This window comes from Protopterus annectens, chromosome 3.part1 (assembly GCF_019279795.1).
Source record: "Protopterus annectens isolate FY-2018-M chromosome 3.part1, PAN1.0, whole genome shotgun sequence".
Lineage (NCBI taxonomy): Eukaryota > Metazoa > Chordata > Ceratodontiformes > Protopteridae > Protopterus > Protopterus annectens.
The window spans coordinates 865,700,478-865,844,656 of record NC_056732.1 but is presented as its reverse complement, the minus strand read 5'-3'; positions in this window follow the sequence as shown (position 1 = coordinate 865,844,656).

Sequence of the window (144,179 nt, the reverse complement as noted above, 5' to 3'; positions counted from 1 at the left end):
TATTAATATTCTAGAGCTGATGAAGTAAGGTAATAGATTATACTGGTGAAAGTATAGGATATCACAAGTAGAGAAGGGTAGGGCATGATAGAGGGGATAGTAGGAACAGATGGGGAAAAGGTATGAGTGTAACCTCAGGTGAGTATATGTAGAGGAAGGGAGGGTAGGGTAAGTTAGTAGTCGGGATACAGAGAAAGTAGAGTAAGAAAAGGTATAAGAATATCTCAGTGTGGGCTCATAAAAGAGCACATCCGAGCTTTGTTAAAGTATTCTTTTATAGAGGTTTTGAAGGAGTGAAGGTTAATAACAGTTTTGATAGTTAAAGGACATGAGTTCCATAGTTTTGTCACAAAGCACGAGCAAAGGCTTAGGCCTGAGGTTTTGTGACATTTATAAGTTGTGAGGAGATGCTTGTCTTCAGATTTGAGATGTTTATTTGGGATATAAAAGATGGTTAATGGGCTAACAGCAGAACTAGCTAATGGGTTGTGGATGATTCTGTATACCATAGTAAGTTGGACGTATTGGAGGGGCACGGGGAGTACTAGCCATCTTAGGAAATGTTGAGCTTTGCAGGTGATAAGTTAGAGGGGTTGGGTTTATGGAAAATTTGACAATTTTATTATAGCAGCTTTCTATTTTTTTTTCCTTAGGGAGGTATGTAAGTTAAAAAGACAGAAAGCCAACAGGGCAGCTAAAATCCCCACTGAAGTTGCAGAATGCTTATTAAAGCCAAAAAAATCAATCCAGGAGTAGTCCAAATACAAAACATGGCAGCTAAAGTCCTCCCTGAAGTAGAAAAATGCTTATTCATGCCAAAAGATCGATCCAAAAGTAGTCTAAGTGCAAAACACAGCTTTATTAAATCCACATAAAACAGATAAGTGCTTTCATCCCAGAACACTAGAACTTCATCAGATACAATAAAATTGTAAAGTCCCCCTTATAAACACACATGGAAGGCATCATAATCATGAAATGAAATAAGCCACACCCCCCTTAAAGACACAACAATAAAATGCAGTAAAACAGTTGTATGTAATAAATATGCTATATAAAAAGTGTGTTCACTATTAAAATAGAATATAAATATGTAAAAATGTATAAATTACAATAATAAAAGTGTTTATCAAAAAAATAATAATAACTTTTAAAATATATAATACGATGCAATTTATCTGTCTAATGCTTTGAGCTTTAAAAGGGAGTTGATTGAAATATTTTCATTTAATCCTGGCCAGTTACCCGCACCAAAGTGTAACTGCCAGTAAAGCTCTCTCTTTTCTAAGAGTATGGACCAGGCTCCACCTCTAATGTCTGTCCTTATACTGTCTATTACAAAAAAATTAAACATATGTTCTTCATTGTCCAATATTTGTTTGCTCAATGCATTGGTTAACTTTTTTGTTTTGATCTCATAGAGGTGCTCATAAATACAAATTTTTAGTTTCCTGTCAGTTTTACTAATATAAAAACAGCAACATTGGTGACAAACAGAACAATAAATCACTCTTTCAGAGTTACAGTTACTTCTATGATGAATTTTAAAATGAATATTGTTGATGTTAAAAGTGTCCCCTTCCTTAATGTATTTATAAAAGTGGCACATACCACATTCGTTCATACATCCAAGTTTGTGCTTAAGTCCACTTTGTTTTGTTTAGGAAGGACCAATTCTTAATAAGTATTTGTTGTATTGCAATACTGTCAGAAGAAAAGACAGTTATTAAGGAAGTCCTGCCGTCACTAATACCTGAAGGAGTGGCTTGGATGGTTATGTCATTGTTGGTGTTAGGGATCTGGTGTCCTAAATCTTCTCCTAGTAAAGGTAGATAGAAAGCATGTTCTCTTTTATTAACAACTTCAAGTAAGATCGCAATGACAAAACTAACAGGATATCCTCTTTTCAGGAACATATACTTGAGTGTATCACATTCAGACAAAAAATACAGCAAGGGTGCAGCATACCCTAACCCCCCTACCCTCACAAGAAAATGTGAAAAGTAAACCTGCCGCTGCCACCCAAGCTGAAGAAAAATGGTTGAAATAGTTAAAATCAGTTCCTTTATTAACAAAATAAAATGTAATCCTGCTGCTGCTGTCTGGATAAGTGTTTTCAGTTGTTGAACCTTTATCAAATCCTCACAAGAATGGGGTACTAAATTTTCTGCCAAAAATGTAACTTTCATTAATGAATCTCAAGCTCAAGCCTCTAACAATAGTTCAGAGGAAGTTTTTTTAGACCAAGCAGATTTTCCTCCACAGAGACCCTCCGAGCGTCTAAAGAACCGAGCCCTCCCACAGGATAACCACTGGGTAGACAAGTATACACCTTCTCATCACCCCAAAAATTGATGGTAGAGCGGGGGATAATCTAACAGTGGAGGGACAACCTTTTGCAAAAACAACAACAACAGGAAATAGTTGAAGTAGATTCCCCGGAACATACTGATGTTTTTGATATTATAGGCACTTACCATGACCACATTTTATCCCCTATCAACATCATTATGAATTCTTTAGGTGATTTTAAAGTTTATAATTTTTCTAATGTTTGTATGGACACTTCGCATTGCAACATTTTTGCAAAGGGTTTTACTTTTGTACCCCAATACAAGTGTAATGTAGCCACCACTTTGATGGATCTAAAATTATACACCCGCAAGCTGAACTTAAAGGTTCTGTTTCAGAACTCTTTATCTAGTCAGTTTGTTAACCCACTTGCCATTTCCAGCACTTACAATCCTCCATTACATCCTATAACTTCCTTATTGGAGAGAATGTATAAACTAGATATACATAACCTCCATACTAGGCATAGGACGAATATTGAAATTCATACTCAGGAGACTACCACCATCAATGAAATCAAGGATGTGTTGGATAGAATTAGAATTATGAAACCGGAAAGAGGGGGTGGTGTTGTGTTAATGAACTTAGATGACTATAACAATAAGATGCTATTTATTTTAAACAATAAAGTTAATGCAATATCTTCCATCAATGAAGTGAATGGTGCTTACACAAAAATAAGGAGTGAACTACAAGATCTCTTTATAGAAGGTTCTATTTCTATTGAAATTCTGAATTACATATCAGTTTTACATCCAAGAGTGTCAGTAATGTTTGGCTTGCCTAAGTTACACAAGAATTTAACACAACCACCCATGCACCCCATAGTAGAAGCTAAGGGATCCATTACACACCCCTTGGCTAAATATCTTGACCTTAAACTAAAACATTTAGTTTTTAATGAAACTCATATCAGTAAAGATTCCTGGAGCTATCAACAAGATACCTTTCAGGGACACTTTTGTCTTTTTGATTATTGACATAAAAGAACTTTCCTCAGTTATTCCTCACAGTATTGGTCTTTATTGGTTCAGTGAGTTCCTTTATGCAAAGAAAGTTGGTCATTTTGATGTATTACTCTACACACACCTCAAGGAAATTCTGCTTAAAAACAATTTAATTTTTTTTAACAATGAAATCTTCCTACAACAAGAAAGGGTAGCTATGGGGTTGGCATCTGGTGGTCTGTATGCCAATTTAGTTGTGACACAGTGGGAGATGAAATGCTTTTTTCCCTCGTGTTTCTATGGTTACATCAAACACTATACTCAATATCTGGATGATATTTTTATTTTATGGGATGGAACTGAGTTATTAATTAATTAATTTATTAATTACATTAATTCCACTACAGAATTTTTAAAGTTCACTTATACACTTCATTTAGATGAAATTTCCTTCCTTGAACTTTTCCTTGTTAAGGACTATCAAAATAAGAAATTTATGTCAAAAATCTTCAGAAAAGAGACGTATTCAAATTCTTTACTTCAATATTCAAGTTCTCATCCACTGAAACAGAAGAAGGCTATAATGAAGGGACAATTTGTGCGTGCTGCACGGATGGTGTCTATTATGGAAGATGTTTTGTCTGAATGTGATACCCTCAAGTATATGTTCCTGAAAAGAGGATATCCTGTTAGTTTTGACATGGAGATTTTGCTTGAAGTTGTTAATGAAAGAGAATGGGGTTTCTATCTACCTTTACTAGGAGAAGATTTAGGACACCAGAGCCCTAACACCAAAAATGACATTACTATTCAAGCCACTACTTCAGGTATTAGTGACGACAGGACTTCCTTAATAACTGTCTTTTCACTACTTCAGGTATTAGTGACTACATGACTTCCTTAATAACTGTCTTTTCTTCCGACAGTATTGCAATAAAACAAATCCTTATTAAAAATTGGTCAATCCTAAGACAAGATAAAGCTATTAGACCCATCATTGATACAGTTCCAACCATAGTTTATAAGAAAGGTAGGAACCTAAAAAATGTATTTGAAACAAAACAAAGAGGACTTAAGCACAAACTTGGATGTATGAACAAATGTGGTATTTGCCACTTTTGTAAATACATTAAGGAAGGGTTCACTTTTAACATCAACAATATTAATTTTAAAATTCATCATAGAAGTAACTGTAACTCTGAAAGAGTGATTTATTGCGCTGTTTGTAACCAATGTTGCTGTTTTTATATTGGTAAAACTGACAGGAAACTAAAAAAATTGCATTTATGAGCACCTCTATGAGATCAAAACAAAAAAGTTAACCAATGCTATGAGCAAACACATATTGGACAATGAAGAACATATGTTTAATTTTAAAAAGGGTTTATAGAGATATCATGCAGCTAGTATACTTTTATTTGCACTGCACTTTTGACTGATCATTCAGTTGTATAATTGTTAAATTGATAAATTGATTAATTGATCATTTTTGAGTATGAGCTTTTGTATAAAAGTGGTTTTGAAAATCTAGATGTTAAGATCTGAAGAAGCGTACTAGCTGGTATGCGAAAGCGCTCATCTGTTCTTTTTCATTTGTACTTGTTCTAATAAATCAGTTGGACTTTTATACAGCAGTATTTTTTCGTGGTGGTTTCACTCGTGTATGATTTTTAGGTTTATAGTCTTAGAAAAGAAAGAGTTTTACTGGCAGTTACACTTTGGTGCAGGTAACTGGCCAGGATTAAATGAAAATATTTCAATCAGCTCCCTTTTAAAGCCCAAAGAATTAGACAGATAAATTACATTGTATTATATATTTTAAAAGTTATTATTAATTTCATTGATAAACAGTTTTAATATTGTAATTTATTCATTTTTACATATTTATATTCTGTTTTGATAGTGAACAAACTTTTCTATATAGCATATTTATTACATACAACTATTTTACTGCATTTTATTGCTGTGCCTTTAAGGGGGGTGTGTCTTATTTAATTTCATAATTATGATACCTTCCACATGTCTTTATAAGGGGGACTTTACAATGTTATTGTATCTGATGAAGTTCTAGTGTTCTGGGACGAAAGCGCTTATCTGTTTTATGTGGATTTAATAAAGCTGTGTTTTGCACTTGGACTACTTTTAGATCAATCTTTTGGCTTGAATAAGCATTTTTTTCTACTTCAGGGAGGACTTTAGCTGCCCTGTTTTACATTTGGACTACTCCTGGATCGATTTTTTGGCTTGAATAAGCATTCTGCAACTTCAGTGGGGATTTTAACTGCCTTGTTGGTTTTCTGTCTTTTGAGCTAGTTTTTGTTTATATTGTTTTGTTTTTCCAGGTCTGTAATTTAGTTAGAATTGGGGCCCCATATAACAGTGAGGGCAAAAGGTAGTTTTAGTCAGAGTAATTTTGGTAGCTGCTATGAAGTTTTTATTTCTGTATAACATGCCTAGTTTTTTTGTATTTTTTTATACTATTTTGTATGTGTAGGTCAAACTTCAGATTATCATCAACTATGGCACCTAGTAGTTTGGTATGCTAAACCAATTCAATTTCAGTATTGTTGGCTGAGAAGATCTTTAAGTTTGTTTTGTTGGAGCTATGGGGTTTGTGGATGAAGAGAAAGAGCTTTGTTTTCTTTTTTTGGGGGGGTGGGGGATTCATTAGGAGTTCAGCATTGGAAAGCCATGTTTCTATGGAAGAGAACGTTTGTTGTTTTATGTGTTGTATGTGCATTAATGTGTCTAATATGCAGATGATTGTTGAGTCATCTGCATACTGGTTTAGAGTGCCTTCACAGGAGGATATATGTACGTTATCGATGAAGTCATAAATAGTAATAGGCCAAGGATGGATCCTTCAGGTACACCTGTGGGGGTGATGTGATATGGGGAGAGAGAGCCCTGCCATTTTACTGCTTGCTGCCTGTCAGCTAGGTAGCTAGAAAACCACTGATGTAAGGAGGAGTATAGACCAATGCTGGAAAGATATTTAAGGAGTTTGGGATGAGATACTATGTCAAATTCTTCTGACACATCTATAAATACTGCATATGCTATCTTACCTCTGTCACAGGGTTTGTTGACAGAATCCATGAAAGATAATGAGGCTGTTGAGGTACTGTGTGCAGGTCTAAATTCATGTTGAGTGTGGGAAAGTAGGTTGTTGTTTGTAAGATGGTGGAGAAGTTGCAGGTGCACACATTTTTCTAGAATCTAAGAAAGGGGGACAAAAGTGCAATAGGATGAAAGTTTATGATGTCAGTGGGGTTATCTCCCTTATGTAAAGGGATAATGTGGGATATTTTCCATAGGTTAGGGACATGTGATTCAGCTATAGATCTATTAATTAAGATGCTAACAGACAATCTCATTACCTCTGTGGCAAGTTTAGGTATTCTGGTGGGAGGTTGTCTGCTGAGGTTGAGCAACATTTCAGTTTTTGGAATAGTTTTTTTTTTCTTTGAGATAAAGGGATGGGCTGAAAAGTAAGGTAGGGATGATTTGTTTTTTGGTTATGAGTGAGGCGTGGTTGTGTGTGTGTAATAATTGGGGTGTGTAGAGGTTAGTATTACAGTACTAGGAGAAGCAGTGAGTTGAGCTGGATGAGTTGAGTTTACTTTTAGGTTGGATATGGACTAAAGTATGTGTTGAATTTGGTGGCTGTTTGAAGAGGTAGTATATCGGAGTATGAACTGGGATTATTTTTACTTCCTGGGTTGAGTAATGACATTACAGAGGATCAGAATTTCTTAGGGTTGTTTTTGTGATTTTCTTGAATGTAGGAATAGAATGATTTTTTGTCATGCAATATTTATTTAGGGCAGAGGCTATTTTTAGTGGGGGACTGGGGAGAAATGCTCCAAGTGCATGCCTTTGGCATGTGGGACGAAACCCATATGAACACAGGGAGGACATGCAGATTCTGCAGAGAAGACACCCCAGCTGAGAATCAAACCAGAGAACCTCTTACTGTGAGACAAAAATGTTATCCGCTGCACTACTGCACCAAGTCATTTGCTTAACTGCAGATTTATGTCGTTTTTATTCCTTTGCCAGGCTTTGTTCCTGTCTTTCATTACAATTTTTCATGATTTGGTGAGTCATGGGGAACAGGTATTTTTTATTCATTTTGCTCTGTGACTGGCTAGGGAGTTAAGAATGCTTAGGAAGGTGCTATTGAAATGTTCAACTGCATCATTAAGGGGAAGTCTTGTTAGGATAGACCAGTCTATAGCTTTTAGAGATTCAAGAACTGGAAACCTGTTGCCTTGAAAGCCAGCACCGAAATAAAATGCGTTCGAAACATTTCGGTGCTAGTTTTCAAGGCAACAGGTTTCCAGTCCTTGGTTATTTTCACAGTGTTTGTTCTCTTCTTCATTTTTTTTGGCTTTTAGAGATTCATTAAATATATGAAGATATAGATGAATAAGAAATACATGAAGAGACGTTGTTGTTGCTAGTCATTTGGCCACAAGAGCTATTTTAGCTAGCATTGTATACAAAAAAAAAAAATCATTCTCCAGTTGGGTTTTAAAGGTTCAGGCTCCATGAAGATCCACATTGAATGGGGCCATCACACGTTCAGTGTTATTCATTTTTTTTTTGACTGATAGTTATGGTATAATGAATTGAATCATAAAAAAAAATCTGTAAGTTAATATCATATTTTAACCACTTTATAAGCTTCCTAGTTGAAGTATTTGTAAGCTGTTAGTATGTGTTCCACATATGGCCCATTTGTTCCACATTATGAGAGGTAGTATTTGTCTTTTTGGAGATGGAAGGTGAGAGCCATTTTATGGTGTCTTCTTCCTCATACTAAGCAGGTGTTTCCAGCCTGTTAGAAGTAAAAAAATGAATAAATAACTGTTTTTTTTCCCTTTTACTTTAAGTTGGAGTATTACAACTTGTTGGAGGTAAGGTGAACGTTAGGTAGCACAAACTGGGTAGTGCTATTGACTGGTTATTTTGCAAATATATATATATATATATATATATATATATATATATATATATATATAGGTCTACTTTGATTCACTGAGAACTCATTTCACTGAATTTCAATTAACCCTCAAAAAACCGTTGAAAGCTCAAATCACTGAAAACTCATTTCACTGAATCACATTTCACTGAATTTAAGTGTTGGGGAGATAAAATGTACATGCCCTTTTCCCCACTGTAGATGGCTGTAGAGAATAGTTAGTCACATCAATTTTAACAATACTGCTTTAATGGTTCATTTACATTAGAATCTGGAGGGTTTTGCCACCCCATGCATCCCAGGTGTCCTGGTCTTCAGGCATGCCTCTAAGGTCAATGTAAGTTGCATATGCACCGTCCTATTCTCCAATATTAGCATTGTCTCTCTCTCTTGATATATATATATATATATATATATATATATATATATATATATATATATATATATATATGTTTATTTATTTTTATATATATATATATATATATATGTATATATATATATATATATATATATATATATATATATATATATATATGTATATACAGCACCAACTGATATTGCCAACATCCTGGCAGATAGGTTCAGTGCTAACTTTACCCCCCTCTCACCCCCTAAAAGGCCCATCTCTATACCGGAAGAATGCAAAGTTCCTGTAATCATGGCTGCACAGGTACAAAACACACTCTCCAAAGCCAAGATCACAGCATCCATGGGACTTGACAACATCCCAGGCTGCGTTCTACAATAACTGCAGAATGAACTGGCTCCCCACCTAAGCACCATGTTCAGTCATAGCCTCACCTCAGGCTTTGTGCCCACTGACTGGCACACAGCAACGGTTATCCCAATCCCCAAAGGGGGAGCCACCATGGACCCTGGGAACTACCACCCTATTAGCCTAATGAGCCTGGACTGCAAGGCCATGGAATGTATCATCATAGATCTTATACACAAAGACAGTGGCAATCTCCAAACTCTGGACCTCTCCCAGTTCAGGTTTGTAAAAGGCTGATCATGTCTCCTAAATGTGATAGACTTCTTTGAAGCAGTCACCAAAGCCATAGAGGGTAAGGTGGTTCACAGAGGCAAACTAGATCTCACCAAGGCTTTTGACACCATCCTCCACTCCGGAATTATAGATAAACCCACTAAACTAGGTATAAATCCCAATGTCACAAGATGCGTTGCCAACTGGATCACTGACAGAGCCCACACTGTGAAAGTAGCAGGCTCCAAATCCGACTTCAGACCAGTGATAAGTGGAGTACCACAGGGTTCAGTCCTGGGTCCTCTCCTGTTTGGTATCTACTTTTCTGAAGTACAGGCTAACAAAGAAGGTCTTTGGCTTATGAAGTTTGCAGATGACTGCAAACTAGCAGCCATAATCGAAACTCATAACGATGTAGACATCCTACAAAATGGCCTCATGGAGATGGATGCCTGGCTCAAGCTGAATGCCAAAAAGTGCATTGTCACCCCTTTGGTAAAAACTCTGTACCTATGAGCTAACACATAGGTGGTAGTCTACTTAACACCAAAAGCATGATAAGAGACCTTGGGACACAGGTGGACAGTAGTCTCCCCTTTGATAATCCCATAACCACAGTAGTCAGGAAATCCTTCTACATGGCACACCTCATCACAAAAGGTTTCTCATCCAGGAAAAAAGAGGTCATTGTTCCTCTCTACTCATTACTCATTAGAGCCATTATAGAGTATAATGTCCCTTTTGTTATGTACCTCACAAGACATCTATAACAACTGGAAAGGCTGCAGAAATACCTAACAAAGAAGATTACCGGCCTCAAACAGATGCCCTACGCAGACCATCTCAAAAAAACTCCAGCTTTACTCCATCAAATATTGCCTACTAAAAGGCAATCTCTGCCTAACATACAACGTTATGTCATACCCAGAGCTGTTGGACATGCTCCACTTAAAGAAATCCTAATCCCTCTGAGCTACATGCTCTAGAGACCTAAACCTTGTCACTACAATAAAAAGAACATGCTGGAAGGATAGATTCCTGTCCCAGAGACTTCCCATACTCTGAAACACACTACCTATCTATATCAAACAAAGCTCCTTATTAGCACTCTTCAAGAAAAATCTTGATGATTGGATGGGAAATAGGAGAAACACACCAGGGATCACCTTTGTGGCTCTGCTCGACAGGACCACAGGAAAATAATTTTCTTGGGTGGCAAAAGCCAGGGTACCTTTTATACAGGCCCTAGGGCCAATAGCCTAGTACCTACCTATGAACCTGTGAACATATATATATATATATATATATATATATATATATATATATATATATACATATACATATATAACTTTGGTAGTTGCACTTAATAAATAATGAATTTTATTGAAGTCAGAGACTGTTATTCAGTGGTATCAGTTTGCTATTGCTTTGCTAGCAATGACTTAAGTTATCATTGCTAATATTTTAAAATATTTCTCCTATTATCCTTCATTATTTCTGGTTTCATTCCTTATTTGTTATAAGTGGTGACCGTATGTCTGCTAATAGTATACTTTGTCAGTCTACAGCTCTTGCTAGACAGGGTTAATGCAATATGCACTTTAAGTCCAGACAATGACGTGGGACAGGGCAGGTCTGAGAGTTGAACAGTGCAGTGTACAGTTATGTACCTTTGACCATCACCAATCATGGTGGTATATGCTCCTTGGGATATATTAATAACTCTATGGCACAAAGTGCAAAGGTAATTTAGTAAAAGAAAGAGGAGGTGATGCAGGTTTGAACTCAATTTGCAGCCTCATAGGTAAACATATGTATTTTCACATTCCCCATAACCAGAAGTATATATATATATATATATATATATATATAGTTCTGGACAGCATAAGTATTCCAAGGGCAAGTAAACACTTGCCCATCATGTGGAATTATGCCCATTTCCTCCCTGTAGTGTGATCGTCGAGTTGGTATACATATTTGGGGGGGTAGTGGGACTGTAGCCTCCCACTTAGTTGGTTTTCAGCTAGTACTGTGTGTTGTACTGTAGGTTTGGGCAAGTGTTTACTTGCCCTGGGAAAACATATGAGGTTTGGCATTTTAACTTTCATGATTTTTGTTTCCATGTCATCTTTGGTGTTTTGGGATTTTGGGTATCTGAAGTACAGTACACACACACACACACACACACACACACACACACACACACACACACACACACACACACACACACACACACACACACACACACACACACACACACACACACACATACACATAAAAACACACACACACACACAGATATATATATATATATATATATATATATATATATATATATATATATATATATATATATATATATATATATATATATATATATATATATATATATATATATATATATATATATATATATATATATATATATATATATATATATATATATATATATATATATATATATATATATATATATATATATATATATATATATATATATATATATATATACATATAATATATATATATATATATATATATATATATATATATATATATATAGATACACACACACACACACACCTATATATCTATATATATATATATATATATATATATATATATACATATGTAAAAGAGAGAGGGGGCATTTAGTTAATAGAAAGCAAATCAGGGTTGCGGGCCAGCTGATGGGGGAGCCAAGTGGACCAGTTGCTTTAAGTGATTTTGTTTATTATACTCATTCTAATCTTATTTTTGATTACTAGGTTAGTTGTTAGGAAGAGGCTCATCAGCTATGGAAGTCGTTGTTTGACTCACTATTTACTTTCTTTCCTCAGGTGCATCAGCTCCACAGCACATGAAGACCAGATATGCTGCAATTACTGCGCAGGCAGATGAGCTGTTTGAAGAGAGGGACCATTTGCTAGGCCAGGCCATATGTGCAGCAGACAGCTGAGATACTGGCAAATAGACCTAGGAAGGATAAAAAGAAAGAAGCAGTTGTTGCTGTAGACACAGCTGTAGGTGACATCAGGAAGAATGTAGGCACAGGGGGAATACCAGCAGGTGATCAGAGTATTGTTAATAATGTGACAGCTTTTAGTGTGATAATAATGAAACAGACCCAGGCTGAATGCTTAAATAACCTTATTTAGTCATTATAGAAAGAAGCAAAGGAAGGTTACTTGATCTTGTTCTGGAGAAAGGTTTTGGGGGCATAGCTGCAGCTTGTAACATGCAGTGTGCATCTTTTTCGATTAGCGACAATATTAATGCACTAAACTTGACAGCAGAGCCCTTGAACTCTTCTGCTAAACTGTGAGTGGGGCAAGTAGGCCACAGTGGAAAGAATGTCAGGCTCCCTCACATCCTTTAATCTTGGTTAGCTGAGAGCAATCACACAGTTACAACTACAGGTGGTATCTTGGTTGGGGTCAAACTAATAACTGCGCATATACCTAATTCCTTCAATGACAAGATACTAAAAGGGGAGTGCATAAACATTTCTAAACTAATGGTTGTTGATGGCAGTCATATGCTGTTGGAAGCTGTGAAGTAGGAAGTGAAAGACCTAGCAGTAACACTTAGCACTAGGGAAGGTCAGCAACCACAAGGCAACAATTAAATCTTGGAATAACTGGTTGGTAGGCTTCCTATTATATGCAGCAGTATGGTTAGATAAGGAACCATTGTTAGCTCTGTCTCTCATTTCTGATATGCTGACAATTGCAGAAGCTCAAAATATTGAGTGAGGGGGACACAGCTTGGCTGGTTTGTGATCACATGTTTAGGAAGCTTAAAGCTCAATGGAAGAAACATAAGTGGGACCAGAGGCACACAGATACATGGCTCAGTGCCATGTTGGAGAGGGAACGGAGTCTTATTCCTAGAGCTAGGTTGTTAACCTAAGAATCTGAGACATGTTTGGAGTACAACACCAGACACTATTTCTGGTTGAACTGTATATTTGATCATTCATGCTCACATTGTTATAAGCCTCACATGGCTTTCAATTGTTGGCAGAAAATAAGCCAAACCAAGCTATCAGTTACTAGATTGAGCCTTGATTGCAAGGACAACCCCCTCAAAGTATGTGAGGAGGTTAGCTCCTTTCAAGGATTCAGAGATTTTAGACACAGTCATTCCATCAAGGGCAACACATTCCCCCACTAACCTGAATGCATTAGTTAGGGTGCTACAGCATTTTCCTGATAGAAAGGCAGCTGCAAAAACAAAGGCAGGTTTTTCAGATGGAGTTTCCTTTGCATTCTTCTTCCTAGTTCAAAAATAAATTAGTAAAACATTTAAAATCTGCAGTTCACATGGAAGAATGTATCAAGAAAACAATCAATGTGGAAATTCAGCTAGGAAGGGTTATTGTCCTGTTTAAATCATTACTCTGGAACTCTTCATGATTTTTCCACTAAGTTTAGTACCCAAGAAAAATGAAAGTGAATTTAGGCTAATCCATCACCTATCTTACCCATCAGGTGCTTCTATAAATGTCTTCATAGCGAAGAATGATTCAAGGGTCAAATATGCCAAATTGAATAAAGCTGTCAAGACTAATAGATCATTCCAAGACCCTTGGCTGGCTAAGCCACACATAAAATCAGCTTTAAGACTCCCCCCCATCAGAAGGGAAGATTGGCCCAGATTAGGCTTTCCACTTAATGGGATCTTGTATTTTGACACTGTTATGCCTATGGGTTGCACTGCCATGTGTACCGCTTTTGTTTTGCTCAGCTCTCCAATACAAGTATTTTGGGAGTGCAGACTGACAAAAGCAGCAGCGATGTATTACTTGGATTATTTCTGAATTGCAGGGGAAAGAAAATATAACACCCGATAAGGTTTAGAAGTTTTCATGGAGTTGTGCTCGGAACTAGGGATACCACTAGCAGAAGATAAGCTATCAGGTCCTGCAGGATGCGTCACTTTTCTAGGTATAAAAATAATTGACATCCCTTCTAAAGAATGTAGGTAGCCAGAGGAGAATATTAGGAAACTATTGGATGAGATTCAAGCATTTTTAGCTAGAAGAAAGTTTTGATGGAACAAAGTCATGTCCTTTCTTGGTACACTCAGTTTTGTTTGCAGGGTGGTCCAGCCAAGTACGACCTTTACAAGGTATCTGCCAGACTTATTGAAAGGTGCATAAAGGAAGCATCACTGGGTTTGCCATTCTAATAGGTTAAAAGGTGATTTAAGGCTGTGGAGCTTTTTCTGAGATGGTTCAATGGGGCAGTCCCCCAGTGGCAGGATGAATGGCTCTCTGCAAGGGTGCTGAATCTATTCATCAATGCAGCAGCTAGAATGGGGGTGGGGGCTTCCTCACAGGAAGGTGGTTTGGAGCATCTTGGCCATCTTCATAGCCTCCTGTAGTATTATCAGACATCAACTTCTTAGAGATATTTCCTATTTGGGTGGTAATTTACTTTTTTAGGGTTGAATAAAAAGATCATTCTCAAATCTGACAATAAATCAGTGGTATATATCTTGAATTAGAAAACAACTTGAACATATAGCATTTGAACAGTTGTTAGACAGCTCTTTTTGCTCTGTTTAAATATCAATCTATCTTTTATTTGTGATCATGCCTTTGGCAAAGAGAATTCTATAGCTGACAACCTTTTACATATGCAGTTCCACCTTGATACCACAACAGTTATGGCTGCTGGGAAAGACTGATGACCTTCATCATGGCTTATGCCTGGACACACAACACAAAGAGAGCCTGTTCCTCAACTATCCAGGACTTTATAAAATTTTACAGAGTACTAGACAAAGCTGACAGAAACGGGTCACCTGACTTAGTCTTGCATTTTTTTAGTACATAGATGTGCAGTAAGGGATTTTCCCACATCACTAAAGTTTCAAACAGCTGCCTTACAATGGTTGGCTTGCTGTTTACATAACACCCTTGTCACTAAACAATGTTCTATTGAATTGTTGCTAAGGGGTTGGGCCTACCTGAATGCTGATTTGAAAGTGACTAGAAAAACAGTAGGGCTATATTAGCTCCCTGTTTTAATCTGAGGGTAACAGTACTGGTCAATGATTATCAATCACTGCACTTTGGGACTTCCTTATTAAAATGATTGTATGCAGATGCACTCAGGTTCAATGAGGTGGCCTGCAACTTGCACTGGGGCAGACGTGTCTATCATACACATGCATGTTATTATATGGCTTTCCAAGTTTAAGACTGATCCAAGGGGTACGGGAAGGATGATTTTCTTAGATAGTCAGTCCATTTGCAGCTTGGCCTATCCATTGGATCTTGGCATTAATAAGAACAACTAAGGCTGCTGACTTTTCTCTACCTATTTTTTCACTTTAGGAATAAGCAGTTAGCATCCTTGCAGATAGCCAACAGCTTGATTAGGATAACTTTAAGCAGTCAAGGCATTTCAGCTCTTGGCTTCTGTTCAAATTCTATATGTACTGGCAGGGCAACTGACCTAGCCAAGGAGGGTTACTCAGTGGAGGTAATTTACTTTTTCTCCTTCCAGATGCTCTCTTAATTTAGATAATTGGCCATTCCTTCATCTGCAAAGTGGCCACCAGATCCCAAGCAAGAGCTAAAGGTCCAGCTCTAAGTTTTACCTCCTCTGATTGCTCCATGGAATGGAAAGGCATCCCAGGACTTTCCTTGCTGCATCTTTTAACTCTTTTGCTAACTTTAGTTTACCAGATATTCTTATCATACACCTGGGGAGTAATGGCCTAACAGTCATTCCTAAGAAATTATTGGTCAGCAAAATAATAGCAGATTTAAACATCTTAGAGAACAATTTCCAGGACAGGAGAGTAGTTCGTTCTGCCATTATTCCTAGATTTCACACAAGCATGCAAGCCCTCCTTCATTAAGATTCCATGCAGTTTTGTGAACCACAAGATTGTCAAGGCTTTAAAATGTTAATTGTTTACTGTAATTGAACATGCTGATCTTAATTTGCTGGACCCTGTTTTTTATTTGCCTGATGTTATTCACCTGAATGAGTTGGGTTGCATCTGTTTAATTTGGAACTGTCTATTTTCTTAAGGGAAGGCTGTGGCATGGGTATTCAGGCAAGGACAGAGTAGAACAATATGCCAAGAGTGTTTTAGACGTGAAGAGAGTATCGGACCGAGTGATGTTTATGAAGCTTGAAATTGATGGTGTAATGATGAATGTTGTTAGTGCATATGCTCCACAAGTTGGGCGTGCGATGGATGAGAAAGAGAAAGTTTGGAGTGAGTTGGATGAAGTTGTGGTGAGTGTACCCAAGGGTGAGAGACTAGTAATTGGAGCGGACTTTAATGGGCATGTTGGTGAAGTGAACAGAGGGGATGAGGAAGTGATGGATGGATAGATATGGTGTTAAAGAGAGGAATGCAGAAGGTCTTGTGGATTTTGCGAAAAGGATGGACATGGCTGTGGTGAATACGTATTTTAAGAAGAGGGAGGAGCATAGGGTGACGTACAAGAGTGGAGGAAGATGCACACAGGAGGATTATATCCTATCTAGGAGGGCCAGACTGAAGGAGATTGGAGACTGTAAAGTGGTGGCAGGGGAAAGTGTAGTTAAGCAGCATAGAATGGTGGTCTGTAGGATGACGTTGGTGATCAAGAAGAGGAGGAGGAGTGTGAAAGCAGTGCCACGGTTTAAATGGTGGAAGTTAAAAAAGGGTGATTGTGAAGTGGAGTTTAGGGAAGAGTTAAGACAGGCACTGGGAGGCAGTGGAGAATTACCGAATAGCTGGGTAACTACAGCAGAACTAGTAAGGGACACCGCTAGAAAGGTGCTTGGTGTGACATCTGGAAAGAGGAAGGAGGACAAGGAGACCTGGTGGTGGAATGAGGAAGTACAGGAAAGTATACAGAGGAAGAGGCTGGTGAAGAAGAAGTAGGATTGTCAAAGAGATGAAGAAAGTAGACATGAGTATAAGGAGATGAGGCACATGGCAAAGAGAGAGGTGGCGAAAGCTAAGGATAAGGCATATGGAGAGTTGTATGAGAGACTGGACACTAAAGAGGAAGAAAAGGACCTGTACCGATTGGCTAGACAGAGGGACAGAGCTGGGAAAGATGTGCAGCAAGTAAGGGTGATAAAGGACAGTGAGGGGAAATGTACTCACAAGTGAGGAGAGTGTGTTGAGTAGATGGAAAGAGTATTTTGAGAGGCTGATGAATGAAGAGAATGAGAGAGAGAGAAGGTTGGATGATGTGGGGATAGTGAATCAGGAAGTTAAACAGATTAGCAAGGAGGAAGTAAGGACAGCTATCAAGAGGATGAAGAATGGAAAGGCTATTGGCCCAGATGACATCCCAATGGAAGCATGGAGGTGCTTAGGAGAAATGGCAGTGGAATTTTTAACTAGATTGTTTAATGAAATTTTGGAAAGTCAGAGGATGCCTGAGGAGTGGAGAAAAAATGTTTTGGTACCTATCTTTAAGAATAAGGGTGATGTGCAGAGCTGCAGTAACTACAGAAGGATAAAATTGATCAGTCACAGCTTTAAGTTATGGGAAAGAGTAGTAGAAGCTAGGTTAAGAAGGGAGGTGATGATTAGTGATCAGCAGTATGGTTTCATGTCAGGAAAGAGCACTACAGATGCAATGTTTGTTCTGAGAGTGTTATTGGAGAAATACAGAGAAGGTCAGAAGGAGTTGCATTGTGTCTTTGTAGACTTGGAGAAAGCATATGACAGGGTGCCTAGAGAAGAGTTGTGGTATTGTATGAGGAAGTCGGGAGTGGCAGAGAAGTATGTAAGAGTGGTACAGAATATGTACAAGGGTAGTGTGACAGTGGTGAAGACTGCAGCGGGAGTGACAGATCCTTTTAAGGTGGAGGTGGGATTACATCAAGGATCAGCTCTGAGTCCTTTCTTATTTGCAGTGGTGATGGACAGGTTGACAGATGAGATCAGACAGGAGGCCCCGTGGACAATGGTGTTTGCAGATGACATTGTGATCTGTAGTGAGAGTAAGAATCAGGTTGAGGAGACTCTGGAGAGGTGTAGATATGCTTCTAGAGAGCAGAGGAATGAAGGTCAGCAAGGGCTAAGACAGAATATATGTGTGTAAATGAGAGGGAGGGTAGAGGAATGATGAGGATGCAGGGAGTAGAGTTGGTAAAAGTGGATGAGTTTAAATACTTGGGATCAACAGTTCAGAGTAATGGTGAGTGTGGAAGGGAGGTGAAGAAGAGAGTACAGGCAGGGTGGAATGGGTGGAGAAGAGTGTCAGGAGTGATTTGTGACAGACGGGTACCAGAAAGAGTGAAAGGGAAGGTCTACAAGAGGGTAGTGAGACCAGCTATGTTATATGGGTTGGAGACAGTGGCATTGACAAAAAGGCAGGAATCAGAGCTGGATGTGGCAGAGTTAAAGATGTTAAGACTAGGATGGATAGGATTAGGAATCAGTATATTAGAGGGTCAGCTCATGTTGGACAGTTTGAAGACAAAGCAAGAGAGACGAGATTGCATTGGTTTGGACATGTGCTGAGGAGGGATGATGGGTATATTGGGAAAAAGATGCTAAGGATGGAGCTGCCAGATAAGAGGAAAAGAGGAAGGCCTAAGATAAAGTTTATGGATGTGGTAAGAGAGGACATGCAGGCGGTTGGTGTGACAGAGCAAAATGCAGAGGATAGGAAGAAATGGAAAGAGATGATCCGCTGTGGCGACCCCTAACGGGAAAAGCTGAAAGATGATGATGATGACAGAGTAGCTGAGTGAATCTCAGTGTCAAAGGATGGGGTGAACAACATGAAGTCATGCTTGTGGACTTAGTCCATAACAGCCTGTGAAGACCCACCCCCCTCTACCGCCCCTCTCTTTTAAATGCACAGGCGGTTTGGATTTGCAAGAATTTAGGATAAAAGGGAAAAGGGTAGGCAGTCAGTCAGAATCGAGGAGGCAATGAGCGCACACCCCTGTCAGCAACATTTGGGCCAGAATAGGCTGTGGGTGTGCTAACTGATAACTGAGCAGCCAATGATTAAATGATTGTTTTTTCATATTATACGGTTTTGGTTGATGTTGACTTGTTATGTTGTTTTATTAATTAAAGGCTGTTCAAAGCTAATGAATTATCTTATTAAAGTATCATAATAAATGCTGACAAGTCATATTGTTTTTTAATTAATTAAATATGTTAGTATATCATAATAAATGGTCATATCTGCAGCATGGCTTGGTGTTTATTTTGTTTGCAGGGCCATTGTGGCCAAGGGAGCCCGCAGGATTTTTTGCAGGGGGGTGCAAACCCAGAGCCCCACCCACATAGCTCACCACGCCCCCTGCCAACACAGCCCCGCCCAAGTCCACCCACCCAAGCCCCGCCCACACAGCCATTCCAGTGTCCCATTACTTGGCTATTTCTCCCCATTTACTGTAGACACTGTTCAAATCTGTGTGCATACTGTGTTATGCTTTAGTTCTACAATGATTACAGGCAGTTGGATTTAAATTTACAACTTTTATTTCAAACATTATAGCCCAAACACTGAGACATTTACTAAACCTAAACAAAGCAATAGTCTTGCAATGAAAACAGACTTGGCATTAAAGCTTCTCTACTTTTGAAACTCACATTCAATGAAACGGCATTGAAACCCACATTCAAAGAAAATGCATCTGGCCAGTGGCAGGTTATTTACCTTTGAACTGTTTTCAAGCAATAGGCTCCTTGCACACCGTTAGGGCCATGCAAAAGTTATTTGATTTACCTGATTGTATTAATTATAATATATAATTGAATTATATCCGTTGTATTAGACAGCAACACTTTTATATTTCAGTGTTTCATCTACAAATTCAGGGCCTGCTGCCGTCAAAGAATAAATTGCCTAGGTTAAATTAAAAAATGGTAAGCTGGTATATTGCAATAGAAAATGGATGACAAGCTGAAAAACAGGTTCATAGTTATTAGGCATCTCATCCAAAGGAGGACATCCTGAGGACTGCAGCATACAAATGTATATGCTGTAGGAATAAAACCTCAAGCCTTTACATTAAGATGCAAGTATTCTACTTGTGGTGCTACTAACATAGCTTTAAAACTTTATACCACAATAGAGATACCATTTGCTAAACAAAATGGTTGCACATTGTAAATAGACTTGGCATGAGCAGCAGTGAACTTCGCTTCCCTTAAAACTCACAGTTCCTTGAAAATGCACTTGAAAATTCCACCTGCTAACTCTAACTTGGGCATTTCACTTTCTCTCTTACAAAGATACCACACCCCTCAAGGATTCACCCTTCATGCAAGAAATCTTGACAAAGCCTAAAATAAATAGGGACAAATTATAAATATGGCTCTCAGAAAATTGCAAGAGTAACAGGATTTGTGTTAGTATGCAGTCTCATTATTTAGCAACTTCAATCCTTTTTAAGAGGAATATGGGGCAAAAATCTGGACAGCTGAGGGTATGCTACCTCCCTCATACACACACCAAATAATTCTGGTCAGACTTGAATTAGTTCTGGGAAGGTTGCACTGAACGGCACCGTGCTTGATCTGAAGTGGGTGAAATCCTGGTAGCTAGTGATTGCAGCTCAGCAATGTAGAGCATTAAAGCATTTTTAGCAGAGCATTGTTTCATCACTACCTATTGTGTTTGCACATAAGCTGTAGTCATTTCAAACATTTGCCTTTTTTGATTACTACAGAGTACATTTACCCACCAGAGCTATTGTGTTTTGACTTCATTGTGGAGCTAGTTGTTGCAGGGCTTGGCTTTAAGTAAGGTAGCAATGCTTATTTACCATATACCATTAAAGCCACCCAACTACAAGTGTACTAACACACAGACACTGGTCTCCAATAAAATGTAATGAGCTTCTGAAAATACTGTAATCCTGTCCTTTTATTACAAATACTGTCATATGCATTTCAATACCCAAGGCTTATACATTATCTATCTATGTAAATATTCTCTGCATGGCAACAACGAAAAGGCTTTCAATGCTAGCAATTCTTTAACAATATGCTTACTAAAGCTTACTTGCATCTTACAATGTCCGACAAGCTTACTAAAGCTTACTTGCATCTTACAATCTCCGACAAGCTTACCTGATGTTCATTAAACCATGGCTACTTAAAACAGAGCAACAGGACACTGATAGCATGCAGTTCCTGAATAATAAGAAGCATAAATCAACAGTATAAAAATCTGATAGAAAACCAGAACATTTTGCAAAATCAAGGACAGATGAAAAGCCACGGTCATATTTGTGATCTACCTTGGATCGGGGAATACTCTGCACACTTACTGCATAACTGCTTCTTGCCTTCCTTGGACACATCCCGAGCCACTACAATGGGGGCTGGGGTGCAATAAGTATGTCATAATTTGAAGGCTCTGACACTCCTACCTCTCAACTTCAGAGCAAGAAATCTGGACAAAGCCATACATAGAACTAGAAGTGGGACACAGGCCCAAAAATAAGGCCAATTTTTAAATATTGCTCTTATTAACTTAATAAAACAGGTAAATCTTGCATTAGTACAAATTTTCTGAAGGGTATAAAATCTGAAACTCAAATGTCTGCCATTATTTTCTTACTTCAATCTTTAATGACTTGCCACTAATTTGCCAGAAACCACAATTTTATGAAAAACAGACCAAAATGTGATGCAAATATACCTGTCAAAAAAGGGACACCTTTTCAATATTAACAGTTAACTTGAAGCAGCTAACAAAATAAGAGCATCCACATGCATTTCTGAAATAAAGGTAATCTACAACTGATCATTACAGTTATAATTGTAAACCCTTCACATTTTCTTCCAAAATTGCCATTTTGGAGGAGGCATTATTAGGGGAGAGCAACATTTTGAGCCAGAATTGGGGACAATTGAGATGTTTGGATATTCCTAATCTACAAAGTGATTTGCACGTACCTCTCAACCTCTTAATGCAGGAAATCTGAACAAGGCCAAATATATTGGGGAACATAGAAACACTACTAAAAATTGCTCTTGTATAAACTTAGACAGTCTTGCATTAGCATGCATTTTTCTGAAGATTATGACATCTGAAACTCAATGTCTGTCATTTAATGGCTTAATTCCCAAATGATTTTCTAGAAAACCACAAATTTTGAGAAACAAACCAAAAATAAGCAGCAAATATCTATTAATTCTGCAAAGATATGGACAACTGAGAGGTATAGTTCAACCGGGGCTGTCGAGTTTGCTACCCCCCCCTCACAAAATCATGGTCAAATGGAGCCTCCCCCCCTGCAGCCATTCCAATGTCCCATTCCTTGGTTATTTTGCCCCATTTACCATAAACACTAATGTGCATACTGCTCTACTTCTGCGATGATTTAGGATTTCATTTGAAAGTTTTATTTTGCATTTTACAGCACAAACCCTAATACATATCTGTTAAAGCAATGCAGTCTCAATGAAAATAGACTAACATTAACACTTCTCTGCCCTTGAAACTCACATGCATTGAAACAGCCACGAAATCCACTTTCAGAGAAAATACATTTTGCCAATTGCAAATATTAACTCTGGGCTGTCTTCAAAATCATAGGCCACTCGAACATAACATACACATGCTCTTTGATACACCTTCCTGACTGTATTACATTATATTCCTTGTACAATACAGTACAGTTGTTAAAGGGCATTTTAAATTTATTGTTTTGAAAATTTTTCCAGTAAACAAAGAAACAAAAGCATCCACCAATGACAAAATTGCCCAATTCAGAACATTTCCATCATAACGTCTACTCAAGTCCACCAGTATCATTAAAAAATACACAATCTCTGTAGTAAAATCCACATTGAAGAAATTTGTAACTAATAGAGGTTGCTGCTCGCAAACACTTTTTCATTATTTAATCTACAAATAAAGTGCCCGTTACCCTTGAAGAATAAATTGCCTTTGCTGCATGCAGTAAAATGAAAAGCTAGTAATACCGCAATAGAGAATGGATAGCAAACTGTTAACAGGTTCATAGTTACTAGGTATCTTTGCCAAAAGGACTGCAGTATCCACCCCCCTTACAACACAATACAGCATCAGCAATGCATTTACCTACTGCGGGAGTAGAACCCACAGCCTTCAGCATCTAAAGCGAGTACACTATCTGTTGTGCTATTAATGTAAGCAGACTAAACATAATCAGCACTAAACTTTTGCTCCCCTGCAGCTCTCAGCTCCTTGTAAAATCTACTCGACACTCAGCTGTATCTCTGAACTTTGCAGCACAAGAAATCTGGAAAAAGCCGAAATTTATTGGGGGGGGGGGCAAAAGGCCAAACAACAGGGACACATTTTAAACATTGCTTGTATAATGTTTGAAAGTTGCTAGAATAAAATGCTGCATTACCACCATACATTTCACTGCCACGTCTTGAACCCAGGGGACCCCGTGCAAAAATCAAAGCAACATACCACTACACCAAATCAGTTTTGTGAAAGAGGAAGACTGAAACTTTACCATTTAGTGAATTCAGTTCTCACCATAGCACAGCTGTCAACCTCTTAGCACAAAAGACCTGAACAAAGCCAATAATGGGTGACTACAACCACCAAACATTCAGTGAATTCAGTTCTCACCATAGCTCTCAACCTCTTAGCAAATAACACCCGGACAAAGCCAGTAATGAGAGAATATAGCCCCCAAACATTTTCAGTGAAATCAGTTCTTACCATAGCTCTCAACATTAGCAAAAAACCTGGATGAAGCCAATAAATACCTGGATGAAGCCAATAAATACCTGAACAAAGTCAACACTGGGTGAATACAGCCCCAAACATTCAGTGAATTCAATTCTTACCATAACTCTCAACCCTAGCACAAAACCTGGATGAAGCCAATAATGGGGAATACAGTCCCAAACACAGGGATACATTTCAAATATCCATCTTGTACACTTAGAAAATTGCTAGAATAAAAGCTTGCTTTTGTTACCATACACTTTCTGAAGAAAAGAAGTCCAATATTTACATTTATTAACCAGGAAAGTCTGACTTTGAAAAAAAAAAAAGCTAATTTTTAGCAGAGGCCCAGGGAGAAACACTCCAGACAGCCAAGAATATCAGGCAACAAGGACACAAATGCAGAAACCACAGATTTTATGAGGAACAGAAAAGGTATGAGGGAAAATCCTACAATATTTTTACAAATGGTGGTGGGTAGGGAATTCAGGCTCTTGCCACTTGGGCCCAAGGTACAGGGTTCAAGCCTTATTCTCTACCCACCACCATGTACACCTGGGGCATTTTACACACACCCACACACACACACACACACACAAAAACGGGTCTTCCGTTCAAAACTTTGCTGTAGTCAGACAAACTTTGTTTGATGTATTCAGCCGATTGCTGATTCCAGGGGGGGTGCAAGTGCACCCCCTTGCACCTGCCTGCGGGCGCCCTTGATTGTGGCTCTTATTGACAATCGCGGGTTACAGGAATAATGCAGTTATCAGGAAGCTGCGAGATACTACTAATGCCTGGGAAAGGGAGGTTTCAGTCTCTGCTGTGCAGCACTTGATTGCTTTATTGGTAAATGAGTCTGCAGTGAAGTAACCCTCCCTTCCCCTTTAGTGAGAAGTGTATCAGGGGAGCAACCACCTGGCCATGCAAGTGGAGGCGCAGGCCATAATGGCCTGCAAAGATCCCCCCCCCCCTATATCTGCCTCCTCTTTCAAATGCTTAGGAGGTTTGGATTTACAAGGATTTAAGATAAAAGAGAAGAGAGTAGGCAGTCATTCAGCACTGTGGAAGCAATAGGCGTACTCCTCAAGTCAGCAAAGTTTGGGCCGGTACAGGCGGTGGGGGTCCTAACCTGTAACTGAGCAGCCAGTGATTAAATGTTTTCTCATATGATATGATTTTGGTTGATGCTGACAAGTCATGTTGTTTTATTAATTAAAAGTTGCTCAAAGCTAATTAATTATCTTGTTAATGTATCATAATAAATGCTGACAGCCATGTTGTTTTGTTAATTAAACGTTGTTCAAAGCTAATGAATTATCTTGTTATTGTATGATAAACAGTCACATCTGCAACATGGCGTGGTGTTTATTTTGTTTTGAGGGGCATCATGGCACTTAGCAACAGAGATAAAACAACTGAAATTGAGATCTTTAGAAAAGGGTAGGAGCAAACTACATAGGAAGAAATGGGAATTGTGGGAACAATACATACAGGGGAAGAATTAGGTTTAAAATAAGACAGGACTTAATGAGCTATGTAATGTTTGACTGAAAATGATTGGGTAGATTATAAGTGATGTATAATATTTGCAACTGAGAGTGTGTCAGCACGGTTATGATATAAAATGCTTGCAACAAGGATTTTGTCAGTGTGGTTGGTTTTCATTTATATACATGTATGATTTCTAATGCCATATGTGATGGTTTAATAAAGATTTTTCTCGTTTAAAAAAAGGGACAGGAATTGAATAATTTTTGCAATGTTTCTTAGGTTATATGATATATAGCAATATATGCGAAGTATAATCTTTGTTAATGTTAATTTAATACAATTTTATTACTTTTGTATAAAAGCAAATGTGCCTATGTCACAAGTGATAATTAAAAAAAAAAAAATATATATATATATATATATATATATATATATATATATATCATGTAGGTTTCACTCGAAGCCTTCATGATTGTTAATGAATCTCAAAGACCAGTGTGGAAAAAAAATAAGTGACATCAGTAAGACATTAAGATTTTTACTGGTTAAATCCAGTTGTTAGTAACACTTTCATGTATGTTTTGTCCACAAAGATTATAGTTGGAGTGAGTCCAAATAACATTAAATGACAGATGTCCTTCTAGCATAAATCAGTATTTTAATGTGATGGTTGTATTAAGTTATTACTAGGGAGGGAAAATGGTTAAGAATGTTAAACCTCAGTTGAAAATATACCTCTCAACTATTGAGAATTTTACAGAATCTCTGATGTTCCATGAAATATTTTTTCAGTCCATAGTGAAATTTGTTTTCTGATAAATTTCTGAGGATTACAGCATTAGAGTGCCATTCTTCCTTTTGTTAATAGAACTCTTTGTTCTGCTAACTTTTTAAGTGAATTTGAGTAATATTTAAAAAAACATGTCTGGTTTTGAGCATTTGCACCACCATTACATTTGGCTTCTTACAGAATTTTTTGAGAAAAGAAGTTGAGAGGTTTGGCTGAAGTACTGAAAAATAGTGATGAAACGGTTAAATGTGAGATGTGAATTCAAGTACCAAAATATTTAGTATGTCTTTATTTAAATGACATTTATTTTTAGGAAATAATGTATTTGAGGGCATATTCTGAAGATAATATAGCAAACTTCTTGACATCTGCTACTGGGAAATGATTACAGCTGCAAATGGCAACGTTTTGTGTCCAGTTTGACACGCTTAAGAGTGGTGTTTTCTGGAACATTTCATAAGAAGACTTTCTTCTGATCTCAGATTTCTTAATGGCTTGTACCATTTATTTCAGTGCTAAGATGGATTGATGACTTTATAACAAAGTACTGGCTCCCTGCTGAAGTGTTGGCACTGAAAATGTTGAGTAATAGCAAGCTGAAAAAAGACAGAAAACAGAGGAGAAGAGCAAATCTCAAAAATTGCTCTTCTTAAAACTTTTTGAGGGGGTCGAAGGCCCCCACACCAATATATATATATATATATATATATATATATATATATATATATATATATATATATATATAATATATAGATAGATAGATAGATATATGCCAACTCCAAGACTGCCATACCACACAGACAAGGGAATATTCTGAGAAATGGTATCTTGGACTTAATATATGTAAGTCCATTCTTTTGGTCATTCAGTCTCTGTATTTTTGGATTCAAGCTAGTGCATTCTGACATTTCAAATGGTTACGCAAAGTAGCTGGTAGGCAAAAATAAAAGAATGATAGTTTACTTTTCTGTTTGAACAACATCAAATACAATTTAGCCACCTGTTCTAGCCTTATAGAGTAATTGACCAGTCTAGTATACATAGTAAAAAACTGCCAGTAATTAGATAATACAGATAAGTCTGGATTTTTGACTGCTTTCTCATTATGCTAAGATTGCATCCACAATGAGAAGTGATGAGCATGGTGTTTGTTTTTCAGGTCAGCTAATAAGACATGGTATAGTAGCAGAATATGCTAATGATAGTATAATGAGCTTTGCAGTATGCTAATGAAGCAAAAAAAAAAAAAAAACACGGTGGAGCTATTCATAAATGTATAAAGCCTGTGCAAACATGTTGCACTTGCTTTGAATCTGAATTCTAAGACATGCTGGAATTCAGCCACAGAAAAACTTTTAACAAATTTTGAAGTGTCTGCATATATTGTAAACCTGTTTTATACAACAGGCTCTCACAGAAGGTGCTGTCAAATTTCATCCTTGAAGACTTAATTTTTTTAGAACATTTGACATGCCATGGACTACAAGAAATTGAAATAAATTACTACAGGGATGAAAGGGACACCATACAGGAAGTAGTAGACATATGCTGGCCCCAACTAAGGCTCCATGGGAATCATGAAGAACCCATCCCACTGGATAGTAAAGAATATGTAGTATTCCATATTTTAGCTACAGGGACTTTTCAGTGATCTACTGGGGACAAAGTGTGGGTTTTACAAGTATTTGCCTTAAGAATGTTCCACCTATTCCTCAACACAGTACTTCAACATGTGGGCAGGCATATCTGGTTTCCACATACTCCAGGGGATCAAGCAACCACTGTGCCAAATTTAATTCCACAGCTCATTTCACAGAGGAAATGGGTGTCATAGACTGCACCTGCATTGGAATAAAAGCCCCACCTGGTGAAATGGGGAGGAGGTATCTGAACAGAAAAGGGGATCACTCCATTAATCATCAAGTGTTCTGTAATGCACCATTTATCATCTATAATGTGAATGCAGGCCACCCAGGCAGTTTCCACAACTCACACATATGGCACACCTGTGAGCTGTACCTAAAGTTTGCAAAGGGTGACTTTCCACAAGGACATGTAGAGGGTAATGTAGGATATATCCTAGAACCTGGGCTCATGACTCCTATGAGAAGGTTACAACACTGCACATGCATAGACTAGAAATATCATAGAGTGTGCATTTGTGCTGCTCAACTCATGTTTACACTGTCTGGAAACATCTGGATATGCCCATCAAAATTACCACTCCATCTCTACCAAAATAATGACTACGTGTGCCATTTTACATAGCATTATACTTAGAAAACAATTATATTAGGGTGCCCTAGTAATTGTTAAAGTCTTCTGCTCCCATACACAAGATACAAGGTTTGACCTTGACCTCCTGGCAATGCCTGTTCGGAGTTTGATTGTTCTCCCTGCATCTCTGTGGGGATCCTCCAACCTCCAAAAAGCACACAAAGTATTTTCATCTCTCAAACACACCCAAGTATGGTTCTGTGGACAGCAGTACAGACTCTACATGGTGTCGTGTGGGGAAGAGCTGTATACACCAACCACTTTGAACATCTACAGTGGTGCGCAGTATCCTCGTGATAGGAGAACACAGATGACAGACTGTATACTGTTGCAGGGCTAGCCACCTGATGGTGTAGAAAGATGGCTCTAAGTGATTTGGTCACGTTGACTAATTTCACCAAATGGGCATGTTTCTTTTCTGATGATAAGTGGGTTGAGGACCTGTCCTACTCTGACCTTGGCTAGGGACCCATGGTAATGGTGGGAGGGATGGATGTGCCCTATCAGACAGTGTGTGCCCAACATAAAGCCCAGCAGCCCTGGTTCAATAAGCTACTGGTTGTGTGGAGTCCAGTTCCCCAGCTTGGGTTACTTGGGTAGCTCAGTTGAGGGAAATCTGAATGTAAAATCAATCAACCTGTTTAACATGAACTAAGATTTCCTAAACTCAGTGTAAATTCACTGTCCACAACCACAACCCCATGGATGACCATGTCCGTGTGTGCATACACATCCACCATTGATATAACACTGGAAGTGCTAACTGTGAGAACAACATCTGACATGGCCACAGCAATGTCCACTGACATCTGACAAAGTTCCAGCAGTCCAGTCTGATGAATGTTGCCCCTTCCCAATAGATGATCAAAAGCAGACACTGCATGGTCCAGTGTGTCATTCATACTGTCCAAGGAGTCACTGTCTCATTCAACAGAATGCATGGCATGCAGTAGTCTGACAGTCTCTCCCAAGACCCTGGTGAAATTAGTCAGTGTCTAACCAATGGCCCTGCACATATGTTGCAGGCATCTACTGATACACCAACCACAGGGGGAAAGTAGGTAAGCATACCTTCTGTGAGGACCTCTACCGACACCACTGTGTGGTGCCTCACCTTCATCTTGGCTAGGAGGAGATTCCACCATGTCTGTAACTGGGGTTACTACACTTACCCTGATTAAGTGTGTTCCCATTAATCCATCAACCTATCTCCTCCCACATGGTTGTTTGTGATGGGCATGCATAGGCAAACTGACTGTGTCCATATTCTGGGGAGGCACAATTCCAATGTCTGACATACTCCCTTGGAACCCCAGCCTGTGCCTGTTCATCACCACCATCATCATCAGAAGATAACATTCCTCCAGCATTAGACAGAGGAAAATCCACAGTGCTCATGACAGACAATGCTTCACCTGTGAATACATAAAGAAAAACAAAAATGCAAAAAAATAACACGTAATATAATATAATATAATACAATATAATATAATATAATATAATATAATATAATATAATATAATATAATACAATATAATGTAATAATTAGGTCAAAGGAACTCTACAATATAATGTAATAATTAGGCAAAAGGAGATCAACCACACATGCACATGCTATAATCTCAGGGAGTTATACACATAACTATTACAAAGTATGCCCATACGTTGTGCAGCTGGTAATTGTACCATAGTGCCAGCTATACCTAGACACAATTATTATAAACATGCAATTGACTATCAATTATAAAGCTGGGCATAATAAATGTTTGAAAGGCATACCTGGGATGTCAGTAATGGAAATTCTGAAGGCCTTCTCCAACTCTGCTCCAATATCCAGCACCACATTGTGAAACTCTTCTGAGCTGTCCAGATCTCTAATTGTTAACCATAAATCCTTTATCCTTGTGAGTGATCATTCAGTATATGGTCCACCTTCACTCCTATGCCATAGCCTTTGTTCTTTCAGTAGCCTTGTTAATCAGTTCAGTGGCCCAATGTCAGACTATATGGTATACTTGTCCCTGCCCACCAACAGCATTGACATCATCAACCACCTGCCACTAGACATGGTCACCAAAAGGCTTGTCAGCAGCATGTGTATCAATGAGCTGTACTTCATGGAGACAGAGGGCCTTTATTACAACCACATTCTCAGCATTTGAGAAAGGAGGCTTTCATGAGGATAGCTCCATCGTATTTTTTGGATTTTGGAGCTATATCCCTGTTGTGATGGAGATAGCACAGACTGTTATTATTATGAAGCAACACATATTAGTATGCAGTCAGTAATTATCTTCATGGAGACAACAGTGTAAACAACAGTGCAAGCCCTGTAATATCTCACATACATTAACCCTTCCAAATAAAAAGCTATAAACTACATAAGATAACAAACACTATCAGATACCAGGATATATCACTAGTAAGCAGAGAAAACATCATAAGTAGACAAACATTGGTTAATATAACAAAAACATACAGAAGACATTCAAATAAGAGACAGTCTAAACTTTTAAGCATGTTACAATAATACTAAAGAACTCGTTCACATGAATGTGTATGTTATTCAGCCCCCCAATTAATACATTTCAGATGACTAAGACAGAATTTATTCAAAAACACTACATGTACACAGCACTCATTGAAAATACATATCCACAAGAATCAGAAAGCCAAAAATCATATGGCAGTTGGTTTAGAGTATTAAAGAGCTGATAAGGAGCTGTTTCCTGTGGTCCAAACGTGCAATATTTGATTCCCTCTGCGTTCATTGCCTAACTGTGTGACGTGTGTGTGTGTGTGTGTGTGTGTGTGTGTGTGTGTGTGTGTGTGTGTGTGTGTGTGTGTGTGTGTGTGTGTGTGTGTGTGTAGTTGCATGGAGGAGTATGTATTCTGAAAATTTTCAAATGCTATCCTATGTACTGCTAATCACTACAGTTGTCAGTAATTTGGCAGCATTTGGGAAAGAATGCAGTCTTCTCTTGCATGATGGAAGCTCCATGGCCCCACATCTTTCTTATAAGGTGTGGATTACCCCTCTAGGCATGCGGAATATGGTTAATTAATTCCAAACTCATTATAATTTCTGAATCACCCAATTTTGTCAAAGTAATTCAGAGATAAACATTGCACTGCTTCCTACACAATGACATACACATGCCTGAGCAGTACAAGAGTAGGGAGTAAGAGTATTGGTTCATTAACAGTACTGGTCAGCCAAATATGTGCTAAGCATCCATGCTAATTAGAATGACATGTTGAGAGAGTGTGTCAGACAAAAAAGGGCTTGCAAGTAACTTTCAAGCTATACTGAGTTACATAGAACTGAACCTTGATGTACATAGCCATCAAAATGTTGTAAAAATATGTGAGGTGTCTGTGCATACATCTCACACATGGAATGAAGATCGCTAACAATGTGGCTGAATTCTACAGCAGATAGATAGATAGATAGATAGATAGATAGATAGATAGATAGATAGATAGATAGATAGACTGTTATCAGTAACTCTTGCTTTGCAGATGGATGTTTCTACCCTCACATCCTTTATCATCCTCATGTTTCCAGTCACAATTACAAACCTGTTTGATTCTCGGCTGGAGTGCCTTCTGTGTGGAGTCTGCATGTCCTCTCCATGGTCAAGTGGCCTCCGAAAGACATGCGTGAATGGCCTTACGTCAAGTGGCCTCCGAAAGACATGCGTGAATGGCCTTACCTTCATTGAAGGTTGGGTGTTGGGCTGGCAACTCGGCACCATAAAAAAAAAATCGACTGCCAATCATTAGCAGACCGGAGTTCCGCTGTGGCGACCCCTAACCGGGAAAAGCCAAAAAGACAAACAACAAACTCTGTCTAGAAAAATAACAACAGTTTAAAAGTATGGGTATAGTAAGAAATAAATGTACATTTGAGAAGTACAATGCTCAGCACATCAGCACATGTGCTTGACCTTTTTTTTTTTTTTTTTTCTTTGCTAAAATGTTCAGGTGGCACAATATGTTCCTCGTGACAATGTCTCATTATAATGCCATAGGTGCAAAATCTTTTGAAGGTGTCATCTATGTGAAAACAGGGAGCCTTACTGTAAACATTTTACTTGTATAAAGTAACAAATCTGAAAAATCAGCACACTGATTTATGAATACCCTTTTTCAGCTTCATCCTTTGCTTTCTTTTTACCGGCATACCAATCAGGTGGCTACGCTAGATGCATGACACAAGCATCCCCTTCTGCCCTAGTCATTCAGGTTCCATTTCTGTACCCAGTCCCCAACTCTCCTTCAATGTGTTTTATTAAAAAATATAATGTTTTCTTTTAAACTGTATCAAACTGTTTGCTATAAATGTAGCAAACAATTCCTAATGTGTACATCTTGCCTGCATGGAGTGCTACAGTACCCTAGTTTTACTTTGTTTTTTTTTTTTTTCTTCTTTTTGAACTGGAGCACACTGCTTGCTAGAAATGTAGCAAACAGTTACTGCAGTTTATATGTTGCATGCTTGGAATGCTACAGCACCACTAGTTTAGTTAAAAAAAATGTTTTTCTTACTTTTAAACTGTAACAAGGCATTCTTACAGTTTAGACCAGACAAATGGAGCACTATAACACACAGGTTTGACCACAAATGCAATACTAGCTTTTAAAAGCCAGTATTACATTAAAGAAAGATTGGGGTTGGCTGTTCAGGCCCCCCCAACACTTTGCACCCAGGGCAGTTGCCTTTCTCACTCTACCCTAGCTATGTTATGGTTTCAACCTTCATCAAAAATAACTATACCTCCAGACTGGTAAAGCAGCAAATGATGGTCTGCACCTGTCTCCCCTAGGCTTCTGAATATTGGCTAAAACTTTATCTACCTCCTTAAAGACCTTTTTAGGCAATTCCAAATTGACAAACCTACCAACATAGCAAACAAATCCCAAAGAAACCTAAAGCTATTACTACTAAATGATAAGAGCTTAGACATAAAACTCCACACCTTACAAGCTCTCTACACTCTGGAGAATATAGACACCTCTACCATTACCGACACATGGTTAAATCCACAGAAAGTTGAAAGTCATCTGGCAGTGAAAGGATTTAGTGCCTTCCACACATTTTGACCAACAGCTGCACAAATAGGGACAAAAGGTGGAGGAGTGTCAATCTATATTAGCAACAAGCATAACATTTGTTGGTTAAAGAGGATGATGCCCTGTAATTTATACACATGCAAATCAACATAGACAAAGACCCATACCATGTCCTAGCACGGTATAGGTCACATTGTAAGGCCCTAGAATCCCATAGCTTATGCCTAGACCTTCTGGAGATAGTCATCATTAAACCAAATACCTCAAATACCCTATTCACGGAAGATATAAACTACCCCTCTATAAACTGTGGAAACATACACCACTTCATAGTCACCAACACAACAATTACACAACAATTCCTGGACTTTATTAACACAAATACCCTTGACCAGATTGTACACACACATCAAAAGTTCAAACATATTGTACTTGGTACTCAATGGTATGGAAGAGTTCTGCACCCCCCACCCTCCCAAGTGTCATGTCCTCACTGATGAGGGTGGACCACGAAGCTGTCTCCTACAAAATAAAAATCAACTCCATAACCCTGCAAACCCTGTAACAGCTAAAAAGTATTTCAAAGCAAATAACATCCTATTAAGCAATAGTTTGTAAGAATTCAGTATCCCTTCTAACTCCAAGTTCACAGCAACCTATGCAGAAGTGTTCACAGAGATCCAGTACAACCGTGTAAATGGCTGTATAGAGGCCGATGTACCTACTATAAGTAAGCCCAAAACAAACTCTAAAAACAAGCCACACTGGTGGAATCCTAATCTTAGTAGGGTATATAGCAAAAAAAAATTGTGGCTAAAATCAGCAGCAGCAGTTCTCACAATGATAGGAACTCTCAAGTTACACAAAACAGGAAATTAAGAAGACTAATTAAGTCCAACAAGGCTAATTACAAGGTTAACATAACCTCACAGGCTAAATGCAACCACAAGGCCTTCTACAGCTATGTCTGAAACCTCAAAGGCAGCACACATCAGTGTGACAAACTGGTGGTCAGTGGTGCTACCATCAGTGAACAAAGTGATATAGCACATTTGCTGGCTGGCAAATTCAGCTCAAACTTCACCCCTGACCCCCCCCCACCTCCCCCATGAAATACCTACTAGCCTAACCCCTCAGCTATTTGCAGGAGAACAGGTCCTGGTGGTGTTCAATAATTCCAAAAACACACCCTTAATGGACCCCAACAATATCCCAGGATGCTTCCTAAATAGCTTGAAATGTGTCCTATCAGGATTACTTAAGTCACTTTTCAACCAGCCACACAGTCAATAAGACATCCTCTAAAAGTTGATCCAGTAGTCAGGAGTCTTGCAATATATGTACACAGCAGTCTGGCCTTTGTCCAACATGTGCTAAGGTAGTAAGAAAATAATTCTATATTGCTTGACTTATAAGTAAGGGCGTGGCAGCCAGATGCAAGGAAGGCATACTGCCACTTTATTCCGCCCTTATTAGACCCATCATTTAGTATAATGCCCCATTTGGCATGTATCTAACCAGACATATGCAACAGTTGGAATGCCCACAAAGGTTCTTTACCAGGAGAATCAGAGTATAAAAACACTGTCCTATATGGATTGCCTTAAAGCCCTATCTCTTTACTCTCTCTCCTACAGGTTACAGAGAGGAGATTTATGCCTGGAATACAAGACATCCTCATATCTAGTTCTGATGGATATTTTGCACATCTGCAAAACAAACAGCATCAGAATCACTAGATCCAAGGATTAAATTTTGCTTGTGACATAAATAAGACATGAGGGCGAGACTGATAGGTGTCTCAGAGGAGCCCCTACTCTGCAAGAGGGTCCTCAACCATGTGAAGCAGAGTCCATCTATAAACCTATTTAAGCATACACTTGACCAGTATATAGGAAATTGGAAATTCACCCTAGATCTGGCCCCTATGTATTTGATAGGGAGAGGCAGAGAGCAATGTCCAAACTAATGTACCCCCTCATCCCATATAACCTCTAGAAACTCTTAAGTAGCATACCCCCTCTTAAATATGCCCATGACACATAGAGACAAAATTGGGTTGGATTGCATGACTAAGCTCATAAAGGCTTATGTGTTTGTTAGGATAGTATATCTCTATGAACCTATGAGCTAGAAAGTTTCCATATCCAAATCACCATAATCAAAACCCTTTATCTTATCATCACTAGCTGTAGATCCCCCTCCATAACCCAGGACACAGATACAATATGGCTAAATGGACTTGAGTCACTAAGCATAGGGTATAAAATGGTAATTCTGGGAGACTTCAGCTATCCATCAATAAACTGGGAAACATATACATCATCAAATGGGCAGGTGAGAAATTCCTTGATTTCATTAACACAAATGCTCTGGAACAACTAGTGAAAACTCCCACAAGGAGAAACAAAATCCTAGATTTGATCCTAAAAAATATGGGAAGCCACTGCTCCTTCCTTGTGTATCATACTGTCTATTAAGTTCAGACCACAGTGGTATCTTTTGAAATTTTACTGGAACAGGGATCACCCCTTTAAACCCTGGAATATTTAAAAATTATTCTAGAGCAAACTATTTGCTATTGAGTGATACACTGGTAAAATTTGTACCCCCCGCCCAAGATAATTCAGCTGCCTATGTTGAACCCTTTTCCCAGGCATTCTACTACCAGTTTGTCTGCTGTGTATAGGCAGCTGTTCCCACTCAAAACAATCAAAACAAACTCTCCAAAAAATAAACCACCTTAGTGGATCTCTGCCATAACATAAGCTGTACAATGAGAGTAATCAGATCATGGCTAAAGAAAATAAACATAAAAAACACAATCATAAATCATTATAAAAAAATGAGGAGTTTAATCAACACCAGTAAAGCCAAATTTGAGTTGGATATAGCTTTCCAAGCTAAAGACAACCATAAGGCATTCTAAAGCTATATTAGGATACTGAATGGTAATACTTGGCAGTGTACCAAACTGGTGGTAAATGCCACTATGTTTACCCCACCAGATGACATTACAAAGCCTACTGGTAGAAAATTGAGCACAAACTTCAGTACACCATTCCTCCCCTGTCGACACTATGGAAAAATCAAAATCCATACTACCACCTACTATTGCCAGAATACAGGTCCTAAAGGCATTCTCCCATGCAAAGAAAATAGCATCTATGGGTCCTAATAACATTCCAGGGTGCTTATAAAATGGCTTGAAACAGGACTTATCTGATCCCTAATGATGCTATTTAACTTCCACCTTGAAAATGGGTTTTTGCCTTTGGACTGGAAGATGGAAACTGTCATTCCACTGCATGCCAGCCATGGAAAAATCTCATGGATGTTATATGCAAATACATAATATATCTACAAACAGTGAAGACTTTTCAGTTTGGGTTCCCCAAAAGGAGGTCCTGCCAAACCTAGTGAACTTTTCTGAGAAGGTCACAAAGGCCATGGGTGAGGGGGAATCTTTTCATATGGACTATATGGGCTTGAGCAAGGCATTCAACACTATTCCCCACTCGGGTATAGTAAAAGAATTACAAAAAGTAAGAATAAACCCATACGCCACCTGCTGGGCAGCCAAATGGCTTTCACAGAAGAAGCTAAAGATAAATATAGGCAACTCCACTTCCACTCAAAGGTTAGTTGCAAGTGGAGTTCCCCAGGGGTCAGTACTAGGTCTGATCCTGTTCGGCATTTACCATTAAGATGTCCAAGCCAGTATATATGGTCTATGGTTGACAAAGTTTGCAGACAACTGTAAGATTGGAGCAGTCATAGATTCCCCAATGACACACACATCCTCCTGGAAGGTCATACATACAACAGCAATTGAAGTAAGAACCATGGGCTCAAACTAAATGCAGACAAGTGCACAACCATCTGCTTTGGTAAATCATCCATCCATGCAAACTACTACATTGACAGCACACCTCTTAAGACAGAAATGGTAATTAGAGATACTGGGACCTTTGTGGATAGTAATCTGGCCTTTGACCAATATGTGTCCACCACTATTAGGAAGTCATTTTATATAGCACAATTTATAAGTAAGGACATTACATCCATGTCCAGGGAGGCTATTGTCCCTCAGTACTCATCCCTTATTAGACCAATCATAAAGTGCAATGTTCCCTTTGGATTGTACCTAAAAAGTCACATGCTTCAACTAGAACACCCACAGAAATTTATGACAAGAAGAATCCAGGGACTCCAGCACACGAGTTATGGAGACTGACATAGATCACCCTCCCTACACAGAAATCTCCTATAGACTTCTAAGGTGTGACTACTGCCTAGCATTTAAGGCCTCCTCAACCTGTACTGATGCACCTGCTCCATATCCTCATATCCACAAAAGTAATAGTTACAGAAACATCCACTCTAACGATTTTAACCTTTCCAGCAATCTAAACAGGACATGCTGGAGAGACGGATGCATATCACAGAGGCTTCCACTACTCTGTAACAGGATTTCCATCCATGTAAAACAAAATACTTTCCTGACCCAATTCAAGCACAATCTAGAAAAGTAGAAGGGAAACCGCAAATTTAGCTCTAAGGTGACACTTATGCCTCTGCTGGACAGAGGATGCCAGTGTGCTACAACACTGTAACTTGACTATTGCCTGTCTATAAAAGGGAACATGTCGCACTTGGGAATTCTGCTTCACCCAGCTTAGAAGGATCCCTGAGTTGTTAGCCTATTATCTTTCTATGCTTCTGTGTAATATGAAGAACACATTAACAATGCTTTCAAAACACACTTGAACACCAATTCATTAGAATACCTGTAAAATAAGAAAGTGTAAATCATCCTGAATATTCTTGGAAGAACATCTCCTGAATACTATGCATGGCCTTTTCCTCAATATTTGCACTCCTATAAAACAAATATGATATCAGTTAAAACAACAGCACATCCCACATATAGGCAAACTGAAATTGAAAAGGTCCGATCTGCTCGGAGTTTGTGCAGAATGGCAGAAAATAGACTGAACCGACCAATATCACCAACATCCAGGCAGACAGGTTCAGCGTAAACTTCACCACCTTCTCACCCCCAAAAGGGCCCATAACCATACCAGAAGAATATAGAGCCCCTGAAATCACAGACACTCAGGTTAAAACAGCCCTATCCAAAGCCAAAAACACAGCATCAATGGGACCGAATGGTGTCCCAGGCTGCGTCCTACATGAGCTCAAAGATGAACAAACCCCTCACCTAAATACACTGTTCAAACTCAGCCTCTCCACAGGCTACGTACCCATAGAGTGGTGCACAGCAACGGTTATTCCGCTCCACAAAGGTGGAGTCACAACAGACCCCAGGAACTATCGCTCTATAAGCCTGACTAGCTTTGTCTGCAAGGCTATGGAGCATATCATCATGGAACTCATTAACAAAGACATTGGGAACCTCCAAACACTGGAACCAGTTAAGGGCAGATCATGCCTCCTAAATCTGGTAGACTTCTTTGAGACAGTTACTAAGGCTATAGATGATGGAAAGGTGGCACACACAGCCTACCTAGACCTTGCAAAAGCCTTCAACACCATTCCCCACTCTGGTATTATAGACAAGCTCACCAGCCTGAACATAAACCTTTACATCACAAGATGGGTTGCCAACTGGCTCATGGACAAAATTCACATGGTGAGAGTTGCGGGAGCTAGGTCCGACTCTAAACTGGTTACAAGTGGCGTTCCCCAGGGCTCAGTCCTAGGACCCCTCCTGTTTGGCATATACTTCTCAGAGGTACAGGCAAGCAAAGGAGGACTATGGCTGACCAAGTTCACAGACAACTATAAACTAGGGGCTATAATTCACACTCTGGCTGACACAGATATCCTCCAAAAAGGACTCACTGAGATGGATACCTGTTGTCAAAATCATGGCCTCAAGCTAAATGCCAAAAAGTGCACAGTCATCCCCTTTGGAAAACACAAAGTACCCACAAACTACCACATAGGTGTTAGTCCGCTAAATATGGAAAACGTAATAAGGGATCTGGGTAACCAAGTAGATAGTAATCTCTCCTTTGATAATCACATTGCCAAAGTGATTAGAAAATCCTTCTATGTGGCCCACCTAATCACAAAAGGGTTTGCATCCAGATCAAAAGAGGTCATTGTGCCCCTCTACTCATCACTCATCAGACCCATCATAGAGTACAATGCCCCATTTGGGATGTATCTTACAAGACACCTGCAACAGCTGGAAAGACCACAGAAGTACATCACCAAGAGGATCACTGGCTTCAACTAGGTGCTCTGTGCAGCTCGACTGAAGAAACTCCAGCTGTACTCGGTTGCATACCGCCTACTCAGAGGTGATCTCTGCCTGATGTACTAGGCCATGTCCAACCCAGAATTGATGGACATGCTCCACCTAAAGAAAACCTTATCCCCACAAGCCACATGCTCTAGGGACCTAAACCTCACCACAACAATAAATAGGACGTGCTGGAGGGATAGATTCCTGTTCCCTGAGACTTCCCATGCTTTGGAACAAAATTCCAATCTACATTAGGCAGAGCAACTCGCTAACATTCTTCAAGAGAAACCTTGACGAGTGGATGGGAAACAGAAAGTTTACCCTGGGGATCACTTCAGTGGCTCTGCTGGACAGAGGCACAGGGAACTTATCTAAGGGGTTGGCAAAAGCCAACGTATTCTGGCTAAGCTTATAAATGCCTTCAGGCAGATAGCCTAGTACCTACCTATGAACCTATGAACCTATATCAGTATGAGGAGACAATTATTTTTATAATTATAACAAGCACAATGTTTTAATGTTCTCCTGAGGTGATGGTTGACTAAGATGTTATAAATTGTGATCCACACATTGATGCTATCTGTTTGACAAATTGCATTGTCCATTCCACAACATATGTGTCTTAGTCCCTTCAAAAATATACTTTCTGAGAGTGGTAAAATAGCTTCTTCTGTGGTGTCAGCCATTATTTCACAGCTCTAGAAAATGCTGTCTTAGCTAGGCATTTGTTCAGATCTGGCAATGTGTGCCTAATACAAGTGATTAAGAAAATAATGCCAGGCATATGTGGTGTATCCAATAAATGAGATGTCTACTAATCAAATTAGTGGAAACGTTTATACTGTGAGAGAGAAAAAAAAAAGTTTTGCACTGTTTTAGGAAAACCATCTGCCTTCCAAAACATTGTTCAACTTATCCCACCAAATTTGTGCTTTCTGACAGTTGTAATTTGATTTCTTCTGTGATGTCAGCAATTAATGCACAGCTGTAAAGACTGTGGACTTAGATATATGTGTGTTCAAATTTGGCAAAGTGTAACTACTGTGACTATGTAAGAGAATAGTGAGAGGCAGAACTGGCTTCAGCAACACAGGTGATGAGGATAATTCAAGCTAATGGCAACATTTACATGGCCACTGGATTTTGATACCTCAAATTAACTTTAAAAAGTCATTTGGCTACCAACACTGCTCAGGTTATTCCTTCAACTGTTTGTTTTATAATTTCTTCTAAGGCATCATCAGTTAATGCTCAGTTCTAGAGAATGTGAACTTAGATAGTTGTGTGTTCAGATATGGCAATGTGTGTGTAGTATGATTGTGTAATTAAATACTAACAGTCTGGAGTGGATTACTCAACAAATGTGGTATATAGTATTCCACATTTGGGCAATGATTACTACAGCTAAAGGGTTTTAATCCTCTAGGAGTTGATTTCCCTTTTAAAGAAGGCCATATGCATTCCAACACCCTTCTCAAGATAACCCTTCTAATGCTTGTGATATGACAGTTTTTGTGTCATCAGCAGTTAGTGCAGAGCTACAGGGACTGTAGAGTTAGACAAGCATGGGATTCAGTCTTACAGAGTGTAACTACTATAACATTTGTTACCAACTGATAACAGGTAAGATAGGCTTACTCCACAGATGTTATGCGTACAGTTACAGTTACTGCTAAAATTTATACACGGAGAAAGGTTTGATTCCTCAATTGTTGTATTTTCTTTGGAGAGAAGTCATAAGTATTACAATACACTGCTCAAGCTGTCACTTCAGTTTTGTTCTTTCTGACATCCATGGTATTCTTTTCTCTGTGGCATCATCTGTTAGTGCACAGGAGCATAGACTGTATGAGGTATTTTTAACACGTTTGAATCCAGCATTGTGTACCATGTATGGGTGTGTACAAAACCAACTGGTAACAGGCAGGACTATATTTCTCAAAACTTATGATAATGTATAAATTGACTCATCCACCACTACATATTCGCATAGTACCTCTACTCATACACATAGTACTCATCAAACACTTGAATCCACATATACGGAGGTTGTCTCAAAAAAAAAATTACCGAAACACCAGAGACCTCCAAAACACAAGTCTACTGCAGCTAAAACAGTCTCCACAACACACATGACACATAGCAACACCACTGTCTTATCCACCAAGCTTGTAAGGCATAACACTCAAAAAACAAGTTTTCTTGTCACTGAGGACTCAATAGTGAGACACATTTGTGACTCTGTCATAGTTCATGTTGGTGTGAATGGCATGAGAGGTATCTCACTGGACTATATGAAGAGACATGGTTGTGCTCTCCGAGTATGTGTCCCAGACAGGTATGTCCCTAGCCTTGAGCAGCATACTACCATCACCTGGAATGATGCCACAGTATAAACAAAAAAAAATTGATTTCAATAATTAGCTTATTTTTGGTGTCATTCCAAGGGGATGCAGTTCTTGTCTGCCTGAGAGGCCATGGTTGACAAATCTCGCTGCTTCACCAGAGATGGTTTGCACCTGGAACCCCTAGGCTTTTGGTTGCTGGTAAAGGCTCTTGCCTCCCCCATAGTTACTTTTTTAGGCAAGGTCTCGAAAAAACATTACTATTGTGAAATTAACCAATCAGAACAAAACAAGGGTCATGCTGCTAAATGCTAGGATCTTAAAACAAATACTGCACTCCCAGGAAGCACTTCTATCACTATAAGATGTAGATGTCTGTGTGGTCACAGAAACCTGGTTTAAGGTCTGAGAGAATACTCCAGTTCTTAAGCACTGCAAGGCTTAATTCCTTCCACACCTTTAGACCGCAGAATGAATGTGTGAAAACCAAAGGAGGTGGTGTTTCAGTCTATATTACAGATAAATTCACCTCACATCTAGTTAGGCTGGACAACTCCATGGAGTTACTCCAGGTCCAGGTTAAGATGGGGAAGACACCCTATTCAAGTCCTAGCCAGTTATAGATCCCACACCATGGGTCACGGCACCCATGAAGTCTACTTAACCAAACTGAAAACAATCCAAATTTTACTGAACACACTGGTTATGGGGGATTTCAATTATCCCACCATCAACTGGGAAACCTACCCTAGCCCAAACTCACTAGCACAAAAGTTCCTTGACTTTGTGAGTTCAAATGCCCTGGAGCAAATTGTCCAAACCAATGACAAGAGTAACAAACATTCTAGATCTGGTCCTCAGTAACATGTCAAATAGGTGCACTGCTGCAACTGTTGGACCCTCATTAGATAAAACTGACCACAAATCAGTCACCTTCGAACTGACCCTAACACCAGAATTCACAAAGGGTGAAACAGACTAAGTAACTTCACCAAGGCAAATTATAATCTACCAAGTGAAGGTATAAATGCATTCTAAGCCCCACCCCAAGCTGAAAATGGTAACTATGCCGAAGCTTACACTAAAGCCCTGTACAGTCAGTTGCAAAAGCTTGGCTGTACCTACCAGATAGAATCAAAACCAGAAACCCAAGTAAAATCAAGCTGCCATGGTAGACTTCCAGCATCAGCAAACTCTACAATAAATGCAAAAAGTTGCTGTCCAAGAAAACAAGGACAAGAACCCAACAATGGAAAAGCACCCTTCTCAGCCTTAACAGGCAAATAAGATAACTTGTCAAATCCTCCAAGAGCTCCTTTGAGAAAAACATAGCAGTACTGCCCAGGATAACCATAAGGCCTTTTACAGCTATGTACATAACCTAAAGGGCAAGACCCAAACATGTGCAGAACTGGTGGCCAATGGTATCACAGACACTGACCTCACAGAGATAATGAACCTGCTAGCGGATAGGTTTGGCAAAAATGTCACTCCATTATCCCCCTCCTAACATACAACAAACCCTTTCCCAATCTTCCTCCCCACCTTACATATCTGTAGAGCAGGTCCTCAAAGCTATATCCATGGCAAAGAACATGGCCTCTATGGGACCAGATGACATCCCACTCTGTCTTCTAAACAGGCTAAAACATGAACTAGCATCACCACTAAGTACCTTTTTTAGTCATAGCCTAACCACAGGCTTTGTTCCTGTGGAATGGAGAACAGCTACAGTTATTCTCCTCCACAAAGAACTGGGAATTACAGACCATTAAGCTGAACCAGCCTCATCTGTAAGGCCATGAAACATATCATCATGGACCTCATAAAAGAAAGATATAGACCTCCAAACCCTGGATCCTACCCAATTTGGCTTCATGAAAAGCAGATTCTGGCTGTTAAACCTGGTGGATTTTTTTTGAAAGTGTGACCAAGGTTATAGATAAGGGCAAATCTGTGCACACAGCATACCTTGACTTGGCAAAGGCTTTCAACATAATCCCACATTCAGGCATTACCAATAAACTTAGAAAACTGAATGCCCCCCCCCCCATTGTAAAATGGGTTGCCAACTGTCTCACAAACCGGATGCACACTATCAAACTGGGTGACTCCACATCAACCAGCAGACCTGCTACCAGCTGGTTGCCACACGGGTCAGTGCTGGGCCCCCTACTGTTTGATATATACTTCTCAGACGTTCAGGTCAAAAATAAAGGGTTGTAGCTGACCAAGTTTGCAGATGACTGCAAACTAGGTGCAATCATTGAATTCCCAAATTATGTCAGTATACATCAGGATGATCTCACACAGACCATCAGCTGGTGTATTAGTCATGGTCTCAAACTGAATGCAAAGAAAATAAATGCATCATCATTACCTTCATCACAAACAATGTCCCTTCACACTAATAAATCAATAACAATAAGTACCCATAAAGTGGTAAGGGACCTGGATTCTCAGGTTGACCATGACCATAACTTTGACCACCACATGTCCACCATTGTAAGGGAAGCCTTCCACATAGTTCACTTGATTAGTAAAGGCATCGCCTTGAGAGCAAAAGAAGTTATAACCCCCCTATACTTGACTCTTATCCGGCCCATAATTGAGTATAACACCAATTTCGGTATGTACATTACTAAGCATCTACAGCAATTAGAGAGACCTTAGAGGTTTCTAACAAAAAAGATTAAGGGCCTCCAGCATGTGCCTTACATAGACCAACTAAAATTCCTGTCACTATACTCCATATCATATAGGCTTCTTAGGGGAGGCTTATGCCTGGCCTACTGAGCAACCCAAGATCCATACCTAATGAACTTACTGCATATCCATAAATCAGATGGGTCTAGGGATACTAATTCCAGGCATTTAAATATGGCCTGCAACTTAAATAGGACATGCTGGAGGGGCAGATTTATCTCTCACTGACTGCCATGTCTTTGAAACAGGCTACCAATTCATGTGAAACAGAGCCCTTATATGACACTGTTCAAGAGGAACCTAGATGAGTGGATGGGGCACCATAAATTCTTACTGGAGGTAGTGCCCAGAACCATCCTGGACATGAGCAGTCATCACTAAATGCAGTCTTAAGTATTGGCTAGTACCTCTATGGTATTACATTGGGTTGAAACAGCTAGGCTTAAAATGACCTCTTGGTTGATAGCCTAGTAATCTCCTATGATCCTATGATCCATTGATCCTATAAGGCTTAGTCTGCAGAGGGGGAGGATTTTTATTCCTCAAGTGTTATACTATGTTTTGACATTTCAATACCACTCAAGTTATCCCTTCAACTATGTGTTTTCTGACAACTGTAATATGAGTTCTTGTGTGGTGTCAGCAGTTAGTGCACCTGTCTACAGAACATTGACTTACATAGGTAGGCCTTTGAATCTGGTTGTGTGTGGCTTACATTACTATGTTAAACATCAAGTGATGACAGATGTGCACAATGGTACTTACTGATAAAACTTTCACAGGTCCATGGCTTTGATCTCCCAGTGGTATACTTCCTTTTAAGAGAGTACATCTGCATTCAAACTCACTGCTCAGGTAATCCCTTTATAGGTTCATAGGTTCATAGGTAGATACTAGGCTATCTGCCCTAGGGCATTTATAAGCCTAGCCAGAGTGTATTTGGCTTCCACCTCCCTATTTGATTAGCCTACTGTGCCTCTGTAAAGTAGGTCACAGAAGGTACCCTTTTAAGATTAGTTTACTGTGCCTCTGTCTAGCAGGGACACAGAAGAGATCCCAGGGGTGAATTTGTGATTTCCCATCCACGCGTCCAGATTTCGCTTGAAGAGGGTCAGCGAGGGGCTGTGTCTAACATGAATTGGGATTCTATTCCAGAGTGAGGGGAGCCTCTGGGAAATGAATCTGTCCCTCCAGCATGTCCTATTTATTTTTGTGCTGAGGTTTAAGTCCCTGGAGCGTGTAGCTCTAAGGGACTTGTATTTTTTGAGGTGGAGCATGTCCATTAATTCTGGGTTTGACATGGCTTTGTACGTCAGACATAGATCGCCTCTGAGTAGGCGGTAAGCAACTGAGTAGAGCTGGAGTTTCTTTAGTCGAGCTGCATAGGACATCTGTTTGTAGCCCATGATCCTCTTGGTGAGGTACTTTTGGGGTCTCTCCAGTTGCTGCAAGTGTTGGGTAAGGTACATCCCAAAAGGGGCATTGTATTCAATTATGGGCCTGATGAGTGATGGGTAGAGGGGCACAATGACCTCTCTTGATCTAGATGCGAACCCTTTCGTGATAAGGTGGGCTATATAGAAGGTCTTTCTAACCACTTTGGCAACGTGATTATCAAAGGAGAGATTACTATCTACGTTGGTCCCCAAATCTCTAATTACTTCTTCCGTACTTAATGGATTACCACCTATGTGGTAATTTGTGGGCAGCTTGTTTTTCCCAAAGGGGATGACTATGCACTTTTTAGCATTTAGCTTGAGGCCGTGGCTCTGGCCCCAAGCATCCGTCTCTGTGAGACCCTTTTGGAGGATGCTTGTGTCAGCTGGAGATTCGATTATGGCCCCCAGTTTGCAGTCATCTGCGAACTTTGTCAGCCATAATTCCCCCGTGTTAGTCTGAACCTCAGAGAAGTATATACCGAACAAGAAAGGTCCCAGAACTTAGCCATGTGGGATGCCACTTGTAACTGGTTTGGATTCGGACATGGCACCTGTGATTCTGACCATGTGGGTTCTATTTCTGAGCCAGTTTGCAACCCATCTTGTGATATAGGGGTTGATATTTAAGCTGGTAAGCTTATTTATGATGCCCAAGTGGGGTATTGTGTCGAAGGCTTTTGCGAGGACCAGATAGGCTGTGTGGACTACCTTGCACTCATCTATGGCTTTGGTAACTGTTTCAAAGAAATCAACTAGGTTTAAGAGGCAAGATCTGCCCTTAACAAAGCCGAATTGGGTAGGGTCCAGTGTCTGGAGTCTCCCAATGTCTTTGTTTATGAGTTCCATGATAATACGCTCCATAGCTTTACAGACCAGACTAGTCAGGCTTATGGGGCGATAGTTCCCGGGGTCCATTGTGGCACCACCTATGTGGAGTGGGACCACTGTAGGTGTACGCCATTCTTTGGGTACATATCCTGTAGTAAGGCTAAGTTTGAACAGTGACTTGATGTGATGGTCCAGTTCTTCTTGGAGCTCATGTAAGACACAGCCTGGGACACCATCTGGTCCCATTGATGCTGTGTTTTTTGCTTTGGAGAGGGCAGCTTTCACCTGTGCATCTGTGATGTCAGGGAGGTTACATTCAGTTGGGATAGGCATTTGCTCCTTTGGGTAGGAAGGGGGGAGAAGTTTGCGCTGAATCTGTCTGCCAGGATGTTGGCTATGTCTGTAGGTTCGGTATATTTTGTACCATTATGCAACAATTCAGAGCATATCTGGGAGTTTCCACCCATATTCCTGACATAACTAAAGAAGACATTGTGATTATCTTTAGTGTCTAGGGCAATTTTTCTTCGAAACTGGCATTTGATGATTTTATGAAGGATCGAAGTTTCTTGCTAATACTGATCAGAGATGCCTTCCCTTTTTGGGATTTTGCTCTGTCATGTAGTAGCTTCCTCCTTCTGTTGTATAGCTTATTTATGGCTGGGGTCCACCAGACCGGTCTCCTGTTTTTGGAGGAGTGAGTCTTGGTTTTATTTGGGATAGCATGATCCATGCATTCCTGCAGGTGCTCATAGAATGCATTTGTAAAGGATTCTGCGGATTGGGCTGTATTATCCTCTGGCCCGGGGGCTTTGAAGTATTCCACCTCAGTATTGAGAAGTGCAAAGTTGACTTTTGAGAAATTCTTTACAGTGATTTCCTTGGCTGGGGGTGGGGACGGGATATGGATGTCCAGGGAAATTTGATTATGATCTGATCTTACCAATGAGGGGTTTACCTCTGGTGTGGAACATAGAGTCTCCATGTTGGTGATGACCAGGTCCAATATGTTGTTCCCTCTTGTGGGAGTGGTGACCAGTTGTTCCATCACATTAGAGTTTATAAATTCAAGGAACCATTGGGCGAGGGTCTTTGGGCTTGAGTAGTTTTCCCAGTCAATGTTTGGGTAGTTGAAGTCACCCAGTAACATAGTGTTTGGAGAGACCTTCATATTCTCCAGTGTTCTCAGGAATGCCAAGTGGGGTTGCTGTAATAGGGAGGGTATTCTGTAGCAGGCTACAAACTGAAAGACAATTTTGCCTGCTGTTAGTTGCACATGGATGGTTTCCGATGCTTCGTGCAGTGCCACTAACCTGGAGGTGTAGGTATCTTTGATGAATATAGATACTCCCCCTCCTTTTGTGCTTCGGTCCGAGTTTTGGGGCTGAAACGCATGGTATGAGTTATAACCTGGTAGTGCTGGGATGCTCTCAGGAGCCTTGAACCAGGTTTCTGTTACTGCACAGACATCAATTTTCTCCATTCTGAGGAGAGCCTCGAGTGCGTGCATCTTGAGGTTTAGACTTCTGGCATTGAGTAGCATTACCTTTAGTTTTTTTATCCTTGGGTTGTCTATGGAGGTGGGTTTGTCCTTTGAGCCTTGCCTAAAAAAGGCACTATGGGGGTGGCAAGAGCCTTGGCCAGTATACGAAAGCCTAAGGCTGACAGGTGCAAGCCATCCCTAGCGAAGCAACGTGGCTTGTCGAGCATGTCATCCCAGGCTGACAGACACAGGATATCCTTTGAATGGCACCAATACTTTAGCCAATTGTTGAAACTGATCATTTTGTCTTTATACTGTGGCATCATTCTTGGTAAGGGCAAGATGCTACCCAAGGTCAGGGTTATACCAGCCTGGGCTACATGGTCAGAGAGCTCCTCTATGTCTCTTTTCATGTAGTCCAGGGAGGTACGTCTCAGATCATTCACACCAGCATGGACAATGATGGAGTCATGCTTGTACTTGCTTTGGAGTGACCTGAGTGCTTGCATTATGTGGCGGATCCTGGCACCCGACAGGCAGCTTACAGTGACCTTCTCTTTGTTCAGTCTGGTGAGCGGGACATCAGTGTGCCAGACAATAGAGTCCCCTATAACAAGTGTATTTGGTGTGTTGTTTGGCCTTAAGGGCTGTGACTGTGAGGCACACTGATTTTGTGAGATATGTGATTTGTGGGTATTGTTGAGGTAACTGTGTTCATCCTAACAACTGTGTGACTTCTGTGGTGGCAGCACCTAATTCTCAGGTCTACAGACTATGATTTAAATAGGCATAAGTACACATCCAATGTTGTCTACCTTGCATGAGTCTGTAAAACAAGAAAGAGGACATTGGTGACACTGTGGAGTGACTTATGCAACAGACATGAATGCTAAAATGTTATGATTTTTTTGATGGGTGGATGATCTTGTTTCAATAATAGCTGCTCTTTCTTGTGAGCATGTCTAGTTTATTGATTCATCTTCAGTTGTATGACTGTTGGCATACAGGGGCATCTGTAATCAATGGAGTAGACTAGTTATTGTCTTGTTCTATGCCCAAACTGCTGAGAATGTGAATTCAGTGGCACAACTCAACTGACTATTGAGCAATGAAGGTTAGAACTGATGCACATAGGACTACAAGAGTGTTGTAGATCTGTCACTGTAACCCTGGTGTGATGTTGCAACTGTCTGTGAGGTTTGTTGAGTGCTGTTTTCCAGTAATTTCTGCTGTCTGTTGCACAATGCTCAGTTCAGCACCCATTTTCCAATAATAGTGTCACACAACCTTCTGATGTATTTTTTCTTAGTATGGTTGTAACATTTTTTGTGGTGTGGCAGCACTAGCTGATATGTATGTAATGCAATTGTGACTTAGGAAGACAGGCATTCCATTCCCATCCGACACACATTGAACCAGTGTATAAAACAATTGTGGCATCACAATAATGACTTTATGCACAGCTGTGTATTGTGATTATCTCTCTTTGTATATAACCCCATCATAGATGTTCTTGTGCTCATTTTGAACCATGGCCACAGTCCTTCACATGCATATTTGCAGATATACTTCCTCCATATGAATGTTTTCTGGCAAGAGTTCACTCATGATACAGGTTTAATGATATGTTCCACATCTCCTGTATACATACATCTCACCTGTTTCAATTTTTACAGCTGCTACAGGTAATGTATCATAATAAGTTATTTCCTTTTTCACCTAACATTTGTTTTTCTGTGGCATTTCCTTGAGGACTACATTCAGAAATGACAGCTCTTTTCTTTTTTGCATCTCACTTTCTATCATTTACATCAACAGTCACAACTGTTATTGTATCCACTTTTTCAACTTGTAGTGACAATGTATAGAACTTTTCCCTATGTTTGTGCATTTGTCCACACATTTATTGGGAAGCATTTAGACATAATTGCCAGAATTATGTCTAAATGCTTCCCAATATCCTGGCATTAAAGAAATGTTATCCATAGCCTGTGTTTTAAAGTTGATTAATATTTTAGGCTGACATAGCAAATTAATTTATATTTTTATATGTTTTTATTTTCGACATTTATTATTTTAATATTTAAATATCTTTAAATATTTTACTTATTGTTAGATATTTTTACAGTATATTTATTATATTTATATCTTATTTTGATATATTTCATTTTATTTAATTGTTCTTTTATTTAGTGCATATATTCATTCATATATATTCGCTTCCTTAATGTATATTAGATGTTTTTAATTTAATTATGTAATTGGGGTGGAGTATAAAAGGGGCTGGGTGTTTGTACTGAATTTGTTCTGAGGAAGTCCCTTTGTGTGGGGAAGAAAGTGCTTAACATACAATGAAACTCTAACTTTCGTATTTTATCGAGGTTTCGTGGTTCCTTTTTCCCTGGTGCAATTATTTGGTTTAATGTTCTCATTTTGTGGTTTCTTATTAGGAAAAGGAATGGATTACTAATAATGTTCAAATGCTCAATAATTTAAAATGGATTCTTTGATCTTCAAGGTATTTTTGCACTTTTCTAAAGAATTATTTTCCATGTGAAAAGCATTTAATGAGATTCAATCTGCCTTTAATTTGTGTGCATTTGTTTACAAGGATGGTGTCCTAGCTTTCTTAGCCATGGTGGGGAAGGGACATGACATGAGCTTCAATTTTTCCACAGAATGGTCCGGTTTTCTTGGAAGTGGTCCAGTTTCTGAGATTTGTGGGATATTCTGCCCTCAGCAGAACTATAGCAAGGGGGGGGGGCAAAGGGAGCAGCTGTCCCAGCTGCAAAGTATTAGTGGGCACAGTCAGGAAGTGCAGTTCCTGCATTTTTTTTCTGTACCAGCTGTTCTAAATGTCTCCTCTACAGAAAGGCATTCCAGTGCTCATGTGTCTTAAGCTGTAGCAAGTTGATATCAGCTTTCTGAAGTTTGAAAAATTAAAAATTATTTTTTGCTCTTCAGTTGAAGAGCTAAGGGGCATCAATCTGGCAGTAGCTGTAGAAAGTGTTTTTTTTTTTTTTTTGCTTTTCTCTTGAAGAGCTGATTGGTTGGGAACTGGATTCAGCAAGTCCATTGCAGGGTAGAAAGCTAAATAAAGGAAAGGATGGTTTCCCTGTTGACAACAAGATGGACTGCTCAAGTGGTCACAGATTATGTTGAAAAGAAGGGGTGAATCATTCTGAATTTTCACTTATCCACAAGAATGCCTGGTACATGATTTCATCAGGCCCTAAGCAAGAGGAGTTTAAAAGACAGATGCCTGTCAACTAAAGTATTCAAAAAATGAGGAATGCTCACACATTGTCAAAAATGGTCTCTAATAGTTTTCCTTTATAAATTCACCTGAGAGGCAGGGGTAACATCATAGGATTATACAAAACTATCGCAAAAGACATTGTGCTGTTACAGTTAGAGGTGTGCCCAGTGCAGAAGAGGATCAGGCAAAACACATGAAGGGCTCTTCAAAAATTAGCGAGACAGCTCAGCTGTAATAATGTCAGTCTGAACAACTTTTAGCATATATCATGCCAGCCAGAAAGTGCTATCCATTATGTGGGCTCAACTTTAGAAATCAATTGCATTCTTGCAGTAAAAGCTTGGGTCTGGAGCCTGGAGTGACTGCATCTTGATGGTAATATTGGTAGTTATTTTAGCCAACAGACAATAAATGATCATCTCCTGAATGGAAGGGATAGATCACAGAGATTTCATGATAGGAAGGTATACATCATAGATCACAGAGACTTCATGATAAGAAGGTATACATCATAGATCATAGAGATTTCATGAAAGCATGAACAGATGAGAGTAGCTGGTAACATCTAAGCACATTCATGGTGATGACTGCAATATGATTTGGCTAAATGCAGGAATGATGTGCAGAAGACATTTGACTCCTGTGCATTTTTTTAAATTTCAGGTGATGTCAGAAACAAGGATAGAAAACAAATTTATGAGCTGGTTTAGAGCTGTCTATTACACACAATTTATTAGAATTTCTATTATCATTGAACTTACAAATGAAATATAAGCAAAGTGGGGAAACAATGCAAAGTTGCCCAGTCTTTCTTAATTTTATTCATGTTCACCATGGAGGTGCTTGCACAGAGGATTACATTTTGTTCTGAAATAAGAAGTCTTTCATCTTTTTGTAGGTGACTGTCTCCTGATTTCTGCTAGGCTAGAGTTACCTATGCCGGAGTTCTCAAAGGTATATAAATCATGGAGACAGTGTGGAATTCAGCTGGCAAATGATGGTTCAAGCAAGCATAGGTAGCCTAGCATATCAGGCCATAGGAAACTTAATTAAACGTAAGATGGGCTGGATTATTTAGGAACCAAAGTAAATGAAAGATTGTAAAATACAACTGACCTTCATACCAGCATTCATTTTTATTCCTACATAGATGGACAGGAAAGCAACTTGTATGACAGATTGCATTTGCATAAATCAAATAATGGCACCTCATTTGGGATGTACCTTACAAGACACCTGCAACAGCTGGAAAGACTACAGAAGTACCTCACCAAGAGGATCACTGGCCTCAAACAGATGCCCTATGTAGCCTGACTGAAGAAACTCCAGCTGTACTCAGTTGCATACCACCTACTCAGAGGTGATCTCTGCCTGACATACAAGGCCATGTCCAACCCAGAATTGATGGACATGCTCCAGCTAAAGAAAACCATACCCCCTCAAGCCACATGCTCTAGGGATCTAAACCTCACCACAACAATAAATAGGATGCTGGAGGGATAGATTCCTGTCCCAGAGACTTCCCATGCTCTGGAACAAGATTCCAATCTACATTAGGCAGAGCTCCTCTCTAACCCTCTTCAAGAGAAACTCAACGAGTGGATGGGAAACAGAAAGTTTACCCCGGGAATCACTTCAATGGCTCTGCTGGACAGAGGCACAGGGAACTAATCTAAGGGGGCAGCTAAAGCCAACACATTTGGGCTAGGCTTATAAATGCCTTCAGGCAGATAGCCTAGTACCTATCGATGAACCTATGAACCTATGGGCTTGCTCAAGGTGTTATATGTGAGTTAGATATCTGGCCCCAGCATTCAAAGATAAGAAGTTGACAAAAATATGTGTTATCAAGACAGGTTCGTATAGAGTGAGGGAGAATGCTAGTACTAGGAATAGATTAATACTTCTGAAGGCTTTTGGATGGTAGCGAGTACCTCAATTGTCCATATACTCTCTTGCAGTTTTGATTGTGTGTCTTTTTAAGAGAAAAAAAAATAACTAGGCTCCTCAGCTGTTGAGAAAAAGGAAGACACTGATACAAGTCCTTACTTTGGATGGGATTCAAAAGAAAACTTTTCAAATTTTTTTGGAAGAGGTATGGGGATAGAGGTGGGCTTACTGGAAGTTTTTTTTTTTTTTTTTTTTAGGATAAATATCTGCAATAATTCCAGTATTAGTGTGGAGGGATATCTTTTCCCATTTACTGGGCATGGAAAATGCAAAAAAAATATGGTGCATCAAGAGGTTTTTTTTCCCTTCTGTGGACAAAGTATTGACAACAGATGTTTCTTATGTAGGAAACAATAAGAAACTCAATTTGTCATTCGCAGAATGACATTGATTAAGCAGCTAAAGAGATAGATGATTAATCAAGAAGTTTTGGCTGCTTTTCGTTAAATCAATAATAAAAATTCTACTACAGAAACACTTCAACCTAAGTATTACTACATATATCATACTATGAATCCAATGATGGCTTGGTATAATATTGATGAGACTTAGGCTTAGTGATTTACTTGGTGGTATTCCAAATGTCTGAGAGATCTGATTTGCTTAATCTGTATTGACTGTATTTAGAAATTCTGGGCATACCAGCTATACTGGTGATGTAGATGTGTTTCACACTGAAATTCACAACAGTCAAGCAGTCTTATACAAATTATTTTTGATGCCCTGTATCCATGTAACAAGGCTAATAAAATGCAGTTTAATGCATTTAATACATCTATACATGCAACAATGAACCTAGGCGCAAACGTTACTACCAGTTTTTGAAATCTTTGGTTTGCATATTCAGGTTTTATGTCAAAAAAATGCATATAATTATGACTAGTGTGTAAGACCACATCAGAATTCAGTAAGCATGCCACAACTGTTGTTTTTAATGTACACTAGACGCTACTTGGATAAATTCTGAATTTCATCACTTCTCAGCATTTTGATATTCTTATTCCAATATTCAAAAGTCAGATAAAGCCAAAAGTAAAGGATGGTACTTCACTTTAGGCTGCTTTCTTGCTGTCATATTTCAAAAACTTTTGAGGGTCAAATATATATTTTTTAAACATCCACAGGGTATTTTATGTTATTCATGTCACTGTTCATCACATTTATCGGATTTGCCTCCTCCTACATCAAGACATTTACATGGAGTCATAAACTATCAGGATTTGCAGGCAGAAAAAAAGAGCAGTGTGGAATAAAGATACCCAGACAGTTCCAATAGTAGTAGAAGCAACGGGTCTTATAAAAAATAATTTATAATCTTATTTAGATATGTTACCAGTACATGTAGCTCCATACAAACTGCAGAAGGACTCATTACTGGGCACACTGGGGTGCTGCAAAGAGCACTACTGTCTGACATCAAAGATTGAAACAATACTAATTTCATGAACTTTACTTGTACTTTGACTTATGAATGGGATCCATTCCTGTCATGGTATTAGAAACCCCCAAAATTTGGAGAAATTAAAGAAGGAGGCATAATATTAGCTTTTTAGTCTAAAACTATAACATTCCTTAAGGAATGTAACATAATTCAGATTTCTAGCACCAATGAACTGTGTGGCAATTTCAGGCTACAGATTACTAGTATTTGTATAAATATTACTACTAATCTCTCTTGAGATATATTTGCTTTTTATTTTAAACAAATTACTGGCATTTATGTAAGAAGTCTATGCAGTCCCTTTAAATCCTTGCCTGATGATTTTATGGTAATTTCAGGCTACAGATTACTAGTATTTGTATAAATATTACTACTAATCTCTCTTGAGATATAGTTGCTTTTTATTTTAAACAAATTACTGGCATTTATGTAAGAAGTCTATGCAGTCCCTTTAAATCCTTGCCTGATGATTTTATGGTATTTAAAATTAAACTAACTGCTTTATCATTGGTTATTATAGAATATCTGATAACTGATACCTTCTTGTCAGTGAAGAAATCCTGCTGGAATTTCAGTGAAGGTAGTGCTGCTCTGGTTTGATAGTGGTCATAATCTCTGTTGCCAGTGAGAGTCACTGAAAATGTAAAGACCCTCGCTATGTTCAGTGAATGCCTTTCAATTAATAGAGAAAAGCATTTAACTCCATCAATAGTGAAGTCTTATGTAAGCGGCAGAGGAAACTTTACTGCAGTCCTAAATTTGTAAGACTACTATACTAATGCATGGCAGAAGTCTGACAGCAATTTAAGCATGTATTTTCAAAGGGCTTAATATTCTAGCTTAAAAGACCTGAAAGGAGTATGTGCTGATTAAAATGATGTTCTTATTTCCTTGTTGACATCCATATTCTGTCATACTTACACCATCCATATTCTGGCATACTTATACCATCCATATTCTGTCATACTTACGCCATCCATATTCTGGCATACTTATACCATCCATATTCTGGCATACTTATACCATCCATATTCTGTCATACTTACGCCATCCATATTCTGGCATACTTATACCATCCATATTCTGTCATACTTACACCATCCATATTCTGACATACTTATACCATCCATATTCTGTCATACTTATGCCATCCATATTCTGACATACTTATACCATCCATATTCTGTCATACTTATGCCATCCATATTCTGGCATACTTATACCATCCATATTCTGGCATACTTATACCATCCATATTCTGGCATACTTATACCATCCATATTCTGGCATACTTACGCCATCCATATTCTGACATACTTATACCATCCATATTCTGACATACTTACACCATCCATATTCTGTCATACTTATGCCATCCATATTCTGGCATACTTATACCATCCATATTCTTGCATACTTATACCATCCATATTCTGGCATACTTATACCATCCATATTCTGGCATACTTATACCATCCATATTCTGACATACTTATACCATCCATATTCTGGCATACTTATACCATCCATATTCCGGCATACTTATACCATCCATATTCTGACATACTTATACCATCCATATTCTTGCATACTTATACCATCCATATTCTGGCATACTTATACCATCCATATTCTGACATACTTATACCATCCATATTCTGGCATACTTATACCATCCATATTCTGGCATACTTATGCATTCTCATTGACTCTCCCATCGTTCATCTTCATTTCAGCAATTTTATGTCATGGTGAGTTTCACCTCAATGTATTTTAATGCATGAGCAGGTGGTACACTTTTCATTTCCCTCCTCTTTTTTTCTCCATTTTAGTACAAACACAGAGTTGCTTTATATAAACTTTTGGGAGGGGTTAAAGGTCAATTACTTGGTATTCATGTCTTGAACACATAATAAAGTGGTTATGATTGGAAACTTACCCATAATCTTTCATGTTAAACATGTTAGGTACTGAATATGTGTTAGTGTTTCTTTGGGAGGCTTATTTAGTGGATACTCTCCATTCACAGCCTAAGAAAAGACATGGCAATTGAGGTGCATATTTTCATTACTAATCTTCACACTCTTTCAGGATGTGAATCCTAATTGCCTCATCAGCATCATTTTAAGAGTCTAGAGAACCACCTTATATGATGGCTTTGGAAAATCCTTGGAATGAAGAAAGATGTCCACTAAACTAACATCAGTGTTCATGCTGAGGACAGAATCATGAGCACCTGTGCAATGATTATCAGACCATGGCTCAGTCCAAATGGATGCCAAATTCAGACCCCTTTTCCTCAACTTCCAGAAAAGTATTTATTGATTTATTTATATTCTATTTATCCTTTGTTCAGTAGGATAGTCCCATTAGGCTAATGGGCTCTTGTCAGAGGAGAACCAAAGTGTTGTTTCTACTACTGGAGGAAATGTGGCCAGGGTACTGGGAAGATCTTTCACTCTTTTAAGTAGGTGTTGGGGGATCTTTGATGTCCACCTAGAATATCACCAACTCAGGCAGATGGGGTCTCAGTTTAATATCTCATCCAAAGGAAGACACACTTAGGAGTGCCCCCCCCCACCATGGTTACACTGCAGTGTCAGGAATCTAATCAAATGGAGTTAGAATGGAACCCACAGCCTATTAGTCTTCCAGCACCAAAGGTGAGTATGCACTTCTGACAGTCAAAGTTTATACAATTGGGAACCGTTCACCTTCTCTCAGGAAAGTCTAGCTAAAAGATTCTTCATGGCTGATGTAAATGTTGTAGAAATACTCTGAAGATGCAGCTCAACAGAAGTGATACTTTCAACCCAATCTGGGAGACACAATATTAAATAGCCTGATTTGTACCACAACTCTTAGCAAGTGATAACTTGTTTTAAAAAGAAAAAAAATTATTTTGAAATTGAAAAGATGCAAACATCATGGAACCCAGAATAAAATACATTTTCTGGATACATTAGTGGATTCAGATTTAGATTACTAAGTTACTTCAACAACCACTGGAGAAACATGACAGGCAAATCAAGGGATTCTTATCATTTTCAATACTATTCTCATACTACAGTCTGACTAGCATAAAATTACTTTATCCAAAAATATTTACCCGTTAAATAATCTTCCTCCATAAACTGCCACTGTGAAGAATAAACACTTTGGTAACACTATATCAACTGAATCAACTATCCTGTGTCTGTAGTCTATAAACCACACAGTCACATACCAGATGGTTTACAACAGTCATGGGTTATGCATATCTGATAATGGTTCGACTATATTTCTTTTTTGATTGTAGTCTTCCATGGATATTATCCTGAAAAGTCCATCCAAGATATGCATTGATCTTTCTCATGTTATAATATTGAAAATACCATTCTGTGCTAGGAAACAAGTTATAAAACTACATTATTGCACTTCTTGTTTAATAAATGCTTTAAATGAACTTAATTTTAAATTAATTTAAACTAGATGCTGTAAATTAAATGAGTTTAAAATTAAAATACAGACCAACCCAATAATACTAATTAATGCACATGCTTTGATAAACTACAAAATCCCTATCTTTTCTGCACTCCCCATAATTTGCAGTAATTTATTTATTTAACATTTGTTTACTGCGAAAGTCTGACTTGGAATGAACCAATTTTCAGTGGTGGCCGCAAAAGAAATGCTCCAGACGCATGTCTTTGTAACATGGGAGGAAACCAGAGCAGGCCCACACAAACACAAGGATAACATGCAGACTCCGCACAGAAGGCTCCCCAGCTGAGAATCGAGCCAGACGACCTCTTGCAGTAAGATGACAACACGAACTGCTGCACCACTGCACTATAACCAACCTGCATGACTGACTTTTTCATCTGCTATACTTTTTCTTTTCTTTTCCTGTTCACAGTTTGCCATACAAATTTTGAAACTCTTTTTTGTATCATTAATATATTATTGTTAAATATTTATTACACAGTAACTGTTTGTTTCATTTACCATTGCTATTATTAATGTACAACCAGCATTTAATATCAACTATTTGTTAGCACTGCCAATTTTGATACATTATTTGTATTTTCTTGCCTTTGGTTTAGGACATTGCTGAAATTAATTCTCAGACCACCCACACTACATGGTTGAAAAATAAAGTAAATGAATACATTTGGCATGCAATTTTATTTTTTTGTCTTTGAAACAACTTTTATGATATTTGAAAATAGAAACAAGTGACAGGAGACTTAGTGCTATACAGCTTTGTCAACATAGTAAATGGATTTGCAGTTAATTGTATGAACTCAGAACATAAACCATCATCATTTTAACTATTCCTTCAGGTTTGATTGTCTGTAGCAATAACAGGTTAATTAGACAAGAATCATGTTTTGAATTTAGGAACATATATATTAAATCTATGTTAGTCCAGGCCTGAGTCACAATATTACCATGACAGTTCAGAACACTTGCTTCTCTACCTAGCAGTTTCCTTTTTCTCTCTCTGCATAAAAAGAGTCTAACACTGGCTTACTGAATTTGGAAATAACTGAACAAAATTGCTTTCCGTGTATTTGATGCAAGTCTGACAGTTCAGAGCTAAGCTGTAAACTATTCAGAATCCTACTGGAAGAAACAGATAAGAGTCATGGAGGATTTGTAATAAATATCTCTGGATAATATTTCAGAGGAGGGAGTTTAATTTTCAGAGGATAACATAAGTGCTTCACACTGTTCACTAAATATCACATTTGAATGCAAAACTCTAATGCTAATAGCAATAATTTTGGTAATGTATCACTATTGCAGGACTTTAAGGTCAGATCTTTAAGGTGGGGAAAGGGAGCAGCTTCCCTGGGTGCAAACTATCAGAAGGTTGTGACTGGCGGGTAGTGATGGTGTGAGAGTACAGTATCATCATTTGCTCATAAAACCAAAAGTATATCATGTATTCATGAACAAATGCTGACACTGTGTTTACATTCATATCTGTAGTGATAAAGTGTTCTTTTTGGTACTACAACTGCAGCAAGCTGCTTGATATAGTTTTGTTTGCTTGCTTGCTTTTTGGTTTTCAACTTTGAGTAGACCTGCTTTTTTCCTCCTCTGCTTCTCCACTCAAAGTTGAGTGAAGTTGATGGTATAATATACATCATAGGGTTCCAAATAAGTCAGCTATTGTTCAGTTCAAGATGCAGCATATATTGTCTGCTTATCTGTCGGTTTGCTTATTTGTGCATTCTCCTTTTCTGTTTATTGCTTTCGAACTGCATAGGTCAGTTACCTCATCTGACAATTGTCAGCAATGTCTTTGAAGCATAGAATAACAATGCTGAAATACTGAATACAATATGAGCAGAGACAAATAAGCAGATATTACCAAACTACTCACAGATATACAAAGCAATTTTTTTCCCCCAGATTCACTAATTTTCCATGTAGGACTAGTGTAGTCCTGCATGGAAGCGGCCGCTTAGGAGCAGTACAGCAGCGCGCCAGGTATATTAATGAAGGTGCGCTGCCCAACCTCCTAGGCATACACGGAGTGTGTACGAGTGCAGGGGGCATGGTTGAGAGCAAAGCACTCAGAATAAACATGCCCCTGCAAAGAAAAACAGCAGAAAGTGGAAATAAATGAGCTAGGCCACTCATAGGTGTCTGCATATCCCCACCAACAGTCCCCCATGTGTACAACAGCAACAAGACATAAAGATGAAAAGAAGAAACCCCTGTATTGTTGTCTAAAGCTCCGAGTACAGTTAACCGTAGGTGCACGGGTGTGCCCATTGCTCTGCCACGGTGAAAGCAGCCCAAAAGGCTGAAGAGGATAACAAGGATGATATATGCAAATTAAGCATATCAGCAATAGTGTAGTGGGCAGAGCATTCACCTAACAAGCAGGCATTCACAGTTCATGTTCCAGCGCAATACAGTCTATTTTACATGGCAAAGCATGGTATAAGCAATATTTGTAATGCAAAACCCACTAAATAACATAATTTTTTATGAACAGGAGTACTGCAGGAAATGCACATGTGAAGAGTCAGTATCATAATGAATAAGCCAGCAGTAAGCAGGGATAAGCACAGATAAGCAGTAGTAAGCATATGTAAGCACTAGTAAGCATGTACAAGTGCGTTTGCATAGGGTTAAAAACTTTTGACACAGATTAAGCAAAGCAGGATCTAACTGGGTATAAGATACTGTGACCAGAAGTTAGCAGTGCTAGATTTCAAAGATGGCTGCCATGCTGTAAACACTGCTAAACTGCAGCTCTTCAATTAACCCGAGGAAAATCTCTGATCTGAGTGGATATCAGGAGGTTTAAACATTAAATTGATGATAAAAAGTTGCATTTATACTTACCTAATCTAAAATCAGTTAAAAAAGTGGGAAAAAAAAGTATTTATCCATCAGGATTACAAGTGATTATTTTGTTCTGAAGAGAGAAACAAACAAAGGACCACGTGCTTTCTTTATTCTGCCTTTCTGCTTGGGGAAAGAAAAATCTTGCAACAAGGAAGAACCATGGAAACAACTACTACTAAGACAAAGTTGTCAGAACTACAGTCGCCAGTAAAGGATGGAACTGTGAAAAAACAAAGGATTACTAGACAGCAGGAACAACAGAAACCAGAAACTAGATCCAGGACTGATCAGCCACTAAACATGGAGGATATCAAACACGCTTTACTACCTATACAGGAAGCTCTAAAGGACTTGACCTCACAAATACAAACATTTGGAGTTTTATGCAATCAATTGCTTCAGAGAATGGACAAAACTGAGACCAGAATTTCTGAAATAGAGGACAAAATTGACATGCTGGAGAAAAAATCAAAGGTATGTGATGTGGATGTACAAGTCATGCAAAATAAACTTATTGATTTAGAAGCAAGGTCTAGAAGAAATAATATTATTATAAGAGGAATCCCTGAAAACATCCAGTATGCAGAGCTAATACCAGCCATAACACAGATATTTGAAATCCTGTTAAATGATGCTGATGGGGTGAAACAAATTGTAATAGAAAAGGCACACAGAGCGCTGAGAGAGGTACAAGCTTCTACTATGCCTAGACCTGTATATGTTAAGATATTGAACTTTCAAGATGTTAGCAAAATATTGTTTACTGCAAAAAAAAAATGGTGGCTATGTTATGTGGAAAAATGTTAAAATATTTCTGGCTCAAGATTTACCATTACAAGTAAGACAGGCTAGACAGTCTTTATCTGCATACTGTAAATTTCTGATTGATAAACAAATTAAATTCCAGATGAAATACCCCAATATGCTTACATTTATGGTGGATGGCACTAAATATTCTGTTTCCAATAAAAATCAGGCAAAAGAAGTGTTTCTGAAAGTTTTTAAATTTCTACCTGCATCAGAGGGCTGAAAAGAACTTCCATTGAGACTGTCATGTTCCTGTAGTCAGATCCAGCATGTATTTTACCTCAAGGCTTTTCTAATCCTTTGTTTCTTCACTAAACTGTTCAGGCCTCTGAAAAAACAATACAACTGTTTGTTTATGCTAATCTGAGGGTCTGCTGGCTGTTTTCCAGACTTTTATGACCTCCAAGGTCTATTTCCATGTGTGGTAAACAGGAAATGCCTGGATTTCAACTGAGTGTGTCAATTTGGATGTAACACTTCCTGTGGTCCTGCTGTGAAAGAGGTCCCCATCGTGAGTATTTCTGATGGTTTCCTGGCTTGAGAAGACAAAGAGAACTGAAAATAATATGTTAATGTTCTTTTTATAATGAAATAACATTACAGTATGTACTTAAAGCACATAATAACATGTACTTTTACTATTTTTTTCTTCTTTTATAGGTGTGAACCAAAATCGATTTTTTTACAATATGCAGTGAGTGGCAGGCACTGTGTAGGGTACAGATTTAAAATGTAGGATGCATTTTTTTTTCTCTCTCTCCTCTCTTCTGCAAAAAGTTTATGTACATAATGATTGCAACAAAACAGATACTTAAGGTAGGATAAAATAAGTACCCAATCTACTAAAACTTTCCTTTACACAGTAATAACCTTAGAAATGAGATTTGTTTAACTAATAGTTAAACCAAAGCTGCAGTTAAGTAGCGATGTTTGGTAGGGAATGTGTAGTTTAGACTTTGATGTAGATATGCTAGAATATATAGGTTGTAAGTTTAGGAAATGTTTTAAATGTTATTACCTGAAGTTTTTCAATGTGTTGGTGTGTTTAACCTTGTTTATATTTTCTCTTATACAAGACCTATATAAATCCTGGTCCAGGGGTAAAGTGGGTAAGCACTGGTTAGGGACAGGATGTAGGAAATGCTTCCAGATTAGATGTAGTGTACAGTCAATACATGTCAATTTGATAATTCCCCTCTTATATTGTTATTTGATACCAAGACCTGCGAATGTGGGAGTTGAACTCATGGAATGTTAAAGGGCTCCAGAACTTGAAGAAGAGAAAGCTGTTGCTACACATATTATTACAGGACAAAGCATTGTTTGTATTTCTACAGGAAACACATTTGATGAATGAACAATGGAATGATATTAGAAAAAAGAATTGGATTAGAGAGCTAGTGACATCAGAAGGTAAGACAAACAGTGTGGGAGTGGCTATAATTATCAAAACCCAATACAAAGATAGGATTTTAGACTCCAAAGTGGATCCAAATGAGCGATGGTGTTATGTGATTTTATCGGATAATGCATTTGATAAACCTATCCTACTTTTGAATATATATGCCCCATGTAATTATCAACACAGTTTCATAGCATCATTATATCCAATATTAACACAATATGATGGTTATTATTTTGTTGTGGGTGGGGACTGGAATACCTATCAAAATCCAGAGTTGAATAGTTCTTGTCCACAAAGAGCATTTAATAAGCAGGCCGGGATAGCATTAAATGATTTTAAGGAAGATTTTCAATTATATGACCCCTTTTCTTATTCACAAGATATTAATAATGCAAATAAATACACCTTCTATTCACCATGCCACAAAATGTGGGCTAGAATAGATTACTTTTTGATATCTAAAGCACTAACGAATTTAGAACCAGTGGTGGTTATACATACTCGTCATCTATCAGATCACTCAAAAATTTTGTTAAAATTTTCTAAAGATTTAAAAGACACAAGAAGGCATAGGGGTTATAATTGGTCACTCAACCCAAATCTTTTAAGTAAAAAAGAGATAGCAGATGGAATTATAAAATATTTGAAAGAATTTACAGATAGCTTGAAGCTCCAAAAACATAGTCCTGACATAGAATGGGCGACAGCTAAAGCTTAAATTTGAGGATTTCTTATACAAAAAGACTCATATTATAAGAAAATTCATAATAGTGATATTCAAAAACTAGAAATAAGAATAAAACAACTTGATAATGAGCTGATTCAGAATTTTAACGCTCAAACTGAGGAGGAAATGTTGAAGCTTCAAAGGGATCTCTTTTTGCTTCATAATAATAAATGAACACTTCAAGAACATAGGTGTTTAGTGAAATATGCTAATAATGTTCAAATACCATCAAAAGCACTGGCAAGGATTATAAATCAATCAAAAACAACTGGATATATTTCAGAAATACAGTATAAAGACACAATATATTCTAAAACTGAGGATATTGTTGATGTTTTGGGGAAAATCTATACTAAGTTGTATGAGGGGCAAACTGATAGGTCTCTACATAACCAGAATAAAAGTTTTCTGCAAAAAATTAACTTTCCAGAATTAGAAGAGAGCCTGCAAAGTGACCTGATTAAACCTATTTCTAAAGAAGAAATAGTATATACAATTCAACATATGAAAGCACATAAGTCGCCAGGGCCTGATGGTATTACAGCTGAATTTTACAAAGAGTTTGCTGATAATTTGGGAAAAGAATTGTCTCATGTATTTAATTATATAACTAAAAATAAAATAAGTGACCCCCACCTCAATGCGTCAAAAACAATTTTCATACATAAAACCAATTCAGATCCCCTTAACCCAGATAATTACAGACCAATAGCACTAATGAATGTGGATATGAACATTTTAACATCAATTATAGCATCAAGACTAAAGAAAGTTTTGATATATCTAATTTCTAAGGAACAAGCTGGATTTATGGCAACTAGACAAACTAGCGATAACACACTTACAATGCATAATATGATGACGTATGCTAAACAAAACAACTTTAATATCTATGCTCTTATAATAGACGCCCAGAAAGCATTTGATAGAGTAGACATAAATTTTTTGTTTGATGTGTTACCCTATTTTAACTTGCCCCAAGAATTCATTCAGATACTACAAATATTATATAGTAATCCATACACTACGCAATACATCAATAGGACTTATTCTAACAGAATACAGATTAAAAATGGTACTCATCAGGGTTGTCCCATGTCCCCCTTATTGTTTAACCTATATCTAGAACCCCTATTTTTATATATCAAGCAAAATTTGTATCATAATGACCAATAATTTATAGGAATAAAATATTAATGTCAGCATTCGCCGATGATCTTATTATTTATTGTACAACCCCAATTTCGGACAGTAAAAAGATATTAAAGCTCATAAACAAATTTTCGGTAGTTTCTAATTATAAAAATAACTTACAGAAAATGAATATCTTCCCGTTAAGAACCCCAAAACCTTTTTCATTAATGGCCCTGATGGGGAAGTTAACATGTAAAGAAAATATTAAATATTTGGGTATCAACTTTTCTATGGATAATAAGGACTTTTATAACAATAATGTTAAACGAGTATGGGAACACATAATAGCTGATTGTGACAGATGGAAGAATTTAAAACTACCGGTATTAGCAAAAGTATCAATAGTGAAAATGAATATACTACCATGAATGTTATATATATTTAGGTCTGCCCAATTATCAATTTCAAAAACAGTTTTTAAACAAATGCATAAAGATCTAGCTAAATTTATCTGGAACCCAAAAAGAACTAGAAAATCTTATGAGAAATTAATGACCCCTAAAACAAGAGGGGGACTTGAGCTACCAAACTTTGAAGCATATTATTTGATTGTAAACGCTAATCAAATTTTAAGAATTGCTAATTATGATGTAACGAATACAAAATGGATACCAACTTGGGTGGTCTTGAATCATAAGCATATTTTGGATAGGAAAATAAATCCTAAAGCATTACCCTTTATGGACAAAATTAGTCTGATAAAATATGGGGTCATGGACCACATAATAACCTGTGTCTCATCTTTGCAAACTTTATTTCAGTCCATAGATTTATTGCAATATATGATGGTTCTTCAACCTTTCCACAGGAATCCTAATTTTAAACTAAATAATCAGCTGATCGATCTCAGCAAATTTCCATTAATAGTTAATCTGACTCTATTTGATGTTTTTAATAAACTTGACTTATCGGCTTTACAAATTAGACAGGAAATGAATCTACCTAGAAGTTAAATTGTTATAATGAGACAAGTTAAAGAACTTGCCTTGAGCTATTTTAAGAACTTTAAACCTGCAGCCGGATTTGTGGATAAATGCTCTGAATTGTGGCAAGCTATCCAACAAGACACTAAATTTATAGCAACTGCATACAAATTAATTAAGGATTTGAAATTTCAGGACAAAATTTTGCTTTCAGAGTATTGGGTAAACAAAGTAACAGTAACAGACAATCAGATATTAAAAGCAATTGATATAACTAGGAAATCAGTTTCTTTTCAAAAACTGATGTACACGCAATTGATGATTTGGAACAATGCATATTACACACATCTTAGATTACATAAATTTAACCCTAGGAATTCTGCAATTTGTCCATACTGTTGAGATCAAACAGCGGATCTTCTTCATATGTTCTGGAGTTGTAAATGCGTATATAAACTTTGGAGCTCTCTTAAAGTACAACTGCAAAAGATGGGTTATCAAAGTTCTACACTGTCAAGGGAATTTATGATTTTTAGCATTCCTCCAAGAGAGCTTTCCAGATCGCAAACTATTATTTGTATGAATATTTTTTTTGCTGATGAAACTCTATATAGCCACAAATTGGCTAGAACCACACAAGACATCATGGAATAATTTTAAGCTTGTGGCTATAAAACATATACTAGCACATAAATTACTTCTGAAACAAACTAATAAAAATATTAATAACCCGAAAATATGGGAAAAGGTCTTCAATATTATATTAGTATGATACTGATTTTAGGAATATATTAAATATAGGAAGCATTTCATGTAGATATTGTATAAATGGTTTGTAGTAGTTATAGTGTATTATGTGTGGGATGTTTATTGTATTTTTGTAATGTTTTTGGAAAATATATTTCAATAAAAATTTATTATGGAAAAAAAAAGAAGTCAGCAGTGCTAGCCTCTGTGCAAACCCACTTACAACTGCTTGAAAGTGCCTTAAACACACTGTATCCAATGGTCGGTGTTCTGCCCAACAACAAAACAAACAGCTTCTGCAAGGCCGGAACCCAGGACCATGCACACCATACGCAAAACAATTTACCACTAAGCCATGCCAGATATGCAGAAAATGTAAGTTGTTAGAAACATAACCCCAGTCCAGCCATGCAACAGTACAGAGAATGTATACCTAGAGCTAGATGGGTGCATGTGTACAAATATATCACTATCTAAACAGATACAACATATCTATAGATGTAGTCATATATATATATATATACATATATAAATATCCAGAGATATATACATATATACAAATATATGAACAGATATACATGCAAATGCCGACAACAACACATATATATGTCAACATCTATATGTCCACATATACACATAAAGTGGCATATATGTACGCAGATATATGTCTCCATAGGAATATACGGAAATAGTTAGAAATATGTAAGCAAATGTATATACCCACAGAGGTATATATGGCCAGACATCTGTAGATACCAATGGTAGATGAACAGAAACATATATGTCCACATGCACCGTCAATGGGCCTGAGAGGCCAAAAACAATATATGTCACGTACGAATTTGCATACCCCCTGCCCAGCCAAACACATCCGCCCTGCAATACACTACCAAGCTCATTGTATTGTATGTCTGTCATTGAAATAGGGAATTAAATTAGCCCTCTGTTATGTTTTACATATCGACATCACATACCCCTCTCCCCCACCCACTAGGCAGGCTGAGCAGTACAGGCCCGTCCAAACCAGGCCATCCCCAACCCATACATACATAACCCACAGTTCTGTTTCCCCCATCTGCAACACACATGCAGCTACCATACCTACCCTGATTAAAGGCCCATAGCTACCACACCACCAAGCAGTGCCACCCCACCCCCACCCCCCTCGAGACCCATCCCGTATGATGTCCCGACCCAAGTATCCTAAGTGTGGCACACGCCATAGTCCATGCACATAGCCAAGGATACCTATGTAACTCTGGGTGTAGACGAAGGTTGAATACCCAATGTTTGGGTTGTCCCACATGGGACGAATGTATTCCTGGTACTAACAATAGATTTCACGTGTGACTCTGTGTACATTAATGGATTTAGTTGTAGGTATCGCAAAGCATACGTGGCACACAAGGTTGGCCGGTATGCACACAAAACACATTATCCAGCAATACCAGTCAACATTACAGGATATGTAGCTAAATATGTAGAGGTATATGTGCTTGTATATATACCCATAACTATATAGATATATAACTCCCCCTCTCTGTAGTACAAATGTATACATACATAGATAGACATATATATAAATACCCACATATAGAAATATACATATGCAGACACCCATACATCCACATGTCGGATATATATACATCAATATATATATATATATATATATATATATATATATGTGTGTGTGTGTGTGTGTGTGTGTGTGTGTGTGTGTGTGTGTGTGTGTGTGTGTGTGTGTGTATATATATATATATACATATCTATATATAGCTATATATATATATATATATATATATATATATATATATTAGATATATATGTGTGTGTGTGTGTGTGTGTGTGTGTGTAGATATACACAGATATATAGCTATGATATGATACAGCACTTAAGAATGACATATGTTCACAGGCCATGCCAATGGAGGTGAGGGGCCTAATCAACAAACGTGTAACACGTAGCATGAACCAGCCCCCCAGCCAGACAGGAGAAACATACAAATAAACACGCAAACAATGTAAATAATCCACTGATCCCCAGACCGCAGGCAGGATACAACCGGGGAGAGGACACAGTGGACCTGAGAAGTCTGATCTTGGAACAGAGACAGGAGCATCCCTTGTGGGACACCACAAAAATTGTCTTGTTATAGGAAGATGCCCGTGTGATGACCTATCAAGGTGGGGCGTGTACGTACCTGGACTACAAGGGTGGGAAAGCCTGATGACCCATGGGTCAAGACAACGTACAACATGGGTCCCATGAACTGGAGAGTGGACAGTGTGTAGTGGTGTGTTTAGACCCAACCTGCACCCAGAGTAAGGATGAGTGCTGTAGAGGAGGTGCAGGTGGGGGAACTATGGGTATGTAATTATGGGTCTAGGCATCCAGGTGTTTGCTGGAGTGGTTCTATTCGGACAGTGCCAGGGATGTAAGCAATAGTGTTCACTGGGCAGAGCCGCCAACCAATTAGCAGCCACTCCCGCTATGAGTCCTACTGCAGCACAGTCTATTTTACATGGCAAAGTACGGTATAACCAGATGTATTTTTGCAAATCCCACTAAATAACATCAAAGAACACATGGTCGCAACAACCCACTATAGGCATGTAAGCTGAACTACTTGGCATCACAAGGTATTATTCTTGTCCCCACCCCCACCCAGGGTTGTGAGTGTCCAAACCTACCTCCAAATGCAGTGTATATACACAGCTTTTGCCGGAGAAGAAATTGCCACCTATGGGCCTTCCCGTCAGCCTACCTGCACATCCCTGGACATTCCACCTACTATCTGCCTCTCTGTGTGCCCCATTAACACCACTTATCGATTGACTCCTGTTTTATTACTACTACTGTTCACAGTCACAGGTAGGTGTCACCCTCTTCCCCAATTATATTGGCAAAATCTGGAACCCCCTACCCATGTGTATTACCTCAGCTGTCCCACACGACACATGCAAATAAAACATGAAGGAAGACCTCAAGCACACTTGGAGCAGCACATGCTCACCACCTGGTGCACCCCCCCCAACTAACACTGCATACCCCTACACCAGCTAGTGAAACCGACACCTCCTGTCCTGTCCGCATACAAATCCCAACATCCTGCATACCTTCCCTATTGCTCCAACACCAATCATATCAACGGCCTATTATACAGTTACAATGTGCCCCCCACCCCCCCAACAACCTACCTACTCCTTCACTATTCACTTCAACTCTAACATGCAGGTATGGCATAACTAAACCTAACCTGAATACCTGAGTATAACCTATACAGAACCGTTAAACTGGAATCACAGTTCACCTTAAACTGACCTATGTCAACAGTCGTACCTGACATGTAAACCTGACCTTTGCTTGTATAATACCAACATGTTAATGTGAACTAAGCATGAAGAATGTGGTACATAGCCATGTTAAGTCTGTTACTCTCTATGAATGTCTACACCTCGGTATTATGTGTAATGTGTAGCTGGAGATTCCTGTGGAGGTTCAGCCTCCAGGCCACTGCTGACAATGGAGAAGCATCCAGTCGGATTGTCCCAGACAACAAATGTGAACTAAATACATGAAGTAGCATGGGGATATGCTGCAGCAAGAGGGTGTATGCTTGTTTGGGTGGCGGTAAGCAATGCCCACACTGGTTAAGCAATGTGGAGGCCAACCCAGTGTAAGACGCCATAACCAGAGGTCAGCAGATCTGAGCCAGTCTGAGCCTTGTGCACAAAAGCACATACCCACCTACACTTCCTCTACAGTGCCTTAGGCCCTCCCTAGCCAACAGCTCTCATCGTGCCCATTAACAAAGTAACCTGCACTCCTGGGTTACAACCTCTCCACCCTGCACACTATAGTCTAAGTCAGTTACCATTAAGGCATGGCAGATACACATTCAGCTGCTATCACAAACATTATCATCCAGCACAGTTATTCAGCAGTATAGGAAATGTATGTAAGTATGTAGATTAATACCAGCAAACATGTGCACATTGCTCAATCACAGTATTCTGAGCAGCCTATGTGTATCAATGAACTGTGCCTGTCCAAACATACTGTGAGAACAGTAGTCTTGCATAATACTGAAGAGAAGAATGAATAACGGTGCACACCGTGGGGGTGTGTGGGTGTGCTTCATGCACAGAATGTCACACCTGGGGCGTTGGTTTCACAGAACCGGGAGATTAGGCTGGCCCAGTGTGTGAGCAAACTGCTGCTTCCCAAACCCCTGGCAGAATGCTACCAGTGGGAGAAACAGTGTAGACCAGCAAAGTCTACCAGTGACACAACCACAAGTTCGTCCCTGGCAGGACGAACCAAACCTTTTGGGACACATAGGTGTTTCCACCAGTATCGTAGGAGGATCAAGGGAAGGCTAGTACATATGTGGACTAAATAGATGAAGAGCCTGCTGAAGCTTGTGATGAGACAGTATAATGGAGGAGTACCGACACGTGCAGAGAGGGAAATGTGTGGAGGTGTGGTATGGCTAGGCTAGCAACTGCGGAATGGATGGATACTGTGTACGTGGAGCTTGGGGGCTGGGGAAAGGAAGCATGGGTATGACATTAAGGTAGAAATATGCAAATTAAGCAGAACTGCAATAGTGTAGTGGACAGACCAATGAGCAGGCATTCCTGGTTCGGGTCTCACTGTAGCACCATCTATTTTACATGGCAAAGCATGTTATGAACAATATTTTTGTTGCAAAACCCACAAAATAGCAGAAATATATGAACTGGAGTACCACAAGATATGCACATGTGATGTATCAGTGTCAGGCTGAATAAGGCACTAGTAGGCAGGTTTAAGCACAAGTAAGCAGTAGTAAGCATATCATTCCCTCCAGTAGAGCTCTTTTGAGTGTGTATCTTTAACCCCTAGTGGGTGTGGCTTCAGCATTTAAAAATTTAAGTTATCACCTTACATTTTTAACAAATATCCATTGTGTTTGCTATCATGTATGCTTCAAGATAAAATTTTCCAATACCTTGTATGTAACATGGTTTTGGAATTATTAATGCAAATATGAACAGGCAATATTTGACGCCTAGAGGAGCAGTAGGGTATAACTGCAGAAACGCCTGGAGACGTCACTCGGCTGTAAGCGTGTTTAAGTGTGTTTGCTTGGGGGTAAGCATTACCTACACAGAATAAAAAAAGTGGAAGCTAACCGAGTGTTAGAAACTGTAACCGGAGGTTAGCAGTGCTTAGCTCCACACAAACCCGCACACACCCACGTACAACTGCTTTAATGTGCCGTAATCACTCTGTACCCAATGGTTCATGTTCTGGCCAGCAAAGAAATAAACAGCTCCTGCAGGGGTCGAACCAAAAAAACCTGCACACAATAGACAAAGGGATGTACCTCTAAGCCATGACAGATATAAATGAAGTAGATGTTGTCAAAAACATATCATCCAGTCCAGTCATGCAACAGCACAGAGAATGTATACCTACAGCTAGATAGATGTGTGTGTGCAAATATATTACTATCTAAATGGATACAACATATCTTTAGTCGTAGTCACATATATATATATATATATATATATATATATATATATATATATATATATATATATATATATATATATATATATATATATACACAGATATTCATGCAAATGCCGACAACTACACATATATATGTCAACATCTATATTTCCACATATACACAGCAAGGTACATGTATGTACGCAGATATATGTCTCCGTAGGTATATACGGACATAGTTAGAAATATGTCAGCAAATATATATATATATATATATATATATATATACACACAAAGGTATAGATGGCCATACATCTGTAGATACCAATGGCAGATGAACAGAAACAATGGTAGATTAACAGACACATATGTCCACATGCACCGTGAATGGGATTGAGAGGCACCAAACAATATATGTCACGTATGAACTGGCAAACCCCCCACCCAGCCAAACACGTCCGCCCTGCAATACAATGCCAAGCTCATTGTATTGTACATGTGCCTTTGAAATAGGGATTTAAATAGCCCTCAGCAATGTTCCACATGTTGACATCACATCCTCCTCTCCCCCACCCTCTAGGCATGCCAAGCAGTACAGGCCCATCCAACCAAGGCCATCCCCGACCCATATATTCATTACTCACAGTTCCACTTCCCCCCACCCGCTGCACACATGCAGCTACCATCCGTACCCTGGTTACCGGCCCATAGCTACCACACCACCACACATAACCCCCCCTCCACAGCCCCCCCTTGGGACCCATCCCTTATTTTGTCTCGACCCAAATATCCTAGGTCTGGCACATGGTGTAGTCCATGCACATAGCCATGGGTACCTATGTAACTCTGGGTGTAGACGAAAGTTGTATATCCAATGTTTGGGCTGTCCCACATGGGACGAATGATTACCTAGTACTAACAATAGATTTCTTGTGTGAATCTGTGTACACTAACAGATTTAGTTGTAGGTGTCACAAAGCATATGTGGCACACAAGGATGGCCAGTATTCTCATGAAACACAGTACCCAGCAATAACAGGCAACATCACAGGATATGTAGCTAAATATGTAGAGGTATGTGTGTGTATATAAATATATATATATATATATATATATATATATATATATATATATATATATAGATACCCATAACTACATGGAGATATACCTCTCCCTCTCTGTAGTACAAATGTATACATACATAGAAAGACATATATATAAATACCCACATATAGATATATACATATGCAGACACCCATACATCCATATGTCGTTAGATTATATATACAGCAATATATATATATATCTATATGTATTCATATATATAAATACCCACATATAGATATATACATATGCAGACACCCATACATCCATATGTCGTTAGATATATATACAGAAATATATAGAGGTCTATATGTATATATATATATATATATATATATATATATATATATATATATATATATATGTGTGTGTGTGTGTGTGTGTGTGTGTAAATATACACATATATGTGGCTAGGATATGATACAGCAATTAAGAATTACATATGTTCACAGGCTGTGCCAATGGGGGTGAGGGGCCCAATTAACAAACGTTTAACATGTAGCATCAACCCACCCGGCTAGACAGGTGAAACATCCAAACTCACAATAAAAGTAAACAAACCACTGCTTCCCAGACTACAGGCAGGATACTACCAGTGGGAGAGACCCTCCAAGTCTAATCTTGACACCAAGACAAGAATGTCCATTGTGGACAACCCAAAAATTCTACGGATATTTGGGTTTCCAGGCATTACAAAGATGTCCAATGGCAGGGCACGCATGTTCTCGGACTACAAGGTTGGGGAAGCCTGATGATCCATGGGGAGAGACAACATACATGATGAGTCCTGAGAAGTGAGGAGTGGGCAGTGTGTACTGGTGTGGCCAGACCCGACCTGTACCCAGAGTAAAGAAGAGTGCCGAAAAGGAGGTGCAGGTGGGGAACTGTGGGTATGTAGTTATGGGTCTAGGCATGCAGGTGTTGGCTGGAGTGGTTTTATGTGGACCACCCCAGGGATGTAAGCAATAGTGTGCATGGAGCAGACCCGACACCTAACGAGCAGCCACACCCGGTACAAGTCCCACAGCAGCAATGTCTAGTTTACAGGACAAAGTGCAGAATTACCAGATGTGTTGTTGCAAACCCACTAAATGACACAAAAGAACACATGGTCGCAACAACCCACTGCAGGTATGTAAGCCGAACTAATTGGCATCACAAGGTATTATTGCTGTGCTCACCCCCACCCAGGGGTTTGAGTGTCCAGATCTACCCCCACATGCAGTTTATATACACAACTGTCATTGTAGAAGAAATGGCCAGCTGTGGACCTTCCCGTCAGCCATCCTGCACATCCCTGGACATGTCCCCTACTATCAGTCCCTCTGTGTGGCCCAATGACACCACTTACATATCGACCCCTGTTTCATTTGTAGTAATGATCACAGTCACAAGTAGGTGACAGCCTCCACACAACTGTATTGGCAGAATCTGGACCCCAACCCAGGTGTATTACTGCAGCTGTCCCAGACTACACATGTTAATAACACATGAAGGGAAACCTCAAGCACACTTGGATCACCACCTACTCACCACCTGGTGAAGTCAACCACCCCCCAACTAACCCTCCATACCCCTACACCAGCTACTGACACTGATACCTCCTGTCCTGCCTCGCATACATATCCCAACACACTGCAAACCTGCACTACTGCTGCCCCACCAATCAGTCAAATGACCTACTAAATAGTTAAAATGCCCCCCCACCTACCCGCCTACACCTTCACCATTCACATCTACTCTGCAACACAGGTATGGCATAACTAAACCTAACCCGAATACTTGAGTGTAACCTATCCAGAACTGCTAAACTGGAATCCCACTTCAACTTACACTGACCATCGTGAACAGTCATACCTGACATGTACACCTGATTAAAGCATGTATAATACCGACATGTACATGAAGTAATGTGAGGGTATGTCACAGCAAGTGTGAGTACACCTGTTTGGGCGGTGGTAAGCAATGCCCACACTGGTTAAGCAATGTGGAGGCCAACCCAGTGTAAGACACCGTAACTGGAGGTCAGCTAGTCTGAGCCTTGCGCACACCAGCCCATACCTGCCTACACTTCCCCTGCAGTGCCTTAGGCACACTGTAACCCACAGCTATCATTGTGGCCAGTAACAACATAATCAGCACTCCCAGGTTCTGCCCCTGCACACTATAGTCCAAGTGAGTTACCATGAAGGCATGGCAGATATACAATCAGCTGCTGTTATCACAAACATATCATCCAGCTCTGGCAGTCAACAGTATAGGAAATGTATGTAAGTATGTACATTAATACCAGCAAGCATGTGCACAGTGCTCAGTCACAGTATTCTGAGTAGTCTATGAGTATCAATGAACAGTGCCTGTCCGTGCATTCATGCATACTGTGAGAACAGTAGTCTTGTATAATACTGAAGAGAGGAATGGAAAATGGGGCACGCCGTGGGGGCATGTTTCATCCACAGAAGCGGGAAAAGAGGCTGGTCTGGTGTGTGAGCAAACTGCTGCTTCTCAAAACCCTGCCGGGATGCTACCAGTGGGAGAAACAGTGTAGACCAGCAAAGTCTACTTGTGACACAACAACAGGTCCGTCCCTGGCGGGATGAACCAGACTTTGTGGGTCACAATGATATTTCCACAAGTATCGGAGGAGGATGAAGGGAAGGCTTGAACGTATGTGGACTAAATGGATAAAGAGCCTGTCGAAGGTTGCATCGAGTCAATAAAATGGAGGAGTACCGAGACGTTCAGAGAGGGAAATGTGTGGAGGTCTGGTATGGCAGGGCTAGCAACTGGAGAATGGATGGATGCTGTGTATGTGGAGCTCGGGGGCCAGGGAAAGGGAGCATGGGTAAAACATTAAGGTAGAAATATGCAAATTAAGCCAAACTGCAATAGTGTAGTGGGCAAAGCATCCGCCTAATGCGCACTCATTCCCGGTTCTAGTCCCACTGCAGCACATTCTATTTTCAATGTGAAATCGGTATAACAACATCAGTTTACTGTATAACCTACTAAATGACATTTACACTTAAACAGGAGTACTGCATTACACATAGACCCACTCACTATTCAAAGGACATGAGATGACACACAGATATGTATACACAAACATTTAATGGTGTATTTTACAATAATGTATGCCATTACCAACAGCACATAGATCTGGATTATGTAATCAGTGAGGAATGCAAGACCCACACAGAAAAGTAGATGCAGACTGTGTGGATATATAACATACTATGCTGTCCAGGCCAAGCCCATCAATTCATACAACTGTAGACAAAGGATTTGCCAAAAAGATAGGTAACAATAAACAATAACAGATGTAGTTCAGCAGCTGCCAATTACACACTGTAGTCAGGGCCTAGGGGGGCATCTGTTACCTGTGATAATGTTTATGTATCTGTCACATGTATGGACCCTGACCAATAAATGTTGTGGGAGTCCATGATATGACTTTAATGATAGCAGGAATGTTAGCAGTAAATTATGATAGGCCAGTACCGAACAACCCCTAACTGTATCACAGCAGGACAAATCCAGCCATATATGTGGAGGACAGAGGCAGGAACACAGGACCATACTCATAATATTGCTGTTACACACCCTGCAAATAGCTGGTGTTACAGGATTCATTGCAACATACTCTTATGCAGGAATAACACATCAGGAACACAACTGGAACTAGCCATGTACTGATAGCACACAACAGACAGATTGCAAGGGATATATCTAGGACAAGACCTGTGTGGTGCACAGGCAAAAGCAAACAGACATTCCACTGGCCATCATGTGGATAGGCCCACAGTTGAGAGCTATGCAGACAGACTGCATTCCATCCTAAACTACTATGTGCACGCAAACACTGCAAGACCATAAATATGCAATGCACATAACAACACTACTCACTCTGTCTGTAGGTCTGGAACTTGTTAAGATTGTGTAGTGTTCATGTGTCTGCAAGCCCCGCTGTAATAGTTACTGCAGCCTGCCATCTGTGACACTGCTGCCCACATACAGGAAGGATGTCCTCCATACTGGAAAGGTGAAGGGACAATGCCCACGAGTCATCAATTTATAGTACTAGGTTGTCATGACAATGGTTAACTGAATCACTACACAGCAGGCTGCATGCAGTCAGCAACTGTTGCACACTGATTGGTGCAGAGCCCATCACCTGATCATGTGCATCACCTACAAAAGCCATGCTGAAATCCATTAAAACCAACTCATTCGCTCTACTGGAGAGGGAGAGAAACAGAGAGAGGGAAGAAAAAAAAAATTATAAAATGAAACTCACACAGTGGGACACAAATACCTACAAGTCACAACCAGGAAGGTGTCACACCAGTCCAAAGAATAAAAGGTATGTAAAACATAACTGTATGTAATTTAATGTAGTATGTGGTATAGATTAATAGGATATATGATGTAGAATGCTTGATATGTGCCATCTGTAGTTGTCCCTGTAATGATGTCCCGTTGAATAACTGCCCTGGACAATACTGTCTGTCCCTGTAAGCAGTGGGACATACCTGCCAACTGTGCAGATCAGCAATGAATGACAAAGATCTCAGCCATAATATCTGTGTATGTTATGTTAGTGTGGACAATAGCTGGTGATGGATGTACTGCTGTCATGATAGACACATGGGTGTCAGAGCATACCACACCACTTGCAGGACAGTCATGTTAATGTGTAATGTAGCATGCACAAATGCCATAGGTGTGTAATAGGTGCAATAATAATAATAATAATAATAATAATAATAATAATAATAATAATAATAATAATAATAATGATAATAATAATAATAGCAATCTCACACCATATTTACCACCCTAATGTTAGTCTGTGTTCACGTGGCACCTGTCTGTGTTGCAGCAAGGCAGAACAGTGCAGCTGTGAATTAAATACAGTTACAGAATGTGGACCATATGTCTGTATGCACTCCATATATCTGTGTGATACAGAATGTGACGTGTATGTGTACAGATACAGACACTCATATAGACATAGGTATATCAACAATGTACAACATATATCTACACATATATGTACGTAGATGTATATTTATACACATATATATATATAGTGGCACTGACAGTGGCATGCAGGTGAAATAGTCTGTAACAGGCCAGCAAAGATAAGTGTCCCCACAGGGAGCATGGCTAAAAACACATAGCACAAAGCATGGCACATGCACATAGCACAATGCTTGGTACAATACAACATATGTCCCAATGGTAGGTAAGCAGCTGACATAACAATTGCAGTCTGTGAACAGTTTGTTGTAGCTGATATGGTGGGGTGACACAAATATGTGTATTAAGAACTATGGTAACCCTGCTGCATGGGTGGCTCAGACCTGTTTCCATCCTTATGTCTTCCAGGAAACATGTTGCATAGTCATCTTCCCACATACAGCGCCGCTGAAACAGCAACCATTATCGACCACCAAGTACAGCACTACATACTGCTGTTTGGTCGGACAGCCCATGACCAGCAGGAGAGGACCACCTTGTAGAATGAGCTAGTCCACAGGATCAATGATGTTGGACTGCATAACCACAGCTATGAGCAGGTCCAGCAACATTGCACCGACCTGCTTCGCCTTGTACGTCAGTGTGCAGCTGCCATAAGGGGGGACCACCTTGCAATGGGAGGGCAACCTGCCCATCCACCCCTCACCTGTGTGGAGGAGCTACTCAGCAGTCTTGTGGCACCTGTCCACCTGCAGCATCAACACCTGGCAGGGCACATCTTGGAGGTGGGTGCCAATGACACACCAGCTGAGGAGCATGCAGGTAAGGCCCCAGGGCACATCGGTACCCCACTCATGTGTATGCATCTGCATCTGTACAGGTACATCATGCAAAACTGAGATGTCATATACATAGTCTGCTGCTGTGTAGTAGTAGTAATAACCAGTTGTGTATAAGCTGTTATAGTGTGTAATTCTACTGTTGATGTAATGTAATTCTGCACTCACCTTTTATGAATGCCACAGCTGTGGCCATTGACATTAGCTTTCTCACACGCCTATATAGGTTCCTCCAGAATACCACCACGGCAGCAGCCCATAGCTGGTGAGTATGGTTCGTGTTCATGCATAATGATAGACTGGACATGTAATAGGTATGGGATATCCCCCATGTACACATCTAACACACCTACCCGTACTGCATGCTGTACATGTTCATGTTCTGTTGCTGTGAAATGCACTGCATCACAGTAGAGACCATGCTGGGCTATCAGAAGGGTACAACAGACACATGCAAGAAATGCACTGCATCACAGTAGAGACCATGCTGGGGTATCAGAAGGGTACAACAGACACATGCAAGATAACTAACATCCTATCAATGTGCAATGTGTCCACAGGGATGTGATGTGTGGCAGGACACATGGCCTACATTAGCAACATGTGTGACTCAACACCATCATGGCTGCAGCTGCACACAATCAGGTTAAGTAAATGTTGCAGATGTAACCCTGACTCCACAGCCCTCATGACAGCAGTGTGAGCACTCCAAGAGATGTGCACATGAGTAGACCTTGCAACCATGCAGAGGTCTGGGACATGTGTATGGCACCCCTTACAGCCATGGTAAGGTCCGCTGGTTGCCAGTGTAATAGTCACGTACATGTCAAACATGCAGTGCTGATGTTGTGATCTGTAACGCAGACATCAGGCATCCACAACTGTTAGCTGTTCACATATTATCCCAGGTATGAGTTGCTACAACACATAGGGGCTGTGAGCATTGGAGCTGACAAAACTGACACGGTACTACAGGTGCATCAATGGTTTCTATCCCTGTAAGGTATGGTGCACAGTACAAGGCAGGGTGCAGAACAGGTCCGCAGTAACACTTTGTACATGGGTGCAGTGTTAAAACAGGGAAGGGCCATCACCTACCAACAAAGCCCTTGCCTCACACACATGTATACTGCCGCTAGCATGATGTCACTATAGTTGCACTGCATGATGTTAAGCTCCATATGTAATGCATGTTGACAGAAGGCTAATGGAAGGACTGTGTGTACAAATGTTGTGCAACTCCACATGTAGGAGTGTGGGTGTGTGTGTGTGTGTGTCTCACTTGTGTTCGTAAGTGCAATCTAGTGGAGTGTGGACGATGCATGTCAGATGTGTGTGTGTGTGTGTGTGTGTGTGTGTGTGTGTGTGTGTGTGTGTGTGTGTGTGTGTGTGTGTGTGTGTGTGTGTGTGTGTGTGTGTGTGTGTGTGCCCATGTATGCACAGGCGATAGTGGGATTGACCACATGGCGGTATTTCCCCTTGGGATTGTGCTGTACATGGAGTGAGACATAGGACACCAGGACAATCTGTCAGGTATGTGAACACATGACATCTGATAACATAACAAGGTCTGTAGCATGGAGCATGCATTGGGAGGTGCAGTACATACCAGGTATACACATCATATTGCCAGCAGCAGATAGGAAACCAGCTACACAAATATGCAGCTCTACAAATGCAATGGGGAATTACCACAGCACATCAGTGAGTGTATCCAGGTAGTACTGTTGTCCGCATGATGGGTCACTTGTGCAGCAGATGTGGCATGGACTGAACAAGACTGTAGTATGAGGCTCTTGTGTGTGACATATGTAGTGAATGTAGCACCCCAACCATATAGGGGCCTTGTACACCATTACTGCCCATACACAGGGTAATACAGGGTGACAACAGTGAGGCCATGTACAACCTACTCCACCCAAGCCAGGGAGGTGATAGAGTTACAGGTCAGGTGTGGTAACCACACGTGTAGGCATGGAGAGGAATGATATGTTTATGGGCTGTAGTGATATGTGCATATTAGCAAGTGCCATGCAGGATGGGGAACATATGTAACTGACTGTTGGACTGTCTGTAAACTCAGGGAAAGTGAGGTAGTAAGGTGGCTGTCAGTGTGAGTGTGTGTACTGTTATGCAATGCTGTACAGGTCTTAATGTGTGTATCAGTTTCCCCCATAGGTGGCGAGGTGGGTCTGGGTTCCTCCTGCATGCAAACTGAGGTAGGTGTCCCTACAGACACCGATGATGATGAAGGTACAGGTGAGGCACAGGTGGGGTTGTCAGAGGCCGACACTGCACCAACATGTGTCATCTCCCTCCTAGCCACCCCAAGCCCGCACACAGTTGCAGTGCACCTACAAACCCCATCACATGTGGCCATAGCAAAGGGACAGTTGGAACTTGGTGGCAATAACCAGGAAAGTGTGGTGTCCATGCCTACTGTGTTGGGACACAGTCGGCATAGCCAGATGTCTGGAAAGCCACCACATCGGCAGATGTACCATGGTGCTCATGGGAGGACCACAGGTCATCATGCCCCTGGCAGAGCTGCCACAACTGGTACCACCAGGAGCATGTTTCAGGCTGTAATGGAGGCACAGGCATGTATGGAAATGCACACCAGACAGGTCCTAAAGCTACAAAGGTCTGCTTTCACAGCTGTAAGTGGCAAACTCCATGAACTCGGTGGTGCCTTTCCTGAATATACGGAGGTCATGGATAGACTGGGTGAGATGGTTGGCCACCTTGACTGTGGTATGACTGTGCTAGAACGTGTGGTGGGAGTGGTGTGATGGCCATGTGGACGTAGGCCAGAGACACCAGCAGCTTGCAGTCAACGTGGACATGCCAGGACGCACAGCCACTCCCATAGTGGCAGTACTAACCTCAGCACACCACAGGGGCTGCTGTCCACAAAACACCACAGTAGGCCTCGTGCACATGGCCCTGGCCAGTCTCAGGCAGGACATGGTTCCAGCGGACATATGTTATCATCGGGGAGAGTAGCATCTCAAGGCCTGCACCTGCACGTGCCCATGGAACCCCTGGCAGGCACATTCAGTGTATCCGTGGCCAGAGGCAGTGAGCTGCACACCCTGCCAGGTATGGTCTGCAGCTGTCCAACATTACACATATAGGTCAGGCACATGGCGGAACTGTGTGCATGCATACCCACACACTATGCAACCACACCTTGGGCGAGCCCATACCGACACACACCACATCACCACTCCCCAATCAAGGAACCGCACTCCTCACCCACACACATGGTGACACATGTGTGGACCACCCTCGGACTCTGGCACACCTGCAAAACACCCTGTGCATATGATGATACCTGTGCCACATCCCTGTCATCCATAACATTGATGCAGGGACAGGCCAACATGGTTCTGATGCACATGGTGACTGTAACGGAGTGCCACAATGTACTGCAGTGTAGAATGTAGTCAGGGATAATGTGTACTGCATACATGTCAGGTAGTGTAGCCATGCAGCTAAGATGACGTTCACACACCCTGTGCATATGATGACACCTGTGCCACATCCCTGTCATCCATAACATCGATGTAGTGACAGGCTAACATGGTTCTGATGCACACGGTGACTGTGATAGAGTGCCACAGTGTACTGCAGTATATAATGTAGTCAGGAGTAATGTGTACTGCATACATGTCAGGTAGTGTAGCCATTCAGCTATGATGCATCTCAGCTGTTGGTAACACCAATTGATATCCCCATACTGTCATCCATTTGTGCTGTAGGCATACATGTGTCAACAGGAGGATGGTCCGCAGTCATATTCCACAAGGGTATGTCAGTGTAGTGACACCATGGCCGTGAAATATGTGGTGTGCAGTTGCACACATGCCACAGGTATGCATAACAGTTATTGGCCGTGCAAACTTGGCCTGTGGCCTGCTGGTGCAGGTATAATCTGCACCCTTATGTCAACCCATCCACACACACACACATCCTTACTTGGCGACACTGTGTTTAGACCCCAACCCAGGTATGTAGTGCTACTGAACTGTGTGGCTGTCATTGCACACATGACACCATCTGTAGGTTGAGGTGTGTACCAGGTCATGTGCTACATGCAGACCTTCCACAGACACGTACAATATGGTAATGGGGGATGTAATGTTTGTATATGGAGAAAACATAGTGTGTCATGCCATCATATACACATTGACTGACACAGAACAGGTAGACACACATCATAGAGACCTGGTTGTATAGTTGCTAACTAGCTAGTCCATGTGTCCAATGTGTTACAGGTAGGCTGCAAACAGCACATGTGTAACTGTGCTGTATCCTGTTATCTGTTACTTGTATGGGTGATGGTGACATTGGCCACCTGTGAGTGGTATGTGGGCCATATACCAGGTGTACCATGGTGTAAAGACAGTGTACACAGCACCCACATCCCCCACTGCATATTGTACACACTAAAACCCATCTTGATACTCTGAGATACCCATTATTACACATTGGCCACGATGCATAAACAACCCAATGCATATCGCAACAGTGGTACCGCATGGGTATGCATGTGATGTACACGCCACAGGCATAGTAGGGTGTTGCATTGCCTTGCCACACCTATGGGCGACAACAACAATATCTGTACTACTGTGTGGCAATGTGTATCATAATAGGAGTATGTGGACTCGGACTGGAGTACCCTACAGATATGCACACATGCACACATACACACACGTGGCAGACCTCATTGGGATTCCCATGCCTACTGACTTATTGGTACAACACTGTTGTGCTGGTACTGCAAGGCACATGTAGTTGTTATGGAGAGGAGTGTAACAGGTAACATGTTACATTAATGGGGTTGAGTGGCACCACACACTATAAGAGTTGTACAAATAGGCATCCCCCAGCCAAACACGTCCACCCTGCAATAAACTACCAAGTGTTGGAGATCCCATAACCAAGGCCAGTGACAACATGGGCACACAATGTTACCTGTAATGCATCCCACCTGTATGATGTCAGGCTGGTATTGATAACATATCATGCAGTATAGTCTGGCTCCCATGGGGAATGTATTATGTGGAAGCCATCAACATTACCATGCATCAGATACAGAGACACAGATATGCAGATACAGGTATACACACACACATATATATATATATATATATATATATATATATATATATATATATATATATACATATACATGTGACTGCACATACACATGCAGTTATATGTACAGAATGATACATAAGTGGTAGGTGCACACAATATGGAACAGCCATGATGACTACAGTAGACCCCTGAATGACTGGACACTGAGACAATCCTTGCCTGTAACATACACCCACATAGAGGTCATAGGTAAAACAACACCCTCAGGTTTGCAGACATGGAAACCTTTCATTGCGAACTAGTACAGTTCTACATGCCATTCCATATAGCTGTTCAGATACTGACAACTATATCAATGGAGTGATGCTACAGTGGACCAGTTACAGTCATAAAGTAGGCTGGAAAGGTTCACAGCTGTTGCTGTCCAGGTCAAGCCATTCACATTGTACAATAGGAAAGACTCACTGGGCCACAGGATACCTAACAATCAACAGTATGTACTCCAGGTGTGTAGTTCAGCAGCCTCTATCTACACACTGTACAAACACAGTAGGTGGTATAGACGTCATATGACCACATGGGTTGTAACTGCTACAAAACATGGCATAACTGACATCATTATGAGCACACCAACACAAAGAACAGTTTGTAAGACAGTAGGCAGTAGTCTTGCAGTACCCAGATCCATGTCAGTAATGTATATATAGGTGAAGTATATGGTACTGTACGTCCAGATACCTTAAGACAGCTCAGCCCTGATACCCCCACATTTTGTAGCAGCCTCGGTCATTTCTGGTGCTCCCCCCTAGACTCAATAATACAGGGTTATATACCACTGTTACATACACTGGAATCTGCAGCGCATGAGGCCACACATGTATTGTGTAGGTGGCACCCACACATATATGACCCCAGCCCCACCATATGTGTGGGGGTTACAATGGCAGTGAACAGATGGCAGACATGGCAGTGTGTTATACTCCCATCCCACTATGGATCAACCACCGACATCATGACATATGTGCAAAGTTTGGTATGTAGGTGATGGACAGAGGCTGGAATACAGGCACATATGTGGACAACTGTCACCATACACTACACAAGATGCAGGTGTTACAGGATAGTCTGTAACATACCCTTAATCAGGGAATTGATAGTAGAGATGGTCATGGATGTAGCCATGTACCAGTAACACACAACACACACACTGCCAGTGTATTATCTGACACAAGACCTGTGTGGTGAACAGACAAATCATGATAGGCACAGCTCTGGCCAGCATGAGGGTAGGCTATGTGCTATGCAGATGGACTGCATTCCATGGCAAACTAGTATGTACACCCACACCCTGTAATATCAGTACTGTACAAAGCATAACACAACTCCACTCGCAGTATGTCTGTACTTCCTGATCCTCCTACAAATATGTTGCTGCCCTGAGTGTGCCGGTTCTCCTGTATGGGGTATTGCTACATGCTGTCGGTAGCACTGCTGCCCACACACAGGACAGATGCCCATCACACAGGAGATGTAATGGGACCATGCACACATGAAGTGGGAATCAGTAGTGGGTGGTTGCCATGACAGTGTTAATTTGGTGTAGTACACATGTGTAATCATATATCTGACTATCTGGATATGTATATGTACATATATTCCCACCATATGTCCTGGACATGAAGTGTAGGCCAACCCCACCCCGTATATTCCCAATGTCGTAGTTGCAGGGGATGTCAGGTATGTATAGCAGGTATACTTGCAGACTATTGCTACTGTCATTGGGATTGTCTTCACAGACATGGTGTGTGTGGGAGGTCACATCTGCTCATAACATGTGTGTCATTGGTTACTGAATGACATCCAAAGGACATCAGTGTACAGTACCAATGCTAGCACGTAATACCGCTGTGGACTGTAGAAGAGATATTGGCCAATATATGTGGAGGGTCTGACACAGTCTGTACAGTCCAGAGGTATACACATATGCCCTTAGTGCTACACGTGTACCATGTCTGACTATATGGATGTGGATGGCCCTGTAGATGGGTATAACACATAATGACCGCTATATGATGTCCACCATAGGTCATGCATTCACACACCCCTGCCTGGCCTGTAACGGTATGACCACTGGTACAGGAGTGCCATGGCCACATACTACGCAATAGGTATTGGCATACATCTGCACTGCATCCCACTGCCCTGTCTGACATACATGCCTTTAATGGTGGTCCAACAGCAGTACATCTGACTAGTATCTTCACATGACATCCCAATGGGTAGGTACACTCAGCTGCAGGGCATGTCACAATGCACTGTGCAGGCTGCAGGCAGACTGGCTCAACACTGGCCTACACATCCCAAGGGGGAATGCACATGTACCTGCATATAAAGCAGGCTCAACAGGCATGTCACAGCACAGGGTAAGATACGGCTGTGTGGCAGTGTATATCCACAACTAATGTGAACACAGCCACAGCCACATATGGTTAGCTAGCATGGTATTACAGTATAAGGACTCTGTGTTCGACACCATCCTCATATGTGCCACTCACAGACTGACCCTACATATACTGGCCTGCTACACAGTTTGGTCTGGTGGCGTTCTGTGGTATGGGACAAGTGTGTTTATGGCCCTTCAAACATGTACGCCACTACAGTACCTTATGTGGGGCAGCATGTAACATCTGATAGTAGGGGAACTAGAACAATGTCATCTACCACAGTCTGTACACAGGCTAAAGTACATATCAACACTAAGCACACACACTACACACACTGTTGACATTCACCATAGGTGCACAGACCTCAGTACTTTACGAACATCCACAGAATGTGCAGGTAATGTCATGTAATGTAACCCCTAATGTGCATAATGTGTAGCAGTCAGATACATCAGTGGCTTGTTCTCAGATATGATGCCACAAAGTATGGTGTACAACACATATGCACCACTTCATGCACGACATATGTCAAAGGTTGACAGAGGTGTGGTTGGGAGCACATACTCAGGGTGAATATTGACATGTTGCTGTGATAACCACATACATTTACTGTTGTTACAAGGTTGCTGCAACATATGACCTTTGAGGGATATGATGTCTGTGACTACCACAGCTTTCTCCATCTACTGACTGCAATCTTGACACTACCTTCAGCAGTTGACAGCTAGATGCTCCATGGGTGACACATGCAATCACGGACACAACACTGCCCAGGCTGCAGATGAATCTGCAGATGGATATTCCCCATCAACATGGAACTGACATGGCAGGTATTGAGACAGGTATAACAGCCATATCCACACAAACACTGTGAAAGCAACATTACTCCAAATGCAGTATAGTGGCACTTACAGTCTGTAGTCAGGTCAGCCACATCCACCTCCTGTTTGTTACACTGTTTCCACAGTGTATGTTGTTAGAGGTACATCGCAGTCCATCTGAGATGCTGTTTGGCACACGGCAGATCTAGTTCCTGCTCACAGTTGTTGAAAAGGGTCAACACCACCATGATGTTCCTAATTATTGAAGTGTGTTTCCATACAATTGGCTATGGGAATGTTACCACAGCTGTTTCACATACAATCAGCTAGGGGAGGGCTGCCATCAGCTGACCATGAGCATTACTTACATTATACATGCTGCTGCCTAAGCAAACCAGGTGTAGGTCTCCACGTCCACCTGAGAGGGGGTGGGAGATACAGACAGAAGCAAATACGTGTCTGAGAGGGTGGGAGGGTAAAACTGAAGCATGTTTGTGTCACACACCTAGCAGCACAGGGTATCAAACCCCTGGCAACTATGTAGTGCTAGCACAGTTCGCTGTAATTATTGGATGCACCACATGGGTTACCTGCTGTGGAGCACTGATATATGTGATGGTGAGTGCCATCTGCAACAGGGATACAGTAGCTGTACGGTAGGTGACATACACGTGCCTGTCAGCATGAACAGGTGCCAGCGTCAACACAGCCACACCCTCACAATGATACACACACACATTGACACACATGGCAGGGCCAGGTGTACAACTCATTGGTTTTGGGATTGCCACATCACGTAACAGTGCAGGTATCCCATGCTCCACACAGGTTGGCTGTACGAGCAAAGGGTATGGGAAGGTGTCTGACATCAGACAGCATGCTGCAGTATGCCCATGGGGTATGTAAGGAGTGTGGATGTGAACATCTGCAGCATGCAGCACACTCACAAATACACGGGGTGCCACTACTGACATACATGGGAGCATGTCTGCACAGGTGTGTGGTGTTCGACTGTGCCAGATGGCTGTCCAAGGCTAGGCCATGGGTGTACCTTGGAATCAGGCAACATGACGATGGTCTGCATTGTAGCTCAGGGATGTAGTGTCTGTATTTGCCCACACAGGCGGGTATTGTATCCCCCATCTAGTCACCTGGGTGACTACTGTGTGTGGGCAATGCTGTGCATTGCTTGCCATGTCTGTGTTCCTTCATCCATGACATGGATGGCATCTTAGATGTGCACACCTCCCACATGCATGTACAGTGACATGTGGAACTGTACCTGGGGTGTTCGGCCCATGTTGTGAACACAGATTAATATCAGATGTGCCAGACCTGGCCACCTGTGGCAGGAGCTGGTAATGGCCAGCAGTTTTACCCTGTACCTAAATGGAGTGCATGCTATCAGCATTCCTTGGTGTCAGTGGCATCTGTCCATACGGGCATGTTGTCAGGCATGGTATGTCCGTTGTGGGTCATATGTGATGGCACCACAGGTGCTGCAGTTGTCCATTGGGGAACATGGGTGAGGTGCACTGTCTACATGTATGTACATATTAGACAGATGCACTGGGTGTCATGTACTCTGTGGTCCACTGCTGTCACTCCATAGTTACTATCAGTGGCCAATAAGAAGTGTACTACCCACATATCTGCTGTTACCTAGGCATGTGTGTGTGTATGACACATGGGGTGAAAGTGTTCTCTGGGTAATACTGGGGGTGCTAACTGTGATTGCTTGGCCTTAATGTCACATGTTTGGGTATGGCTCTGCACCCTGGCCTCTCAGCCATATCACATGTGTTATCCCTGTACAGTGGAGATTGTGATATATAATATGGCCATCATATAAGAAATATGCAAAACCCACTCCACATTGGGCACAGGTGTCACAACTACCTCTACACAGGATACAGGTTACAAACACACTCACACACACACACACCTGTCATGTTTGGGAGTAGACTCCCTACCTAACTAGTGTATTACACTACAGCACTACGCAGTTATAGTATGCGCCACGGATATTACTGGAGTAGTCCTTGCCCAAAAGTGTATTTCACACTGACTGACATCAGCAGGATTGCCAAAGTAGGGCATTTGAAATTACTGCAAGAGACTAGCCTAAAATACATTGCTCCCTACACAGACAGTGACGCAAACAATACATCCAGAACTGCCATGTGTGTGGATGGAACCCAACCACACTTCTAATTCACAATACAGCATTATGCAGTTACAGGACATGCTCCAGTGATTACTGGTCAACAACCTTACCTGAGGTGTATTTCTCAGTGTGTGACATCGGCAGCCTTGCCAAAGGTGGGTATGTGAAATATGAGTACCCTAAAAGCATTGCTTTCTACACAGTCAGACATGCATGCATACCCACACAGTTGGTAGGTCGGGGGTTAGAACTCCCAGCTAATTCCTTAATCACACTATGGCCATATGATGTTACAGGATATGCTATGGAGATTACCAGGATGTGAATGTCCCAGAGGTGTATTTCAAGTTGCATAACATCAGCAGCCTAGCCAAAGGTGGGTATTTGACTTGTAAGGGGTGTGTGTAGCCTAAAAAGCATTGCTCTTTACACAATCAGTGATAGACAGAAATGCACAGTTGCTATGTCTGGGGTTTGACCTCTTACCTAACTACATTATCACACTACAGCAGTACACAGTTACAGCATGTGCTACAGAGATTACTGGGCTACAGTTTTCCCAGGGGAGTATTTCTAGGTGGGTGACATCAGCAGCCTTGCCAAAGTTGGGTTTGTGAATAGTAAGGGGTGTGAGTAGCCTAAAAGGCATTGTTCTCTGCACAGTCAGTAGGAGACAGACACACACACTCACACACACAGTTGCCATGTCTGGGGTTAGAACACCTACCTAACTAGTCTATCACACTACAGCAGTATGCAGTTATGGAACGCGTCATGGAAATTACTGGCCTACAACTCTTCCAAAGGTTTATTTCTCATTGGATAACCTCAGCAGGCTTGTCAGGGTACTGTTACAGGGTGGCCAGTGTGTGCATGGCCCATACAACATTCATGTAGGGGTGACACTCCACAGGTGGCCACACATGGGGTCACATGCCACAGGTGCATGTATAGGGCAACTAGCTGACTACATCCTTGTACAGCCATGTTGCACAGCTGGCATGTGGACCACATAGTCTGTGGTGATAACAGGTACTGTTCGCTAGTAACTGCAGAGTGACATCTGCACCTAATGTGTTTGGGGCCCTTTGGCTGTGTGCTGGGTGGGACAGGTGTGGATGGCTCCTTGACATGGTCTCTCTCTTCCACACATCTATATCCATCTACCTTTGGCTTATTATGGTGTGTTGCCCTTACATATATGAATGTATTCCTATCAACTGTGTGTGCAAGGCATGAGTGGTGCATACTGATGTGTCTGCAGTAACAACTGCAACTGCTGGATGTGTCCAGTCCACTGGTGTTTGCATACATGGCCTTCATGTGTTTGTGTGAGCATGCCCAGTATGACTTTTCAGTATGTTGATGACTGACATTGCCTTCATTTCTGTGTGTGTGTGAGCATGCCCAGTAAGGCCGTCTGTTTTGCATGTGTAGAGCATGTCCGGTGGTTTGTACTGCACAGCTGACCTTTGTGTTGTACACTGACAGGTAGCATGCTGTGTCTCCAGGGTATTCACTGATCATTTGGCATTGACTGTTGCAACATGTCTGCATAGCGGGGGGTACACCTGACTATTTCTATGTTTCTACACAGGATTGGGGGGGGCGTACCTGACTGTTACTATATTTCTATGTGCGGTGGGGGGCACACCTGACAGTTGTACACATTTGCTAGGACTGTACTGGTATGTCCTGTAGTCCATTTCAGTCAGTAGTCTTACCTATCGTGCTGGCTAAGCCACACCGGTGTACTACCGTTCTTATCTTTTGATTGCATACACATTAGTTTCTGACTTCTTAGCCATCACAACTGACATCCCACTACCTGGCCTGCTGTAGTCTGTCTCTGTAGGCCTGGGTGAGGGTTACCCATACCCCTCATTCAGAGGCCATAGTATGGCATTTATTTGTGTTTGTCTACACCTGTTCTGCTGGTTGTGACTGTTGTTGGGTATGTGACCCCCCCTCATGACTGGCATGTGTGAGTCGCTTATCTTGTGGGTGTCCGAGTATTGCGGGTGGTGCTGCAGGGCTGCCTATGTCGGATGCACATAGTACACTGCCTATGCATGTTTAGGCACAGGTAGTGTAATGTTTTGCATCCCTTTTACTGTATGTGAGACTCAGAGAGAGGTGCTATTTCCTGAGTCCCTCCTGTGGCAGTGTATGTGCTATGCGTTGCCTCTTTGCCAGGGCCAGGGCGTACTGAACATGCCTCCTTCTGCCTACTGGGAGAGGCTCAGGTTGTTCCTCCACTGAGTCACTCTGTGCCTGTGCAGGCTTTGACATTGGTGGAGGGCTATGTGGCCTTGCCCCTTGCTGCTCCTGCTGCAGCTGTTTCCGCAGGATCATATTGTGTAGCATGGCACATAAAAGGATGATCTGGGAACATGTAGTTGGTGAGAATTGCAAGGCTGCACCGGACGTGCCCAGACACCAGAACCGTGACTTCAGCATCCCAAACACACACTCTGTTATGATTCTTGTTTGTGCGTGTGCCTCATTATGGAGTTCTTGTTCGGGTGTGTGTGCCTTTCTGATGGGTGTCATCAGTCACGGCTCCAGTGCATATCCAGCATCCCCCACTAGGTGACTGTGTGGGATGTCCCCATTGGCAAATTTCTGGTACAGCTGCGTCAGATGCCAGGTGAGATGTGGGAATTATGATAACTTCCAGGGCAGACAGCACACACGTTCTGTATTATGCCCTGGGCATCGCACACGACCTGGCAGTAGATGGAGGGGAAGCCCTTGCAGTTGATGTAGACCCTACCCTGCTCACCAGGTGGTGCTTTGATGCATATGTGCAAGCAGTCTATTGCACCCACTACCTCAGGGTATTCTGCTATTTGCTGGAAGAGATGCATACTGCTGGCCAATGCCTCACGGGTGAGGGGGAAATATACGTGCTCACCGACATGTGCTGCCATGGCATCCCTGAAATGGTGGAGTACCCTGGATGCTGATGCCTGTGAGATCCCCAGCATATTGCCAGTTGGCCTTTGGAAGGTACCTGTAGCTAGTATTCTTAGGTCTACACATACCTTTGTTTCCACTGGGATGGGTTCCCCTCTGTTAGTTCTGTGTGTCAGGCATGGCCGGCATAGTTTAGCAATCTGCTGTAGGAGGTCCCTGTCCACCCTATAGTGCTCCACTATCTCCAGCTCATATAGCCCTTGGTAGATTTCCCTGGGTCTGTACAGTCTTTTACGTCTCCTCACTGTGGGTTGGTCGGCAGCATTCCCATCCTCGCCACCCTCTGCCTCTTCCACAAGTTGTATGATAGCTATTGCAGCCCCTAACATTTTGCTGTTGTGAGTGTTAAAAGTTCCCTCCTTACTTACACCGGTGGTGTAGGGTGTGGGAAAACCAGAGGGGAAGGTGTCTGTATAGTTTATAGTGGTGTTCTGGGCTGGGCTGGTCTGCTGCCTGTGTAATTGGCTGGTTCCAATACTTTGCACCTGGCAGCAAACCTAGTAAACCTTGATTAACTTCCTACTGCTGCTTTCCCTTCCCATTGCCCTTCTGTTTCATCCCGGCGGCATGCTGTGCAATTGGTGTACTCCAATGTGCACACTGCTGCTATTTCATGGGTTCACTTCCTTTATCTTCCTGTAGATCACATTGCGTGGCGCTCACACCCGCTTACACTTTGTCATATGTGCTGGGCAGGTTTAGACATACCCCCTGGCTTTGCTGTGCTAAACTGGATGCAACCCCACGCCACAGGGCTCCAATGCACTCACAGTATACCTGACACTCCCACACATTATGTCACCTACCTACTAGTCTTGCACTCAGCTACTCATACTCATACACTGTTGGGACCTGCCTCACATGTTGGGGAAAACCGTGATTCACTATCCTTCCCCTCATTTGCATAGAATTGCCTGCTAATGCATAGTTACATGTGTCACACTGTGCCTCCCCCTTAGCAACCACTACTCACTGGCCAGGTTGTCTTTTGCCTGCCATTGACTTGCATGGTGGAATACTGATTTTAGTTAGACTGCTTTTTTTAGGTTTATTTTCTTATTTCCCCACCGATCCCATTTGTGCGCCGCTGCCTTATGCTTTAACGGCCGTGATCAGTGGACATAGCATAAAAGTTTTATTTTGTACATTTGGCATTGTTTGCAATGCCAATGGCCTTCTACTTGGCCATTGACATGCTTCCTCAATGATATGCAGCCTTTATTTGGAGCTGTCGTAGCTCCGTTTTGGAGTTTGCAGTACCGTACTAGGTTACTAACCGAATACATTTCTGCATATTACACTAGTCCTGCATGCCCTGATTCCTGCTTCCTGGATGGAAGATTTACATCATTTGCATGGTTTTCACCTGCAAATGGGGGGATTTGCATATGGGAGCTGGGAATGTGCAGCAGTAGTGCTAGAGTGCTCGCGCACGTCAAACGAGCACATACATGGATCGCTCAGCCACCATATTGGCAAAATCTCCTCTTACACTATCATGCACGCCATGCAAGCTTTTTAGAATCCGGGGGTTTATGTTATGTTATGTTATGTTATATTATGTTATTTGTTATGTTATCAACAGAAAATTAATTGAAATCTAATATGGTGTTATGCAGAAAATTGTGGACTGATCAGACATATTTTAGAAAATGAGGACTCTATCACAAGAAACTGAAATCATTATTATTTATCAAAAGCATGAGAGAATTATAACTATGTAGACAGTATGAAATAGCTTACCTATATGAGTTTGATTAGCAGCATTATGCCTGTTCCAAATAGTCTGATTGCAGTCATTACCCAGGGGTATCACTCAAACTTGAAAAAAAGTGAAAGATGAATGTAGTCTGCCTCAATAAGTAACACAAAAAAATCAACCAATCAATAAATAAATAAAGGTGGTTATACATGGAAGAATATCATTATTTTCAATGTTTATGTGAGTAATTCTGGTGATGCAGTTTAAATTACTGTGCTAATATCTAATAAAACAGACACTGTAAAGGCAGCTTTCAAGCAATTTTGCATAGGTTATGTATCCTCAAGATTGCTTTAATGCTATATCACTGTAATTTAAGATATCAATGAATAATTAGGTTATGGCATTGCAGCTAAAGCATCTGTACCTGCCTGCCTGCTTAGGAAAGAGTTTGCTTAACTTGAGTGGGGAAGTCAGGATAAGAATCTAGGCTTTTTTAATGCCTGAGGGTGTGATTCCACAAATGTTATGTCCCTCTGCTGAGAAATTATAGTTATTACAATGCAGCTTTTTGGGTCATAATAGTATGAAAGCACTTATATGAAGCATTCTTTAGGTGATATATAGAATTACAATCTACTGTACAGCTTTCCTGACAGAAAAATGATAATAGTACAGTTTAAATTCTATCAAACATACAAGATATTCAGCTTTTTGCTGCACTAGTACCCTGCTTGCTTTGGTGTAACCTGCAATAATATGTTTCTTGCTAATATAATGGCAATGTGTATTCAACTGGCAATGATTTCTAGAGAGAAGAAATTTCAATTAAAACAAGCTGTTGTTACGGGTATGTACTAGATAAGCTAGATGTGTCCCTACCACACCAAAAAGCTACAGCATTCCTGCCTTCACTAGAAGGATGAAGTGAATGTTTTTCTAGACCAAATTAGGAATTTCTAAAGACAGGCTGTGGTTTATCCATTATCTTGGGTACTAGAATACAGGAGTGGTTTCCAGTGGTTGTTTGTGGCCCACATTATGCCAATTTTCAGTGGCCGAGCAAAGATTTTGTTCTGGTCCAAATATCTTGTTTTTTTCTCCGTCAGATTCATGCAACTGTAATGTAATTCATGATAATATGCAATCACATTTGACATATACCCAAGGACTCAGCAAGCTCTGCACGGCATGCGTGAATAGTGCAAGAGCTGCTGCAGGCAATATGGCTGCCATGCGATCCAGGAATAAACTCCCGGGACTTGCACGAGCGCTCCTGCACTATTCCTGCACAGACACAGCCCCTGTATGCTAATTACCTCATTTGCTGGTGAAAACCATGCAAATGAGGTGAATTAGCAATCCAGGAAGCAGGCAGACATCCGTGCAGGAATGGTATAGACTGCAGAAATGTATTCAGCCAGTAGCTGAATACATTTCTGCAAACTACAAAACAGAAGCATGACAGCTCATAAAAACACATGTATTAGAAGGGTTAGGCATGCCAAAAGCCAAATATATGGTCATTGACATGAAAATTAGTTTAAAAGTTATAAAAATTAACTTTTTTTTGTTGGCCAATTTTGGCCGTTTAAGCGCAGGGCAGCGGTGCACAAATGGGATCGCCCCAAAAGTAAAAAAAAAAAAGCTGGAAATAAGCTTTTAAACCAAAATCATAATTCTGCCATAACAGTCAATGGCATGCATAACACAACAAGACCATGGAATAGTGGTTGTTAAGGGGGGGAAGGCTGAGTGTCAGACTTGTAACCCTGCATTAGCAGTCAATCCTATGCAAATGAGGGCAATGATACTGAATCACAGATTTCCCCTCAGTGCTAGCTTGCACCAAACCGTGTAGGTGTATTAAGACCATGGTGTAAGTATAAGAGCTAGATGACTTCATAAGGAGGTGTGTCATGCATGCTGTAAGCTTATTGGAGCCCTGTGACCCGTGTTTGCACTTAGCTAAGCACAGCTAAGGCAGGGGGTGTGTCTAAGGCTGTACTGTCTTCCACTAAGAAATGCAGAGAGTGATCATGTCCAGGGAGGGACAGTTTCTGCTAAACAGTGTTTACATTGCCTAACGGGTGTACGCAGCCCACACCGGGTTTTAAAAAAAACAGGAAATAGCAGCTCTGTTCACATCTGAGCACTGGGCTTGTGCAGTGTGCCTCGGGCTTAAACAGGAAGGCAATGGAAAGGTAAAATAGCAGTAGGAAGGTAATAAAGGAGAACTAGCATAGCTGGCAGGTGAAATATATCAGAACCAGCCAATTACACAGGCAACAGCCCAGCCCAGCACACTACTATAAACTATGCAAACACCTTTCCCTCTGCTTTTTCCTACAAAGTCTACACCACCAGTGTACACAAATGGGGAAATTTTACCTAACAAAAGCAACAAAATGATAGGGGCTGCTTTCACTCTCATAAATCAACATGTGGAAGAGGCTGAGGGTGGTGAGGATGACAATGCTGATGACCAACCCACAGTGAGGAGAAAGAGAAGAGTGTACAGACCCAGGGTAACCTACCAGGGGCTACATGAGCTGCAGCTAATGGAGCACTATAGGGTGGACAGGGACCTCCTACAGCAAATTGTTGAGCTGTGCCGGCCACACCTCACACACAGAACCAACAGAGGCGAAGCCATCCCAGTGGATACCAAGGTATGTGTAGGCTTAAGAATACTAGCCATTGGTAACTTCCAAAGGTCAACTGGGGATAACATGGGGATCTCACAGGCATTAGCATCCAGGGTACTCCACCAGTTCCTGGATGCCAAATCAGCACATGCTGGTGAGCACATATATTTCCACAACACCTGTGAGGCATTGACCAGCAATATGCATCTCTTCCACCGAATAGTAGAATACCCTCAAAAACTCCAGCTTTACTCCATAGCATATCGCCTATTCTGAGGTGATCTCTGCCTAACATATAAAGTTATGTCAAACCCAGAGCTGTTGGACATGCTACATCTAAAGAAATCCCAATCCCTCCGAGCTACACGCTCTAGGGACCTAAACCTTGTCACCACAATAAACAGGTCATGCTAGAGGGATAGATTCCTGCCCCAGAGACTTCCCATACTCTGGGACAGGCTACCCATCTATGTCAAGCAAAGTTCTTCATTAGCACTCTTCAAGAAAAATCTCAATGAGTGGATGGGAAATAGGAAATACACCCCAGGGATCACTTCTGTGTCTCTGCTCGACAGTGGCACAGGAAAATAACTTTCCTGGGTTGCATAAGCCAGGGAACCTTATTGGCTAGGCTTATGTAGGCCCTTGGGCCGATAGCCTAGTACCTACCTATGAACCTATGAACCCTGAGGTAGTGGGTGCTAGATTGCATGCACATACACATCAAAGCACCACCCGATGAGCGGAGTAGGGTCTATATAAACCGCAAGGGCTTCCCCTCCATCAACTGCCAGGTCATGTGGGCTGCCCAGGGCATTATAATGAATGTGTGTGTTGGCAGCCCTGGAAGGTATCATGACTCCCACATCTGGCATATGATGCAGTTGTACCAGAGATATGCCAATGGGGACATCCCATATGGCCACCTAGTGGGGGATACTGGTTATGCACTGGAGCCATAGCTGATGACACCCATCAGAAATGCACTCACACTTGAACAGGAACTCCATAATGAGGCACACGCACAGACCAGAATCATAACAGAGCATGTGTTTGGGATGCTCAAGTCATGGTTCCGGTGCCTGGACATATCCGATGGAGCCTTGCAGTACTCACCATCTACATGTACTCAAATCGTCATTGTATATGCCATGCTACACAATATGATCCTGCGGAATCAGCTGCAGCAGAAAACACATGGGGCAGGGCCACACAGCCCCCACCATTGCCAAGGCCAGCACAGGCACAGAGTGACTTGGAGGAGGAACAACCTGAGCCTGCCCCTGTAGGCAGAAGGAGGTGTGCCCAATATGCCCAGACATTGGCAAAGAGGCAATGCATAGCACCTACACTGACATGGTAGGAACCCAGGGAATGACACTTCTCTCTGTCTCGCACATACAGTAAAAGGGATGCCAAACATGACACTACCTGTGCTTAACCATGTATAGGGAGTATACTATGTGAATCTGACATAGTCAGCCCTCCAGCACCATCCTCAATACTGGCACAGCCACACGGTAAATCACTCTCGCTATCGATTGCTGAATGGAGTTGTATGTTCTGCTACTTGTATCTATGGTACGGATGTGAGCATGAAAGGGAATTGGGTGGCTGAATGGGATGGCAGCAGATAGTAGACACCTATATCGGCAGCATGAAATCCATAACAAATACTAGTGTCAACATAGTAGGCAGTACTAGACAAGGTGACAAAACCCACTGCAGGACATGTGGTGGGCCAAATGTGTGTCCATAGCACACACACACACACACACACACACACACACACACACACACACACACACACACACACACACACACACACACACACACACATGCATGTCAGTGAGGCTCTCATACTCAACAATCATCTCAGCCAGCAGGACAGGTGTAGACAAGCACAAAGAAAGGCTGTGCTAAGGCTTCCGATTGATGAAAATGGAGAACAACCCCCCCCCCCATCCAGACCTACATAGACAGACTACAACCAGTCAGGCAGTGGGATGTTAGTTCTGAAGGTTAAGAATTCTTAAACTGAAATATAGGGTAATAAAACCTAAGAACTGTACTACATTGATATGCCTCTAGTCTGCATGATAGATTAGAATAGAGAATGAAATGGAAGCCAACAGAGTACCTGAAATACAAGTAAGGTCATAGCAAATATTTACATTTGTCAGGTGCGCCCCCCCCCCCACAATTCCATGTAGAAATGTAGTAACATGTACATGTGGGTATAATAACAGTGGAGCACAGATTACCTGAGCTGGCCAAATTAGCAGGATAGATTGTTGCACATGTACAATATGCAGGGCTCCGTGTGTTAGGTTGTCATGTGTTGTATATTGGGTGAAAGTGGTCAGCATGTAGGCATGGAGGGTTGTGTCTCAGTGGCCAGTGGCCAGTACTGTTGATGACCAGGCCAAGTTCTCACAACTGCAGTGCCAAACACAATGCGTCCCAGTAAGACACAATCCAGAAGTAATCCATACTAATTGTTCAGATGTAATATCTGTCACCATCTGAAAGATGGACATGGCATGAATGTGGGCCCAGACATACAAACAGTACACAGGTGGAAGTACCTTAGACAGAGAGTGTATAAAATGTTACTGTCAAATGGACACACCTTTGGATTTGTACATGCAGGTTAGCAGCATATTAGTTGGCTGTGTAATATGGAATACTGATATAGTCTGACCAAACATGACAGACTACAAAAGGCACAGGTATGAAGTACTGAGAAACTACTGATGTCCCTGCGTAAGCCAGCATAAGGGGAATGCCCCACGTATATCTGTGAGTCAGCTGCAAGTAGCTTCCATAGCACACATGCACTCAGCTCACCCCACCATCAGCCACAGGTACCTCACAGGTCATATCCCTGCTGTTGGGAATAAGTACAATATGACCCCCATGTCTGTATGGGAATAACCACAGAATGCAGCATGTTGAAGAGGTGTCCCATGCAGGTGTGTCCCTAGCTGTAAGCAGTACCGTGCCAGCATCCACACCAATAGATTAAGAAGGACAGAAACTATTGCAATTAACACATTGCACGCATACCCTGTCACCCCAGGGGAATACAGTGGCTTGGAGCCTGGGACTGTAGGAGTGACAGAATGCACTGGCCTGCTACAGATGGCCTGCATCACTACCAAATGCCCTAAAGTCCTCTGTCAAAGGCCTGTGTCTTGCCCATACTGCCAATGTATGTTATCTCATGGACTCCCAAATAATGACATAACACAGTCCACAGAACACAAATACCAGTAGCATGTCTACCATGTCCTACTGCATGAACTGTGGAACAACCCCTAAATACTGCTGGGATGAAGTGATAACTATAGGGATACTTATGAGATATCATTTGCATAATGTTAGGAAGAGGATAGAATAACAGAGGGGGGATAGAAGTATGGATGCCATGGAGTGTGTGAAGTCTGAAACTCTGATGTGTGCACATACTATCCCTGCCTGTAAACACAGGAATGGGTGGCTACAAACCTGCTCGTAAACCACAATGTGAAGGGGTAATGACCAGAAATATGAGTCCTTCCTTTGGGTAACCTGTGTGAATCTGTACAGCTGTGAGGTATGGTCACAGCAGGATATGGCCATTCTGTCATGTTGATAGGTGTACAAGCATGGGATCCTCAGCCAACACAGTACCTAGGTGCTGGACCATTTAAATAGACCCATCAGCAAGTGTCTGCAGCTCCCCCTCAAGAATGGCCTGATTGTGCAAGAATATATCGGCTGCAGACCACAATACTGGACACAGCTTCATTCACCTTGTATTCCCCAGGAAATTACTCTGAGCAAATACATATATCTGTCAGTAGTTGATGACATAAACCATCACAGTGTAAAACAGTACATATGTCTGAATATCTCTGCTACCACCAAAACCATGTAGCAGAAGCAGCACAGACAATTATTTACAGTATCCCACTATCCTTTGCCCATTGTGACCCCATATTGTTAACCTATCTACAGATATCCTGCAGAAACAGATTGCTAGCTGCAGGTGTAGAACACAAATGCCTACAATGGAGTACAACCTACATGGAATGGATTCACACATTCAGTACAGAAGGTCATACTGGACATGCTCCCACACTTAGAGAAACAAAGCCCATGTCTGACAACAAAATTCAGAAGGGTCATACTGGGCATGCTCCCACACTTAAAGAAATGAAGCCCATGTCTGGCAATAACAGTGAACTATACATATCTGGCAGTCACAGATATCTGTGAACGCACTCCACATTGCACAACAATCATGCTTCGCACACACATTGGATAGGAATACACACATATATCCAAGGGCAACACACTATAATAAGTGAAACATGCACATACATAGATGTGGGGAAGAGAGTGACAGACAGTGACAGACAGTGACAAAGAGCTTTCCCATCATGAGGCCTGTCCCACCCAGCACACATCCATTTTGCCAATATCACATGACGTGCAAATGTCTATCACTGTAGTCATTTGCTTCTGGTAGCCCTCAGCACTATAGTGTCTGTGGTGCTTGTGATAACTGTGTAACATGACAGTACAAGTCATTATTCATCTAGCAGTTGTATATACAGTCCTGTCAAATATAACGTTGTGTGTGACTGAGTGTTGTGTGTGTGCTTCCAGAAGAATGGTTTATGGCCCATTCACACACACTGCACGCCCCATTGCCCTACTTTAGCTAGCCTGCTGATGACATTCACCTTGAAATACACCTTTGGAGAAGAGCAAGCTCTAAATGCTCCATGGCGCATGCTCTAACAGTGTTATGCTATAGTGTGATGTACTAGTTAGGTAGAAATTCTAACCCAGACATTGTAATTGTGAAACTCTGTGTGTGTGTGTAGGGAGCAATGCTTTTGAGGCCACTCACAGTCACTACACTTTCTATTGCCTTACTTTAGCAAGCCTGCTGATGTAATTCATCTTGAAATATACCTTTGGAGTACAGCTACCCCTTCTAAGCTCCATGGCACATGCTATAACTGTGTAATGCTATAGTGTGATAGACTAGTTAGGTAGGAGTTTTAATCCCAGACATGGCAACTGTGAAAGTTTGTGTGTGTAGGGAGCAATGCTTTTGAGGCCATTGGCAGTCATTACACTTTCTATTGCCCTACTTTGGCAAGCCTGCTGATGTCATTCACCTTGAAATACACATTTGGAGAAAAGCTAGCCCTATAAGCTCCATGGTGCATGCTATAACTATGTAATACTATAGTATGATGTACTAATTAGATAAGAGTTCTAAACCCAAACATGGTAGCTGTGAAACTCTGTTTGTGTGTGTAGGAATCAGTGCTTTTGAGGCCATTCACAGTCACTACACTTTCCATTGCCCTACTTTGGCAAGTCTGCTGATGTAATTCACCTTGAAATACACCTTTGGAGAATGGTTAGCCCTATAAGCACTGTTGCTTGTGCTCTAACTGTGTAATGCTATAGTGTGATGTACTAGTTAGATAGGAGTTCTAATCAGAGAGATGGCAAATATGAAACTCTGTGTGTGTGTGTGTGTGTGTGTGTGTGTGTGTGTGTGTGTGTGTGTGTGTGTGTGTGTGTGTGTGTGTGTGTGTGTGTGTGTGTGTTGGATCTATGCTTTTGAGGCCATTCACAGTCACTGCACTTTCCATTGCCCTACTTTGGCAAGCCTGCTAATATCATTCACCTTAAAATACACCTTTGGGAAAGGGCTAGCTTTATAGGCTCTGTGGCATGTGCTATAACTGCATAATGCTATAGTGTGATGTTCTAATTAGGTAGAAGTTCTAACACCTGACATGGCAAATGTGAAGTTCTGTGTGTGTAGGGATCAATGCTTTTGATGCCATTTACAGTCACTGCACTTTTATTGCCATACTTTAGCAAGCCTGCTGATGTAATTCACATTGAAATACACCTTTGGAGAAGGGCTAGTCCTGTAAGGTCCATGGTGCATGCTATAACTGTGTAATGCTCTAGTGTGATGTACTAGTTAGGTAGGAGTTTCAATCCCAGACATGGCAACTGTGAAACTCTGTTTGTGTGTGTAGGAATCATTGTTTTGAGGCCATTCACAGTAACTACACTTTCCATTGCCCTACTTTAGCAAGCCTGCTGATGTCATTCAACTTGAAATACACCATTGGAGTAGGGTAGCCCTATAAGCACCATGGTGCATGCTATAACTGTGTAATGCTATAGTGTGATTTATCAGTTAGTTAGGAGTTCTAATCATAGACGTGGCAACTGTGGAACTGTGTGTGTGTGTGTGTGTGTGTGTGTGTGTGTGTGTGTGTGTGTGTGTGTGTGTGTGTGTGTGTGTGTGTGTGTGTGTGTGTGTAGGAATCCATGCTTTTGAGACCATTCACAGTTACTACACTTTCCATTGTCCTACTATAGCAAGGCTGCTGATGTCATCTACCTTGAAATATACCTTTGGAGAAGGGATAGCCCTCTAATCTCTGTGTTGCCTGCCATAAATGCATAACAATGTAGTAATAATGTCTGCACAGCTATGGGTTTGAATCCCATCTGTAGCTTGTGTGTGTACCTCAAAGTTTTTGTCCCTATTTATAGCTTGTACACAACTGTGAGCCTGACTTTAGCAGTCCTGCAGATATCACCCACCTTACAAGTGTCTGTTGTGAAGACTACACTATGTTAGGTCAGTGGTGCATGTGGTACATGTGTAACATCATGGTCCATAAAAGTTGTTAGATAAAGGTTTGAACCTTACCCCTGGTAAATGTGTGATTAGGTTGAAATTATTTTTGGGATCTCTCACCCACTACATCACCCAATGCCAGTATTTACAAGGGCTGGGGATGTTCCTCACCTTAGAAGTACCTTGGGACAGCATCTGTCCAATAAGCTCTGCGGTGCATGTGATAAATGCAGTGCACTATAGTAGCACTACATTACTAAACAGGGGCTTGAATCTCAGTACTGGTAAGAGTGTGTGTGTTTGTCATTGGTATCCTGTATGGATGTAGTGGCGATTGTGTAATAACAGGACTCATGGGTGCCAGAACCATAGAATGAGGGGGGTGGAGTGCACCACCCACTTTTACAGCTTAACAACATGGAGTTTTTAGGACCCAAGGACTCATGTGTGTGCCGCACGGTAATATAATTTAAAGACAAAAGTGCACAGAAAACTAATTCACACCATTGCTGCAGCCATAGTCAACACTCACAGTTAGCAGTGCCACTGGTGTAATACTCGTCCTATGCAAATGAGGCATGTTCCTACTTTTGTCAGCTGACTTTTACTTCAGTGGTCATAAGACTTGTATTTTATTCCGTAGTGTAGGATGGCTTTGTTTGTTAGTGTGTTTTGTCTCTCTCACTTGCTCTTTCTAATGATAGTCAGTACGTTAACATGGACTGTTGTGAGTAATTTACTTTTACGATACTTTTGCAATTATTTTACTTGTTTTTAAACAAAAATGTATGCATTGCCCGTTTTAATAGCGACTTCCTTGTTCAGAAAAATTGTGTAATGTTGCTTTGTGCTTTGCATTAAGACTAATCCATGTTTAAACTTCTATAAAATCCATAGTTTGTGTAAACTGGATCTTGGGATAATTGCGTCTTTGCTTCACCAGTAGCATATTTCTGATTATCATTCTAATTTAAATAATGCTGCCAGTACAAGTCAATTTGCAGAGTAGCCAGGCATATGCAAAGTACGCACTTGTGCACGCTTTAAGATTATTTATTATTATGCTGCAGTAAAATGTACTAAAACTTTATTTCAAAGCTGTTGGCATGTTTTTATGATAATATGTTTTAAATTGCACCTCCCATCCTGTGCTTAGTTCACTCATGGTGCAGTAATGGCTAAGCAAGAAGTAAGACAAATGAGTGGATGATAAAAAAGACCTAGGAAGTGTGAGATGATATGAAAGGTTTTGCTGAAGTTTACAAATAGCATTCCATTGTAAAGGTATTCATCTGTGGCATTTGGTATACGGTTCATGAACTAGTCCAATGCAGCAGCAAAATGTCATGTTCTTTTAGAAAGCAGCTGGATATCTTTTAAGTGAATCAATAACTTGAGTGAACTGCTTTTTTCAAGTGTTTTGGTAACAGAACTGAGTATGGAAATTGGTCAGTAATTTCTGCCACATTTTTTTTCCTTTCTTGTAACTGGAACTGCATGGATTTTCATAGCCTGGTTGTAGCTTCATCCATCAGAGATCTATTAATCAGGATCTATGCGTATCTTTGCTTATACCCAGTAGAAACAAGTGCAGGGCAAACCCACATGGTGGAACCATAATATCAACAAGCTTTGTAACAAAATTAAAGAATTTTGACAAACTGTAAGTAGAGAAATTCTCAGAATGGCAGAGTCCTTGTCACTGAAATAAACAAACAACCCAGGAGCTAAATCAAATCCACCAAAGCCAAGTCTGAGGCTAAAACAGCTACCCAATGCAAAGACAGTCACAAGGCATTTCTTTAATGTAAGGAGCTGTTTCTGGCAAAGGAAGGTTGCAAAACATTACAGATTACACGAGAAAACAGCATATTATATGTTTTGGGACCCATTTTTTAACAGCTCTAATTTTACATATTAGATTTCATTACTACAATTAATACTATACCTAACTGTTTTACTATAAGGAGCTTTTTCTGGCAAAGGAAGCTTGCAAAAAATTACAGATTACATGTGAAAACAGCTGCTTCTGAACTAAAAGGCATGGATGATTTCTTTGTAATGAGCTGTTTCTGGCAAAGGAAGCTTGCAAAATAACAGAGATTAAATGAGAAAACAGCATATTGTAATATTGGGACCCATTTTGGGTTTTAACTTTACATATGACGTTGCATTATTATACCTAGTCTTATTTAATACTACTGTGCAATGTATGCTGCTGTGAAATGTAATGTATGCATGACGTCACAGAGAAATCTGCATTTCATGTCTATCACGGAACATTTGCATACTGAAACTCTGGCCTGCACCTTGTCAATCACACAGGCAATGCCCATTCCTGCATGAACCGAAGGGGAGTTTGTAATCCTCAATATCAACCAGGAAGCAGCTCCATTTATTTAACTGTGTGCGTGTTTATTTTTATTTAAATTAACTGTGAAGCTATTCAATTTTGTGTGTGTACAAATGCCCCAGTTACTTATAACTGGTGGTTAGAATGACCCAGCTTCAAACCCTGAACCTTGTATACAAGAGGTTGTATTCTCTACCCACACTACCACTCTTGTGCTTCAGGTTGTTGAGTCCATAGCTCTCAACTGTTTAGATTTCACAGAATATTTGGCTTATACTTTTGGTCTGTTCCCCTTAAAATTTGGGGTTTTGTGGCAAATCAGTGAGAACGGAATTAGAAACACGTGGTAACACAAAACACTATTTCAGCAACTTTCTAAGATTATACAAGCAATATTTAAAATTTGTCCCTGGTTTTGTGCCTTTGCCCCCCCCCCCCATAAATTTAGGCTTTTTCCACATTTCTTCTGCTGTGAAATTGAACAATTTGGTTGTGTCAAGTGGATGGTGCAGTGGTAGTGTTGTTGCTTTACAACAAGAGGTTCTTTGGTTTGATTCTTGGCTTTGGTACCTTCTGTATGTCTTCCGTGGGTTTCCTTCCATTTTGCAAAGACATGCATCTGGAGCATTTCTTTCTGGGCCGCTGCTGAAAATTCTTTGTTTTAAATCAGACTTCCCCAATAAACAAATGGTAAATACATAAAAAAAATTACAAGGAGCTGAGAGCTTCAGGGGAAGAGAAGTTTAGTGCTGCTTATTCTAACGCTGTTTGCATTGTTAGTAGCACAACAGGTGGTAGTCTTAGTTTTGATGCAGAAGGCTGTGGGTTCTACTCCCACGGTATGCAGAAGGATCACTGATCATATACTGTGTTGTAATTTAAAGGGAGTGGATGCTGCAGTCCTGTGAATGGCCTGCTTTGGAGGAGTTATCCAGTAACGATGAACCTGTTATCAGTTTGCCATCCAGTGCCTATTGTAATATTACTAGCTTATCATTTTTTAATGTAACATAGGCAATTTATTCTTCAAGGGTAACAACCACTTTATTTGTAGATGAAACAATGAAGTATAAAGTTGTTTCCTAGCAGAATCCTCTTCGTTAGTTAGAGATCCATTTAATGTGGAATTATTTAGATGACTGACTTCTGCAGAGATTTTGCATATTTACTGATATTGGTGGATTGTAATGACAGACGTTTGAGTGGTCTTTTATGGTTAAAATTTTCTGAAATGGGTAGTTTTGTCATTATTGGTTCATACATTTTGTTTCATTGCTTACTAGAAGACTGTTCAAAACTACAAATTTAAAACACATTCTAGCAACTAGTGCTGTATTATACAAGGAATATAATTTAATACAATCAGAAAGGTGAATCAAAGATTGCATACATGTATGCATGGCCTTAAAATGTGTCTGAAAACAGCCCAGAGGAAAGTGTGAAAGGCTCAAAATCATTGGTAAATTTTAAGCTTTACTCTTGACACCAAAGCAATGGATGAAGGTAAAACAGTTCACACCACATTAACTTGATCTGGCCAAGCCTTTTGACACAATCCCCTACTCAGGTGGAGTAAAAAAGATGAATAATGTAGGAGCAAACACTTGCATCACTAGCTGGATTGCCAGCTTGCTTATAGGATACATGAGATAAAAATAGGGGAAGTGACCAGTCACCAAAGGAGTTCCCCAGGGTTTGGTGACTTTTTCTGCTTGTCATATACATCTCAAAAGTAAAAGGAAATACCAAAGGGCTTTGGCCGGCTAAGTTTGAGATGACTGCAAGCTAGGAACAGTTATTGAATACCCAAATGACTTAACCATCATGCAGGAAGGTTTGTCCCAAATAATAACTGGTGACAAAATCATGGCAATGCCCTCTGAGAACTGATCCAGTTGTTTGGCATTTGGGAACTTGTGTGTACAGTGACCAAACTTTTGACCAGCATGTGTCCAGAGTTATAAGAAAGCCTTTCTATATTGCAGAGCTCATGAACAAATTGATTGTGACTAGAGCTAGAGATGTTGTCCCCCTTTACAAAGCTCTCATTAAGGCAATCGTTTTGTATAATGCCCACTTTGGCATGCATCTGCCCAGCCCCATGCAACAATTGGAATATCTTCAGAGATACCTTACTAAAAGGATACATGTCCTAAACAATAGGTCTTGCATGGACCACCACAAAGATTTATCACTATACTCAGTATCCTACAGAGTGCTTAGAGGTGACATGTCTGGCATATAAGGCATCCTCTGACCTAATACAGCTGGACCTACTGAACATCAGCAAGACAAATGGCATCAAAAATAATCAGTCCAGGTATCTAAACTGAATGTTGCGGAGAGACGGATATATATCACAGAGGATGCCATTGTTCCATAACAGTCTATCCATAAAAATAAAACAAAGCTCATTTGTCCATATTCAAATGCAACTTGGTGCTAAGGATGGGTAATAGAAAATGTACTCCAGGATTGCAACTCATGCCCTAATGGATAGAGGCACATCCTAAATGCTGCATCCCTTACATGGGCCCCCTTCAAATTATCTATGGTATGATCACAGTTATTCTCACTAGGGCTAATATGCAATTATCAGCCATGGGATAGGTAAGACCAATCTGAAAATGTTAATTCAAGCACCAAAAGGGTATTGGCTACGCATAAAATGTCCTCCAGTTGAACCTATGTTGTAGTAGTAAATTGTTATAAAAAATCTCCCCTTTTTAGATCACTAAGTGCCCCTCTCACCACCCCACCCCCCCAGTCTTCAACAGCTTCCGGCAGTACTGCTCATTGTGGGGCAGGTTTTGCAAAATTCTTATATTGAGGACCTACTATATGTCACAATGTCCACCTTACAAGGCCAACAGATGTCAAACAGCAGAGAGGCTGGTGTAGACAATCCATACCCCTACATGTGACATTACGGATCAGTGAACAATATAGGCAACTCTTGTATTACCCAGCGAATACTCTCCACCCATGTCTCATACACAAATACACTTGGCTAGGCAACAACCACTATATTGGTGGTTCCCTGCATATTGCCCACAGATAGTAACCACGGTTGAATGTTTACTGCTTCCACACTGTACATTCCCTATGGTAGACAAACTGTTCTGCATGATATATTATTGATATCATCCTGACATCGTACAGCTGAGATGGATTACTGTTAACTTCTTGTGGCTATGTTGTGTAGTGTCCTGGGTATGAGTCTTGAAAGTCTTGGTATTGTGTTGCAAGGCAGATCTGTTCGGCTGTAGAGGAGGGGACGATATCAACAATGATATCAATAATTACAAGAGGTGCATACTTTGGGCCCCTCTCACGCCCATTAGCGGTGCCTTTGGTCATATATTTATTTGTTGTGATCTTTGATATATATCTATATATATATTTATTGGTCTACTTCATTTGATCAAAAGACCATTTGACCTAAACCCATTTGATCGAAATTTCATTTGATCAAAAAACAATATTCAAAGCAAATAACAGAGATTTGTCCCCCTCCCCAATGTCATGCGACCCTGGAGTTGGTATATATAGTTGGGGGGGGCACAGCCCCCACATTGGGAGGTGTGGGGGATGAAGCCCCTCACCTATTTTTATTTAAAATCTGTACTTTTTGTGTTATTTTCTTCTTTTAAAGGAAACTAGGTGGGGGGGCTCCACCCCACATCCCCTAACTATATATACCAACTCCAGGGTCGCACGACATTGGGGAGGGGGACAAATCCCAGTTTCATGCCTTGAATACTGTTTTTTGATCAAATGAAATTTTGATCAAATGGGTTTAAATCAAATGGTCTTTCGATCAAATGAAGTAGACCCATATATGTGTATATATATATATATATATATATATATATATATATATATATATATATATCTATATATATATATATATATATATATATATATATATATATATATATATATATATATGTCTATATGTATATACATATAGACATATATATATATATATATATATATATATATATATATATATATGTATATATGTATATATATATATATATATATATATATATATATATATATATATATATATAAAATATATAAATGTATATACACACATATATATATATATATATATATGTATATATATATATATATAAATATATATATATACAGATGGACATATATAAATACATTTCCCCTACTAATGACTGTGCTGGACGATATGTCTGAGAAAACATCAATTTTTTTCACATCTGTTATAGCTTAGTGGTAAATTACTTTGGCTGTAGGATGCAGGTTCCTAGGTTTGAAACTTGCAAGAGCTTATTATTTTGTTGCTGGGCAGAACAGGGGCTCTAGGAGACAGAGTGATTAAGGCACTTTAAAGCAGTTGTAAGCGGGTTTGCCTGAGTATGTGCAGACCTAAGCAATGCTTATGTGAGCTTAGCTTCACTTACGCCCGCTTACAGATGCTTAAGCCCATGCTAATGTCAAATAAAGAAAAGAAAAAAGGCAGATAGGAAAGTGTTGAAATTGGACAAGCAGGGGAATAAACAAGAGCAGAAACAAGCAGGGATTTGCAGGACGGTTGTAGGAAAGGACCATAGCTCTGCATTTCTTTGGCAGCAACAGCTGTTTTCAATGTGGGCAATTTAGAATTTGGTGCCTCAGTCCCTACAAGGAGGTGTTTGGGCATCATACAATGTGGATGACTGGTAGGGTTAGATTGTGTGCTGGATACATGTCTCTGAGCAAAATGCAGAGTTATGAATGGGACGTGTTTTTTTTTTGTGAGACAGATGCCTTTTTTTTATGGTGAGAGTGGGATGTTAAGGAAGGATTATTGGTAAGTGTGGTGAGGGATGTTTGGTAGGAGAGGTTGCATTTGCAGACAGACAAGACAGCAGACAGGGGCGGTGTATGACAAATGGGGGTAAACACCTTGACTGGGACGGTGGTTGGGAATCCAAGGCTCATGAGCCCCCCAGATGGTAGTAGTGGAACTGATGTCCCCACCTTATGACAGTCACCACTACACCTTCACAGCCTCAAAGGTGGCTGTGCTGGGGGATGAGCTGGAGAGGCCACCTGCCCCTCTAGCTGTGACAGCCTGCCCTCCACCTGGTGCAGCCGATCATCCAGCTCTGTCTGGAGGGCACTGCGCACCATGCCACAGACCTCATCCCAGGTGACAACGTCCACACTGTGCCCACTTCTGGGGGGGTGAGCCCCATCCCCTGCAGCAGTTCCATCCGAGGGTGGTGCAGGACCAGCAGATGAGGGAGGTTTGGGTTGGGTCCCAGATGTGCTAAGACCCAGTGTCTCTGCCAGGTGGGGTGGGAGAGGCGGATCCACTGGGATCTGTCTTCCCATATGTGCTATGGTGTGGAAATTAACAATGAATATTGGATAGTCATGCAGAACACATTACAACATTAGTCAAAATAACATGCATGGATATCCCCTTTAACCCAAAACAGTGCAATTATAACAGTGTCATAGCAAACAGAACCCATGCATATATGAAATGGTATTCAGGGTTGCAACAGCATGCCAGTTAGTGGTATGTCATGCAGGCAATAAGATGATTATTCAACAGGGGATATTAGTATGCACGCAGTTTAAATAATGATAAACCAAATGGAACAATAGTCCCAACAGTAGAGGTTTGTTTAGGAACATACCCATGTTGGTTTCAGTGGGATGGTTGGATCAGTTGAGTGTTGGGGGAAGGGGACAGATTCAATTGACAACTGCGATCAAGTATATTTGTTAGTACACTACTATTCACTAATCTACATTCTGGCCACACTTACACTCTACCTGGGCCATGGGGCTGCTACAGCACACCAACAGCTGTAAATATCAACAGAGCAATTATACCCTTATTTTACTTATACACTTCAGACCTGTTTCTATACCAATTTCTTTACCTGTGGGCCTGTTCAGATGAACTGTGTGCACATTACATTGCTGTTTCTACACATGTTTCAGATTCACATATTAGTTGTAGGCCCTGGAGTGTGCGTTGTGTCTTTCACATATATCTACCGGGACATTCTATGTGTGCAGGTTTCTTGTCAACTGGGGAACCTATCGTGACAGTGTGACACTTGAGGGGCTTGTCTGGGCCAGACTGCAGAGTGTGGATTTCTAGCTTGCATCTATTTGTAGGACTGTGGCTGATCAACACAGCAATTGTACACATTTCATAGTTATACACATCATACTAGTATTTCTATTCAGATTGCTTTACCTGTGTGCCCTGTATGAAAAATGCATGTGTTGCAGTACATTATTTTTTCTATTCAGATTACAGTTTCAAACTGTAGAACCAGATTGAGATGTTAGTGAGGGTCCCTGGATTTGAACCTTGCTGTATGTGCAAAATTGAACTGCAAGCGTAGTCTTTATCAGACTGAGCTACTGTTGTACTTTGCTCGTACTATTTCTATCTAGCACATATTTTTGTGCACAGTACTTTTATTATCACATGCATTATTTGTTTCCCATTTTCAGTACAATTTATGCATACACAACAGATATTGGTGTCACTGTTTGTGAAACATGTGCACATTAGCTGGATTTCACATTTGACTGTTTTACAACTATATACTGCAATTTAGATTCCTGAGTACACAGTGTAGGTTTTAGGTCTGTACATGTTAGCCATACACATTTCTCAGTACATTCACAGCTACATACTGCTGAAATTGAAAGGTTAACAGGACAGTGCTGGCAGACAAACAAGTAAAACACATTTTGATGGGAATATGTACTGTTACTTTTTTCCAGTTATTTGACATACCCATTCTAAAGTATGCAGACGAGCAGTGCTAAATCAGTTCACCTCAGTTAATGCATTCTGCAGGACATACACATTTCTATTTATCAGGTACAAGTGAGATGACACACACCAGTGTTTTGGGTTACCTTTATTAATTTTGACATACATATCTGTGTACAACTCAGAACTCCACAAGTACTATTCCTGCATGATCTACACAGGGGAATGTTTTTCATTTCTAACTGTTACAGTAGCCTTGAAATGGCACTTTCTTGGCAGGTTCACTCTGAAACACTCATACATATTCTAATATCCCTCTCCTGCATATTGTACCTTGTTTGCTACTGATATCTGTCTTACACAGCAGCTGGGAATACTCCATTGTTACACTGGCAGCCTGACACAGGCATTTATTCCTGACTTTTACACCACAATTATATATACAGGCAGTACTACCATTACTATAATTTTGATTTCTTACTGCTGATAGTAAGGGGTATTGTGTACTCACCATACTGCCGATGCAGCCAGGCCAGTCACTGTGCATGTGCCTGCACATTCTGGGACCTCTCTGCAGCAGCTGTATGGGGAGATATCACACATTAATCACACCTGCACAGTCACAAGTTGAACCTTTTCCATACTTAGAGATACATAAGACTGCATTCTTACAGACAAGTGGGACATCTTGCACTCAGTCTTCTTGGATCCACTGGTCCAAGAGTGCATGCCTCCTCCACTTCTGGTCATTATGGTGATGATGTACCTGCTCACCAGTCTGGGGTATGCCAGTGGCACTGGTGAGATCATTTGCAAGGTAGTTCCAGACCTTTTCTTTGAACTGTGAGCCCTGGTACTGGCCCTGCAGCAGCCTGCCATTGTGGTTTTTAAATAGGAGCCCAGCCATGATCCTGGACACCTGGATGCCCCAATTTTGCACTTGTAAGTGCATACCTTCTCTGATGTCAGCCATTTTGGTACTGCTGTGTACAGTCCCAAATGGTTATAGCTGTATTCCAGTCTGTGTGGTTTAAATAGGGAAGTTTTCCCACACTTTTTCATGATTGGCCAGTTTTAATATGCTGCACTATGCTTAGCTCTGCACAAATGTGCATAGCAATGCTTACACAAGTTGGGAGGGTGGCATAATGGTTAAGGTGTTTGCCTTGCAAACATAAAGTGCAGGGTTTGAGTCTCACAAGAGATAGTTGGTTAGGTTTAAAATGGCTCGCAAGGGCAGTCAGCTTAGTACTAACCTATGAACACCAGCTCAGCAGAGCTGAATGCAGGTAAGCAATGCTTACACTAGCAAAGCATTGCTTAACTCCTATCTTTTTTCATTAAAGTTATAAATTGTTTTTTTTTAACATTTATATTTTACATATTCCCACCCCTACTGTGCTATACGTGAGCCATATGATTGACATCTATCATTCACATTCCTTAAAAGTTTATTAAATAATTTGGCAGATTTGAACTGAGCATATTCTACATGCTACACTATGGCAGTACCACTACACTACAGCAGATTGATGATGTTTGCTATCACAGTAGCACTTGACTATCATTTTCAGGATTTCAGCCAGGCTAAGCATAGCAGAGCGCTGTGAAAACAAGCTGCGTGGCACTTAAACTTTGTGATTTATTTCATAAAAAAATATATTATTACATTTTTTATTTTTTATTCCTTTCCTCTTGCCCTACTACTTCCATGTATATATGGCAAGAGTGCATACATTTGGGGTTGTGCACTTGAAGGTTGCTGCCTTCTATAGGTGTTTGTGGTATTTTTATTTGTTTCAGTGTCCCTGGACACTGAAATATTAGCTATTTACATTTTTGTGTCTGCAGACACTCATTTACTATATAATATTAGAGCCAGGCTCTAATATTATATAGTTTGATACTCATCCATGTCAGAAAGTGCTGTATGTCATTTTCAGAGTGAAGGGGATGTGTTTCATGTGCTGTGACTGCTGACACACGCCCCCTGCACTTGTTCCTGGTTTGTGTCTATTTAGTTTAGATAGCAACGCACCTTCATCCATATGCATGGCAAGCTGCTATCCTAAACGGGCACGAACCACTCCGTGCAAGAATAGCCTTATTCTTGCATGGAGCTTTGTGAATCTAGGGGATAAAGTATTCATTGTTACACTTCTTTAGTTATACCTGCTTATTGAGTGTGTTTTCCTGTTGAATGAGAGTTCTGTTATTGTATGTTATTTTCCTTTATACTAATAGGTGTGTCATTGTCAACTTTTCCCTTGACAGGCCACATTACTTGCATTATTCTTAGGGTGGCCCTTTATATGAAGGAATCTATGAGACTAGAGTATCAAATTATTCCATAGTTAAATAACTACTCACACAAACAGGCACCTGCAATTACTCCTGTCAATACACAGTGGAACCACTTAAAGTCAGTTTCTACATTGCACAAGGCATCAACAGTAAATGACAAGATTATCAATATATTATGTGGCCGTGTAAGAGAAGGTTTATAGGACTAATAAATAATGCCTTACAAACTAATGTTAAGACTTTGAAAGTCAGGAATTGATTTTAATACTTAATCATAACTATTAACTTATGTTACACCGATTGTAATATTTAAAATGCAGACTGCTAATTTTTTAAGATGTTATAATAGGTATTATTTGAGATAAATTTGCATTCCTATAGTTATGCTGAAATAAATATTTAGTAATATTGAAATAATAATACTGTTCATCACCGCACACTAATTTATCCTATTATATTACTACTAATCCCCAGCAGGATGTGTATAATAGTAACTCAGATTATACCTTAGGGGCATTGTTTTCTGCAAGGTCAATGGTTAAGTCCCCTTTTCTGAAGAAATGCACAATAAAATTGTTTAATGTGCAACATATTCTGTTTTATTATGAAAAAAAACAGTGACTTGTTAGTAACCAGATTTAACAATTTCACTTTCCAGGTTGTATAGCTTGCAATGTGATTACTATAATTATTAGATATAATATTGAAATACGTTTAAGTTTTTACCATATTGTAAAAAAATACTGATGCAAGAAGTGAATATTTGCTGCTATGTTTTGCAGACAGGTGTTTTAATCATTGTTTTCATTATTTTAAGGCAGCTTCTATACCAGGTCCTATTGTCATTTTCCTAGTCATGTGGCATGGAAATCCACAGCTATGTTTTATTGTAACTTGGTGTATCTGAGGCACATATGAAGCTTGGTAGGCCACTGCCTAAATGAAAGTCAGATCAAACTAGTCTAGTGTTACTCAGCAGTAGCAGACAAATCCTCAAACTGGAGCTATGGAATCTATATTGTTCATTTTAATTCATATATATGTATAATGAGATTAAATACTTTTCAAGACAGATGTCCCACACTGGCAGGAGAACGTTTTGTTTTTAGTTACCTGTTCTGCATAAAAAAAAGACTGTGACCTTTTTTTTGATGGGATACTTTCACTTTTATACTTGACTATAGTAAAATGGAAGATACTCTTCTCAGTTAATAGTTTACGTAGAATGTTAAGAACAAACAAATGAGTGTGCTGATAGCCAAGTAGCCAGTAGCCATGTTTCACAGATCCATCAGTTGTCACTGCTAGCTCTGTTTAGCTCGTTTAGCTCCTATTACCTTAAGCCTAGCCACCCCCCCTACATTGTCTTCTCCACCCTTCAACCTGTTCAGTGACATACATTTCAGAATCCTCCCTGCTAATGTGTTCCAGGGTCCTACCTCTCCCCATAAAATATTTTATTAAATCTACATTGAATCTTGGCATGTCCAGCTTTTCTGTATTTAGCCTTTACCTTTGCAGCTGTATTCCTGAACACTAATATTTTGTGATGATGAGATGTGATAGTATTACATAACTAACTCTTGTTTATTCCATTATATACACAACAAACACTTAAGTAATTCTTTATGAATTATTTCTGTTTTATTCACTGTTACCTTTGAGAAGTTCTCCTTTGTAAATTCTCTCATATCCCTATTTATATCACACCAAGGACATGGTATGTTGTTTAAAATATGCCTTTATTTAGTCCCCTACAGTAAGATGATGATAGATTCACTGTTTCTTATGTTCACTCCTCAAATACTGCTGAACTTTGTTACTGTCCTAGCACTTTGCCTTTCTTGATTCACCCAAGAAGTAAATAGATCACCATATCTTTCCAGCCTCTGCATGGCCTTCTGATATTTCCTTTGAAAACATATCCAGGATTTACAGAAACAAATGTTTTATGTTGTTGTTTTTTTAATCATCCTTGCCATTTACTTTCTCACTGTACAAACTTCTGAAGGGCTTGTTAGAGATGCATTTGAGCTTCTGAAAACACTGCTCTAATGATAACATCGTCACTAAACTAATAGATCATGTCCTCCAGTGCAAATGCAATATTTAATAATACTAAGTGGAGCCTGTCACCGTCCTTAAATGGGTCTACTTTTAAATCATGAAATCACACTAGATCGAACCTAATAAGATCAAGAAGTAAATACTGAATGCTCAGAATCCTGAAAGTTTAAATGATCGAACGTCACCTTTTCATACCAGCTATATGTTGAATCGGTGAAAGGAAAGTAATATTCATACTGATAGTGGCATGAATATTCATTAAGTACTCACAGTTTGCCCTTTTCCTCAAGACAGTGTGATTTTGGAGTTGGTAGATTTAATTTGCAGGGGTTTAGAGGGTGCAGGGGGGCTGGACCCCTGCAAAAATGAAGTGAAAAGGGTAATTCCTGTTGTTTGTATACCACAGCATGCCCTTTTCTCCTGTCAATCACTGAGGCTATGTCCAGTTTACAAGAGCGGCTTGAGAGATACGTTTATGATATAAAGCGTAAACTTGCTATTTTTTTAAGCTGTTTAGAGGGGATGATTCAAGGTGCAGTAATAAATGGTATTATAAGTTTGAAATACTGTTCTTGCTTGCAACATTTGTATATGTGTTGCAGCATGAAATGTAATGTCCAAAGTTTGGTTAAGGACATACCCCGGGATTCAATAAAGTTCTGTACAAGAATAAACTATTTTTCCATGGAATGGATCATGTCCGTGCAGCACAGCAGCGTGCCTTGCATATTCATGAAGGTGCACTGCTGTCACACTTACACTGACACAATCCATGAAAGAATGCAGGGGATGTGTTACAGAAGTGCCTGGACATGTAACATGCCTCCTTCACTCAGAAAGTGTCGTTACGGCACTATTAAAAGTAAATAAAAAGAGTTGTATGCAGATATAGTGCACAACTGCACAGATATCCGCCAAATGCATTTTACAGACATGCATCTGGAGCGTGTCTTCCCAGGCCTCTGCTAAAAATAGGCTCCAGCCTAATCAGACTTTCCTGGTCAACAAATGTTAAAAATAAATAAATAAATGTATGAAGTTATCAGTGACATGCTTGAGTTTCCAAACTTCATACACTTCAAAAAATACACGCTAATGCAAAACCTGTTATCCCATGCACTTTTAAAGTGATAAAATTGTCTCAAGTTTTGTGCACTTGTTCCCCCATTACATCTGACTTTGTCCAGATTTCATGCAGAAAGAGGTCGGAGGTATGTACACATCCCTAAAGTGAGAAAAAGTTTAATTCCATTTAGATTCTCTCTTTTTTTTTTATTAACCCAAGTAAGTTTAAGCATAGCTGAGCAGGTGTGCATGTCACGCAGCTGTGCTTAGCATAGCTGAAATATCCGAAGGAGCTAAATAGAAATATATGAGTAAACAGAGTAAGCCAAAATAGTGTAGTGGCTAGAGCTTCCTCTTTGTATATAGGCATTCATTATTCAAGCCCCAATGAAATCTGTTCACTTTTAAACGTGAAAGCAGTTGTAAAAGTGATGTTTTAATAAATGAGGTAGCAAATAATATTTTTCACCCACGGTAGTGTATCAGTTCCAAAAGTGTGGTGTCAGTCCAGAAAAGATGCGAAACCCCCATATAAACACAAGTGCTACATACAGTATAGTAACACAAAAATTAATGTAGTGAAAGCACATAGGTGGATGTCAGGGAAGGTAAACATAAAATTATAATATGTCAGTAATGATGAACAATCCCATAAAACTGATAGTCTACAAAATAAAATTTGAGCAATGCTAAGCAGTGCATAGCTATGCTTACCGGATATAAGCGTTGCTTAAATATGAATGGTAAGCAATTAGTAGCCCAGCTAAGCGGATCTGCCCATCAGTAAGCAGTGCTCCTACTGTGCAAACACTGCCATCCTTAGCTAAGCAGGTTTGAATGGTGATTAGCTTAGCTCAGCATATTCAAATGGTCCAATGATGGCAAAGGGTGGTAAATCAGCCTTATTTAAGCCCTGTAGGTGGGAATTCAAACCATAACCCATTGTAGCTCATCACTACAGGCACCATGGCTGGAGTTGGTGAAGGATCGTGCTTTAGGGTGCAGTGCTGGGGCATTTAGGGGTCCAGTGTCATGGGCAGACTCCTTGTAAAACACCATGAAGTGGGATTGCTGTAGGGCCAGTACCAGGGCTCCCAATACAAAGCAGAGGCCTGGGACTGTTTCACATGTGATCTTACCAGTGCTACTGGCATCCCTCAGACTGGTGACCAAGTTCAGCACCATTTTGCAGACCTTAAGTGTAGGAAGAGGGATCTCTTGGACCACTGGATCCAAGATGCTTGGACACAGAATGTCCAGCTACCTGTAAATAACAGTATCAAGTACTGTTTAATGAAGAGTCCAGCCTGTGTATGTGATGGATAGGTATGCATAAATGTTTCTCTATCTCCTGTACAGCTGCAGATGAGAGGGCCGCGAATGTGGACACATATGCCAGCAGGTTGTTAAGGCTGCATTGTGAGGCTGGTGAGTACAAATCTAGCTTGCAGTATTCTGGGCAAATAAATAGAAAGGAGTAGAATGTCACCTGTCATTATTTCAAAATATGTATTGTTGGTACTGAATAAATGACAAATTAGCATATTACAACTGATCTACAGGGTATATATCAACAAAAGTGTCAGTAGTTGTCAATAAAACTGAAAACCTCACACTGTTGTCTTTACTTTGATATTTGGTGCTATCAATCTATAAATGTGTATATTTTCTGCACAGCAACCATGGCTCGGAAAGCATTAAATAAATGTGGCTCATCTGACAAAGATTGTGGAGTGCTAAAAAAAGGAGATTAATTATATGAAATGTTCTATGCACCAAGATTTGATCTCTGAATAGCAATGTTGTGTTAAGCATTGTTTCCCAGAGTGTCGTATGTCAAAAAGTATGAAAACCCAGTATAAGACCTATCAGCAACACATGAGTGTCAGAATTACAAGGTCAAATTGTACAATCAAGAGAGTAGTAGGTAGAAAACAGTCAAATGAGAGACTGCAGTTTTCAATAGCTCATTGTTATGAAGCACACGCATGTTGCACTTTTGTTGCACAAACAAGCACGGTTTGAATCCCGGGAATGGTAGTAAGCTGTATGCATAATGTCAACCAGGAATATGTGAATATGTATATAAGCAGTCAGGTATTGTTAACAGAAACTTCCTCCACAGGTCTGACACGTAAGAAAAGGTATATATTAGCTGTAATAAGGCTGTACTTATACACTGTGTATAACACCTACTGTCCAAACCCAAAGCTGAAAATGACAGCAAGAGAAGCACATACACCAAGTAGTCCCCTCCAAGATTTGTTCCTCAAGTGTCATGCTGTCATGCCTAGTGGTCTTTGCTGCCAACAACCAGAGTGACAGATAGAAACAAGACAGAGTATGAGTGCACATATGTAACCATGATTGTGAATATGGGTAGAACCAGTCAGGTATTGTTAACAAAATTTCCTCCACAGGTGAACCAGGTAAGAAAAGGTATAAATGTGTTGTAAATAGGTTGTACTTATACACTATGCAAAACACCCACTGCCCAACTGCAAGGCCATAGGTAGATGTAAAGTGAGGTCATACCTGGAAAGTAATGTGTAGAGTAATGATCATTACAGTTGTGAGCAACTGAAGCCTATTTAGTTGTTAATTGGCATTTTTCTCTCTCCCCCACCCTATTTGCACCAATAACCTATACACATAAATCAATGGGTATGTTTTTTACCAAACTTATGGCTGGGACATTTCCCTTACTGTTCAGAAAATTCTTAAAAGTTTGAAATGTAAGTTCCCTGTTTACATATTATTATTGGTAGCTTATTGCTATCAATGTAATTTGCATGCTCTTATAATGTCCACTGTGGTTCCATATATGCATGTATTCTGTTTGCTATGCAACTGTTCCAAATTTGTCAAATGGGGTTATTTGGAACACCCATACATGCTGTTATAACTAATCACAAAATGTGTGGCTCATGACAAGCCATGTTAAATATTTATATATCATAGTATATTTTTATATTATATCCATTCTAATATTTACTAAAACCTCAACATCATAGCATGTCTGGGAAAACAGATCCCAGTGGATCCACCTGTCCCACTTCATCTGGTCATGGCACCAGGCCCCAGCACATCTCCCACCCCGAGACCTCCTTGTTTGCTGGTCCTACACCACCTTTGGGTGGAAAAGCCTCAGGGGATGGGGCTCACCCCCCCTAAAGAGTGGGCGCAGACAGGACACTGTCATATACACAGGTCCAGGGTCTAGTGCATAGGGAGTGCCAAAAGGAGTTTGGAGATCAGCTATGCCAGCTTGAGGGTTGTGTAGTGCTTCTTGAGGGTCAGCCTTCCCCTCCTGCTCAGCTCCCAGCACAGCCATCTTTGTGGTTGTGAAGGTGCAGTGGTGACTGCATATGGGTGGGTACCTCAGTCGCACTGCAACAAATTGGGTGCTCATGTGCATCCAATGCCCAACCACCCTCCCCGTCCAAGGTGTTTACCCCCCACATGTGTCATATACCACCCCTGTCTGCTATCTTTTCTGTCTTGTCTGTATTCTTACCCAACCTACCTCCATAATTATACCTAATATCCTTCCCCAACATTCCACTCTCACCTTAAAAAAGGGGCAATCTGCCCCCCCCCCCAAAAAAAAATTATGCCCCATACATAGCTGTCCATTTTACACATGTATACACTGGACACATGTAATCTGGTCCATTTGGCCTGACAACACATTACTGTTGTCCTCACTTCTCTCTCAGGGGATTGAGTGTGCAAATTTACCTCCAAATTTTGTAGAGGTGCACAGCTGTTGCTGTAGAAGAAATGGACATCTATGTATCTTCACTACTCCCATCCTGCACATCCGTAGCTATATTTCATCTTATATTTTCCCTCTGAGTGCCCCTTTTTTCACCACTTTCCTATAACCTCTTTTTTCTTTTCTTTTAAAGAAATTAGCAGAGGGGTAAGCAGGAGTAAGCTGCAGTAAGCAGGAGTAAGCGAGTTTGTGCGACGCTAAGTGATGCCTACACAGTTTAAGAAGTTTCCCATTTAACCATGTGTTAGCATCACTTACCATCATTCAAACCCACTTAAAAATGCCTAAAACTGCCTTAATCACACTGTCTCCATCAGCCACTGTTCTGCCCAGCAATAAAATAAATAGCCTTACCAAGGTGCAAACCCAGGACCCTGTACACCATAGTCAAAGCAATGTACCATTGCACCACCTGAGCTTCAGGGACAGTTCATGCTTTTTCAAATATATCATTCAGTACAGGTAGTGAATAGTAGGGAGAAAACTGTGGAATCAGTCATGTTTAGTATTTATAAATATATACAGATAGATATGTATGGTGATAGATAAATATGAAAAAAGTATATACATCAGATATATCGAGATATACATATGAAACAAATACATATAGAATATATACAAATATATTTTTATAGAACTATAGATGTAGATATATAAAAAGGAATTACACACACACACACACACACATATATATATATATATATATATATATATATATATATATATATATATATATATATATATATATATATATATATATATATATATATATATATATATATATATATATATATATATGTAGAGAGAGAGAGAGAGAGAGAGAGATGCTCACAACATGTAGTGCAGTCATACCTCAGCACCATACCTTTCCACCTCTTATTTCAAGAATGCTGGACAAAGGCTGTCAAAATTGGGGGACAATGGGGTAAGACTAGGGACATAATGTAAGTACTGCAGTTATAAATGTAGAAAGTTGCTACAGTAACAGGGTTTGTGTCAGTATACATGTGCAGAAGGATGTGAGTTCTGAAACTAAAATGTATGTCATTATTTAATGACAGAAATCCTCGCATCATCACAGTGATTTACCAGAGAAATGAAAATAATATGATTCTGTGGAACAGACCAGAAATATGAGCAATAAACCTGGACAGTCTGAAACAATCTGACCAGCTGAGAGGTATACTCTGAATCCCTTAGTGCAACACATCTGGACCAAGCCTGACAAAGGGGTAGTCAGAGCCATAAAAATGGGGACTTATCTCAAATACTGGAGTGGATAAGCTGACACAGTTGATTCAGTAACACCCTCCTGCCTTTTCTAACGTATATTGACTAGAATAGCACAAATCCAAAACCCAGTCACTTCCCACTAGTTAGTGACTTAAATCTTCTCATCATTCCATTGATGTGTCAGAAATACACAACGCTTATGGGGGCCAGGCAACAGTGCATCAGACAAATATCTGGACATAACATCACATTAGGGAAACTACACTGAGCTGCTAAGCATGTCACCAAACAATGTTCACACTACAATCAGACTGACACAACACTAACCCATATTTGCTATGGAGAACTCTACACATGTATTTGTAAATATATCAGACACTACAGGGATGTTATAGCACTGAAAACAGGCACCAGTGTGAAAGTGCATACTCACAACCAATTTTACCACAGTCACAGTAACACTCTGGCAAGCCAGATTAACAGTAGAGTATAATGACTGGGTGAACAAAACCATCAGCATGTTTCCCACTCACACACTACCCCTACACACATTGACCAATTTACAGTGTAGTATGATGCCTGACTGTGGTATGGGACATGTCTCAGTCTGCCCCTATGAACATATACAGCTGATAGAGCACCAGAAACTGGGGCAGCATGCAAAGTCAGATAGAAAAGAGCTCATAAGACATACGTCTACCCCCTTACACAGGCAAAATAACATAGTCACACTACACTGCTACACAATCCTGATAGTCTGTCAACAAACACCACAACTACAAAGACCTGCCAACTGTACAGAGTCCCAAATAATGTCCAGGCTTTGTCCTCACGTATAAGGCCTCTCACACATAAGTTGTCTGGCAGTCTTATACATCACTGGGACAATGTCAGTAATTAAGTCACTAAATAATGATATGCCATACCTACCACCTCTTACTGCATTACATCTGGGACAATGCCTGACATAATTGAGGGACAGAGGCCAAAACACGGGGGGAGTATTGACATATTGCTGTCATAAACTGAGAAAGTAAATGGTGTAACAGGGTTTGTTGTAACATATCTGTTCTGATGGATATAAAGTCAGAAACACAAATGGATGTTACCATTCACTGACTGCAGGCCTCAGAGTATGCTACTGATTTTTCAAAGACTTGACATGTGTGATTAACACACCAATCATAAGTGTCCAAACTCTGACAGTCTGTGGGTAGTCCTACACTTGTGAGTTATGTCAACCACATAAAACTGTCAGACTTGAATTCACAGAAAAAAGCCATGTCCACACAAACCCTGTCATAGTAGCATTGATTCAACTTTATAACAGCATTACTTACATTCTGCCCCTATGTCTGGAACATTCTCCCCATGTTTGTTGGGCTGTCTCCACAGTCTTTGTTGTAAGAGGCATTTCCAAACAACCTCTGTGATGCTATTGTTGACACACCTCCATGAAGTTCACCTCAGAAGCAAGGCAATGGGCCAACGCCCACATGTACTCAATTATAGGAGTGTGTTCCCATGCTATTGACTATAGGAATGATACCATAGCTGTTTTACATGCAATTAGCAAGTGGGCAATTGCAATTGGTGGACAGGCCCACCAGCTGCTCATGAGCATTTCCTACAAAAAAATAGCTGCTGCCTATGCAAAACAGATGTATAACCTACATCTGGGAGAGACAGAAAGAGAGAAAGAGAGAGAGAGAGAGACACACACACACACCAGGTAGATACATTGGGTTTCACATCAGATCCAGATACAGCCAGCTAGCCATCTATCCATCAACACCTTGAAAAAAAGGTAGATCAAACAAGGAAGCATGTAATGGAATGTAGTAGGGGGCATGTAATAGTGGTAAATATGAAGTTCAACAAATGTCTCTTGCTTTACTTGCTGTACTGATATATTGATAATCATAACCTATGGTCATAGCATCTGCATCTGTCTGCAGTGGCACAGATTACAGCTCAGGCCCCTGAGCCACCAAAGGAAAGGATGGCTCATATATGACTACTACTGGAGTGTGTGTTGAACAATACTGACCGTGACACTGCTAGGCCAGCTACTGGGGTGTCATAGATATCCACATAGTAATTGTGAATACAAATATGATATACATGCTTGTCTCAAAAATGTGAGGGATCTATACAGGATATTTGTATAGTGAAATACTGTCACAGTTGTGTGTGTTGAACTGCATGTGATATAACGAACTCACAACATTCAACTGTCCAGTATTATACACACTGACCATATGTATACCTCATATTTGTACTCATTTACTCAAATAGTTGTGTTATGTCTGACAAATAATTGGCAACCTGTTAACACCAACATTGCAACATTACATATTCTATTGTTTCTTTTGGCTGTTCTCATTAGGGGTTGCCACAGCAGATGATCTATCTCCATGTCTTCCTGTCCTCTGCATCCTGCTCTGTTACACCAATGACCTGCATGTCCGTTATCACCACATCCATGCACCTTATCTTAGGTATTCATCTTTTCCTCTTAAATGGCAGCCTCATCCTTTCACAAATATACTGAGCATACCTACTCATCACATGTCCAAGCCAACATAATCCAGCCACTCTCTGGCTTTGTCCCCAACCTATCCAACCTGGGTTGACCCCCTAACATACATGTTCCTAATCCTGTGCACCCTCGTCACACACAGTGCAAATCTTAATGTCATTAACTCTGCTATGTTCTGCTCTGACTCCTGCTTTTTTGTTTTAATGCCACTGTCTACAACACATACAACATAGCTGGTCTCACTACCCTCTTGCAGACCTTCCCTTCACTCTTAATGGTACCCATCTGTCACAAATCACTCCTGACACTCCTCTACACCACCCACATCCTGCCTGTAGTCTCTTTTTCACCTCTCACCCACACTCCCCTTTACTCTGAACTGTTGTTCCCAAGAATTTAAACTTATCCACCTTTGCAAACTGTACTCCCTGAATCCTCACCATTCCTCTATCCTCCCTCACATTCGCAGATATATATTCTGTCTTAGTCCAGCTGACCATCATTCCTCCTCTCTAGATCATAACTCCACCTCTCCAGGATCTTCTCAGCCTGTTCCCTACTCCCACTACAGACTACAATGTCATCTGCAAACAGCAAAGTCAACAGGGAACCCTGTCTGATCATGTCTGTCAATCTGTCCATCACCACTGCAAATAAGAAAGGACTCAGAGCTGATCTCTGATGTACTTCCACCTCCACATTAAATGCACCTGTCACTACCAATGCAGATCTTACCACTGTCACACTAGCCTTTTACATATCCTGTAGTATTCTTATGGATTCCTCTGCTGCTCCTGACCTCCCCATACAATATCACAACTCCTCTCAAGGCATCCTGTCATATGCTGTTTCTAAGTCCTCAAAGACACAATGCAGCTACTTCTGACCTTCTCCGTACATCTCCATAAACACTCTCAGAGCAAACATTGCATCTGTAATGATCTTTCCTGGCATGAAACCATACTGCTGATCAGTAATCCTCACCACCCTTCTTAACCTAGCTTCCACCACCCTTTACCATTACCTCATGCGGTGACTGATCAATAATATCCCTCTGTAGTTACTACAAGCTCTGCACACCACCATCATTCTCATAAGCAGTAACAAAACACATTTCCTCCACTCCTCATGCCTCCTCTCACTTTCCAAGATTACAGTAAACAATTCAGTTGAAAAGACCACTGCCTTTTCTCTGAAACACCTCCATGTGTCCACAGGTATGTCATCTGGACCAACAACCTTTCCATTCTTAAACCTCTTCATAGCTATCCTTTTTTCCTCCTTGATAATATGTTTCATGTCCTGATTCACCATACCCACATCATCCAACCTCATCTCTCTCTCTCTTTCTCTCTCATTCTCCTCATACAACAGCCCATCAAAGTACTGTTTCCATCTGCTGTACACAATCTCCTCACTTGTGAATATGTTTCCCCAATTATCTTTTATCACCTGTATTTGCTACACATCCTTCCTAGCTATGTGCCTCTATCTAGCCAATTGGTACCGGTCCTATTTTCCATCCTTGGTGTCCAACATTACACACAACCTTTCTGACGCCCCATCCTTAGCCTTTGCCACCACTCTCTTTACCATGCACCCCATCTTCTTATACTCCTGTCTACTTTCCTCATCTGTCTTACATTCCCACTTCTCCTTTGACAACCTCTTTCTCTGTATACTCCCCTGTACTTACTCATTACACCAACAGATCTCCCTGTCCTCCTTCCTCTGTCCAGATGTCACACCAAGCCCTGCTCTACTCATCTCCCTTACTAGCTTGGACATATTTAACCAAATATGTGGTAACTCTTGACTGCCACCCACTGCCCGTTGTAACTCTTCCCTGAACTCAACCTCACAATCACCCTTTGTCATTACCCACCATTTGATCCATGGTGCTGCCCTCACACCCCTCCCTGTCTTCTTGATCACCAACAACATCCCACAGGCCAACATTCCATGCTGTCTAACTACACTTTCCCCTGTCAACAGTTTACAGTTTCCAATCCCCTTTGAACAGGCCCACCTGCATAGGGGATAATTCTCCTGTGTGCATCTTCCTCCACTTTTGTATGTCACCCTATGCCCCTTGGTCTTGTAGAAATATGTATTCACCAGCCATGTTCAACCTCTTTTGCAAACTCCAATACCATCTCACCTTCTGCATTCCTTTGCTTAACACCATACTACCCCATCACATCTGTATCCACTCTGTCCCCTTCACCAACTTGCCCATTGAAATCTGCTCCAATCACCACTCTCTCACCCTTGGGTACAGTCATCACCACTTCATCCAACTAGTCCAAAGTACATCATTCTTATCCCTCCCACATGCAACTAGGGGTGCATATGCACTAACAACTGTCATCATTACACACTTAATTCACAGCCTCATAAACCTTGCTCTACCCAACACTCCTATCACTGCCAAACACACTCTTGGCATAATGCTCCATTAGGTTAACACCTACACCATTTCGCCTCACATACACACCATGTTAGAACTATTTGTACCCGAGTATGATACACACAGCCATAACACCCTTCCATCTGGTCTGTGGCACACACAATATATCCATCTTTCATCTGTCCATCACATCAACTAGCTCAGTACCAATACCAGCCATACACACAGCAGTAAAAGTTCCTAGCACTCACTACCGCACTCCTAGCCTTACCCCTCTCAGGCTGCCATAGGAGCATTGCACATCTTCTAGAGTTTGACTGTGAATGCAAAGGCTACCCAACTATCAAATGACGTACATGTGTTGCAGCAATATGAAGACAATGTCACTAATGTTGGCCCATAGCCCACCATGTATGTGCAGCATCCTCCAGATGTTTTGCCCTACCAGGTTGACAGGAATTACTGAGCAACAAAAGTGTTATGGCAATGTGCCATACTGACATAGAACAGAAATGTATAGCATTTATTACCTTTGCAGATATATGCTTGTATGTGTAGGTGTAACACCTGACATGGGAAGCAAAACATCACGTAAATGAGCTGTACATGTCGTCATGTCGTGCACATGTGTAATCTTACTGTCTGTGCATCCAACAGAGTTACACTTCTACAGCTAATGGTTGTTGCAATGCCCTGAAACAGACATGGGTACTAGCATAAGCAGGTGTATCATGTAGACATTTTAGAGTTGTCCAACTGTGTTACAACCTTGTGTCCATGCCTATTACAAACAGTTATATCACCACCCATATAGCTGTATGGCCTCAGCAATACCTCACTTGTACAACTTGTCTACACCAAAGTAGAGTAAACCCCTTTGCTGGACAGCAGTAATGCACAAAGCACATATTGGAATGTTATATTGGCTGTACAGGGAAAAGTAGAAGCAGGCACCAACTGGTCAGAATGTCATCCTTTGCCTGAATTACCATATTAGGTCACAAGTGGATTACTGTAAGGCTGACTATGAGTACAAATTGGATACATCAACTGAGGGCAACCAGAAGGCCATCTTCACATATGTCTGCAGTCTCAGAAACAACAGTCCATCCCACCCTGTAATGGAGTCAATCACAGCACATTCACACACACCATAGCTACAGCCAACTTGCTGCAGACACATTTAGGCCAAACATCACCTCCCTGCGTCAACATCAGTATAGGTGGATATGCACACCACATACACCACTACCCTCATCATCATGGATCAGGTGCAAACTGCCTACTTAAACATAAAAATAGAAAGCATTCCTGTCTGCATCCTACAAGAATACAGACATATGCTTCCAGCTCCGTTACACACTGTATGCAAGCCAAGCCTGAGCAGTATTGACATCCCATCTGCAAGGAACATGGACACTGTCACCACTCTACACAAACACGAATGGTTGTTTATGAAATGTACTGTGCCTCAATGGGAGGAACATGATACAACAGGATCAGGAGTTCAATGCATGTTCATACAGTGATGCTGGAAATGGGGTATGATGTGCTTCCATTAGTCGTGCTCTGTCTCTGTAAAGAACTCTGGGCAATGTCTGTGGTTCTGCGTTGTGTTTCCCTGTTTATGTCTTCCAGGTCCCATGCAATGCCAGCCACTCTATTTGGAACAGGAGACTGCAGCCATAACTGAGGCCATCCTGCAGAACTATGTCATCCTCTTAAGTCGTGATCACCAGCATCAGCGGGAGAGGACTGACCTATGGGATGATATAATGCAAAGAGTCAACACCTTGGGCCACCATGGAAGCATGTACAATCAGGTCAAGCACAGAGCGAATGACCTGATTCAGGGTGCCTGGCAAAGGGCTGCTGCCATAATGAGGGACTGTGCCACTACTGGTGGGTGACCAGCCAGACAAGCCACACTTATGGCAAAGGAGGAGCTCCTGGCCAACCATGGGGTAGCTCCCACACAGCCATCTACACAGGCAACATCAGTCATAGAGGTGGGTAGCACCCAGGCAACAGGTAAGGAGCATCCAGGTAAGGAAAACATGCATATCAATGCACTGAGGTAGCATTACAGCTGTGTTCTACTGAGTCTTTAGATGCATATGTCAGTGCAAAATAGAATAGTGGGTGGGGTTTAATAATGCAAACAAGTGCACATCTATGGTGAAGGACAGTGAATTGTGTAATATCACAGTTTGTACTGTATCTGTGCATAAATGTAGCATTAGTCTTGGACAAATGCATATTGTGAAACTGCTGACAATACCTCTCCCTCCCTATTATCTTGGTCCCTCTCATCTACATGAGGTACAGCAGCCTGAAGCCGGTGAGTATGAGATTTTACTGTTGTGGCTCACCATTACCCCAAGCATGTTAAGGTCATGCATGTGACCATGCACACAATTGTTATACTCAGCAGCCATTTGCCAGTATCTGCATGATCACTTGTGTTGGGGTTTACTGCATAATAATACAGTGGATATCACAGGGGCCTATTTATATGAGATATTGCATATCTGTAACATACCTCACAAACCTGGATAAAGGGCAAAGAGTGGGGACATATTGTATACATTAGTGTTATACAGCGCATATAAAAGGTGTACACACCTGTTAGAATGCCAGGTATTTGTGATATATGACAATGTGAGCACAATACACAACATCAAATCCATCCAACCTTTCATGTGACTATAATCTGTACAATGCAATTATGAAACAAGCAGATCTGTTAGGAGAATAAGTATGTGACATGAAAATTGTCGAAGAAGCTAGATGCATATGTGTGCACAGGGTAAAGCTCATACTGTGGTGTAGCAGCATTTGATAAAACCACAGCAGTACATCATATTGGATACACACCTGTCATCAATTACAGACCCTTGGATTAACTGCAACTAACAGTCAGCTCATATACCAAGAATATCCTAACATAGACCCACAGTTGCCTGCTACAACAAAAGCCATCGTTCACAAACAGCTTAACATGCTGCAAAGGGATCACATTTTAGAAAGGTATCAGCCTGAAGAATGCTACAGAAGCATACCCACAGCATTGCATATACCATGGAACACAGTGCAGATAGTCATCAAATGGTGTTCAAGATATGGTGCAACATTGACATTGTGAAGACGTGGACATCCCTACATGTATGTTAAGAATACAATATCAAAAATGCTCAGGGAAGCTGGCAAGAGTCAAACAGCAACACTGAAGGAGTTTCACACATCTCTGGCAAGTACTGGGTTTGTACTACATGTGACAACTATCTTCCATCGTCTCCACATGTCTTGCCTATAGGGTGTGTTTGGAAGATGGCAGCTGTTCCTCACAACAAACAACATCCAGTACTGGGTAATGTCTGGTCAGCAATACATCAGCTTTTCAAAAAGCATGTGTGGAAATGTGTTAAGGTGTTATGAGACCAATGTTAAACTCTCTTTGTCCACAATTCGGTCATGTTAGTTTGGCCCAATAACAGCACTGCCCAACAGCAGAACAACACTACCCACACAGTGAAGCAGGGTGATGGCAGTATCCTGCTTTGGGTTTTCTGTACACAAGCTTGAACTGGGGCTGTAGCCGATTTGGAGTGTATTATGACCGGTTTCAAACACTGGACCCTTGTGGCTATAATCCTTCTGGTGTCTGCCACATAGCTGTGGATGGGGAGGAATTCCAACAGTGCAGACAACAATGACCTACACCTTACATCCAACTGAACAAAAGGATGACTTCACAAGAACACAGTCAACAGTCTGCAGTGGCCAATCCTGAGTCCACACCTAAATACAATACACAGTCTGTGTGGTTACCTGACAAGCACTGTGCACAGTGGATGGCCTTGCAATCTGACAGATTTGGAGGTGTTTTGCAAGGGAGAGTGTGCAAACATTGCCATGTCAAGATTTGCCATGCTGATATACACCTTCCCAACAGGAATGAATGCTGTGATGAGAGCAACAGGTGCTTTACCAAAGTATCAGTTTACGGGTGTGCACTCCCATGCAACCCGTCTATTGTACTGATATAATTTATGATATCTTACCCCTACCTAATGTGTATGTTCTTCAATTGGAGTGCACAGGTTATATGTCATATGAAATGGTGAAAATGTTATGCTAATATCACTGGTGTCTCGTGATCTGTCACAAAATCCTTGCATGTTAAAAAGGGTTTGTACACTTACTATATCCACTGTAAGCTTGGGAAGTTGTTTGAGTAACCGCCCTTGTTTTCACATACATGTACTGCAGGTTAAGACATCTGCAAATCACAGTATGACATTAAGAAGGTTCACCAACCCACTGTTCAAACCAGTAATATATCAGACAAACATAGGGGGTATGAGCAGCAGACGGGAAATATGGCCTCCATATCTAGATATTCCTGGAAACCATGTACGGTTGGTAGGTATGTTCTGTATGTTTAGACACAGTGCTATACAGGTGAACAGCAGTAATGTTTACATGGGTGCAGTGTATTCTAGGTAAAAGCTCACCACCAGTTAAAAACACTCACATATCCCAGTGGTGTAAATTAGTAGTAACAATAAGTTGAAAGGTATGCACTGCATGATGTTGAGAGCCTGTCCAGACTGTGTCTGTTTTGGTCTGAGTGTGTGTCATGACTGTCATCTGTTGCCTAATGTGAGGTCTGAAGATTGTCTCTGGAACACCTCCATGTGTGTATGAGTGTGTGTGAGTGTGTGAGTATGTGAGTGAGTGAGTGAGTGAGTGAGTGAGTGAGTGAGTGAGTGAGTGAGTGAGTGAGTGTGTGTGTGTGTGTGTGTGTGTGTGTGTGTGTGTGTGTGTGTGTGTGTGTGTTTGAGTGAGTTTGTTTGAGTGAGTGAATGAGTGAGTATGTCAGTGAGTGTGTGTACCAGCAAACCTTATAGTGCTGATAGTAATGTTCATATGTTGTCTTTTCCTCACAGGTGGACATGGTGGTCACAGTCCCTCCTGCTGTGTAAGTGATGCTAGTTTGTTTGGCGACTCTGACCATGATGACACCCATAGTGAGGCACATGTGGGGTTGTCAGGAGCTGCAGCTGTGTCATCAGTTGGCATCCCACCTTTGTCAACCCCATCCCTGCACACAGTCATAATGCCCACACATTCCCCATCATCAGTGGCCAGAATTGAAGGACAGCTGGGTGCTGGCACAGAAAATACAAATGTGGTGACTATGGCAAGTGAGCAACCATGCACTAGCCATAGCCAGAGTGCTGACAAGGTCCCACACAGGCAGGTGGGCAGGGCTTCTCAGAGGAGGATGGCTGCCCATCCAACCCATGTTGAAAGTTCCACTACTGCAGTAACCAGGTGCATGTTTCTGGCTGTAATGTATGCACAGGTACATAACGAACGTAACACCAGACAAGTACACAGGCTGGTGGAAGAACATCTACCTGGTGTCTATGGCAATTTTCATGAGCTTATTGCAGTCAGGCATGAGGGCAATGATATTGCGGACAGCCAGCGGGGTCAGGTTGTGGCACTCCTCCACCACGGATTATCTGTGCTCAAACGTTTGGTGGAGGAGAGGCAGCAGCCAAGTGGACATAACTTAGCACCACAATCAGCTGGGGACCCACGTGACCATGCATCATCATGCTCCCATAAGGGCAGTAACACCAGCACTGCTAAGGGTGGTGTGCTGTCCATGCCAAGATGCTGTAGGCCATGGGCACATGGTCCTGGCCAGTCTCAACAGGGACATGGATCCAGCAGACATCAGTCACCATCAGGGAGCAGTACTGTCTCTGGCCTTGTCCCTGGTGGTACCAGTGATATCCCTGGCAGGTCCAGTTCTCATGTCCATGGCTGGAGATTGTGAACTATACACCCTGCCATGTATGGCCCAGAACTGTCCAAAAAACATCAGTGTAGGGCAGCCACATAGAGTGACTGTGTGCATACAGACACACACACATCACAATCTGAAAAAAAGGTCACCTCCACACACATGCACCACACCTGCACAGGCCATGTAATTCCCACACCACAAACACACACCTATAATGTCAACCGAATGGTGCGACATAGGCCTCTGGCAAAACCACACAAAACCCTGTGCATATGATGAAACCTGTGCCAGATCCCTGCCATCCAAACCATCAATGCAGGGACATGCAAATATTAGTCTGATGCACAGGGTGAACTTACTAAATTGTAGCTATGTAATGCTGTGTAAGATGCTGTCATCTGGCGTTTGTAAGGGATACACAACAGAGTGTGTGTACAGTTTCAGCCATGATGCATTATTGCTATTACTAATGCTGAGTGAATGTGTTCTCACATGCTGTGCCCTGTTTGTGTTCTAGGTATCTGTATGAAACCAGGATGTGGCCCCTACAGCAAGACCAAGGGGTATGGCAGTGTGGTAACACATCAACCATGTCATAGGCAAGGTACAGCTGTATCTGCAGTGATTTCCCAGGTCTGTATAACAGTTACTGCATATGCCTCACAGGTTATAGGGCTGAGGGTTGTATATATCTATATGGCGATTGACATCATCTGTTGTAGAGTGGAGAATGGTAAGTGTAGTGGGTTGGACACACCTCTGTTTGCTAATAACCACACCCCCAGGGGATAATCATCAACCAAATACACTGAGGTTACTGCTGACACACACATACACACACACACACACACACACACACACACACACACACACACACACACACACACACACACACACACACACATTTTCCAGCACTGAGATCCATAGCTTCATAGATTCATAGGTGTGTACTAGGTGAATGGCCATGAAGGCTCTACAAGTCTAGCCCAAGGGAATACCCTGGCATCAGGCCACCTGACAGTAGTCCCCAGTGAGGCTAATAAGTATAGTCACTGCAGTGATCCCCAGGGGTGGGTATTTTATTCCCTATCCACCCATCCAGATTTCTATTGTGGATGGCCAGTGATGTGTACTGCTTCACATGTATGTGATGTATATTCCATACCATGGGCAGTGTCTGGGTTGTGAACCTGTCCCACAAGCATGTCCTTTGGAGTGTGGAAGTGTGGCTGAGGTCTCTAGGGCATGTTGTGTGGACAGATTGGTATCTTCAGATGTAGCATTCCTGACCCAGTTTGGTGAGACATGGCTGTGTAACTCAGGCAGTGATCACACCTATGTAGACAGTATGATACGCGGACTCATTGGCGTTATTGGAGTCTGTCCATAGAGGGCATGTGTGTAAGGCCTGGAATTCTCTTTGTGGGCTATGTTTGCAACCTCTACAGTTGCAGGTGTCCAATGGGGTACATGGTGATAGGGCCACTATACACATTGATTGGGCTACTGAGGGATGGTACAGGGTGACCATGGCCTTTTACTTGCTGGTTAACACACACTTAGTCAGGAGATGTAACACATTGAAGAACTTTCTGATGTCACTGACACTGTTGTGGTTCATAGTTCATTGATTAGTACTAAGCTAACTGCCCTTGTGCGCCATTTTAAGCCTAGCCAATTATCCCTTATGAGACTCAAACCCTGTACCTTGTGTTTGTAAGGCAAACACCTCAACCATTAGGCCACCCTCCCAACCCTACAGCTTGGTCAACAGACAGCTCACTGTCAACCTGTGTTCCCCATTCTGTTACAACAACATCACTGTTCAGTGGACTACCAGCAATGTATTACTTCATGTGAGCCATGTTGTTCCCAAAGGTAATAGCAACACATCTCCTGGCACTGAGCTAATGTCCAGGGTTCTGACACAGTCATAGGTCTCAGAGAGGCCTTTGTGCATGATGTCAACATCACATGGGGGGTAATGATTGCACCCACCTTACAGTTGTATGCAAACATTGGCAGCCAGGTGTACATGCCAAACATGAGAAGACACAGGTCCACACACTGTGAGCCTCTACTCATGTCTAGTCATCAGTTTGACATGGAGTCCACTGCATTCACAGCGTGGTTTCTATCTGTGAGCCTGTTTGTGAGACAACTAGTGACATAGGGGTTGATGCCTAGCTGAGTGTGTTTGTGTATGATTCCTGAGTGGAGAGTGGAGAGTGGTCTCTGAGTATTAGAAGGGCTGCCTATCTTGTTACCTACTCCATACTGTCACAGCCATTGCACATAGCACAACACGTTTAGGGCTGTAGATTGTATACACCTACTTCTACAGTGGTTGACAACTGTTGGCCTTGTAAAGTAGATGTTGGGACATATACTAGCTCATCAATATAATAATTTAGCAAAACTCATCCCCTCAATGGATCCTACACAATCACACCAACACACGATACTGTTGTCACACACCCACTTGCCAGTACTGAGATTAGAACGTCTACTCATCTATGTATTGCTACTATAGTGGCATGCATTTATCGCAAGTGCCACAGAGATTAGAGGGTGGATGTTGTCCCAAGGTACTTCTATGGTGTGGAACATCACCAGCCCATGTAAATTATGGCAATGAGTGATGTAGTGGGTGAGAGATTATATAAAACACTGCACCCCACACACACATACTTTTATATTTGCCAGAACTAAGGTTAGAACCTCTATCAATCTAGGGTGTTGTACTTTTATGTTATGCAGTTACCACATGCACCACTGAGCTTGCATGGCTCAGGGTTGCCGAAAGGTACTTCTAAGAAGAATGATATCCGCAGGACTGCTAAACTAGGGCACTGTGAAGTGTACTGGGTGTAAATGACCCAAAATCTTGAAGCTACAAACATATATATATATATATATATATATATATATATATATATATACACACACATATATATATATATATATATATATATATATATATATATATATATATATATATATATATATATATATATATACATACACATCTATAAACACAAACACTTGCCAGTACTGAGATTAGAAACTCTACCTACCTATGTATTGCTATTACAGTGTTATGCATTTATTACACATGCTATGGAGCTTATAAGGGGGATGCTGTCCCAAGGTACTTCTAAGGTGTGGAACATCACCAACCCTTGTAAATGATGGCAATGAGTGATGTATTCGGTGAGAAATTTTATAAAATATTTTACCACACACATGTTTACATTTGCTAGAACCTCTATCTAACTAGGGTTTTGTACTTTTATGTCACGCAGTTACCACACACACCATTGAGCTTACATGGCTCAGGCTGCCGAATGATATCTACAGGACTGCTAAAGTAGGGCACTGAGAAGTATACTGGGTGTAAATGGGCCCAAAATCTTTAAGTTACAAACACACACATGCACACACACACACACATATATATATATATATATATATATATATATATATATATATATATATATATATATATATACACACACACACACACACACACACACACACACACACACACACGCACATTTATATTTACCACGACTGGGATTAGAATTCCTTCCAAGCTAGTTATTTATACTGGAGTGTTACATAGCTATTGCACATGCCACAGAACTTATAAGGGCCAGGACTGTGAAAAGGTACTTCTAAGGTGACTAACATCTGCAGGACTGATAAAGTAGGGCAGTGGGCAGTGTACTGGGTTGAGAAGGCTTATTTCCCACATCTTACAGACACTTCACTAAGTGTATGAGCATGTCCAGTGTGACATTCTATAGTACATGTGGGACTCCATTCCAGAGATTGTTGTACTCCAGTCTAAGGATTTATGTGCTACAGTCATGCGTCTCCACCTGTTAGTGCATGCTATGTGGAGGCAGCCTATTTAAATAAGGGAACTTTATGCCATACATAGGGGTGAGTGTGACTATATCTGTTATTAATGTCTGAGGTGCTGGGGTTACAGAGTTTGTTTGGGCAGAAATTTTGTCTGCCATATTTGCTGTTTGACACTGTAATTTCTTGTTGCAGTACCTCCAGACATACCTCCTCAGATCATCATGGTGATTTACCAGAGGAATACAGCCTGGATGATTCACAAGCAAATATCATGGGCTAGCTGCTAGGCATTCTTGCACAATCCAGACTGTTAAGATGTGTGACTACAGACAATTGACTACTGATGCTGTGGAAATGGTCAAACACCTTGGTGATATACTAGGATGTGGGAATCTGTGGGAATTTCTGTTCTGGCATGATTTGGTTACCAGTATATGGTTGTGTAATAAAAGTCAGGCAGGATCAGGGTGACAGGTGGACTCCAGATAGATTTGTCTAGGGTAAGATATGTGTTTGAAGGGGGGGGGGCTGGGTCAGATATGTTGGCTTGTAGCTACCAACTGTTTGCATAGTGGTTATGTCAAAGGTCATCCACACTTGGGGATATTGTGTGTCTCACACTGACCAGACTGGAGGTGTGTGTCTGTCTCACATATATGTATACCCCCACATCATTTTCATTGTCTGCCCACATTTTTAAGTCATGTTGTTGTATGAGATGAGTGATTAGGGAAGGATTCTGTTGTTCCCCATGGCTGTGGGCCAGGTTTCTGTGGGTGCACACAGGTCACCATCTTCCAGGGTTAGGACTCCGTGCAGTGGATGCATTCCCTTGATTTGACTCCTAGCCATACCTCTCAACTGTAGAGGGTTTCACAGAATTTGCAGATTCATGACTCATATAGCTGGTAAGTTACCCATACAGGTGTGGTTTTCAAGCTAGTGTTTTGCAACTCAGTCAGGTTTGAGGTCAGATATTAGTGACAGTAAATTTGCAGTTTCAGACTTCATACCCTTCAGACATTCCATGGTAATACAACACTTTTCCACTCAATCAACTTTATTCACATGTGCCCTCCTATTTGGACCTTTATTACCCCATTATTTGTGGTTTTATCCAGATATCTTGGTCTCTCTGAATTTGGTAGATATGCTGCAAGCATTTAGCAGCATGGCCTTTCTCTGCATTTTGTTGACTATTTTATATTGGTGTTATGGACTCCATAACACTCCCTAAAAGGGCACTGTGTGTAAGCCATGGGTCTTTGCCAGAGGCCTGTAGGCCAGGTGTGGCAGTTGTATGCCATCTGTAGCAGGGCAGTGCATTCTGATGAGCATATGTTCCCAGGCTACAAGGCAGGGGACACTCCAGGGATGGCCCCAGTAAGTGTACTGAGCATTACTGACACTTGTTTAATTTTGTATTCAGCCATCAGTCTGGGTGATATCTGGATGCTGCTTACAGCTAGGGACATGTTACTGCATTTCTATGGGATTGTGGGGGGGGGGCACACCTGCCCACAATATACATTTGCACAGACTGTGCTGCTATTTGCTTACCATTTTGGTCCCATTTAGCATACTTGTGTACCCTACCTTTGGGAATACAGGATAACCAGTGGTGGCTGGTGACTTCAAATCAAAGGGGGTCTGCAGGAGACATGTGAATGGGTGGTGTCAATGGGAAGGGGTGCGGCCAACTAGAAAGGGGAGGAGCTATGCTCAAAACCACAAAAACTGTAACTTTAATTAAATACGTTGCCCTGGGTACCAAGCCGTCATTATGAGAGTCCAATCAAGACAAAATGAAGTGTAGAAGAAAAAAATATTTCAATGCATTGGCTGCATGACAGCTTACTTAATATCTAAATGGAAAAAAAAGGGCTGTGAGGCATGAAAAAATAAATTACTTTTTAAATGCATTACTGGAATGTCAGTCAAAATCAAGTATAAGAAAAACAAGCAGCACTCAACTCAAACCGCTTCTCCTTGCATTGCAGTTCTAATTATAATTTATATTCAGCTTTATTAAAGTACCAAGTAACATGCTGAAAATAGCAATCGATATGATACCCCTACTTGTAAAAATGTTTCTTATTCAAAAAAGACCTGCTGCCTGGCAACAACTATCTACTTGTTTCATGGGGGAAACATGATCAAGGTAAAAAATGAAAAGCAAACAAGAAACAAGCTCAAGATACATTGCTTAAAGGATTACTGTACAAGTTATGGACCACACATGATAGATTGGCATTCTGTTTAGTTTACAGGTAATGCCTGCAAAGATGACTGCAAGTCTCCAACAAATGTAATAAGCTTCTTAAAATAATGTAATCCTGTCCTTTATTACAAATACTGTCATGTGCATTTCAATTCCCAAGGCTTATACGTTATCTAGTTACGTAAGTATTCTCTGCATGGCAACAACAGAAAGGTTTTCAATGTTGGCAATTCTTTAACAGTATTCTTATTAAAGATTGCTTGCATCTTACAATCTCAGACAAGCTTATCTGATGGTCATTAAAGCATTGCTACTTAAACACAGAGTAACAGGTACTTTCTGAATAATAAGCATAAACCAACAGTATACAAATATGACAGAAAAATTAACAGTATAAAAATATGACAGAAACCAGAACATTCTGCAACATCAAGGACAGATTAAAAGCCACTGTAGTACTTGTGTCTACCTTAAATGGGGGGATACTCTGCAGATTTACACTGCATAACTGCTCCTTGCCTTACTTGGACACATCCAGAGTCATTACATGGGGGAGTGGGGTAGGTGGCCTGGACACATTTGTCATACCTCTCAACCTCAGAGCAAGAAATCTGGACAAAGCCATACACAGAAGTGGGGCAAAAAACTCAATTTTATGAAAAATGGACTAAAAATGTGATGCAAAAAATATAAAATAGCAACACAGTACAGCTGGGAACCTGTCAAAGAAGGGACACTTTTTTAATATTAGTACTGCTAACAAGAACATCTGACAAAATAAAAGAATCTACATGCATTTCTGAAATAAAAGTAATCTATAATTATTACAATACACAGTTTGAATGACAATAAAACACTCAATATTTATTAAAACAAAAAAACAACCAGTAAGCACTTTCATTCACAAAGAACTTCTTCAGAACTGGTTGTCACACATACAAAATTCACATTTATAGTTTGCTCAAGTCACATGAACCAAAACATTAGCAGTGTTTTAACCCTTTCTTACATAACACTGCTTTAAAGTTTTCCATATCATTCATACCTGGATCTGCACCTGTGTTTAGCCTCACTTGCCAAGCATATTCTTTCCAGTTTAAATCTACTTCTGCATCCCATCTCTTGTCTGCATTTAAGACTTGGTCAATAACAGTAAAACTAAAACCCACTCTAACTATGTTATGACAGTTAACAACATGTCTTTCTAGAGTATTAATTACATCCAGTTTTTCAACTGCCCTCAGGTGCTCATAAATTCTGCTTTAGCATGCATTTTTCTGAAGGTTATGAAGTCTGAAACTCAGTGTCATCATTAAGTGACTGAATTCCTAAATGATTTGCCAGAAAACCACAAATTTTATGAGAAACAAACCAAAAATAAGAAGCAAAAATATATTAAGTCTGTGAAAATCTGGACAGTTGAGGGGTATAGTTCAGCTGGGGCTGTCTTTGAGTTTGCTGCCCTTCCCCCTCACAAAATCATGGTCAAATGGAGCCTCCCCCTGTAGCCATTTCAATGAACCATTACATGGCTATTTCACCCCATTTACCATGAACACTAATGTGCATACTGCTTTACTTCTACTGTGATTTGGACTTCATTTGAAAGTTTTATTTTGCATTTTACAGCACAAACACCAAGACATCTGCTAAACAAAGCAATGCAGTCTCACAATGAAAACAGACTTAGCATTAAATCTTCTCTGCCCTTGAAACTACATTAATTGAAACAGCATTGAAACCCACATCCAAAGAAAATACATTTGGCTAGTGGCAGATAAAGATTAACTTTGGGCTATTTTCAAATGATTGGCCCATTGCACACAAAACATACCTGTGTTCTGTGAGGCACCTTCCTGATTGCATTAAAGTATATTCCTTGTATAATACAGTACAGTTGTTAGAGGGTGTTTTAAATGTATTGTTTTGAACATTTTTCCAGTAAACAATGAAACAAAATGCACTGCCCAATTGAGAACATTTCCATCATAAAAGTCTACTCAAACATCTACAACTCACCATTATCAGTAAATATGCACAATCTCTACAGATGTAAAAGTCATCTAAATAATTCCACATTAAAAGATCTGTAACTAATGAAGAGGTTGCTGCTAGCAAACAACTTTATATTTCATTGTTTCATCTACAAATAAAATGCATGTTGCCCTTGAGGAATAAATTGCCTATATTACATTAAAAAAATGATAAGCTAGTAATATTGCAATATGGAATGGATGGCAAATAACAGATGGGTTCATAGTTACTAGGTGTCTTCAGCAAAGAGGACATTCTCAAGTCAGCAGCATCCACCCCTTTATAACACAGTACAATATCAGCAATGTATCTACATACTCTGGGAGTAGAACCCACAGCCTCCTGCATTAAAAGCAAGTACATTACCTGTTGTGCTATTAACAATGCAAGCAGGCTCAGCATAAGCAGCACTAAACTTCTCTTCCCCTTCAGCTCTCAGCTCCTTGTAAAACCTACTTGACACTTGTCTGTATCTCTCAACTTTGCAGCACAAGAAATATGGAAAATGCCAAAATGTATTGGAGAGGGACATAAAGCCCAAACACCAGGGACACTTTTTAAACATTGCCTGTATAATCTTGGAAAGTTGCTAGAAGAAAATGCTGTGTTACTTCCATGCATTTTACTGCCAAGTCTTGAACCCAGGACCCTATGCAAAACAGACAGAGCAACATACCCCTATGCCAAATCAGCTGTTGTGTGGAAAAGAGGAAGACTGAAACTTAAATGGCTACCATTTAGTGAATTCAGTTTTCACCCTAGCTGTCAACCTCTTAGCACAAAACACCTGGACAAAACCAGTAATGGGGAAATACAGCCCACAGACATATTCGGTGAATTCAGTTCTCACCATAGCCCTCAACTTTAGCACAAAAAGCCTGGACAAAGCCAATAAAGGGGGAATACAGTCCCAGAAATAGAGACAAATTTCAAATATTCATCTTATAAACTTAGAAAATTGCTAGAATAAAATGTTCTGTGTTACTATGTACTTTCTGAGGAATGTGAAGTCTGAAATTCAAATGCTTGTCGATTTTATTTAACATTTGTTAACCAGAAAAGTCTGACTTGGAACAAAAGCTAATTTTCAGCAGAGGGCCAGGGAGAAATACTGCAGATACATGTTTTTGTAACATGGGAGGACACCAGAGCAAACCCACACAAACACAGGGAGGACATGCAGACTCCACACGGAAGGCACCCCAGCCCAGAATCAAACCAAGGAGGACATACTGACTCCACATAGAAGGCACCCCAGCAA